This window comes from Mastigoproctus giganteus, chromosome 8 (genome assembly GCF_048544385.1).
Source record: "Mastigoproctus giganteus isolate SK-2022 chromosome 8, ASM4854438v1, whole genome shotgun sequence".
Classification (NCBI taxonomy): Eukaryota; Metazoa; Arthropoda; class Arachnida; order Uropygi; family Thelyphonidae; genus Mastigoproctus; species Mastigoproctus giganteus.
Window position 1 is genome coordinate 14,463,593 of NC_143582.1, and position 124,698 is coordinate 14,588,290.

Genomic DNA, 124,698 nt, shown 5'->3' on the forward strand with positions numbered 1-124,698 from the left:
CAATGCAAGATTGTCAATTCTCTGTTCCACCAAGGAGTGGTATCATGTTTTTTAGATTTCCTATTAGTAGAGTGAGTAGTAGCAGCTTTGAGGAGAGTATTGTAAGCAAAAGTAAGCACAGTCAGCTGGAGGCATTTTTTCAGAAACTTCTTCTATTTTCAGAAAAACAAGAAAATTCAGAAATCAAAATGTTGGAGAATTTTTACCAATTAGCATTTCACAAGGAAAAACGTGAGGAGGTGACAGTATACCAGGAAGAAATGGAAGGAACAGGTTGAATCTGAAAGAAAATTGCATGATGTTCAGAAGAAGTCCAATCAACACACTGTCCAAGAACATATTTTATTTAAAATAGAGGAAGAACAGAGCATTAAATCAATATTGGACTGACCAATAGAAGAAGAAAGTAAAAGTTAGATCAGGTTTGTTAAGAATATTAAGTTGGTGCTGCAGGATAAAATCTTCAAGATGGCCATGAGGGTGGAAGAAGAACAGAACCAAGTCAAGTACTTGGCATTAAAATCAGCAGCTACAATAAAATTTGCAGGGCACAAGATTAAGCATGGTCAAGAAAAGAAAAAAATCCCATCCAATTCATCTTGAAGAGGGCAATAAACTGAAAAGAAATAGATACTTCCAAAGGGACCAGAGATGTATGTGCAAGTTATAAATTGGGAACTTAGCCAATCAAAGTAACCTCCAAAACATCATTCAAAAGCACAATAGCAGAACTAGGATATTGATGTGGAGCATATAAGACTTTTGGTTGTAGGAAACCAGTAATTGTTCCATGCAAATAATAGGGTTCCTGAATTAACAAAATATCAATAGATTTCTCTAAAGAGACTTGCCGAAGTTCATCTGCAAAAGTTTTTGATTTTTGACCATTAAGCTGAAGAATTTTAACAGAAGAATTGTATGTATTAGAACTATAATTGTGATTTGAATTTAAAGATGTATTATTCATATTGAGTACGATTTTCCAAAGTTCGTATGTATTCACTACAGGTAACATCTCGGACTGAATGTTTATGATCCTTCTTTTTATGCTTACAGTTGCAGCAACAAGGGAATTGATCTTTATTGGGACAGTCCTCAAACACGTGTCCAGTATGGGCACAGTGACTGCAAGGTGGAACATCCTGAGAACAGGAAGCAGTAGTGTGCCCATAACCGCTATGAAAGACCTACATCTACGAGAAGACTAACCAATATATACGTGTTCTAAGCAGATAGCAAGTTTATATATTCTTTGAGAAAAGCCCAGAAACCAATCCACAGTTTGTCTAGATTTTGAGGAAGTACAAAAACAAAAGGTAACTTGATGAAGTCATAAAAAGAAAAACCTTGTCCACTAAAGTTTTTATAAAAAAGATCCTCAAATATTTCTTCCTTGGAGGAATTTCCATCTACATCATAAATTAAAATGGTTTGTTTTAAAATTTTAGGGGATTTCATCTTAATACCCATATCAGTCAGCGAAGTTATCTTACAAATATCTTCTGAGGTGGCTGTCACTACAGCAACACCTTTTGTTCTTTATCATTTTTATATATATTTTATTTTAACCTCTGGACTGTCAGATGGGCTTAGCTACATTATCAAACCATGTTTACGGTGGAACAAGTAATAGAATCTGTAGCCTCACATAAGATTGTTGGGTTTAGGCTTAGGTTTTGATTGAGTGGAATCTGTAGAAATAGCGATATCCAGGTTTTGTATTGGTTGGACAGTTTGGTACTTGTATACAGGCAACACAGCACTGTCCCTTGAATTCTTTAAGGCATTCTGCATAGGATGTGGTATGTGAAGCCGAAGACAAAAGAATATTGGTTTTTTGCAATTCCTCATTTCTAACTTTGAAGAAGATCACAAGCAATATTATTATTATTAGTGTATAATGAAAAGCAATTGGCCTCAACTAAAGAACTTTTTGTGATAAATGCATCATTAAATTTGTTGCGAAAAACAACTTGTGTGATAAGTTTTTTATTGTCTATAAATAGACTGTTAAGAATAAATTCTAAATCACTAAGTTTTTCATAAAGAAAATTAGTTGCTTTAGTAAATCTGTTACTTTCATTAGTAAAAAAATTCAACAACTTCTTTATGTATTTTATGAGCCTGAGTTCTAGTATCAGCTATTGAAACAGCAGTATTTGTTTGCTGACAGTCATGATTCTGAGAATTATCATTAGGAGAAGAATCTATTCTGATAAAACTTACCATATACATTTAATTTTGCATCTGGTTGACTTGACATTTTGTTCTTTATAAGTCCCAAGGGAGGGGAAATCCTCATTTGAAATGCTAGCATCACTGACAACAGTTTTGTCATCCATGTTAAATTGATAAATTAAAATTCAGTCATTAGCCTTACGTCCTTAGCTGTCACTACAAATGCTGTTATTCAACAGTATGCCAATAAGTGAATAGAATTTCTTTATAAAAAAAAATAATAATAAATAAGATACACTGGAATGATGCCTCAGAAAATTTTTAAATATGCTATTTTTGAAAAGTGCATATTGACAATAAATGCACTTGTGGGATTACATATGGGCAGTAAACATGCTTAACTAATATTAAACTTACTTTTTCAGACAAAAACACGGTAGCCGAATGCTTTCCCAGATCAATCATTTTAAACATATTAGATGTAATTGTATTGATGCGGGAAGTGGAGTCAGAGTGCAGATAAAGCTTCACATCTTTAGCCCTTTCATTAGCGAGTTTGCCAAACATGTGGCTCACAGTAGTAAGGTTTTTACTGTCAGCCAGCTCTAGGGTGACGTTTTTGTGAAATTTTTAAAAAATTGTAAAAAGGTAAACTTTGTATACATGAATGCTTTTAAATATAATTTGTTCGTATTTTGACCTGATTGGCCAACATTTGAGTGCAGTTATTGCCAGAAATCAAAATTTTTTATTAAAAATTCATTAAAGGATTTGTAAAAATATTATTTTTAATGTTTAATTTTATTTATTTACAATTCGTTTATCATTTAATTCAGTCTCATCAACTTCTAGATTTGAATTCCAGGAAATTTCGGCCTTTTTTAAACCTACATTGGGTAACAACATTTGACAAGTGGTTTTCAAAGCTATTTTTGTGCTACCATATATTGAAACTGTCTACTATTAGTTGGAAACAAAAATAAGATGGCGGCATACCCAGGATGATTTCAAAACACTTTGGACATGTAACAGATGCCTTGTTTGAATTGTGTGTGAAACAGCATGAAAGTCAAATTTTATTCCTTCTACCCAGAGGCCACAACATATAAATTTACATATATACTCCAGAAAGGGTTAAAAATGAATCTAAGTATTCTAGGGCAATAGTTTTCAACCACGGTGGGTATGCACTCTAGTACTCAAAAGTTGTAGAGAGACTTGAATCAAACGAGAAAACATCCCTTGGTACAGGGAATTTAATTTCCAGCTACATGCCGTATCAGTAAACTATATGAATTTGCATATATACATGGGATGCAGTATTTTTATTAATTTAATCTTATAATAAAGTACCTGCATCATGCCTTTCTCCCAATACTTATAATAATCATAAACAACATAAATTAGTTTATCATTTGACCAGCTGTATTTGCCAGATATCACAAAAACTGGTTAACAGTGAAAATGCATTGCAAAAGTGTATTAATGGATAATTAATGTTATTAGTTATATGTTTAGAATGTAGTTTTGTTGTTAGATTTGGGTGCCATACTTTCAGCCTAACTAAAATCATGATTTTAGTCAAGTTACTAGTTCATAAATCTTTTTCTAGTCTTTGTGGATTTAAGTCACATATTCATTATTCTTGCATTTTTTTTTAACATAATCCTAATATTAAATTAAAACTAAAATTTAGATACATACAATGCTTACTTCTTGTAAAGAATCTGAAACCTGACTAATATTTGAATGCAAAATGCCATATGATGCATATTTCTGCAAGCAACATGCAGCTAAGATATTTACTTTTTTTTTTTTTTTTTTCAGTAATAGCTTGTAGCTCTTGGGCATGTCTTCTAATTTATATTGAAATGTAATATTAATTCTCTATCTTGTATATTTGCATTAAAATTTTACTTATATGATGACATCAGTTGTTTCCTCTGCTTCCATTTACATATACTGTGATGATTTTTTTTTGCCCTTTGTTTACATTTATTGATTCTTAAAAGCTGTTTTAAGATTCATCGAAAAATCATCCGTCTTACCTCTTATCCTATCCTTTGTCAGGCACCCAATCATTCAATACAAATTATCAGATGACTCAGAGGAAACATTGAATTGATTTGGCGAAAGTTTTTGAATTTTTTTGTTTACTTTTTTTTTTTTTTTTTTTTTTTAGTCAACTTTATACTGTGCTGTGAAACAAATGAGCAGAGATTTTTTGTTGTTGTTGTTGTTATATTATAACGGCTGGTTTTTTAATATAATTTTAGCAGCTTCTGAAGCTGGGTATTGACTATGCAACTTAGCATCTATTTTGAAAAGTCTGTTCAAACCTGTCCATGATGTCAGAAATTTATTGAACACACTTCATGTAGGGTTGAGCTTGTTTGTCTCAGGCAAAGATGTGTAAAATTTTCCAGGTACAGTATTCCTAGGTTTTTCATCCTGCAGATAGATAAAGAGACCTTAGAATACATCTAATTTATAGACATGACACACTGTTGTGATTAACGTAATCTTGGTGCTAATTCAAAATAATTACGCTCAACTTATTTATTTTTTTTAATTTATATTTCAATGATGTATATATTGAAATCCTATCAAATGTGACTGGATGAGTGAAAAGTTTAGTTTTTAAGAAATTTCTAGCAGATACTGTTCAGTTGTTAAATTAATCATGATTGTCTATTTAAATTATGTATGGTTTTGACTTTGAAATGGTATTTGAAAAAGTTTTTTCTAATTCATAGACCAGTGATGGTGAACCAATAGAATGCACACCATGAGAGGCATGTAAATATACTTAGACACAGCTGCCCATATATACTTTTATGTTATAAAAAAAGTATAAAAAATATTGATATTATAAAAAGGCAACAAATATTGTTATTTGTTTCCTTTTTATAATATTAATATCTTTATTGCAATCAGCTAATAGTTTTACATGGATGCCTGATGCAGTACCCATAACTGCAACAATGCTAGGGGTATAATAAAGACTGTCCTTCCTGGCAGCTTATTTGGCATACGTTGCAGACTGCCAGTTGTTTGGAGATGTCTGGGTCTGATTCCTGTCAATGACTGGAGGAATTTCTAAAGTCCTCAAGTGGAGTAGTAGGATTTCCCATGTTAGTTATTCTGGGTTTTTTTCAGCCTGCACAATATGCAAATCAGCTGATGATACACACTTCTACAGGCAAAAACACACACTTGGGTGTCATTAAAATAATATATATATTTTTTTAAATATCAGTAAAGAATAATTTTGGTTAAGCTTATTTTTGGCACAAAACCAGAAATGGTTCACCATCACTGTCATAGATTTTTATTCTGTTTATTGAAAAGAATGAAAATATATATCCTTGACCATTTATATATTGGTGCTAGAAAATTGGACTAAATGTGCTCAATACATTTTCAATAGCCAATCAGTATTTCTGTACAGAATTATGTAAGAATCTGAATTATATATATGCATGTGTGTGTGTGCACACTTATTAAAGAAGTATGGTTGAAAAAGTCTTATGTAGGGAATTAATTCCCTACTTATGTAGGGAATTAATAGAACTATCGTACAGAACATCTATCTGTATTTATATGGGAGGAATGCCCTGATTGGGTGAGGGGAATATGCATGTTTTTTTTTTAGAATGCACTCTCCTTTTCATATATATATACGGTATATGGAAGGATACTAGTTTTTGGTGATTTTTGGGAATGGATGGAAGCTTACTGGACCCTCTTCTACCAGCAAGGAACATTGAGTCCTTATGCATTTACTTGGTATCTGCAAAGCAAGCAGACATAATAGTAGGGTGCCATTGGTGGAAAAATACTAGACCCTTGCATCCAAATTTGCATTCATTGGGAATCCATTAGTGAAATTTTGCGCCATTGGTTCCCACTCTTAGCTAAACCACCAAAAAACTGGTATGCAAAATGCAGCATACCATGCCACGAGGATGTGTAGTGGTCTTTCTTCAAGTTACAGGAATCAGCAGAACAATTACAACTCGATAATTGTTATTTGGCTCCTTAAATAGGAAAGCTTTCATCTTTCCTTAGTATTCCTCCACTTCCTTTCTCCACATATAAACATTCCAGTGATTTATATGATATTATGTGTTGCCTTATGGTCTGCTCTTTGTATACAGGGTGATTCACTACCAGTGCGACAAACTTGCAGGAGGTGTAGGGGGCACAAAGACGAATCGGAATCACATAGCATTGCAGGGTCTGAAATGCCTTCGTCATGCAGTAGAGGACGCTGAACGGGAGATCTCTGTTCGGTCCGGTTTGCGAACCTGTTCCCGAGGCAGTAGGATGGACGAGTATTCAAACGTTGAACTGGCCGACATGCACCTCACGTATGGAGCTGCGGACTGTAACAGGCGCGCCGCTCTGCACTTGTACCAGGAATGTTTCCCGCACAGGCGTGCTCCTCATCATACGATTTTCGCACGTGTGCACAGAAGGTTATGTGAGGCTGGTTGTTTCACGAGAGGTACCATGAATCGAGAGCGAACGACGAGAACGCCAGACAATGAGGAGAATGTCCTATGTCTTGCAGAAGGCAATCCGAGTACAAGAACTCGAGCGATAGGCCAACGATTGGGTATTTTCCAATCCACTGTATGGAGGATACTGTCAGCAAACCAAATGAGTTCATACCATCTGCAACGCATCCAATCATTGGAGCCTGCGGATTATCCGCTCCGGTTGCTACTTGGTTTCTTCAACAGAAATGGTTCGCAAATGCTGACTTCCAGTGGGATCGCTGTTCACGCGACTTCCCGTTCAACGTGCTCTACCGCATGACGAAGGCATTTCGGGCCCTGCAATGCTATGTGATTCCAATTCGTCTTTGTGCCCCCTACACCTCCTGCAAGTTTGTCGCACTGGTAGTGAATCACCCTGTATATAATTAGGTAAAGGTCTAAGTGTTTCTAAGTTTGTTTGTTTTTTTTTAAGACATCTTTTTCTTTTCTTTCTTTTTTTTTAAGTGCTTTTATAATTAACAGTTCTATATGGGCATTGCAAGAAGGTGGAGAGGTCAATTGGCCAAAATAGAAAATTATCGTTCCTGTCATCTTATATATGAGTAATTGTTAATTTTCCTATTTTAACTCTTGATCCCCCTCCCCCACCAAAAAAATCATTCCTCTCTTATCCTAAACTCTAATAATTTCACAATTTGCATTTAAAAAAAAATGTGATCATCTAATGACTGGTTTTATTTAAAACCTAATATGCAATTTAAAAGACATTACAAGAAAATAGATTTTATGCATAAAACATTTGTACTAAAAAATTTTATTTTACATTCAAAATAATTTCATTAAAATTAAGTTGAAACTTGTGCTTATGCAAACATGTCTAAATTTCCACGTAAGTAGGAAAATTTAGGCTTGAGACTTACTTTTATATAGGGTGGTGCAAAATAAGCTGAACAGTTTGTTTTCTCTGTAACTTTAGAATGAAATGTAATAAATTAACTATCTAAATGGTGAATGAAAGCTTTCTTTGAAATTTTTTACATCATATGTGAAAAATAATATTGGCCAAATGACCACTCCCTTCTTGCTTGCAAACATGTGCTCTTCTCACTGTGTTTTCCATGACATTTCTTGGAGTTTCGGGAGATATTGTGGCTATCTCAATGCTGGATGTTCTGTTTTAGGGTGGCCAAATCCAGTGAGCACGGTGGCCATCTCACATCACCATTTTTTGAAATAATGCAATTGGGAAAATGCTGCCTTATTGAAATGCTCCATTGTGGCTCAAGCTATGCTAGCCGTGGCACCATCTTGTTGGAACCACATATTGTGATCTTCTGGTATCTGTGGCATCAAAAAATTTTCAACCATTGTCCTATAGCACTTTCCATTAACCATCTGAACATCATCCTTGAAGAAATAAAGTCCACTGATGTTTTCTGCCATTACGGCATGCCAAACCGTTACCCTAGCTGGATGCAGTGGTCTCTGGTGAGTTATTTTTGGGTTCACACTGCCCCAAAATTGACAGTTTTGTTTATTTTGCCACATTTTCAGTTAAGTTTGCCACTTAACTGAAAATGTTCTTCGTCGCTCACCATTTTTTTTGTGAGGTTTATGAAGGCATGGGTGTATTCCAGATTCACTTGCATGTCTTCGAGATGAAGGGCTTGGACTAATTGAATCTTGTGTGGAAAGTGATGCAACCTTACGGAAAATTCGCTGCATTGAGCGACGAGAGATCATCAATTGAGCAGAGCGTCTTCTGATCGATGTTTGGGCTTGATCTGCAACACTCTCCCGTACACGTGCAATGTTTTCCATTGATTGACCACTACAAGGTCTTCCGGTGTGTCTGGCATCAGCAACAGTTCCCCTATCTTCAAAATTTCGAACTGCAGTGTAAATTGTGTTCCTACTCGGTGCCTCGCGAATGTTATAAAATTGTCTATATGCTCGTTGCGTTAGAACTACTGACCGATTGTTTTCCAAGAACATTGACTATTGGTCTGCCCAGAAATTGCTGACGCTTAGCTAGTATGAGGCTGCTACCTCTTCATAATTAAATTCTCTAAGGGTTACCTGTAAGGTAAACACAAAAAACTACAAACCTAAAAAGAACTAAAAAAAGTTTTTTTTTTTAAAAAATGGTCAGCTTATTTTGCGCCACCCTGTACTTCTGTAAATTTTGAAGATTTATTAACTAGGAAATTCTCATTCCCCATCCATCCCAAAAATCTGACTCATGGATTAATAACCAGTTAATCAATAAAAGTTATTACTGAAATTTAAGTTACCTAACACAAATTACCTTGTCAGTCATTCAGTGCTTTGACAATTTTTGTATAATTTTCTTTTTGGTAATTCTGAACTTGGCAAAATGTTTTTCAGCATTTTGTTGGCTATTTCTGAAAATATAGCATTTACAGTCAGTCCTCATATAGTACGATAGTTGTGTCTGGTGGAATCTGTTATAAACGGGTGGGAAACTTGATCTAATTGCATTTATGATAATACCAATAGCTGGAATTGTCGATTTTTACGTTATTATGGTGAAATGTGTTTCCCCTTCACTGATATAAAAAACAAAAATACATTTTCAGAATCTTCTCTTCATTCCTATCGTGTTGCGTTCGGAATGAGGTGATTCCGCATTGAACTGCTATTTTTTGTAAACACAAAGTGAATCATGCATAAGCAAATTCGGTTCGTGTTATATACGATATCGTTCCCCTATTTATAAATCATGTATGATCGAATTCATGTAGTGTAAACATGTGTTATACGAGGATTGATTGTATTTAATTGCATGTTTTGGGAACCATTTCATTTGTAACATTTAATATTTGGAAATAAGAAATAAAAATTGAATTTCATTTCAAGTCTTAATTATTTCTCATTAAAATATAATTATGCATTGTACACTACTAATAATTACTTTTGTTATGATTTTGCTAACATTATCAACTTTCAAGGCACATTTTAGCCACAGTAGCTTTTGTGCCAAGAACTCCTACATCAATAAATCAAGCTAACATTATCTAAAAAGGGGAAAAAAAATAAATGGCTGTGGCAGGTTGGTGTACAGAATTCACCAATCAGTTTTTTTGGAATTAAATGGCAAGAAATAATTAAAATGGAGAATTTAAATTTTATTCTTAATTCTGACACTCTATTGATAATATTATCAAAAAATATCTTTAGAAACAAGCCTTATTATTAAAAAAAAACATTTTTCTGACTACCTTAAGGAAAATTTTATGTTTAAGAAGGGAGCAGAATCTAAGGGAATGAAATATAAGGGCAATTCTGTGGAAAATTAACAGTGTGGTATTTTGTACTCCAAAACAGAACCTTAAAAAAAATTTTTTATAGTTATTTCCAATTTTAAAAAAATAATGATTATACTTGAGAATACCAAAATTCACACTTTTCTGTGTTGGTTGATTTTGTCTGTCCAGTATACCCACTTGATGGTTGGTATCATAATTTGTAATTACGATAAGTGTTGTGTATTGCTTAATTTCTGCTTACTTGAATTTCAATAAGTTGAAATCTTGAAAGAGTTTCAGACAAATCAAGCACTATTACACAGCATAACAAAACATTAGTCCCTCTTCTAGGGCTGACAACATCTAGAGCACTTATTCTATACAGATAAAGGGTTTTGCCAATGTGGACACCATGTACACTGTGTCAGTGTTGTTGGCATGCTAAACAGCATCATTGCATATCTGATCTGCATTTAACTGTAACGTTATCTACCATTTACTATGGCTTGCATGCATCTCATAGATGCCACTTTAAAATCTTTTTTTTTTTTTTTTTTAAATTTAGAAATAAAATCAAATCCTCTCGCATACCTTTCCCCACCAATATTTTTAATTGCTTATATGGTGTCTTCTGCTTTTGTTTTGACATACTATGAATTATGAGAAATCGATTTTTTTTATTGGCATTTAACAGTTGCCAGGTGAGCAACATCTGTTTCTTGTACTCCATGCCATTCCTTGCATGGCATATTCAAGGGATACCAGTGAGGGCTGGTATATGAATACTGTATGCCTAATCTTCCATAGAGCTTTGGTTTTGCCACCTCTGCAGAAACAAAATGCAAACAGGCTGACTAAAACAGATGTACCCACATGACATCTGTCAGATGCCATCTGTTTTAATTTGGGGGCTAGTGATTTTGAAAATCCTAAAAGAATAACATAATTCTTTATTACTATTATTATTAGTTTCTCTCATTTATTCTTGGTTGATGTTTTTGTAATTGAATTTAGCAAATCATAATTAATAAAAATTTTCAATTTTGCAAAAAAAAAAAAGCTAAAAAATTAAAAAAAGGATTCCTGGCAAGATGTAATGTGAGCATATTTGTTCTGCTTGTGTCACAAGCAGTGGAGGGTTAATTTGGATGTACACTCCCACCTAAAAGTTTGGAATCACATATGACAACAATTTTTATTAATTTCTTTGAAATTAGCTATGACAATATAAGGTTTGATATAAAAAAACAACTTACTAAGTATTTTAAGATTTTATTAAGCACTGAAAAATTTACAGCAAAAAATATTGAAATGATTATGTTTAACAACTAAACTGATTTTTCATCAAAATATCCTCCACGAGATTTTGTCACTGTCTTACACAGATGTGGCATTCTTGCAGTTAATTTTGATAGTGTCTCAACTAACATTATTCCCATAAATTTTGTGAAAATGGGCAGACTTGACAGTCTGGATGATCCTCTAACAGCCCTATAATTCAGGCAATCTATTGCAAATTATGGCATCCATAATTTGCAATAGATGTAGTACCATTTGCAATAGGTGTGTGGCACCATTTTTTTCTTTGGCTGATCATCTCACATGAACTTATGCTTGGATCCAGAAATTTCAAATTTGATTCATCCATCCACATGTTGATAGCTGGCTTTAGAGCCAATAAAGTTGCTATAGTAAAACAACTATTACAAGCACAGAGGACTGCCCTCCTGACCATGTCAAGAGCTTGTTGAATGAAACCTATCTAGTCATATTAAGGGAGGCAGCAGAGGAGGTCGGCAAACTCTTAGTAATAATTATGAGAGCATCTTTGCATTCAGGGGAGCTTCCTATGGACTGCAGATGTGCAAATCTTTTCCCAATTCATAAAATAAAGGGGGATCAAAAAGTAATATGAGTAATCACAGACCTGTTAGCTTAACATCTATTCCAGGGAAAATAATGGAGTCACTGGTTAAAGAAGTAATGCAGGATCATCTGGACAGAATGCAGTTATACTGCAATCGCAGCATGGATTCAGGGGCGGCCTTGTCTAACCAGTCTGATAGGTTATTATGATGCAGTGACCAAGGAACTGGATGCACAAAATAATTTTGATATCATGTACTTGGATTTCAGGAAGGCTTTTGATACTGCTGTGCAAACTAGAGCAATGTGCATTAAGTTCAAGTTACTGCTATGGATAAAGGGATGGTTAAGTGGAAGAAAGAGAGTGGTTATAAATGGGCACTGCTCTTCGTGGACTAACGTTAGCAGTGCAGTTCCCCAGAGTTCAGTGCTGGGCCATTGTTCTCAATATTTATTAATGATACTGATGAAGTTATATCAGGCTTAATGTTAAAGTTTGCAGATGATGCAAAGGTTGGCAGGGTGGGTAATGATGATATGCTACAGCAACAAGATTTAGAAAAATAAGATCAATGAGCTGAGAAATGACAATTGAAGTTTAACGTTGATAAATGCAAGTTGTTGCATATGGATAGCAGTAATCTGAGTAACTTAACAACTGTGTGTACTGAGTCAATAGATCAGGCGAGAGTAGGAATTGGATTTTGGCCAATAGTCAGAGTGGGAGAATATTTTGAGCATTTGAACTGTTTGTATTGGTTATAGTGCCTATTATTTTAGAAGATATTACCTGACCATGATGTGTTATCTGTGTCTATGGTATGAACACACTGCTGGACATTGCTACTTACAACAGGAAATTTGTTTGCATTGTGCAAGAAGTAGACATTCTTATGTTGATTGCTCATAGAGGAATACGAACCAACCAACCAATGAGTTGCACAGTGATGTTTAGCTGCACATCACTGTGCAACTCATTCTGTCTGGAGTGCTCTTTGTCCTTCATTTCAGAAAGCTCTGCAGTTTGTTATGGTCAAGACAGATTGTGATAGTCTCTTCTGAAAGTACAGATGAGATGGATTGGAACTCTGTTTTCTGTTTCTTCTTCTCTTTACTTTGTTTCCTTTCCTTTCTTGTCTTGTTTTATACTAGCACTTTCTCTTCTTTCTTCATTTTACTCTACATCATTACACTACTCTAGTGTTTAATGATTTGTATGCCAGATAGATGTGCACAATGTCACTTGTGTTAGATAGTAAATTCCTGGCTTGGCCTACTCCATATGCCAGGGATGGTAATTAACTTTTTTTTTTTTGGCTGATGCTGCATAAGCTTGCTTTCTTGCATCGTATGTCTCTATTAATGCTAATGCTAACGCTAACTTTTTGTAGCAAGCTGCCACGACTAAGTGGTCAGTAACTTGACACAATACAACCTGACACTACACTATGATACATTTATGCCACTACACTGGTTGGTCCTTATCTCTACGATAAATAAACACGGAATGGCCATAGTTTGGTAGGGGCTGCATGCCCATCAACAAATAAAAAAAAATGGCACTCATGGTAGTAGAAAATGAAAAATACCTAGAGGTAATTGTGGTGTCAGATATTAAATTCTCTGAGCAATGCAGACAGGCCAGGACAGATCATGGAATTTTTTCAATGATGTACAGAAACTTTGCTAGTAGGGATAAGAAGGTGATTATCCCTTTGTACACGGGTAATCACCTCCTTGTATACAGGTCTGGAGACCTTACTTTAGGAAGGATGTATATCTGCTGGAATGGGTGCAGAAAAAGGCAACCAGATTGGTGAAGGGAACACAAGGATGCTGTTATCTAGAAAGGCTTCAGTTCTACAAATTTCAGCATTTGAAGACTAGGCACCTGTGGGGTGATCTGATTGAGATGTTTAAGGCCGTGAATGGATTGAGTAAGCTGAATGTGAATGGCATTCTTCCTCTTGCCGAGGCTACACACATGAGGGGACATAAATTCAAGTTGAGGGAGGATGGTTGCAGGATAAATATGCAGAAGTTTGCCTTCAGTCAGTGAGTGGTTGATTTTTGGAATAGGCTTCCATCTGTTGTTGTGGAGATGGATGGTTTGAATAAATCAATGAAGAACTAGACAAATTCTTGGAGAGTATGGATAGGTGAATTATGTTGTGCATGTGTGTGTGTTTTTTTTTTTTTTTTTTGGCTGATGCTATATAAACTTGCTTTCTTGCATCATTTGCCACTACTACTAGTACTATCTTGTACATCCATTGTTATATGCAGTCTACCTATCATGGTTTGTGCTTTAAACTACCAGTCTTCTTGAATCGCCAAACGGTAGTTTGTATTCCTTTAAGTGAAATGCCTCTTTTTTTTTTTTTTTTTTTTGTCTATAAAACTTATACTAAACACTTCCTTAATGATGGGGGTTTGATTTTATAAGTTACTCTTACTCCTCAATTTATATTATTGCAAAACAGTCTAGAATCATCTACAATCTGATATAATAATATTGAAACAATACTCTCACTTTCTAGAATCTTCTAGTGTTCTACCCAGATTCAGGAATCTTTTACAATGTTCTACCACATTCTGGTGTCTTCTACGTAGAACCTTTTTGGAATATTCTCCAATATTCTGGAAATTTCTTGAATATTATTTAAATGTTTTGTTTTTTATATAGACTAGAAAATATTTTAATAAAAATTTGTAATCAAGTTGGTCCTAATTTAATAAAACTTTTAAAAATTTTAAAAATGAAATGTGATTCCAAACTTTTAGCCATTATACACAAAAAGTCTGAACTAAACTTTTTGTGTACACTGGCTGCTGTGCTTTATCCCATACAAACAAACAATAGAATTTTTAACCCCCCCAAGTGCAACTATCAAAAGAATGTGTACTGACATCACAACTTCTGACAGATCTGCATGTGGAGAAAATCTCCCCCCCCCTCAAAGAACTTTGCAAACTCCCCACTTCTGCAACCTGTTACTTATAAACCATATTGGGCTGACAGGTTTCTTACCAATAAAAATGCTATCTATTAATTCTATCCACTAGTTGAATGTAAACTTCAGAAAATTATGTCATGCATGGGTCTTTCATGAGTATATCAAGTTCACCATTTATCACTCATTTAGAGAAATCTGGATTCATATTCCTGTAAGAAACAGGAAAATTTTTTAAAGGCTTCTTTTGAAACTATAATTAGCTGATCTCATGCAGAGTAGGGTTCCCTATGAGTTATTTCCCTTACACAACAAGCAAATCATCCCATGATCACACATCTAAACAGACACAATAAGCCATGAGCATCTGCAAAAGAGCAAACTGGAAAACTAGAAAATTCCAGCTGTGATCTGTGCTCTATCTGAATGCTAATATTTCCTTGCCGAATCTGGAAATTGTTAGTTTGCTACATGTGCATCTCCCTCCCTCCCTCCCTCACTCAATAAACGATCCCTTGTAATTTTTTCTGTAATACGTAGTATACACGTACAGTATAGTATACCCATATGATAGAGCATTTGGACATAAACACTTAATTAGCAAAAAAACTTAAAAGAGGTGTTCATATCTAAACATTGAGTATTGATTAGATTAAGCAAAGTAGTAGCAGATCCTTTTTGCTGAAAATAAAACATGATACACTGAAGTTATAAACTTCTCTGTCTGCTACCCAGTGTCATATAGTCAAGCTGAGATCCTGGTTTAGTGTAATTGATTTCTTATTTTTATTGTAAAAAGAAACACCATTAACCGTCAAGCCAGTATAATATAGTAATGCAGCAGCTAAGATTGTATTTGGCAAGGCCTGATTCTGCTGCTTGAATAACACAATATCCTAATATTCAAATAAAATTATAAAATTAAAAACAAACTAAAGGGGGTACCAAAAGCAATTCCAGTTCTGCCACTTGGGATGGTGCGGGAGAGAGGTTCATAGAATCGGGATGCCTGACAAATGGTTTGGTATGGTCATTTAAGATAATGTAGAGGCCTTTTGATATCTTAAGGGGTCATAATTTATGGCTTTGCCACAGAAAATAGGGAAAATTCATGATTACGTTAAACCTAATTATACACACATGTTAATTGACATTTATCATTAAGACATTACAAGTTGGCTTTCATCCAATTGGTAATGCCCTCTGCCTTCATGATGTTGATGCATCATCTGAAATCAAACTATGCACATAACCGTTTCATACAGTGAGTTCTAGTACTGACACACTCTCCTCTAATCAAAGCATTGGTTGAAGGACATAGTTAATAAATTTGCATTTGCTCACTAACAAGTCTAAAAGAGTTTTAATTTTCAAAAATTAAAAATATATTTTAAATATAGAACATGAATTTTTCACAGTTGTGTTCAAAAAAGAATTGAAAATATGTGGCATCAAAAAAATTAACAATTTTGATTTTTTTTTTTTTTTTGCTGATTTTTAACTTTTCAGATGCACAGAGGAATTTCAAATTCATGGTTAATATAAGATGCTAGGTGCCTCCATAGTCAGGTGGACAGGAGCAGCAGTGCATAGCACACGCTTCTTGATTAGACCGAGGTTTGAGCCCGTGACCACCAAATACAGAGGATGCGGAAAAGTCAGAGAATGACCACCGCATATCCCCGGAGAAATATAGCCTTAGTTGCTAATGCTCCTAAAAACCAAACAACAACAACATATAAAATGCTATAAAATGCAACATATAAAATATAATCATGTGACATCAGTATGGCATATGATCTGCTAAACAGGCCTGACAGCGGTGAACCATGCTCGATATGAGGGGTCTATAAGATTCTGTTGCAACAAATCCTATTCTTTCGCCAGTGCAGACCTTAGCTCACCAAGTGACCGAAGAGTTGGCTGTAGGCATGCAATGTGATGCCCAAGGGCCTCCCACATCGGATGTCTGGTGATCATGTTGGCCATGGCAGTTGTTGGATATCTTCAGTGTCAAGATATTCCTCCACCACTTGAGCTCTAAGTGCAGAGGCGTTGTCGTGCATGAAAAGAAAATATGGACCAACTGCACCCCTAAAGTCACACATAGGGTTTGATGATCTGTTCACAGTACCTCTGTACAGTTACGGTAACTATCATAATCATAAAAGGGATGCGGCCATTGATCATTATTCCGTGTCACATGAGAATGCCTCCATCGCCACTTTCTCTGATATTGGAGGGATGGTACCGCATTCTTCGTCTCCAGATGAAATGTCTAGAATCTGTAGGCTAAAATGGGATTCATCAGAGAATAGAACCGTATCCCTGTATGTCTGGCCTACAAGTCACATTAGTATTAGTCGAGGCATATGATACATCAGCCCAAAAAAAAAAAAATCCATTTCACCCACCCATTCACTCCAAACGTTCATCTAGTTCTGCCTTGAATTTAAGCTGCTAACTTCCACAATGACAGAAGCTTGTTCCAGCAATCAACCACCTGCTAGCTAAGGGCAAATTTCCACACCTATTCTACAACTGTCTCCTCAATTTGAATTTATGCCCCCTCAAGTGCATAATCTGAGGAAGAGGAAGAATCCCATCAGCATTGATCTTGCTCAAATCATCATGGCACCAGTTTCCATGAGCTCTGCAGTGGTTTTGGGCTAATGGGATACAAATCACTAGCTTCCTTACATAGATTCCACTTGAATTGAGCCTTAACACAGTCCAGTTGGAAATGTTTTCACCTGTAGCTTCAGTAACCTCAAGGGACAGTTGATGATAGGACATCATAGGTTCCATCTTGCTGTTAGAGCCAGATTGAATTGAGTCTGTTCTGGTTGCTGCACTTATTGTAATGGTTTCAGTCTCCTGAAACTGCTCCCATAGTGCAGAGATGACACTCCGTGGCACATTAAGCCAACCTGCCACCTACAACTCTGGCCTAGAGTCATTCAACGGCCTGCCATCTCAAAGGGTCATTTAAACGCCTTCCTAAATACTGGAGATGTGACTATCCCACTGAGCAAAAAATGAGAATGAAGCGATGTAGACACAACTCGTGTTTTTATAGGCAAATAATTTGCATAATGTGCAGTTCTGTAAGGTGGTAGATCGATTTCTATTGGATAATCGGAATTTTTATGCCAGGATGCTTATTATATCAAACATTTGCCTTCGCCGACTCTGTTCACAACAAAATATTCATGCAAAACATTTTGTTCTGTTAATTTTGTCGAGCAGTGATTGTGTGACCCAATAAGGGCATTAACAGAGGTATTAAGTGGGATACATTCACTAAAGAAGGGAGACTTAAGTGATCTGTGTAAAAAATAGAAGAAAGATGCCAGTAACTCAATTCAATCTCAGTTTTGAGTCAGCATTAGATGAACAAGCAACAGAACCATCACAATATATAAGTGGAATTGCAGATTGGCAAACCTTACAGCAAGTAGCTTTGTTAAGACAAGGCTTGACTGCCATTCAGATAAAAGGCAAGTTTTCTACTCTTGAATGTTTTGTAAGTTTGGATTTGTTAGTAAATAGTTTATAACTTTCGTAAGATTTAGTGCAGGCAGAAAATGAAACTGTAAATGTCGGGCCAAGCCAATTGTGATACGCTTTATATCTTGAAGAGCCTTCATGCACTTGTTTAAATAAAGATGAGAATTTAGAGCAGAATGAATGAAGAATTTCATTCCTACAAAAGTGATTTCAATGATGCTCTAAAAATTCAGGTTAGGTGCAGGAGATTTTAAACAGTAAAGTCCTCCAGTTTATGAATGAAATATAAACACCCTGCAAGTTATGTGCTTCAATTTCCATCTCTTCTCTTATACACTGTCCAGTCAAAACATGCCGACCGGGCTAGCCGAGTGGGTAAAGTACCTGCCCGGCAACCCAAAGGTCGCGGGTTCGATTCCCGCCTTGGGCTTGGATCAAAGTACTGCAAAAACCTTGGGAGGTGCAATATGGCCACAGAAGCCGATGCGCCAACAACTACCAAATCAAAAAAAAAAAAAAAAATCAGTCAAAACATTATGGCCCCCTACGTAATAGTGGTTATAAAAGAAATATCATACCAGGGTCAGCTAGAATGTTAATTGACTACCCAAGTGTGTAATATGTTCGTGAATTGCATGTGTCTTCTGGTCAATTTGCCTGTTTTGCTGGATGGAAATCCCAAGGGAGGAACCTTGCTATCTACATGTGACACCAACTCAGCCCAAGCCCATAAAAGTTCCTCACCTCATTGATGGGTTTAAACCCAGAACTATTCTACGCAGTGTGGAGAGAATGGAGATTCTACCATCTGTACTACTCGTGAGGGCTCAGAAAATGCAACTTTTTTTCAAGTTGTCAATGTTCCAATGATGCAATTCAGATACAAACTTTAGGCATTGTTGGTAATGGGTGGCTGTAAGCATGGGTACCTTGGGTGGGCACTTACATATGGAGGAGGATTTTTTGGACATTGGAAACACCACTGATCTACGACATGCCTGTCTTCCTGGAAACCTCTATAACACCATAAAAAGCTACTTTTCAGCCAGAGAAATAAATGTCAATGCACTATACTGCAGAGTCAAATGCCAGGTTTACAGGGGCTGTCCCCAAGGCTCGGTACTGGGGCCGCTCCTTTGGAATGTTGTACTTGATGACTTCCTCACCACTAACCTGAATGAAGTTATCTCCCAGGCCTATGCAGATGATCTGATCCTGGCCGTGTCTGCAGACTGTAGAGCGAAACTAGAAAATTCTGCAAATCAGGCTCTCTTGATATTACAAAACTGGGCAAGGGATCATAATCTTCAAATCTCTCCAATGAAGACTAATTCCATCTTACTGAAAGGCTCCCTCAGAAGACTTCCACAAATTAAGGTAAATGAGACCACAATACGTTTCACTTCTGATTTGAAATATTTAGGAATAATCCTGGACTCAGGACTTACATTCCTCCCACAGTTGAAACACTTGCAGACAAAGTTAAGGAACTATACTGCCTTGGTCGTCAGAGTTATGCGGCTGGATTGGGGCCTCAACTGCCACACTCTCTCACTGTTCTACAGAGAAGTATTTCTACCAGTGATTACATATGCTGCAGGGTATGGTTTCCGAGAACAAAAATAACAGTAAACAGAAAGATTTATCCTCCTTACCATTACCAGGGCCTGCCATATTATCAGCACCCATGCCCTTCAAGTGCTGGCAGACATCCTCCCTTTGGACCTGGAGGTGATATGATGCGGGTTCCTTCACCAACTATCAAAAAGCACATTGGTGACCTACATGGACCATACCAGGTTGGGGTTGTCTTCCCTATCATTCCCGTGTTTCTACCTGTCCCCCCCACCTTCAGACTCTACCCCTACTCTAACTTTTCTCGCATTTTTTTTACTTTATCTATTTATTTTTATTTTTTTATTATATTATTATTTTTTTTTATTATTATTATTTTTTTTTTTTTAGGCCCTTGCCTCTGAAATCTTCAGAAATTAGGTGGCAGGGCCTGCCAGAGTACTTAAGAGTACTTAAGCGATCCCTCTACTGTCTGACCTGCCTCCTTGGGGATAAGTTTGGGCAACGGGAGATCCCACTAGGGGCCCAACAGCTAAATGGTCAGAAGAACAACATAACATGACACTACACAATGCTAACACATTACACTTTTTAAACCTCTGTCTTTCACAGAGTTCTATGATACGCAGAGTACACAATGCGGAGATAGGGGGAACCCCTGAGGCCGTTAGACATTTACAGCAGACCTGGCAAGATAGATGGGCTAACTCCCCTAAAGGAGATATCAGCATTAGCATTAGTAGAGGCATTTGATGCAAGAAAGCAAGCTTATGCAGCATCAGCCAAAAAAAAGTAACATAAATAAATAAAAATAACCACTTCCACTTCACCCCTCTGTTCGTTCGAAATACCTGTCCAGCTGAGCCTTAAACTTATTTAGGCTATCAACTTCCACGACAAGGGATGGAAGTCTGTTCCACCCACCAACCACCCGCTGGCTAAAGGCAAACTTCCGCACATCTATCCTACATCTGTCTTTCCTCAATTTGAATTTATGCCCTCTCAGGTGATTTTTCTGAGCTAGAGGAAGAATCCCATCAGCATTGAGCATGCTCAAACCATTCAAGGCTTTGTACACCTCTATCAGATCACCCCGCTGGTGCCTAGTTTCCAGACACTGTAATTTGCAAAACTTAAGCCTTTCTTCGTAAGAGAACCCCTTTGTCCCATTCACCAATCTAGTTGCCCTTCTCTGTACTCGTTCCAGCAGCTCTACTAGGAAATTACTCTACTAGGAAATCTACTAGGAAATATCACTAGGAAATTTATTCCACATATCAACAAGGTATGTCCCAAGTCTCCTTCATGGTTCTTCCCCAGCCTGCACGCAACTTTCATGCTAACAGGTAACGGATCCATCAGAGTCAAGCTCTCAAGTCTTGGAATTATTGATAATCCTCTGACACTGCAGAGAGCTGGAGAGTTGGAGTCACCTAATGTATGACTGCCCTTTGTATGAGGACCTTCGCTGCATTCTGATTACCAGAATTAACTTCGATCCAAAACACCAGGACCATTACTTGGACAATGACAGAGTGTACCTGGCCTCCCAATACTGCCAGGAGCTCTTCACAAGAAGATCCCTACCACTGCAACGACAACATACACCTGACTAACTCATCTTGTCCAAATTCAAGCAGGACGGTCAACCTGACTACCATCAATATTTCGATGGGACCTATGTCCCGTAAATGACTTAACACTGTTTTGGACCTTCCTGATTTAGACTCTTCACTAACTCTGATATAGAGCTCTGCTGACCCAGTGACTAAATGGATGGCAGTCCTGAAACCGCTCCCGAATCTGACTGCAGTGAACGTACATCTCTAATTTTGACTTACCAAATGGTAAAAACTTCAGTTAAGGTTAAACTTCAGTTGCGACTTCTTAGTCCATCTGCCCAAATTATCTAGATCCTGTTGCATAGCACACTGCCATTACTGTCATTAACAACCCTGCCGACCTTTGTATCATCTGCAAACTTCGACACTAAGCCTGATATACCTTCATCAATATCATTGATAAATATACAAAACAACAGAGGACCCAACACCGAACCCTGTGGGACTCCACTAATAACATTAGTCCATGAAGAGCAGCACCCATTAATTACCACCCTCTGTCTTCTCCCACTTAACCATCCTTTTATCCATTGTAGCAACTTACCCTTAATACCATTCTGCTCCAATTTGTAAATAGTCTTCCATGCGCAACAGTGTCAACAGCTTTCCTGATGTCCAAATATATGATATAAAAATTATTTTTTGTATCCAGTTCCTTTGTAACCACATCATAATATCCTATCAAATTTGTCAGACAAGACTTTCCCTTAAGAAACCCATGCTGGTCTGAATTATTGCTGCAGTCTTGTCTAGATGATCCTGCAATGCATCTTTAACCAGTGACTCCATTATTTTATCCGGAACAGAAGTTAAACTAACTGGTCTGTAATTATTCGTGTCACCCTTCGATCCCCCTTTGTGAGATTGGGGATACATTTGCACTTGTGAGTCTGCTAGGATATTTATTTGTATAATGCTCTGTTACATCACAAAGATTTATCTAAAGGCAAGGTTAAAGTTATTTTCATACAATATACCAGTGCAGTTTTACAACCTATGGATCAGTGTGTTTTCGCAAATTTCTAACTACTACTACCAGAAAATTTCTCAGGACAATTAGTGAAAATGAAGTTGAAGAGTTTTCAACTCTAAAACAATTCGGGAATAGTTCAACTTTCTTACAGCCTTTTTCTTAAAGCATTTTTGAAGCTTGGAATGGCGTGCGGAAAAAACTATGGTCAGAGTGTGGTGGTAAATTCAGAGGATTTGAAGAATCTGCAGGCAGAGCAAACCCAAGCTAAGACATTGCAACTAGACAGTTAAGCTCTGGAGAATCCCCAAGACAGAATGCGTTGATCCCGCAGAATGGAAGTTATTGTTGATGACTCTATTGTCAGGGAAAAGGGGAAATATATTGTGGAACAAAGGATAAGGGAAATAGGAGCAGAGAATATCTGCCAAGAGAAAACAGATATGACGTTGTAAAGCAGTTATCTTAGGGCGTGAAAGGTGATATTGTACACGCCGGCACTAATGATATTAAGAGCTGATCTGAGGACTTGTATGTTTAACAGGAGAGATTGTTTTTACAGAAATGGGACATACCTGAATAGAATAGGCGCAAGAATATTTACTGTTGTTATCGAGGCAGTGTTAGGTGGGAAAACTGCTGGTTTGGAGATAATACAAAGGGTACTAGGAAAGTTTTGCAATACAGCTTTGTTTATTTAATTTTTTCAAAGTAATTTCCTCTACATACAATACACCTCTCCATCCTCCGAAACCAATCTTTAAACCAGTTCTGCCAAGTTTCACTAGGGAGTAAAGCACACTCGTTGTTCCAAGCCCGTAGGAGGTCCTCATCACAGGAAAACCGCCTCCCTTTTAGCTTCATTTTCACATGCGGGAACAGTGCAAAGTCGCAGGGAGCAAGGTCTGGACTGTAGGGAGGGTGCTCGAGAAGTTTCAGTCCTGTCGTGGTCAAATATTCGGTGCAGGCTTTGGCGCGGTGACCTGGGGCATTATCGTGATGGAGGTACCAGGTGTCCATTCTTGACTTTGGCCGCAGGTTCTTCATAGATCCAATGACTTTAGGCAGGCATTGTTCAGTATACCACTTAGCTGTGACTGTCTTCTGCGTGTCCAAAACGACACGTTCCACAATTCCACTCGATTTGAAAAATACAGCTATCATTTTCTTCTTTACAGATCGGGATTTTCTGACAATTACGGGTGTGTCGTCATCATCAAAGACCCAAACTTTGTTTTGAGCCTTGGTCGGCATATCGTAATAGTACAGCCAAGTCTCGTCACCTGTCACGATGTTGTTCACATACCGAGATTGTCCCTTATCAAACTTTTTTAACATCTCCCGGCACCAAGTCACACGTCGTGTCATCTGCTCTTCAGTCAGTTGATGCGGCACCCAGAGAGAACAAAGTTTCTTCACGTGCAAATGATCTTGCAGAATCGAACGAATTGCTGGTGCATTTAGGCCCAAAGTATACTCTATCTGTTGGTAGGTCACTCGTCTGTTTTCGTCACGCATTTTCCTCACAGCAGTAACGTTTTCCTCCGTAACTGACGTTCGTGGCCTTCCCGGCCTCTCAGAATCCTCCAAAGTGAAATTTCCCCTTTGGAATTCTCTATACCACCTGAATATCGTTGTACGATGTGGACAATCATCATCTAGTGCAAGAGTCATTTCTTCTAAGCACTGGTCTATGGTTAAACCACGCACGAAATTATACCGCAAAACTGTCCTTATCTCATTTCGTGACCACGATGCCATCGCAAGCACTTCACACTCTCACTACTAATGAATAACTGAGCCCATCGACTTGGCGCGGCGGCTACTATGCAAGTATGAACATGTCTCAACATGCAGCAACAAGCAGCTTCCTGTGATTCATTGTTGCGTCATATTGCAAAACTTTCCTAGTACCCTTTGTATATTAACTGGAGCTGTTGGAAGATGTGAAAGTCTTGCACCACTTCTATTGGAATATGCAGCAGCCCAGATAGCAAGGTACCAGGGATTACAAGGTCTGCTTTGGGTCATCTTGAACAAGGAAGTACATTGGCTGTGTTAGCGTAACTAAAGACGGAAACACACTATTATCACGTCACGGAACTCTCGTCATGTCACTGTTTAGTGTAAACTGTGAAGTCGGTCACCCTATGTTACATCACTGTAACGTAGGATGACCAGATTAAAAATTTGATCTCGGGGTACTCATGCTTACGTTTTGGGTATTCCTCATTTTGGGGTACACGCATTATATCTTTAAAAAAAACGAATAATTTTAATAAATATTTTATTTATATATTTTGTTGATTTTTACTAGTTCGTGGAATGCAAAATTAGTCAAATTTTAATAAAATTAATCGAATTATAGCCTGTGCTTTAATTCGTTTAATTCGGAAAATTTTATTGCAAGAGGTTAGAAACGCTAAAGGAAACTTTTTCTAAATATTAACATCAAATGTTTTACATAATTCTTTACAATACATATTCAATAAACCTGATTTCTTTTATCAAAAAGAAAATATTCACCTAACAATACTTTTCATTTGAGCGAATTTTCTTTAACAGTTTTTCATTTTTCAGTGCATATGCGTAAAATTCTTTGCATGATATACTGTGATTGGTTTTCACCAATAGTTCTCCTTCAACATTCTTTAGGTCTAATTTATTTCTATCATTTTTCCATGCGTTAAACATTAAGCTAAATACTCGCTCACTCATTGCACTTGAGTGAGGCAAAGCAAAAACAAAATTAATGTTTTTTTTTTCTGTATTACGTAATTCGTATGCATTTAAAAAATTTTATCCAAATATCTGTGGTATTTTTGAGGTATTTTGTCTCAATATTTCTATGGAATGATTTCAACAGAACATATTCTTCATATAGCAAATAAATATTGATATTGGGAATTTTAAATAAAAGAAAAGGTTTGTTGCCTAAGCCTTAAAACATTACAATGAAATAAAAAAAAAAAAATCAAGTAGAATGTAAAAGGTTAAAAAGTAAGCATAATATAATCCCAGGGGCTCACATCTGATGAGTATGGGCTCGGCACAACCAGGGTCCTGAGCTGGATATCATCATTCTTCTTTTTCTTGGGGATTCTCTCTCTCTCTCTCTCTCTCTCTCGGGGTAATTGAGGAATTTTTTTTTTTTTTTTTTTTTTTTTTGGCTGGTGCAGCATAAGCCTCAGGCTTCTTGCACCATATGCCTAATAATAATAGATATTCTATAACCCTCTTTGTAAATAGGACAGAATGTCGTTTTTTGAGTCATTAAGGAAAATTGTAATACTGTAAGGTTAATTTTGAATAAGGAGTTATTCTGTCAAAATACAAAACAAATTTTTTAAATTTAATTTAATAACAACAAAAAACTACTTCTCAATGCTAAAAATTGAACTTTTAAAAAATTGTTATGAGTTGTACAAATTGAAATGATCGACTTGTTCGTCCTTTAAATTTGTTAATTGTAATACTGCTGCTCTAGTTTCCTCCTTTGGCCATTTTTGAGCGTCTATGTGACTGGATATTTGCATGTCGGTGATTTGCCGACTAGCTGGTGGAAGTGCAGGGTGCTTCAGAATAGGCATAGGAGCAAGGTCCTTGATGTTATTTGTTTTCAGATATTCTTACTTGTGCGCTCAAAACATCATTATTTATTTATAATTTAATTTTCTATTAGCATTTTCCTCTTGTCACGCCGTCACGCTGAACAAAAATATTTGAGATCCTGAAAACGCGATTCAGCCTTGAAGCCCGACGTGTTATCTTGTGAATACGACCAATGACAACAGTGCTTCTCCGAGCAATAAACTAAATGGGAAATATAACTCCCCCCACATTTTGGGGGGAGTTATATTTCCCTTGTATGCATGTTAGACATGCATACAAGTGAAATCCCGTGATGTGATAGTAGTGTGTTTCCGCCATTAGAGTAAGAACAGGTGCGTATACTTGCATGTACACCAATGCTAGAACCACAGTAAATAAATTAGCATTAGCATATGATGCAAGAAAACAAGCTTATACAGCATCAGCCAAAAAAAAAAAAACAAAAAAAAATCCGCTCCCATTTCACCCCTCCGTTCGATCCAAATACTTGTCCAGCTCAGCCTTAAAGTTATTTAGGCTATCAACTTCCACAACAACAGATGGAAGTCTATTCCACTAACCAATTACCCCCTGGCTAAAGGCAAACAAACTTCCGCACATCTATCCTACATCTGTCTTTCCTCAATTTGAATTTATGCTCTCTCAGATGATTATTCTGAGCAAGAGGAAAAATTTCCTCACCATTGAGCATGCTCAAACCATTCAAGGCTTTATACACCTCAATCAGATCACCTCGCAGGTGCCTAGTCTCCACATACTGTAATTTGCAAAACGTAAGCCTTTCTTCGTAAGAGCAACCCTTTGTTCATTCACTATCCTTGTTGCCCTTCTCTGTACTCGCTCTACATCCTTCTTAAAATGAGGCCTCCGGACCTGTATACAGTACTCAAGGTGTGGCCTGACCATTGCCTTATACAAGGGGATAGTCATCTCCTTATCCCTGCTAGAAAAATTCCTGTATATCATTGACAAGACACCATGAGCTACTCTTGCAGACCGTCTGCACTGCTCAGAAAACTTCATATCTGCCTGCACAATTACCCCCATGTCCTTTTCGTTCTCTACCACTGTCAGTGTAGTATCAAATTTTATGGCTTTGAAGTGATCATCAAATGCAGACATTGCAAATGCCGAAATTATGACTTAATCATCATTAAGTCGTCAAATGCAGACATTGCAGAGATACTGGAGATGTTGTGTCACTCAGACATACAGGATGCAGAATTTGTACATGGGGTATACACCAGTGGCGTATCCAGGTATCATCGTAAGGGGGTAGGGTGGAGGGGCATGGCAACCAGGTCCAGGTAACATCGTAAGGGGGGGGGCATGGCGACCAGGCTTTTGGTTTTTTTTTTTAGAAGCCGATGCGCCAACAACTAACAAAAAAAAAAAAAATGGGATACCTGGTTCCTGGGCAATGCGACACTGTGACCCCTCTCGCTAGTGGACGAATCCACTGCTTGGCAGGTATATAGGTACACGGTATCACTGCATTCACATAGACAGTATTTGATGTCAGTACAGATAAACGTAGAGTTAATTGACTTTGAATGAGGGATGATAGTGGGTGCCCGACGCATGGGTCACTCTATCGCGGAGGTGGTAAGTGTAAGTGTAAGTGTGTGTTGTTGTCTTACGGCACCAGGGGTTTCCCCCATCTCCGCGTTGCTTTCATTGTGGTGAACCAGTTCACTGGGAAATGCCAGAGATTTAAAAGTGTGTGGGAATTGTTCATGTGTTGTGTTCTGTACCGTTGTTCATCTGGTCATTTAGCCGTTGGACCCCTATTGAGGCCCAACGTTGTCCCACTTACGCCCCGTGGAGGCAGACCAGGAACCCAGTAGCTGTAGATTCACTCTGGCAGGTCCTGCCGCTTAATTTCCTGGGATTTCGGCGGCTAGGACCTTAAAAAAAAAAAAAATAAATAAATAAAATAAAATAAAAAAAATAAAATAAAATAAATAATAATAATAATAAAAAACAAATAAAAAAATATATATATATATATAAGTAAATAAAAAATCTGCGCTGGGGTAATGTCGCTTTGGTTTGCTAGGCCGAGTTTTGGGCGTAAGGTAATTTTATCATATTAAGTTTTTGACGTGTGGGGCTTTCGCTATGATGAAGGTAGAGAGGGGAGGGAGACCGAAGATTGGGGGGAAAAGACAGAAATATGGGGTCGCGGAGGCGCGGAGGTGGTACAGAAATTGCACTATTCCCGTACGAGTGTCAAGAGTGTATCAAGAATACGCCATTTTCGGAATAACATCTCATCGTGGACAGCGCTGTGGGCAGAGAAAGGTGGTGGATGAATGTGGCCGTCGACGTGTCTCACATTGTTTCAGCCAACCGGAGAGCGACAGTGGCACAAATCACGACCTACTTCAATGAGGGAGGTGCCAGAAACGTCTCCACCACGGAGCAATATGGCCTTAGTTGCTAATGCTCCTAAAAACCAAATAACAAACAAAACAACAAACGTCTCCACCAAGACCATCATTAGCTACAATAGGTTATGGGAGCCACCAACCCACCAGAGTCCCATTGCTAACACCATGATACAGGAATCTATGCCTCAACTGGGCAAAAGAACATAGGCACTGGACCTTGGATGATTGGAGACGGGTCTCCTATTCCAATTAGTCCTGTTTCCAGTTATTTCGAGCAGACGGTAGGGTGCGTATCTGGTGAAAACTGCACGAAGCTATTGTAAAAATGCTTTCATTTTTACCTCTTGGCTTGCCTTAAGAAGCAGTCTCCTCTCCAAGCCACCCTGTATTTTTGCCACAACTTTAGTTGGAGAATAACGACCCCTTCCTCCTACAAAAGGCTATTTTTGTCTGCCCTAGCATGTGCCCCTTGACACCGCGCTAAGGGAAGCAGCAATTGAGACGCAATCCCACCGTTATGAGCCCGGCTGGTTCACAGCGAGAGATCGTTATTCGATCTGATCGGACAAACGTCGTGGACATAACATTTATGAAAACGGTGGGAAAGTAGGTGATTCTCGGCGGAGAAATGAGATTAATGTCGGTTAAGGAACATGCTTTTGGGTGAAATCTGAACCTGATAACTACGGGGTGATTGTTGTCTGGAAATTTGGAGGAATGAACAGACTTTAGATCTAGTAACTACCGCTGGACAGTCTGGAAATGCCACCCCATGAAGATGCGAAGTTCCTCTTTCTCCTCATAAATTCCATTTTGGCTGGGTCAGGTTTTCAAGACTGTGATTTTCTTTTCCCCACAAAATTAGTCTTTGGACCAATGCGAGAAGGCAAATTCAAAAGGGGAGGCAGCATATTTATATCGAGTGGGGAGAAAGAAAGAGAGAGTTGTCGTGGATAGACGAGAGAGAGAGAGAGAGAGAGAGAGAGAGAGAAGACAGAAAAGAGGGAGACGGAAAATCAAGGGAGACAGAGAGAAAAACGAGGAACAAGAAAGGGTCGAAAGAATTGGGCTCAAAATCGTTTCCGACGGAACTATTGCTCTGAATCATCAACCCCTAAAGACTCCCAGGAGTTTTCGGGTAAGTTCATCCCACTTTTTGATAATTAACCAAATGAAACAGTCCCACCATAAGACTTACCCCGTTTTACTGGTATCACTAACAGACATCACTCCTCATAGGTATACACTATGATGAATGTCCATTCTATCACCCTTGGACCCTAGAAGGTATTATTGATGTAACCCACTATTAAATGTAGCACTATCAGTCATCATTAAACTCACATGTCAATTTGACACTAATACCCGAATATTCGGACAGCAGGATGTTTGTCGATTCCTGAGAGTACGAGCAATAGCTATCTACAAAGGCCACATGAAGAACGCAAACCTACTGGTATACATATACCATCAATATTTTATCCTTTAGTATATCGTGATTGAGGTATAGTTATACTCCTTTTATATTAAGATGCAATAAGTCATCACTTTGTTTCATTTGTATGATATGTTCAGGTTTAATAAATCATGTTTTGTTTATCCATCAATGCCTCTTAGCCATTCTCTTGCCACACACTGTCCATAGCACGAGTTTTAAGTAAAAAAACCTTAATTCTGCGGCACTCTGAGGCCTAACTTCAGGGAGGGTTTCAGAGTGAAAATCACAGCGCTATCTTGATGTTGCGAGTCTATTCTCTATGCCTCAGAATAGATCTTGAGAACACGAGATTTTGTCCTAAATTTAAACCACTAGTCGATCATGAAAACACAGGCGTCTTCTGGAACATTAATATTAGTGATTGAACTTGCCGTAGAACCTCATAGCACACATTGAACGTCGAATGATAGTAAGAGATGATTGCCTTAATCGTCTTGTGAAGATTATCTAGCAAGCACGCTATAACGGAGGAAACCTGTGGAACACTATGCACCCGCCATATCAACAAGGAACTTTTCAGGCACGTGGTCATAATGGTCTGGGATGTGTTCAAGTGGCACAGGTTGGGACCTCTGGTACATCTAGACGCTTCTCTGAACGGTCCAGGTTATGTGTCCATCCTTGCAGATCATCTGCATCCCTTCATGGTCATTTTGCACACACAGGGCAATGAACTCTTCCAGCAGGACACTGCACCTCCCCACTGAGCCGTGGTGACTAGAACATGGTTCGAACAGCATGCCACAGATTTAACCACCATGGAATAGCCACCCAGGAATGTGATGGACAGGGGTGCAGGAAGCATGGATGAAAATACCTGTGGAACGCTTTTATGAACTAGTGGATCAATGCCTCGCCATGTGACTGCCCTTATCTGAGTGAAAGGTGGGTCTACCCATTACTAAGTAGGTATCCCATGATTTCTGTCTACTCAGTGTAGTAGTGACATATGACACAAGAAATCAAGCTTATAAGCATAAGCCAAAAAAAAAAAAAAAAAAGAATTTCCCATTCACCTATCCATTTGCTCCAAACGTTTGTCCAGTTCTTCCTTGAGTTTATTTAAACTACAACTTCCACAACGACAGATGGAAGCCTGTTCGAGCAATCAACCACTCGCTGGCTAAATGCAAATTTCTGCAAATCTATTCTGTAACTGTTTCCTCAGTTTGGATTTATGCCCCCTGAAGTGCATAATCCGAGAAAGCAGAAGAATCCCATCAGCATTGAGCTTCCCAAAACCATTCAACGGCTTATACACCTCAATCAAATTACCTCGCAGGTACCTAGCCTTCAGATGCTGCAATTTACTGAAATTTTCTTGGTAAGAGCACCTCTTTGCAGTAGTATTTCAGACGCACTGCAGAATTTATTGCAACGGTTCGTAAATTAGTTTTCTCGAGAAGAATGCGTACTATTTGGAACCTTATCTAAGGATGCCTCAAAAATAAGGCTAATACAACAAACTACATATTCTGAATGAAATGAAGTGAAACACCGAGAACCTGCATTGACGTCTCTGATGAACATATTCTTTGCAGAGTTTCAGCAAACCTTAGAAATAGTGATATATGGGTACATAAGTTAAATGGCCACTTACAACACATTCTGGACAGTTTTAATTAAATTCTGTATTCGCTTTTATTGAGATTTTGTTTAATGCAAATTTGGTTGCATTTTAGTTTGATTATTGCAAACTGGGTTGCATCTTAACTGAGTAACTCTCAATAAATAACTTTATGTTGATATATGAATTACTTTATGTCGATAAGTAATGTTGATACAAAACTATTTTTAAAATTCATAATTAAAGAATTCTTTCTTTATTAAATAATTATAATAAAATTAATTTCGCCTATTTAATTCTTTGAAACAGAGGAATCATTAAAAAAATCACACCAAGCTTGCTTCGAAATATTCGAAATGGTTTATCAAAACGATTAAGATTTAATGACTTTAATACTATACATTAACAACGTAATCATAATTTTTTTTTTTTTCATTACTACGATTCTTAACTTTGATTATATAAACATCTATATTTTAAAATTTAATTCACAATTTTTTTGTGATTTAATTTGTAATTTTGGTTTCTCACATCCTATAGACAATTATTGTGCATTATTTTATTTATTATTATTACTTTTTAAACTGAAATTATAAATTAATAATTTCAGTTAAAAAAAGTAATTAATAAGTTAATTAATATTAAATTTTAATTAACTGATTTACTTGTTTTACTTTCGTAATTGAAAATTTAATTTCTACATTATATTTTCATTATCATGCAATCTTTTCTATAAAATATAAAAATCGATTCAAAATAAAACCTGTTACCTAATATATTACTTATTTTGTGTCAGACCCGATATACATTAGAACCGAGATATCTAAAACCTTCCCCTATCTGTTTCAAACCTCACCAATAAGAGATCACTTCAAATATATTCCATAAACAGTGTGTCTTTAAGATTGAATTCCTGTAAACATCAGAGTTCAAGAATCCAAAGGTCTTTAAGAACAATATTAGTATAATTTTAAAAATATACAGCAAGATTCTGACATGTCATATAGTAGCGCCAATGTAGCCATCTATTTATATCGCTCCTAGTAAGTACAGTATTAAATGTCATTTTTATTGCATTTTTAGTTATTATTTTTTCTAATCTGTTCATAAATTTTTGTGGATAGAAGCTTTGGCCTATGTCAAGTTAACATAATCATTTCCAACATCATCATTTTCAGTATTTGAAAAGTATACGTTTCAAATGAATACCAGTTTACCTTTGTAAACTGGTATTCAAGATATAAATTTAATTATTTATTGCAGTAGTCAGGGGCGGTCCCAGGATTTTCCAGAGAGAGGGGGGTGGGGTGATAAAACAATGTTCCGGGGTTCATTAAGCTTTAATCATCATGAGGCAGTACAAAACATTTTTTATTATAATGAGGGGATCTCCTTTAGCCCCTGCCTGGGACCGTTCCTGGTAGTAGTGCTATCCTATTTTTTTAACAACTAATTCGCTTTGATTATCCATTTTCTCAGAGAGTAAAGTACAATAGTATTAAATATAATAGTAATAGCATTTTAACCCTAAGAACTACAGTACCAGACCTTTTACACCTGTCAACCGAATTGTCAATTCGCTAAAAGGACTCCAGAGTACAGTAATGTGCACGCCCGCGCGCACACACACGCGCATATATTTTCAGTGTAGATCGAATAAAAAATTAAAAAAAAACTTGTAATCGTACCAAAAAAAAATTCCGCTTTATTTTACTTAAATATCGACTTTAAAGTCAACAATAAAGAAATAAAATTACAAATCACGTACTGTACTCTAAAAGTAAAAATATTTATTCAGAGATCGTTTTTAAAGCAATTTGTATTTATAATACTGCATTGAATAAAATTTTAAAAACCCAAATATTTAGAAATACAGGTACAGTTATTTTGCCCCTTGTCGTTTAATAAGTCAATTTTTGGTTTTAATGCTAAACTTTTTTTTTTCTTTTTGTACATTAATATTCAAGTATAATAAAAATTCAAGTTTAGTGCGGTCTAAAATGTGTGTGGATCAGGTTGCACAGAGTGAAATTACATTGCTAATTATTGCGCTTTTTTTGAAGAGTTAACAGTTTCCTTTGATTTGAACTTTTTTTTTTTTTTTTTAAATTTCCGGTGAAAATTAAAGTTTAAGTTTTTTAGATTAAGTTTTTTTTTTGCAGGGGGGGGGTTTCAATGTGTGCTGGTACGCATACCAATTGGATACGAGCACTAAATTCTTGAATTATTTTTCATTTTTTTCCACATATGTGAAATTTTTCATAATTTCATATATGTAAACTTATACACTTTAGTCATAATTCGAACTTTATTATATAATTCGAAATTATTTTATAATTCGCTATACTGAAATTTTTGTCAAAACGAATCTCCCTTAAACGAGATTTGTAAAGCAATATTGGCCGACCCCAGATTATGGTGCACCTCCAGACTGTCTCAATCTTAGGGTGTTTATCTTCCCCCTTCTGGCTGTGTTAAAATAGGAAAACGAGTTCCAGATTTTAAAACAGCGGCAAGGGTGGGATAAACACTCTAACTAACACTAATTATAGCGGGTTAGGCATGTCAATCACTGCCTTCCTCTGCTCCTCGATATCATTTTGGACGGTGCACCATATTCTGGAGAAAAACCGCAATATTAATAAGTGAAGTGGACCTGGAAATTTTACATTTTACCTGTCAACCTGTCGGTTGACAGGTGTAAAAGGTCTGGTGCTGTAGTTCTTAGGGTTCAAATGCTATTACTATTATATTTAATGCTTTTTTTTTTTTTTTTTTTTTTGGCTGATGCTACATAAGCTCATACGCTTGCTTTCTTGCATCACATGCCACGATTACTACTACTACGATTCCAAACTTTATAGCAAATACTCTTAGAATTAAAAAAAAAAAAAATGCAAACTTACGACCTATTTTGCAGAGCTAGGCCACGCCTCTGAACGCTGGTCCTATCTAACACATCCAAAAATTAGAAATAGTACTAAAAATTGTTCTTCTGTAAAGAGATTATAAAATTATGGCATTAAAAAACCGAAGGGTGAAAATAGTACTTCCTCGGTTTCGCGTTGTCAGAAAGGTTGGGATAAAATCATGGTCCTTCTGCTGCAGTTTGTAGTGGTAATTCATTTGCTCGTTATTCAGTTCTTAAAATGCTTCTAAGTTAAGCTTAAGCATTTTCCAACTCGCCGTAAATATACCCTTCCCTCTCTCCACCTCTCCTTCCCATTACTTTCTGTTGTTTCCTATTCTTGGTATTGTCGTCTGCACAGAATAGTAAGATACAGAGTGTCAACTTCCATAGACGATAATGTCAATTCCGGTTACAAGTTAAAACGCATAGAAAGTGGCGCCACCAATTTCGGACCTAAAAAACAGGCTGGAACATTGCGAAGAGTGCGTGGAGAATTTTCTATAGCTTTGTAAATGCTATGGACAACATATCAATTCGCCGATTATTAGTATGAAATATTCACAATTAATTATTGTTTCAATAAAAAAAAGACAGTATAAAAGACGGAAGAATTAACAAATATAAACATAAGTAAAAATATCGGCAAGTTTATAGTAAGGGTTATGATATCCGTGTGATAATAATAAAAACAATCTTCTTCCTCAGTTCAAACCGCTTGTTTTCGTCCCACTACTTTTTTTCTCCCTTCTTATAATTTAAATTAATTTCTCAAGTATACATATGGTAATTTACGTATGTTTTCAGATTTTTAATTTAATTCTTTTCCTTTATTTATTACTTTTGCTATGGCATCCTATGAAATGAACACTGCTTCATATAGCTGTTAACTAATAATTTTTTTTTTTTTTTGTATACTACACAAAAATACAAAGAATCCGGAATCAATGAAGAATTTGGAATACAATTATGTGACTAAATTTTGACTGTTTTATTGCTGAGTTAGTTTTACAATAAAAAATGGACAAACTTCACATTTTATTATTCAACTTCCTTTAATTTAAAGTTTCTCATTATGTATGAAAGATTTGAATTATATGTCGTCTTCTGTAAATTGAAACAGTAATATCATCACATGAACTGTCCTGTAATATATATAAAAAAGGCATATTGATTTGTCATAAAATTAAAGCAAGACTTATATGCCCAGTACAAGCAACATAAACAAATAAATTAATAAAGCACTGTGTCACAGTCTTCAATACAATCCATGATTTCATAAACTGTAAAGATGGTATGATATGCTGTTACTGAGAGATAAGCTTTGCAAATACAAAAATCAGTATCTTTCTTACAATTCCAGCATCAAAATTCAGATAATTTTCATACTGGAGTTGTATGAAAATTGTATGTAAGAAAGATACTGATAAAGCCTCTGAAACATGCTTAAGACTTTCTTGTGGTCAGTTCACAAGTGGGAGCTGTCATCTTCAACAATATCAAAACCTTTTTTTTAAACTATGATGCCAATTCTGAACTTTTTTTTTTTTAATAAAAAGGAACAGGTATTTTTCATATTTACAATAATCTTCAGGTCTGGCTTTCAGAGACATTCTTTGGAATGTCTCTGAAAACCAGAAGACACTTAAGTGGTTTGGAGTTCACAAGATAATAGAATTCCATCCGATTGAAATGAAATTGTATCTTATTTGTGGATTTGTCATGTTTTATGTAGTTCAGAATAGTCAGTTAACATTGCTTTGATACAACTCATCTCTAATAAAAAAATCATGACACAGTTTTTCCCTCTAGCTTTCACAGCACATGTTTAACATTTACCAGTTACATGTGTTTAACATATGTCAATTTTTTTTAAGGGATTTTGATGCTGGACTAGACCAGTAAGCCAAGGTCACATTTTTTACTTTTTGGTTTAACATAATTTTCAAGAAAGACTGAATAAGCACTTTTTGCATATTATCTTTGTGCTTGTGGTTCTCAATCCACTCAAGGTCAATAAAACATATTTTTTTTACAAAATTTTCCTTATGAAATACCAAATCAACTTCAGAAAAGAAGATATTTGATACATATATCATTGTATTCAACAATTCCTTTGATGGCCATTCCAATCCATACTCCTCACATTAAAATACAACATTTTTTCAATATCAAGATCTTTTGGGCCTAATAGTAAATTTTTACATGTTTCAGAATTGTTGCTCTTTAAAATATTTCTGGCTAGGTAACCTGAGACATATGCCAGTACATTTTCATCAGAAATATCTATATCCTCACTGTACCTGGTTGATTCTGACTCTTTCGCTTTGTCAGTGAGACTTATAGGCTCACTAGCATCCTGGTGAACCAATTCAAGCAAAGTATCAGTATGGCTTAAGAGGCCAAGAAGAACAGCAGCATCATCATTTTCACAATTAGATAATGCACTTTGTTTATTCATTGCATGCACAGTTTGTCTTTTTCCTGCATAGCTGTTATTTGCTTCCTTAAACAATTCAGCAAAACAGGGCAGAAACCTGGCTTATTAGCAATGTTCAACATTAAGTGCTTCAGGGTTTTTCTGCTTGGTAAATTGAGCTTCCTTCTCAATAACTTATAAGTACTTGGGCTTTGAAGGTAAATATTAAAAGCAAAAGCCTTGGGCGTGACTGAAAAACATGGACTGAACGCCTCACAATCAGTTGAAGGAGAAACTCAGTATTCAGCCAAGCAAATTTGATAAGGTTTTCCCTTTCAGTGCTTGTAAAACACCAATCATAAAGATGAGCTCCATACAGTCTAGCATTATTATATAATAATGATGCATAATTATCTTGATGCCAAATACTATCATACTTACCAACTGCTTTCAGCCAGTCAGTAACCCAGAAAAAAAAAAAAAAAAAAAGTCAAAACCACCGATGATAATTACAAAAAAAAAAATTAATATGAGCAGGAATGGCATATACAGTATATAGAACTGCACATTTTATAAGGGAAGAGTAAACTCCCCAACCCAATTATGTCTTTACATCTATAAATTCAAATTATTTAATTATTTGATAAACTATTACTTTGATTAATATCAATACACTATTCATATTAATGTAGCTGAGTGGTCAGAAGTGGGAGTGCAGTAGCATACACTGAGTAGACTGCAGTTCAAGCACCTGACTGCTAAATATGGTTGATCTGCTAACCAGTGCATAGTTATGGTTCATTTCCTTCAATATGAATTGTTTGAGGAGGCTTCCATCCTGCAGTGGATTGATAATGGCTGCTGCTTACCTCTTATTCATTTTAATTAATGTAATAAATTTGGAATTAGTTAATAATTTGCTATTCACAGTGGCGGATTACCCATTAAGGCAAGTGCCTAGGGGCCCCAGGCTTTGGGGGCCCCCAAGCCAAGACATTTTCCTATAGTGTTCTAAAATAGATTGTTTTCAGTAAACATCATAAAAATCTTGATTAATTTAAGCAAAAAATTCAAAAGTACAAAATTTCATTTATTTGCCACCTAACTTTTATTTATTTATTTTTTCTTTTTTATTATTTTTTGGGGGGCCCCAACTATCCTTAAACGTCATTGACTATTCAGTAGTGTTTTTTTTTTTTTTTTATAAAAAACCTAAACACGAAAGGTATCAAAACCTATAGTACTGTACTTAGTAAAGTGCATGGGTTGAAGGAGAAGTATGGGGGGAGGGGGATGCCGAAACTTTGCTCTAGAGACTAAACATGGGTTTCACCACTTCAAGCTTCCAATAAGCAAAGTGGTGGTATTTCACCGGTTGATGAAAGTCATCTACCAACTTCTGGTTCATAATGTCGGCAGACAAATACAAAAAAAAAAAAAAAAAAAAGATAATAATAATACACAAAAATAATTAAAATTATAGTAACAAAAATGCAATGAAATATGAAATCGCTACGCTAATAATAATACATAAATAATTATAATAGTAACCGAAATGCAGTGAAAAATTAACTCCCTGCGCTAATAAAAATAATACGATACGCCACAAATAATTAAAATAATAATAACCAAAATGCAAAGGAAAATGAACTCGCTGCGCTCAACGAATTAATCTTTTCAAACCAGTACCAATTTTATTAGCAATGGGCATGCGCATTAGCATTCTGTGGATTTAGATGGCCGCGTTAGTTTATAGGTCCGAAATTGGGGGCGCTGGGAGTAATTCAGCGAGTTGACACTCTGTATCTTATTACCCTGTGCAAGCATTTGCCAGGCAGTAACTCCCCAATCGGCGAAAAATTCCATATTTAATTCCAAAGTTTAATTTGATAATAATAATAATAATAATAATAATAATAATAATAATTATTATTATTATTATTATTATTATTATTATTATTATTTACTGTTTCACGCAGTTATATTAAATTTAATTCGCTTACAAAGCCAAGTTTTAATTTGAGTTTTTATCAGGGCTGATTTCTAAGATTATCAGCTTGCTGTTTCTTAACTTTCATAGTGCAAAGTTTACTTTTACACCACTCAAGAATACTTGTCTGATATCAGTACGATTTTAATGAGTTTTTGGGTGATCTAGTTTTACAACTACATTTGGTTGCTATTTCAGTGTCACTGTCATGCCGAGAACAAATTTAAAATTAACATCTTAAGTTGAATCCCAGTCCCGAGATTTAAAAGATAAGGGTAAGTAGGTGGTAAAAAATATTATTTTTAAAATTTCTCATGAAATACACAATATTTATTGACTGCCGAAATGCGCTATGAAATTATTTATTATTTAATTACTTCTAACTTTAAAATATAGTTTTTCATTTGCTCTCCATCTTTTTTAACAAATCTCATTTTCCAACTCTTACTGGAATTATATCCATGAAATTATAATTTACTATTTACTAACTTTTAACTTTAAAATATCATTTTTTATATGCTCAGTTTTTATATATATATATATAAAAAATATCTGATTTTCCAACTCTTACTGACGTAACTGTATATTTGTAACCCTTATACGGGTATAGCACGCTAAAATCGTTAAAATTAATTTCTGTATGAATTTCTACTCCTTTCATCCGTCCCAATTATATTCAGCAATATATTCAGCAGAAGAAAATGCATCCAGCAAATGTTTTACTGTTTCTGTTCAAACCGCTGGGTTCGAACAGAAACAGTTAAACATTTAATTTTAAAATTAGTGAATTAACGATCTTAGGGAGTAATGAATTGGATAAGTTACTGAAGTTGATGGAAGGTGCTTCAGGGGCGAGCAATACACATCCAACTGTTCTGGAATAAAAAAAAAAAGGTAGCATGTAAGTGCATCATCCCATTGTAGATAGAGATCGATAGACTTCGGGCTAATAACCTTGGACTGGAGAGGCGCTAGCATTCCTCCAATTCACAAAAAAGGTGCAAAAGAACGTTATGGGCAACTATAGATCGATGAGTTTGACTTCAGTGGTGGGTAAGAGCATGGAATCTGAGGTCAAGGGTGCTGTCTTTGAGCCATCTCTGTAGGAATGGTATCCTTAATGGATTGCAGCATGGGTTCTTATTATCATTATTATTATCATTAGCCATATGGTGCAAGGAAGCTTGAGGCTTTTGCTGCACCAGCCAAAAAAAAAATTCTGAGTTACCCTGTGAGAGAGAGAGAGAGAGAGGGAGAGAGACTTTAGTAAAGTTTTGATATGTTTCACATGATGTCTGGGAAAATTGGTATTATCTAACTCCTCTGTTGTATCACAAGTTGGCTGGGAGATAGAAGGTAGTTGTAAATGGATATTCCTCAGGATGGACAAGTGTAGCAAGTAGACTTCATATGCCGGAGCTCGCTTCCGTTTCTAATCTGCCTTAATGAGATCGAAGAGAAAGTACAGTGCAAGTTGTCACTGTACTTCCTTAACGACCAGAATCAAGCAGATGCAAATCAAATTATACAAATCAATTATTTTACAAATCAATTATTTGTATCACTCTCACGCCGGATTTTCGTGGCTTTTCTACAAAAGCCTGAGGCTTATGCTGCACCAGCCAAAAAAATTTCCTAGTTACCCTGAGAGAGAGAGAGAGAGAGAGAGAGAGAGAGAGAGAGAGAGAGAGAGAGTAGAAGGGAATCACCAAGAAAGAGAAGAATGATGATATCCAGCTCAGGACCCTGAGTGTGTCAAGCCCATTCTCACCAGATATGAGGTCCTGGGGGTTATACTGCAGTCAGTCTCTTAAGTCGCGCTACTGTCCAATGCCAACTTTTCTTGGTATACTTATGCCCTAGTGGCTTCAAGCATATGCAAAATAAGCCCCAATTGGGGAATCCTAGGGTCGAGTCAGGGTCATGCAAATGGGAGTGCACTGGATGCGCCGCATCAGAGCCCCGATCTAGGAGGGCCTATATCGAGGGAGCCGTCAAAGTCTCAACATAAATAAACGAGGCCCCTTTTGCATCCAGGACCCCAAGTAACTTTGCACAGTCCTGCCTAGGGTCCACAATTGAAAGGTGTAAATGACATTAATTTTATATTAACAAAATAACCTCAATGTCAAGTGTCCTCTTGATCACATATTAAAGGGATAGCTAACATTGAGACACTTTTATTAATCCTTACATTAATCTTAAAGCTTAAACTTCAGTTTCTATTTTTCATTTTCTTTTGGATAATAATTTAATAATTATTATTTTATTTGATTGATATTTATTAATTCATCAATAAATTAAATCACTATCAGTTAATATGTAATTTTAATCTAAAAATAAATGAAAAATTAATGAATGAGTCATAGGGGCCAAAAATATTAGTCATGATAGTGGAACCAGGATAGTGGAACCAGGCAGCAAAATAACTCCAAAATAATTTGCATCAGTTGCAGACAGAATGAAAAATAGATGTACGGATTAATGTACGGATTAATAAAAAGTGTCTCAATGTTAGCTCTCCCTTTAATATGTGATCAAGAGGACACTTGACATTGAGGTTATTTTATTAATATAAAATTAATGTCATTTACACCTTTCAATTGTGGATCCTAGGCAGGACTGTGCAAAGATACTTGGGGTCCTGGATGCAAAAGGGGGCCTCGTTTATTTATGTTGAGAGTTTGACGGCTCCCTTGATATAGGCGCTCCTAGATCGGGGCCCTGATGCGGCGCATCCAATGCACCCCCATTTGCACGACCCTGACCCGACCCTAGGATTCCCCAATTAGGGCTTATTTTGCATATGCTTGAAGCCACTAGGGCCTAAGTATACCAAGAAAAGTTGGTATGGGACAGTAGCGCGACTTAAGAGACTGACTGCAGTATAACTCCCAGGACTTCACATCTGGTGAGTATGGGCTTGGCATACTCAGGGTCCTGAGCTGGATATCATCATTCTTCTCTTTCTTGGTGATTCTCTCTCTCTCTCTCAGGGTAACTAGGAAATTTTTTTGACTGGTACAGCATAAGCCTCAGGCTTCCTTGTACTATGTGGCTAGTAATAATAATAAGACAGTCAGAGTAACACCTCGACCAACAGTAACACCTGACATAACAACCACCACCCTGTGTACTTGGTAGAAACACCTATCACGAGGTGGAACCCCCAATCAGGGAGAAATAATAGAAGAGCAATAATAATAATAGTCAGCACCAGAGGTAACACTACAAATATCACTCATTTTCATCCTGCTGAATGGTTCATGCTCAACAGCGTCTAAAATATGGTTCGACAACGAGGGAAAAACATCTAGTTAATGGTAGTCCTGGGGTTGGAGACGGCTTCTTGATATAAGAGGATGGCAAAGAGTGAAAAGAATTATGCAGTCAAATAGATGGGCCGAAATCAATCAAATGACACTTCAGTACAACAGTAGTATGCAAAGCACTATATCAGAATGTAAAATGCTTCAGATCTAGTCAAGGATGGTGTGTATCAGCAGATGATCTCACCAGATTCCACTCTTGTCAGCTAAAATCAAGCACCCGTGTTTACTGAGCACAAGAACACTAACAGTTTTCGACATTTTAGGAACAGAAATGGTCGACTGGTTGAAGGTCGTTACGGATGACACTAAATCTGCATCACCCTTTCGAACCCCCTCTACACCTTTTGGATCCCAGCTAATCAACTTCAGATTTCTGAGGACTAAAAGAGATACTATAAATTATTAAGTTAGTGCATTTAATTAACTAGCCATTCAATGTATATTCACATGATAATTCCGCTAAGGAAATTAATAATAATTATTCAATATTTCTTTCAGAACTTAAGGTTTACGTATTACTTTAGAGGATCTGGCACATATCTACTTGGATCAACTACATTTAAATCATGGCCTGCCTATTAGAAGGAGTTTGTTTTATAGTGGCGAGATTGCTTTTTATTATGATTAATATTGTTTCAACTTATGTTATGAGCTACTGGTATGGAAAGCCACAAAAAGTAACACCAATCAAAAATCCTCTGCTATTAAAGCCAGCAGTCGAACTAGCCGAAATGATAAGGAAAAAGCAGGTATGGTTTAATTTTCGTTATCTTGCTTGAAAGCAAGAATAAGCTTGCTTTCTTGCTTCATATACCTCTACTAATGCTAATTTTACTTTTCAGTTTTCAGTGATGGCTCGAGGTGACTTGCAAATCGCAATTTGAACCTTTCTAGTTTTAAAAACCTAGTTATAATAATTATTATTATGGGTAATGTTTTTAAATTTAAAACCACATAGAGTCCTACACGGTGGGTGTGTGTATGTCTGTAAACTTTCGTGCACATGAAAATGCCATTGAACATACAGTAAATTTTCACCCTCGTTGTTGATGACTGCAAACCTGCACCTGGCCGTACGCGCCTCTGCTTTCTGGAATCCAAGCCCACAAGGACAGTACAGTACATATAATCAGGGATAGTACAGTGCATATACGGGGTGGAAGGGGCTCGGGTTCGAACATGGCAAAGACACGAAATTTTATGGGCTTTTTTTTAATCTATGATTGAGCTAGTCAGTATCGGGTGTGGGCAGCTAGGTTTTTTCCCTTGGGGAAAACCATTGTTTACCCACACCGTTGTTTACCGTTGTTCCTCTGATCATTTAGCGGCTGGGCCCCTAATGGGACCTCACACGATTCCCCGTGGAGGTAGACCAGATTAAAACCACATAGAGTCATATACGGTGGGGGTATGTATCTAAACTTTATTTCACATGAAAATGCCACTGAACATACAGTAAAATTTCACACTCGTTTTTAATGACTACAAACGTGCGCCTGGCCGTACGAGCCTCTGCTTTCTGGAATTCAAGCACTCAGGAACAGTATAAAACATATACTGGTGTGCAAAATTTCACCTGTAGCTTCTCATACGAGTGTCCTGGATATGTGAAAAGCACATCAAAGGAACCCCTTGAGGTATAGAAATGATGAAGGAAACAACACCGACACAACAACGGAAAGAAAGGCTTCAGTTCTGCAAATTGCAGCGTCTAGAGACTAGGCACCTGCGAGGTAACCTGATTGAGGTATTTAAGGGTTTGAATGGATTGAGCAAGTTTAATGCTCGTGGGTTTCTTCCTCTTGCAAAGACCACACACACATGAGGTGGCACAAATTCAAATTGAGGATTGACAAGTTGATTCGTATTAGTATCACAGATAAAGTTAGAGATGCCAAAGCTGTGTATGATAATGTTCTGAATGAGAGAGCAAAGCATGAGGACAAGGAATTTCTCATGTATGATGAATACAAGGAAGAAAAAAGTGAATCAGATTAGACCCGTGTACACTGGTTGTGGGAAAGTGTTAAATGATTCAAATGATGCTGTCGATGGTTTGAACAGGTAATTTGCATTCGTCTTTACTGAAGAAAGACCCTTCATGCAGAGAAGAGGCTGTGCAAGTGAGGCTGAATCATATGAGATTAGTGATTTCGAAATTAGGGATGACTCTTCATTAGAAAATCTATCGAGCATAAAGGCAGGTAAGCTCCTGGAGTTGATTGCATACCCAGTAATTTTCAGGGGGCATCTAGGACTGTATTAGTAGTAGTAGTGGCATGTGATGGAAGAAAGCAAGTGTATGAGCTTATGCAGCATCAGCCAAAAAAAAATTAAAAAATTACAAAACAATCCACTTTAAATGTTTGTCCGGTTCCTCCTTAAATTTATTTAACCTATTAACTTCCACAACGACAGATGGAAGTTTGTTCCAGCAATTAATCACGCGCAGCCTAAAGGAAATCCGCACATCTATTCTACATCTGTCCTTCCTCAATTTCAGTTTATGTGCTTAACCTGAGGTGTTTAACCACTTAGGTGCTTAACCTGAACAAGTGGAAGAAACCCATCAGAATTCAGCGTGCTCAACCCATTCAAGGCCTTATACACCTCAACCAGATCACCTCCAGGTGTCTCATCTCCAGCTGCTGCAATTTGCAGAACTTAAGCCTCTCCTGGTAAGTGAATCCTTTCATTCCCATCACCAATCTTGTTGCCCTTCTCTGTACACGCTCAAGCAAATCTACGTCCTTCCTAAAATGAGGCCTCCAGTCTTGCACGCAGTACTGAAGGCGTGACCTGGCCATTGCCTTATACTGAGGACAATCACCTCCTTTTCCCCGCTAGCAAAATTCCTGTATATCATTGACAACACCCTATGACCTGCCCTAGGAGCCTGTCTGCATTGCTCAGAAAACTTCAAATCTGACTGCACAATTACTCCCAGGTCTTTTTCATTTTATACCATTTAAGTGTAATATCATAGTTTAGTACGTTTCTCCGGGGTTACTTCTACTCATATACAGTACTTTGCATTTTTCATGTTAAACTTCAGTTTCCACTTCTCATCCCATCTGCCCAAATTTTCTAGATCCTGTTGCAGTAACAGACTGCATTTACTGTCATTAACAACCCTGCCAAACTTTGTATCATCTGCAAACGTCGATGCTAAGCCTGATATACCTTCATCAATATCATTGATAACTAGACCAAACAACAGTGGACCCAATACCGAACCCTGTGGGACTCCACTAATAACATTAGTCCACGAAGAGCAGCACCCATTGATTATCACTCTCTGTCTCCCCCCTCTCAACCATCCTTTTATCCATTGAAGCAACTAACCCTTAATACCATTCTGCTCCAATTTGTACAGTCGTCCTCCATGCGCAACAGTATCAAAAGCTTTCCTGAAATGCAAGTATACGATATCAAAATTGTTTTTTGCATCCAGTTCCTTTGTAACAACATCGTAGTATCCAATCAAATTTGTAAGACAAGACTTTCCCTTAACAAACCCATACTGTGTCTGAATTATTGCTGCAGTCTTGTCTAGATGATCCTGCAATGCATCTTTAACCAGAGTCCGGAACAAAAGTAAAACTAACTGGTCTGTAATTCCTCATGTCACCCTTCGAAACCCCCTTTGTGAATTGGGGACACATTTGCATATCTCCAGTCCGTGGGGACATTCCCTGAATCCAAGGATGCTCTCATAATTATGGCTAAGGGTTTGCCTACTTCCTTTGCTGCCTCCTTCAATATAACTGGATAGATCCCATCCACTCCAGTTGCCTTTCTCATGTTTAGCTTCAACAGTTTCTTCTCCAATTTGTTCTCAGTTATTATAAAAAATCATTAAGTATCCTGCTACAATTTGATAACTTTCTGCCATTTTCAAACCTTAATAATTCCTCACGTGTGAATGTAGATGCAAAATACGCATTCAGTTTGATGCTATCTGGGCAGGATCATCAACAGTCGAACCATCGATATCAAGTGGACCAATCAGATACATCCCCTTCCTTTTAGAGTTTATATAAGTAAAGAAATCCTTGCTGATTTTTTTTAGCATCCTTTGCCAAAGATTTCTCGTAATCTGCCTTCGCCTGCCTAACCTCCTTTGTGACTTGATTACAGACTAGCTTATATATATCATAGGCTTCTGTGTCGCCTGATGATTTATATGCATCCCATGCATTTTTCTTCTCTGCCACGAGTCTCATTAGTTCATTTGACAACCATTTAGGCCTAAACCTTGAACAATATTTCTTAATAGGTATGAAACGTTTAGTAGCTTCCACTATTAATTCCTTGAACGCTTCCCACTTAGAATTTGCTGTTAGTAACATCACCAGTTTGTCCCACTGTACAAAATTTAAAAACTGTCTGAGACCACTGTGGTCACCGTTACGGAAACAAAAGCCCCTTCCTTTACCCCTGATGGTAATTATATCTTTAAGTAAATCCCACGTGAGTACACTCTGATCACTGCCACCTAATGGTTCCTTTATCTGCAAATTCTTAATACACGAATGATTACTGCTGATAACCAGATCAAGAGTATTACTCTCTCTGGTTGCCTCTCGAATATTGAACCATTGAAGTTAATTATGAGGGCATCTTTGGAATCAGGAGAGATTCCTTTGGATTGGAGAAGTGCCAACGTATCACCAATACATAAAGGCAGTTTTAAGAGCGAAGTTGGTAACTAGAGACCAGTTAGTCTTGGTCATCATTGTCTTTCGCATGATATCTTCTAGCTCGGTGTTAGTCCAATCTATGACCCCGAAGGTGTATGTTAGTATTGGAGCTGCATAAGTGTTTATGGCTTTATCTGTGTTCCCTCCGTTCAATTTTGCCTTGAGCAGGCTTCTGAGTCACTGATAATATTTTTCGGTCAGGCACTTCTTGATTTCCTTGTGCTGTAACTGCTAAGCCTGCATCATTCCTAGGTATTTGTAGGTCTCTCCTTCTCACATAGCTTCAATGTCTTTACCAGTCAGCAGCTGGTATTTTCGGCCAACTAATTTTCCCTGGTGCAGTATGTGGGTCTTGCATTTGTCTAGACCAAATTCCATCCTGATGTTCTTGCTAAATTCTTCGGCAAGACATCAGTATGGAATTCTTATTATTATTTATTATTATTATTGTTGCTCTTATATTATTTCTCCCTGATTGGGGGGGGGTTCCACTCCTTGAAGGTTACTGCTACCTTGTACACAGGGTGGTTGTAATGTCTGTCTGTTGGTCGAGAAAATCTCTGACTATTCTACAGGTGTTCAGGATTGCGGCTTTCTGGAGTTCCTTGTAGGTGTTCTCTGGGAGACCTATTGCTGCTAGGCTGTTATGTAGAGTCTTTGGTACCATACCGGTGGTTGACACGATGATTGGGATGGTTGATACTTCTTGCATATGCCATATCTCCTTGATCTCATATCTCAGGTTCGTTTACTTCCTAATATTTGCCTTATGGGTTTTCTGGACATTGCTAGTGTTCGATACCGCTATGTCAATCAGGTAGGTAGCCTTTTCCATCTTGTTTACAAGGGTTATATCCGGTCTGTTGTGCGAGATGGTCTTATCCGTTATTATGGTGCGATCCCAGTACAGCTTATGGGTTCAGGTCTCTAGTACTGCCTGGGGTTCGTACTTGTAGTATGGTACACTTTATTTGGTCAACTGGTATTTCCTCGCTAGCTTCTGATGTATTATCCTGGCTACCTGGTCGTGTTTATGAGTGTACTCAGTGTAACCTTGCAACCCGCAGTGATATGTTGGATCGTTTCTGAGGCCAGGTGGCATCGTCAACATGTGTCATCTGAAATTCCGGGCTCCTTTGCGATGTATTTTCTATAGTTTCTGCTGTTGATTACTTGGTCTTGGATGGCCAGCATGAATCCTTCAGTCTTGGGGAAGAGCGTCCCGCTTGTGAGCCATGCATTGGAAGCAATGGTGTTGATGTGATCTTGACGGAGGTCATTGTAGTGTCTGCCATGGAGTGTCTTCTTTGCCCATATTTCTAACTTCGTTTCTTGTACTGTCTGGGTGGGAGGGGGTTCCTCGCTTAGGTTGTGGGGTATACCACTTATCTATCTTCCTTATGGCCTGATGCTGTGTTGTTCTCGAAGTAATCCCCGAAGTAACCCCTTCCTCCCTCTTTCTGAGGTATTGTTATTCTCTCCACTGCTGACTTCGAGTGGTGTTGGCGACTCTTGGTCATCATTGTCCTTGTCTTTCGCATGATATCTTCTAGCTTGGTGTTAGTCCAATTATTATTATTATTATTTTTATTATTAGATTTTAAAATTATGTTTATTTTTGATTCTATCAGGAGGGGGTTCCTGGAATATGTCATTTATATAGATGTTCAACATCTATATAAATGACAAATAAACAATATGAGGCTGCAAACAGAGCTGTATTAGAGCTCAGCAGATACAATATACTCTATTGCCAAGAGTCCCCTGCTCAAAAAGATAACCTTCCTCAAGTAGTGAACTCCTGTGTAATCTTTGCTTCACAGCACACGGAGATTCTCAAGATCATAGAGCAGTTAAAGAACAAGAAATCTTACGGACTTGACTGTATTACAGTAACCGAAGTAAAGAGAAATAAAGAACAGTTCACTGTTCTCTTGGTGGAGCTTATAGCACGGATGATGGCGTCAGGAGACTATCCTACAAAGTTTGTGTTAAAAAGTTTGTTGACTTGTGTCCAGAAATAATGGTTAATATGTATAATAAGTGTTTATTGAAAGGAGTTTTTCCAGGATTTTGGAAAATTGCTCTGTTAAAATTATTACAAAAACCTGGCAAATTGTTGACTGATCCTAGGGGTTATAGACCCATTTCTTTGTTAGCAAATTTGGGCAAAATATTGGAAAGATTATTGTTGTTAAGGCTAGAGAAATTGTTCAACGAACAAAATCTTCATTTTAAATATCAATATGGTTTTAAGAGAAATAGTTCAACAGAGGATGCCCTACGCGATTTGATTAATTTTAGTGTAAATTCTGGTGAGAAATATGTGTTAGCATTATTCATAGATTTTGAAGGAGCATTTGATACTGTATGGTATCAAAGTGTGCTTTTTTCATTAAGAGAATTAAATTGTCCCAATTTGTTATACCAAATTATTAAAAGTTATTTAATGGATAGACAGATTATTATAAGATCCCAACATTTAACTTTTAATAGAATTATTGATCGCGGTTGTCCACAAGGATCTGTGTTGGGTCCTATTTTATGGAATCTGGTCTTAAACCAGTGGTTAAGTAGAACAGTCCCTAATTGTTATAAGGTGGCTTATGCTGATGATTTGGTTTTGTGTGTGACAGGAAGATCTAGAGCAGTATTAGAAAGTAGAATGGAGGTTATTGTTCAGGATTTGACTGATTGGGCTACATTAAATAAACTAAAAATTTCATCTTCTAAAACTGTCATGATGTTATTAAAAGGAAAATTAGACTACAACAGACCACCTCGATTATTAGTAAACAGTAAACAAATTCCTCTTGTTTCCCAGGTAAAATATTTAGGGGTTATCTTGGATGACAAGTTATTATTTTTCCAACATTTGAATTATTTAAGTAGGAAAATAAAAAATTACACTGCTTCTATAGTTAGGGTTACCAGAAAAGATTGGGGATTAGGTAAACGCATTTTGTATCTATATTATAAAGCTATTTTTATTCCGATTGTGTCGTATGCTGCATCAATTTGGTATGTTCGTACTGTCAATGTAAAATTTAAACAAAAACTATTATCAATACAAAGAATAATGTTGTTAACTATTTTGCGTGTTTGTAAGACTGTTTCGACTAATGCTCTACAGGTGATTGCGGGGGTATTGCCTTTGGATTTAACAGTTGTGTATAGAGCTTTTTGTTATTTTATAAGAAAAGGAATACAAATTACATTTCTGGGGATTACTAATGAAGTTTCTTCTGCAGTCAGCAAACAGAAGAAAGAAATTTTGGTGAAATTAATTAAATTATGGCAGGACCGTTGGGATTCCAGTAGTACTGGTAGAGTAACTTATTTATTTATACCTAGTGTTGAATTTAATTTTAATAACAAATTGCATCGCTGGTTTTATCCAAGTATGGAATGCTCATATTTGATTACGGGGCATGGTTCCTTAAAAAGTAAGTTGCATCAGTTTAGTTTAGTGGAAGATCCTTACTGTGTTTGTGGAAGGTTGGAAACATGGGATCATATCTTATATGAATGCAATTTGTATGATGAATTTAGATTAGACTTATTTAATTTGGTACCTAATTTTATTAGGGGTTCTGAATTAATTTGGCTGTCTAATGAAAGGAATTTTGTAGAATTTCAACGGTTTTGCAGGTTGACATTTAATAAAAGGAGGAGTATACATGTTGTTACTAATACTGACTAAAGACCTTTTTTTTTTTTTTTTTTTTTCCCCCTCCTCTGGATGGATAGGCATTCTGTCTTGGAGGCGGGGAGAGGAAGGAAAAAAAAAAAAAAAAAAAAAATTTTTTTTTTTTTTTTTTTTTTTTGGCTGGCCTTGTGGAATGACCATGAGGCGGGATTGTTGCACTCACTAGTAAGATGTATTCTCCTAGTTGGTGCATTTTTTTTTTTTTTTTTTTTTGCTGGCTTTTGGGTGTGGGCACCCCAGGAGCGGGACTGCTGGCACCCACCAGTCTTGCACCCTTACTGGTGGGTGCGGGATTTAGGTGCAATATGCACAGCCAGAGCTAATAGATCCAGGCATAGCTCCTCGTGCCAGGGATGGGCACCAGGTGGTAATTGCCCAATGGACTATCACCTGGTGACAGAGTAGCCTGTTTCACTTATAACACATTACACACACGTGTACACACACTTACACTAACAGGCCATTATGAGAATATGTTATATGATAAATTGGTGGAGATGGATGTATGTCCGGGTGCCACCCTTCGACAGTTAAATACATACATACATACATATTAGATTTTAAAATTATGTTTATTTTTGATTCTATCAGGAGGGGGTTCCTGGAATATGTCATTTATATAGATGTTCAACATCTATATAAATGACAAATAAACAATATGAGGCTGCAAACAGAGCTGTATTAGAGCTCAGCAGATACAATATACTCTATTGCCAAGAGTCCCCTGCTCAAAAAGATAACCTTCCTCAAGTAGTGAACTCCTGTGTAATCTTTGCTTCACAGCACACGGAGATTCTCAAGATCATAGAGCAGTTAAAGAACAAGAAATCTTACGGACTTGACTGTATTACAGTAACCGAAGTAAAGAGAAATAAAGAACAGTTCACTGTTCTCTTGGTGGAGCTTATAGCACGGATGATGGCGTCAGGAGACTATCCTACAAACGTACTTTCTTTTAAAATAATTCCTATATATAAAAAGGGACCACCTGATGACTTTTGTAATTATAGACCAATAACAATACAGTCAGTTATAAATAAGATAATAGAAAATTATATATTTGTCCATATAAGTAAATATCTACATCAATATGGACTGTTAAATAACTCTCTATTCTAATATCAGAAGGGTAAGAGCACACAGACATTATTAGAGAGTTTAGTAGACTCTTTTAACTTACATTCGAACAACAATAACTTCATAATGATCTTATTTATAGATTTGACCACAGCATATGACTTAATTGATATCTCAATCTTGAAACAGAAATTACTGAAATATGGTATAAGGGGAACAGTCAATCAACTCTTAACATCTTATTTAACAAAAAGAAAAATCACAGTTGGAGTAGAGAATACAAAGGAAAAATCATACACTATAAAGAGAGGAGTACACAGGGCACCCATGCAGGGTCAATCATGTTCAATATTTATATAGATTACATATTCGAAGTAATTAAGAACTCCTTTTTAAAAATTTATGCAGATGATTTAATCTTATATACAATTGGAAAAAAAACTTACAAAAATGGCATTAGATTTACAACAAGATGTAATACATTTACAAAATTGGTTGCATGACAATAAATTAGCACTCAGTTTTGAAAAAACCAAATTGTTGATAATTAGACCCCCTCAAACCCTGGACATTCATCCCTCTATTAAATTACATAAACATGAACGCCTACATGAACAGAACTTTGAGAATTGCAATTGTCTAACAGTTGAAGAAGTTTCAAATGACTGTTACCTTGAGTTATGGATAGACTATAATCTAAGTTGGGCAATGCAAATAACAAATTTGTACAAAAAAATGAGATTTTATGTGTACTTCTTTTATTATATTAAAAATAAATTAAATCAAAGGACAAAAGTCACCTTATAGTATGCATTAGTGGACTCCCAACTCAATTATTTAGTAAATGTGTGGGCAAGAGCAAATATAACTGAAATAAGGGTTATAAACAATTCACTAAACAGGATTCTGAAACTGTTAATGGGGACAAACTCTTGGAATGATCTGAATAAGAGAAGGCAATTTTTGTTAAAATACAAAATACTATATCCAATTCAAAAACTGAAGTTAAATTTATTCTTGAAAAATCTTAACAATTTATGAAGAGTTGAATCTTCAAAGGAATGTTTCACACAACTTAAGGAATCCAAAAGCAGTTGTTTTGCCTCACCCTAGGGTACTAAATAGATTTGGAGATAGGCATACAATGAACATATTAAATAACTTGTTGGCAAGCGTTGATTTCAGGCTCAGGAGAGGTTATTCAATCTCCAAATTAAAATACAGTAGAATAGATTTTCAATGCGGATAAATCACTACCTCTATTTACAGAGCGGAATGTACTATGTGTAATGACTTCATTGTTTTTACTGTTAGCTAACAATTTTGTATGCAAAAACTTATTTAACTGATGAATTGCAACTTGTTGTCAAGAAATTTACTTTTGTTAACGAATTCTTGTATTGTAACAAATTCAAATGATAAATAAATTTATGAAAAATATATACATACTCAATTATGTATATATTTTTCTTAACCATAGACCACAGTACACCAGGCCCATTCGTTACAAATAAATTTATATTGTATTGTATTATTATTATTATTATTATTATTAGCCGTATGATACAAAGAAGCCTGAGGCTTATGCTGCAACAGCCAAAAAAAAAAAAAAAAAATTCCCGAGTTACCCTGAGAGAGAAGTAGAAAGGAATCACCAAGAAAGAGAAGATTGATGATATCCAGCTCAAGACCCTTGGTGTGCCTAGCCCATACTCACCAGATGTGAGCCCGTGGAGTTATAATAACTTATGATGATGATATTAAATCGTTTTGTGATGTCAGAGATCTAACACCAGGGGCTCACATCTGGTGAGTATGGGCTTGGCACACCCAGGGTCCTGAGCTGGCTGGATATCATCATTCTTCTCTTTCTTGATGATTCCCTTCAACTTCTGACTCTTGTTTTCTTTCTCTCTCTCTCTCTCTCTCTCTCTCTCTCTCTCTCTCTCTCTCTCTCTCTCTCTCTCTCTTTCTGGGTATTTTTCTTTTTTTTTTTTTTTTTGGGTGGTGCAGCATAAGCCTCAGGCTTCCTTGCACTATATGGCTAATAATAATCTGTGTTTTAGGTAATCATGTTATTTATGCATTTGTAATTTTTATTATTATTATTTTTTAAAATTTTTTTCTCATTTGTAGTTCTGGGCTCGGCGTGTGTGTGGGGTGCTGATATTGGCATCCCTTTGAACTCCCTCACACGCTGTAATTGTAAAATGCCGGCCTTTGTAATGTATTTCCTTGATTAGAAAGTATATCTGCGCGCTGTAGTACAGTGGTTGCGCCACCATCCTCCCCACACCGGGTGGAAAAGGCGGGATTCGAATCCCGTCGATGATACGAGGAACTTTAATGGGCTTTTTTAACTCCGTGGCTGAGTTAGTCTGTCTCAGGCTTATATAGTAAGGTTTCCCCCTTCCAGAAACTGGGGTTTTTTCATCCAGCAAAACAGGCAGATCGACCAGAAAACACACGCAATTTATAGACACAAATACAGGTGTGTGTGTAATCAATTAGGGGCACACATCTGGTGAGTATGAGGTTGGCACACCTTGGCACACGATAGCCTTAGATGCTGATGCGCCATTAAACTTCCAATAACCAACCAACCTTGGCACACCCATGGTCCTGAGCTGGATATCATCATTCTTCTCTTTCTTGGTGATTCCTTTTACTTCTCTCTCTCTCTTAGGGTAACTTGGGAATTTTTTTTGGCTGGTGCAGCATAAGCCTCAGGCTTTCTTGCACCATATAGCTAATAATAATAATAATAATTTGATTTTTTTTTTCGCCGCTTAGAAAGTATATACAGTATGCCTCTACATGGGAAGTGGTGCCATCTCCTGATGAAATTCTGAACTATATGGATCTGAAAAAATGAATCCTAATACTGTATTGGACAATATCCCTGAAACTTTATAATTATGTACTTTTTAAAGTGGACTGCAAATTTTTCTGTGTCTTTTTTTATTCAGTGTGAGCAATTGATTTCCAGTCATCTAAAAACGAATATTTAATTTTGTGTTTGCTTTAAAGTTTTTACTAATCTTAAAATTTAATTTTTGTGTGGTCCTTGTCTCTTGATATTTTTCTGGCTTTCTTCTTAGCTAGTGTTAATATTTTCCATTCATTTTGTTACTTTTTTTGTTTAGCTCCCCAAATTTTGGGGAGCTAAACAAAAAAATAAGGATGTATAAGAAGATCATGGTAATTTTTTTGTTCTCAGTTTGCTAAATATATAAATCATAAACATAACATGTTCATAATTTATATATTTCACAGTCATGTTCACATTAATATAATAAACAAAGTTTATATTAATCACTGCAAAAACATGAAATACATGTTACATTTCAGTTGTTATTAAAATCCAGGAGGAAATAGGTGAAGTATTACAAGACTACTGATTGCAGAATAGTCTCAGGTATGTGTTATTTATTTTATTAAACTTGAAAAAATCATTGTTTTATATATTATTATTTAGTTACTTTTCACTTCTATTAATCGCAGAAAAGAAAACGTTCAATTAATTTAAGAAGTAAAAAATTGAACAAGTAGCCTGAAATTGAAAAAATAGCTTGCAAGGTGTAGGAAGTGGTATATCTTCAGTTGATTCACATTTCCAGCTAACCATGAAAAAGAATTTGGTAATTATGCCACTGGAGGGTGCATAACTACCAAATTCAGATATATGTTTATGTTGTTACATAGTGAAAATTATGTATGTACATATGTTTCTTGTCTGTTTTTTTTTTTTTTTTTTCAGTTCAGCTTAGGTATAATTTTTGGGGGTTGAGAAGGATGACAAGGTGACAGATTTAGTGGAAAATAGATACCCACTATTCAATGTGGTGCATGTTTAGAATGTGCAGAATTACAGATTATAAAAATTACAAGTTCTATTTCCCTTACCCATGCTCTTTAACAACCATGCCAAATTAACTGTCCAATCCTCCACCCTTCAGGGGATATGGGAGGGGGATATTGGACAGTTAGTTTCATATGGTTGTTGAAAAAGCATGAGGATACAAAAAATTAAATTTATTGCAAATAAAGGGGGATATTGGACAGTTAGTTTCATATGGTTGTTGAAAAAGCATGAGGATACAAAAATTAAATTTATTGCAGATAATAGATGACACTACTTTACTGACTTAGCAGTACAGTAATTTTATCACTGGTTTATAGTCTAAATTTAATTTACAGTATGTGTGAAGAGGTGGAGGTATTTTTATTTTTATCTGCCATCTTAAAACAACATCGTTGTCAAATAATAAATGGTACATGTTTAGTGAGTTCATGTTTACAGTCCACTCCAAACCAGGTAAGTGAAAGGTGACTAATGACTACATTTAATTTATTGTGCAGGGACTCAGCATATTCCAATGAATGTATTTTTATTTTGATCTGTCATTTTGATAGATGACTCTATTTCTATTTATTATTTGTATTATATTATATAATATTTTGGAATTAACTTCACAACCGTGATGGCATGTTTGCATTATCAGGGTACCTGCCCGCCCACTGACGAGTGAGCCAACAAGCTCCGAAATAGTGCTGTCTGGGTGGTGGTACCAGCCCACTGAGAATAAATAACAGTAGTCTCCTCTACTAGAGAAGCGTTATTTATTCAAAGTAGTGCAATACTTGATATCTTGTTGTGAAGGTTGCATATGTTTTTTTTTTTGTATTCCTGGTGTGATCAGCCAGGATGCGGGGAACGCGACACCTATCGGTATTGCACTTCATCTGATGAGTGTGGAGTTCGTGCATTGTGCACAGACAGGAATAGTTGACCCAGACTTGGAATTAACTTCACAACTGTGATGGCATGTTTGCATTAGGAAGGGGGCATCAGGAGGCAATTGCCAATTTGGTGTTTGCTCCCCGGTGGCAGAGTGACTTTTTTTTTTTTGCTATTGGTAGATGTTCTGCTTGATACTGATTATACGGTGGAGATGGACTTTAAGTCTAGGTGCCACCTTACATACATAAATATACTATGACTATGTGAAGGTAACCACAATATGAGATAAAATCAAATGATGCCTTTATACTACTCAGTAGGGCTTACAATACTGAGATCCCTGGAACCCAAATACCGGGATCCCGGTCATTTTTTTCCGATACTCAAATACCGGTATGATACAAAAATACTGGTTTTTCGATACTAATCTTAAAAAAAATTGTTTATAATTTAATCACATAAAGGTTATAAAATCACATGTACGTGATTATGACATCCATATCTCTACCAGCAAATGTTCGATAAATCATCGATAGGACACCATGCAACTTTGCAACCTGTCCACAATTCTCGGAGAACTTCATGTCTGACCGTATTGTAACTCCCAAGTCTCGTTCCTCCACTACTGACTTTAGTTCAACTCTACCAAGTGTATAAGCAGCAGTGTGTAGCACACGCTTCTTGATTAGACTGGGGTTCGAGCCCATGACCACCAAATACGGAGGATGCGGAAAGGTCAGGGAATGACCACCGCATATCTCCGGAGCAATATGGCCTTAGTTGCTAATGCTCCTAAAAACCAAATAACAACAACAACAGCAACCAAGTGTATAAGTTATTTTGGGGTTGCTGTTCTCCAGGTGTAAGACCTTGCTTTGTTTGTTTGTTATTTAGTGGATGCTTAAACATAACTAAACTTTGCAGTAACAATTATATTTTTTTATTTTTAGAATAATTGTATTTTAATGATTTTTTTCAGAATATTTATTATTGCAATAAATGTTTATTTAAAACTTGAATTCAAGTAATTACAGTACTTGTTTTTTCTCTTTACTTTATTGCACATAATTGTCATCAAAATTTATTGAGAAAAACGTTTGTTTTTGGAATACCGGTAACCCGGTTTCATAAATTAAAAATCTTAATACCGAAATACCAGTATTAAGATTTTGACCGGTATTGTAAGCCCTACTACTCAAGGTAGTTAAATTTATGGGTACACTATGGTGTATTTACACTGATATATAGTATATTATATACCAGTAATTTAATATAAATAAATAAATGATAATTGATAATAAATAATTATAAATTATATATATATAAATTATAAATTTTATATTATAAACAATATAAATTATATAATTTATATTTATTCTATTTATATTTCTATACAAATGTTTATAAACTTCATCCACTAAAGACTCTTGTGTTTACAGTCTAATTTAAACCATGTTTAATTGCACTTCCAAGGGAGTTTGGGATATTCTAACAAAAGTACTGTATTTCTATTGCAATCTTCATATAGAAACAAGATTTCCTCCCACTCTTATTTTAAGTGTTGCCCACCCTTTTATAGAACTCTTTAGTTACAATTTAATCCAAACAAAATTTACAGTACATATGAGGGGCTAGGATATCCAATAGGGGTATTTAATTTTAATCTTCATTTTTATTAAACATTGAAGTACCTTTCATTATTTACAATGCTGTAAGTATTTAAATAGGCACTATTAATTATTTTTAAAATTCCTACTTATTTATGTTTCTTCATGCCGAAAATTGCAGAGTTAATTGGTTTTTTGATTAATTACCTCCAGTCTTGTTTATACCGGTTAAGTGAGAGTCCACTATAGCATAATGTTCATTGTAGTGAACATTATGGAACTGTAGTCAGTCTGTATCTTTAAAAAAAAATTAATTGTATTACTGTTATTTATGCATATCGCATTATAATTTCCTTGTCTATAGCTGAAGAGTGTGGATTTAATAAAAGCTTATATTGCAAGAATAAAAGAAGTTCAGATCGTGATAAATGCTGTTGTAGACCAAAGATTTCAAGAAGCTCTAGAAGAGGCAAAGAAAGTTGATGAGTTAGTTTCATCTCATGAAAGACCAGAAGAACTAGCTAAAGACAAGCCTTTTTTAGGAATTCCGTTTACTACTAAAGAAGCTCTTGGAGTAAAAGGCAAGTTATCATTTAATCTTTTCTTTTGACTCATATAAAAATATTTTAGGGATATGCAAATTTTTTTTTTTCATAACTTTGCTGCCAGAAAAGGAGTGGTATTTAAAATATATGTAAGAGGGTCAGAGATTATGCTGGGGAGGAGTTAGAAGAAAAGGAAGAGAGAGACTTGAGTGACCTTTTGTGTAATGCCTTCATTACAAATTAATGTAGATCCCATGTGCGAATTTAGCAAAAATTTATTTTATTGCAGACTAATCTACTGATTTAATGCAATATTAAACACATGAAATGCTAATGACAGCTTAAGCTATATTTCTGAAATCTGCAAATCCTATCCTCGGGCAAGTAGAACACTGTAGACTAACTTTTAAATTCACAAAATCCATATAGATGCTGGTTAGACCAAAGTCGCTTTAATTTAAGGACAGATTAGATAGAGTTAGATTAAAGTTGTTTAAGCAAAAATTAAATTTTTTTCCAAAAAAATATGCATATGCATCGCACATGTTCCCTAAGACATATGTCTTCAAACTGGGTTTCATGAGAGTTGTTAAGGTTCTGTGAGATTTTCAGAGAGAGAGAGAGAGAGAGAGAGAGAGAGAGAGAGATGACAAGATGTAGAACTATTTAGAGAGCAGTGGTTTTCAAACTGGTGTTCCACATAGCCCTGAGATGGGTTCTGCAGAATCTGCCAATGGGCTCTGTGGATCCAGAGTTCCACAAATGTTCCATTAATTTTTTTATCATTGATTTTTTATTTAATTTGTACACACATATGAGGGTTATTCAATAAAGAATGATCATAATTTTTCATGAACAACTGTACTGCTTGCTGTTTCTAGCTGAGCTGCGGAACTTGAGACTAAACAAAGTTGTATCATATAGCAACTATGCAGTTGACTCATGCACATGGTGTGACCTTGGCAGTCAGTCAAGTTTATGCCTGTTTAGTTTTGCCTACATAAAAATGGATGTGGCACATGAGGCACGTATGCTGCTCACAAATTTTGTTTCCATCTCAAGAAAACATCAGCTCAAGAATAAAATGTTAAAAGAGGCTTATGGTGAACCTACACTTTCATATAGCACAGCTTGCAGGTGGTTTAGAATGTTTAAAGAATGTTCAATCACAACAGTTGGCAGTCCTGGAGCAGCAACCACTGCTGCTGATCATGAGAGAAGATCATCGTATGACAGTTGTTGTTATTTGGTTTTTAGGAGCATTAGCAACTAAGGCACCTCCGTAGCCAGGTGGGAAGGAGCAGCAATGCGTAGCATACGCTTCTTGATTAGACTGGGGTCCGAGCCCGTCACCACCAAATACGGAGGATGTGGAAAGGTCAGGGAATGACCACCGCAATATGGCCTTAGTTGCTAATGCTCCTAAAAACCAAATAAACAAACAAACAATTAGCAACTAAGGCCATATTGCTCCAGGGATATGCAGTGGTCATTCCCTGACCTTTCTGCTTTCTCCATATTTGGTGGTCACAGGCTCGAACCCCGGTCTAATCAAGAAGCATGTGCTACTCCTGCCCACCTGGCTACGGAGGGGCCCATATGACAGTAAGGCAACCAGCAGAGATGTTGAGAATAGCAGTAGGAAGCATGCACAGCATTCTCCATGACCACTTGCATATGACATATGTTTGTGTTTGCTGGGTTTCAAGACTACTCACACCCAAGCAAAAGCAAGTTCGAATAAAAGTTTGTCAGGAGCTGCAGTGGATGGTTACTGAAAATGGTGAGGTTCTGCACAAGGTGACAATGGTGGATGAGACAAGACTTTATCATTTCAATCCAGAGAGTAAGCAACGAAGCTCTGTTTGGAAGTATATGTCATTGTCAACACTGGTTTTTGCAGGATTGGTTACCTCTTTTTTTTGACATTCAAGGAATGGTTTACCAGCATGTTGTGCCATACCATACAACTGTTATGGGACCTTACTACAGAACTGTACTGTACACTTTTCAGGATTATATTCATTTCAAATAACCACAACTGTGCGCAGGTGGATGCATGCTGCATCACAACAATGCAAGAACTCGCATTGCTTATACTGTCATTAAGTACTTACCCAGCATTAATGTCAAATGTGGTCTCATCTGCCCTACAACCCTGACCTTGCTATTCTTTTTTATTTCCAAGGCTAAAGAAGGAGCTGTGAGGAAAATGTTTCCAGTTGTCAGAAGTTGTAAAGATGTCAGAGACAATTCTCAAAAAGCATGTCAAAAAATAACTTCCATGTTTGTGAAGAATGGTAGAAACATTGGAGTAAGTGTATTTCATCAAATACTTTTAAACAGACCATCAAAATATGGATGGTTAATAAAGGAATGTTGTGAACAAAAAATTATGATCATTCTTTATTGAATAGCCCTCATATTACTGCTTATACAAAAATTGTTTTTCATTTATTGTTAATTATTACTGTTTTTAAAGATATAACATTCTGTGCGAGATATAGATTTGCAAAAAGTTCCACAATCAAAAAAAAAAAAAAAAAAAAATGTTTAAAAAGCCCCACCCTATGAATGTTTAAAAAATTGCATTTAATAAAAGTAATGTTTCAAGGTGATAATAATGACAGAGTTTCATTCAACAAAATTTTCTTTACAGATCTTATATAACAAATAGTAAATTACACAATTAATCTTAATCCATCCTTTTCAATAGTATAATAGATCTACCACTTATTACTCAATTAGAAAGGTCCAAGTTCAAATCATGTCAGAAATTGGAGGAATTCTTGAAAAGGTTCTTCAATTGGGACTGTAGTTACTTGATCTCAGATGAAGGGAGTAGAAGTTTTTCTATCATTTATTTTAAGTTTTTCAGCTAGAAAAACATGTAAATTTACCCATAAACACAAGACGTAATGCATGATAAATAGATGACAAATATGGTAGGAACTAGTGAAATATAACCAGAGTGGTTGACGCACCAAAGAAACCCCCAAAACAAATAATTTGTGTCTGTTATTGCTATATCAGAGTCACCAAAAAAAAAAATGAAAAAAACTCGTTTTATAATTAATAAATAAATCTTCTGTTTATTTCTTACTTTTGTGTTAAGCTGTAAATCAGAATAAATCTTAAATAAAAAGTTTATTCCTTTACATAAACCGACATTAACACAAGCAAAGAACAAATAAAACTGTGCATCAATTAATTAAATTGTGCAATTAACTAATGAGTGTTTACAGCACTCATTGGTTAATTGCTGAAGATTGATTTTTGATTTGATTTGGTAGTTGTTGGCGCATCAGCTTCTGTGGCCATATTGCACCTCCCAAGGTTTTTTCAGTACTTTGATCCAAGCCCGAGGCGGGAATCGAACCCGCGACCTTTGGGTTGCCGGGCAGGTACTTTACCCACTCGGCTAGCCCGGTCGGCAATTGCTGAAGAATGGCTGCTTATATGCATTGTGGCACATCACTGCTAGTGCTGCTTTATGCTTATGTGTACAAAAGCAGTGAATGTGTTAATTAAAATATCTTTATTCACTTGGAATACACTCTTGCAGATATTAGTATTTGCAAAAATATATAATTATAAGTTTTGAATTTGAATTCAGTCCTCCCCCACCCCTCCTATTTTTTTTTTGGGTGAATGGGTAAAATGTCTTTGTTGTATTTTTCAGGTCTACATGTTTCGTCAGGATCCATAAATAGAAAAGACTGCCTTGCAGAGAAGGATGCTGATTCAGTTGCAGCAATGCGGAAAGCTGGAGCTATCCCTGTAGCAGTTACAAATATCCCAGAACTGTGCATGTGGTTTGAATCTTCAAATAATATTTATGGTCGTACAAAAAACCCATACAACACTACACGAGTTCCAGGTGGAAGCACTGGTATGATCTATGATAATCTCTCTATTTTTATTATTATTTTTTTATTTCTCATTTAAAAGTGATCTATTCTTATGTTTTTCCCAAAATCATTTCAGTGAGGAACATAAGAATGGTTTTTCTCCAAAAAACATTCTAAGTGCTATGCTTACTGTTGTTATTTTTATTCCTATTATTAGAAATTATTTGAATAATAATTAAAACAAACATTGCCTGCAGTATTGAATTATGTACTACAAGATTTTTATTGATTTCTAACATAAATTTTTTTCAACCTAAAAACTATATGTTAAATCAAAAAAAAAAAAAAAAAAGGGGTACTGTAAGGTTAAATGGCACTAGATAATTTATAATATGATGCTGTTTTCTGCAATACCTATAATTGCCACAATAATAATAGCTTGAATTATTTTTGTGGGTGATTGAGAAGTCATACTCCTTGGTTCATAACCCCAGGTCACACAGTAAGTTTCATTTAAATTCCCCATATTGCTAATAGTTTCTAGTTAGCACATGTGCAGTAGCATTCTGTGTGGTTGTTCATATACAGCTACATTGTTTTAAATGGAAGCATCTCTGAACACGATTCAAAGATATTTCCATCCAGGATTTTAGTATCAGCCAGCAAAGTGATGGCAGTTGTTTTCATTTGCAATGAAATGAATTGTCACATGTCTGTCACAAGCATCAGCTGCTCAACCTTTGCAACCATCTGATTGTGGATGTTGATGGCCTTCCTTCTCTTGACTCATCAAAGACACTTGTGCAACTGCACTGGAAATCTCATTTCCACTTTTTACAGTGTCATAGGTTGGCCAATTCTGCCCATACACAGCTTTTTTCTTCGTCAATTTCCTGAGCTTTCTTGCCCTGCAAATGCAGGAACTTGATCACTGCTTGATACTCCACTTTGTCAATCATAGCATCCTTCCTCAGATTCCAGGCTCCACCTCTGGTATACCTACAGGAATGAAATTTCACATGTTAGTTATTGAATATGTAGACAACTTATATTAAAAATGGCATCTTCCTACTGATGTTTTATCTGAGTCACGGTATGAACTTTTTGATTCCCCTCGTATTTACCTTGAATAACCACGCCTACTTTATGTGTTAATTGATATATGTTATAATGTTTTAGCTAAAAAAAAAAAAAAAAAAAAAAAAAAGTTGAATAGTAATAATTTAAACATTAAAGGGAGAAATGGAAGAGTGGGTGTGATGAGGATGGAAGGGGAATGAGCAGATATGGGTAACTAACATTTTCAAACAAATTGGGAGAGAGAGATTTACCCCTTGGGGGATAAATGTGAAAAATGCCTGTGATATAACCATCTTTCATTCGAATATATTATCCTACACAATTACAGGCTCTTTATATTTTAAATTTTATAATATTTATGTAAAAGTTTTCTCTCTCAGTAATCATATTTTTCAACGGTAGAGTATGAACCTCTTCACAAAGTGAAAACAATAAATACTAGAATAAAATCAAAAATGTTTCACATAATAGAGCAGTGGATCATGTTCCTTTTAAGATTGGGGCAGTAAAAAGATAAGATATATAAAGTCATATACAAGGTGTCCCAGTAAAAAGGGGATATGTTTGGGGAATTATGCTCTGCTAATGTAAGGCAAGCATTTTTAATGAATTCACAAATTTAGTATACTGTCCCCATCCCCTGTTTTAGCTGATTCTTTTCTCATTTAGCTAGTATGAATCAGAGCTGTAATACTCAATATGTTCTACGTTGATAATAATATTATTAAATTAATGGATTAATGGATACATTATTTAATAATCTTAAAGACTGTAGACTCGGCGACAATGACAATTATTCTCACTAGATGTTACCTCATTATATACGAATGTAAACATTGAATACACATTAGATATTATTTGGGACATGTTAAATAAAAACTCGACACCGATTAATTATACGAAGCTGCCTATTAAGGAAATTTTTCACTTAATTAAACTGTTAGTTGAGGCTAACTACAGCACCTTTCGAGACAAGGTGTACAAACAAATTTTTGGATTACCAATGGGTTTGAGCCTGAGTGGCTTAATGTCAGAGATCTATCTCTCAACGATTGAGCAGATACATTTGACACCTTTTCGTCCCCGTATCACATACTATGGGAGGTATTTCGACGATGTTCTAGTTATTACCGATAGTAGTACTATCCAAGACATTTTACATTCATTTAATAATATTCATTCTAGACTCAAATTTACATTGGAAAGGGAAGATACGGATACAAAGTCATTAAACTTTCTAAATTTCACGCTTACCCGGGACTCGAACAAAATACAATTTAGCATCTATCGAAAACCCACAAACACCGGTATGCTTCTACATTATAATAGTTATCACCCGTTCACCTACAAAAGATCGATTATCTTTAATCAATTTCTAAATGCCTATAAATATTCAACAACGGATTCTGCTTTGGACTCAGAAATACAAATATTAACTAGCAGATTCTTAAACAGGGGTTATCCCATTAACACAATAAATCGAATTAGGGTACAAGCTAAGGATAGGATACAAAATACTACACCAATCAACAATAGTAATATCAAAAAATACTTTATTTCTGTCCCATATATTGAACAGTGGCACAAACAGCTTAACAGATTCTTTAAAGATACCGAATTTAAAATTATAGCTAGGCCTATACGGAAGTTACACACTATACTGAACAATCGCTCGGTTCTTTCGGCGTTCGCAACACAAATTAATGATCTGGTATACAAGATTTCTTGCGGTGATTGCAACTCGTCTTACCAAGGTTTGATGCGGTTTTCTCTTAATATTCATGTAAATCAACACGAAGCCTGAGTTCGTGCTTCTCGTTCAGCAGCGTCAGAATTACCCTTTCATGCCATTAACGAAAAACATACTTTTTTATTTAACGAGGCCAAAATACTTAACGTTCAACGTAATCATACGTGACTATTAATTGCAGAAACCGTTGAAATTACACGAGAATTCTGTTAATGTTCGGCGGCCATATTTGATCTCCGATGCGTGGACCTTTATGCGCATGCGCGAAGACATATAATCACTATTTAAGTTGCAGGTTTATCCTGATTCGGTAATTTTCATTCCTGTGATCACGACAGTCGGTCGAAAAGCATTGTCAGCTTCAGGAAGGAAAATCGTTTTGAATATTTTCGTTAGATTCTTTTAATTGCATTAATTTGAATTTTAATTGTTTTAAATTGATTTTGAATTGTGTTAAATTGATTATTTAATTATTTATATTTTACTTTAATGTACCGGTAAGTTGTCGACTTTTTCGTTTTTTCCGTTTTAATTTCTGGAGGGTATCATACGGAAGTGTTCTACGTACTATATTGAGGTAAACTCCTCTTAATAATTTACTAATAATTTCTCATTTAGCATAAGGCCTGACGTAGCCCAGTGGTTAGGAGCGAGAGTGCATAGTACGCATTCCTTGAGTGGACCGGGGCTCAAGCCCGTGACTACTAAATACGATAAATATTTGTATTGACGATTTATTGTGAACTCTACTGACTTGGTTGTCGTGCCGGAGTATAAACAGAAAATTTATTTATTTATTTATAAGTAAGGAAAGAATTTAAGGGCTCACGATTTGAAATAATCAAGAAATTTTAAAATGGTATAGTATTAATATTAAGGTAAACTTTAAAAGATTCTACAATAATTTTTATAAATTCTTTGTTTTACCCATGCTTTAGGAGGAGATGCTGCACTTATAGCATCTGCTGGTTCGGTGTTTGGTATTGGTAATGATATTGCTGGAAGTATCCGTGTTCCATCTTTCAGCACAGGAATTTTTGGACATAAACCATCTCGATGTAAGTTTTTTAATTAGATATTGCAAATATCTTTTATCAGAACACTTAGGATAGTTTTGTAAACTTCAGATTTTAATACACTTAATTTTTTAGAAGTTCACAAATTTTTACAGAATTTTTTCTGCTAAAGAGCATTATAGATCAGTAATAAACTCTCAAGTTTTACATCTTCTCTGACACTAAATTTATCACTCTAAGTTAAACACTTAGAGTGATAAATTTGATGAATTTGAAGTGTTGGTCAAGACATCAAAGGTGGATATTGTTGGGATATCGGAGACGTGGTGTCACACAGATATAAGGAATGCCGAACTGGAATTTGGGAAGTACAATGTGTACAGAAAGGATAGACAGGATAGGAAGGGAGGAGGTGTTATGCTGTTAATAAAGTAAAACATAAAATCAAAAGAAGTGCATCCAGTTGATATAGATGAACAGTGCACTGTTGAGTCAGTTTGGTGTGACATAAGCACTGCAAAAGCAAAAATAAGAATAGGAGTGTGTTATAGGCCTAATGACTTGAATGAGTACAATGAACAATTGTACAGAGAAATAGAGTGGGCTAGTAAATCGGAATGTCTTATAATGGGGGATTTTAACTTCCCAGATATTGACTGGAACTTGTGGGTTGGCCACTCACACACTAGTCAGACTTTTGTGGATTTATTGGATGATTGTTTTCTGCAGCAGCATGTTCGAGAGGCAACCAGAGAAAGTAATACTCTTGATCTGGTTATCAGCAGTGATCATTCATGTATTAGGAATTTGCAGATAAAAGAACCACTAGGTGGCAGTGATCACAGTGTATTGACGTGGGATTTACTTAAAGATTTAATTACCATCAGGGGTAAAGGAAAGGGTTTTGCTTCCGTAAAGGCGAGTACAGTGGTCTCTGACAGTTTTTAAATTCTGTACAGTGGGATCAACTGACGATGTTACCAACAGTAAATTCTAAGTGGGAAGCATTCAAGGAATTAATCGTGGAAGCTACTAAAAGTTTCATACCTATTAAGAAATATTGTTCAAGGTTTAGGCCTAAATGGTTGTCAAATGAACTAATGAGACTCGTAACAGAAAAGAAAAATGCATGGGATGCATATAAATTATCAAGCGACTCAGAAGCCTATGGCAGATATAAGTTAATCTGTAATCAGGTCACAAAGGAGGTTAGGCAGGCGAAGGCAGATTACGAGAAATCCTTGGCAAAAGATGCTAAGAAAACCAGCAAGGATTTCTTTATTTATATAAACTCTAAAAGGAAGGGGATGAATCTGATTGGTCCACTTGACATCGATGGTTCGACTGTTGATGATTCTACTCAGATAGCAAACAAACTGAATGAGTATTTTGCATCTACATTCACACATGAGGAATTATTAAGGTTTGAAAATGGCAGAAGGTTATCAAATTGTAGCAGGATACTTAATGATTTTGTAATAACTGGCAAAGTGGAAGAGAAATTGTTGAAGTTAAACGTAAGAAAAGCACCTGGGGTGGATGGGAACTATCCAGTTATATTAAAGGAGGCGGCAAAGCAACTTAGCAAACCATTAGCTATAATTATGAGAGCATCATTGGACTCAGGGGAGGTAATTACAGACCAGTTAGTTTAACTTCTGTTCCTGGTGAAATAATGGAGTCACTGGTTAAAGATGCATTGCAGGATCATCTAGACAAGACTGCAGCAATAATTCAGACACAGCATGGGTTTGTTAAGGGATAGTCTTGTCTGACAAATTTGATAGGATATTATGATGTGGTTACAAAGGAACTGGATGCAAAAAATAATTTTGATATCATATATTTGGATTTCAGGAAAGCTTTTGACACTGTTGCGCATGGAAGACTATTGTACAAATTGGAGCAGAATGGTATTAAGGGTAAGTTGCTACAATGGATAAAAGGATGGTTAAGTGGGAGAAGACAGAGGGTGGTAATCAATGGGTGCTGCTCTTCTTGGACTAATGTTATTAGTGGAGTCCCACAGGGTTTGGTGTTAGGTCCACTGTTGTTTTGTATATTTATCAGTGATATTGATGAAGGTATATCAGGCTTAATGTCGAAGTTTGCAGATGATACAAAGGTTGGCAGAGTTGTTAATGACAGTAATGGCACTGTGCTACTGCAACAGGATCTAGATAATTTGGGCAGATGGGCTAAGAAGTGGCAACTGAAGTTTAACCTTGACAAATGCAAAGTACTGCATATGGGTAGAAGTAACCAAGAGAAACGTACCAACTGTGTGGTACTACACTTAAGGTGGTAGAAAATGAAAAAGACCTGGGAGTAATTGTGCAGGCAGATATGAAGTTTTCTGAGCAATGCAGACAGGCTGCCAGGGCAGGTCATGGAGTTTTGTCAATGATATATAGGAATTTTGCTAGCAGGGAAAAGGAGGTGATTATCCCTCTGTATAAGGCAAAGGTCAGGCCACGCCTTGAGTACTGCGTACAGGTCTGAAGGCCTCATTTTAGGAAGGATGTAGATTTACTTGAGCATGTACAGAGAAGGGCAACAAGATTGGTGAGGGGGAATGAAGGGATCCTCTTATCAAGAGAGGCTTAAGTTCTGCAAATTGCAGTGGCTGGAGAATAGGCACCTGCGCGGTGATCTGATTGAGGTGTATAAGGCCTTGAATGGGTGCAGCCCGCTGAATTCTGATGGGATCCTTCCACTTGTTCAGATTACGAACCTAAGGGGGCATAAATTCAAATTAAGAAAAGACAGATGTAGAATAGATGTTCGGAAATTTGCCTTTAGTCAGCGGGTGGTTAATTGTTGGAACAAACTTCCATCTGTCGTTGTGGAAGTTGATAGGTTGAATAAATTTAAGGAGGAACTGGACAGGCATTTGGAGGGAATGGTGTGTTTTTTTTTTTTTTTTTTTTGGCTGATGCTGCATAAGCTCATACATTTGCTTTCTTGCATCACATGCCACTACTACTACTTAAATATAGCCAATTCAAATTAAATCTTTTCTGATGATCCTGTACGTGTATTACAATCATCACCATTTTTCTACTTAGCCACCAAACTTATTCATTTACCTAAGGGGCCCACATCTGGTGAGTATGGGCTTGGCACACCCAGGGTTCTGAGCTGGATATCGTCATTGCTCTCTTTCTTGGAGATTACTTCTATTTTTGACTCTCTCTCTCTCTCTCTCTCTCTCTCTCTCTCTCACAGGGTAACTCAGAAATTCTTTTTTTGGCTGGTGTAGCATAAGCCTCAGGCTTCCTTGCACTATATGGTTAATAATAATAATAAAGTATTTATCTTCCTATGACAATGGTTTATCCTGCATAAACAAAATCAGTGTTGAGTTGTGATAGCCATAAATAGTCAATAATAGCTCATTTCAGTATCATAGTCATGAACAATAAAACAGGACTATGGATACTGCATACTAGCACCTATTTCTATGGACAAAAATCTGCTACCATTCAATCCTGTAAAAAACAAGTACCACATCCTGAAACAATGCTAGTTGAACAATCATCAATGTGTCATGTATAATGTTTATAAACTCTTTAAATTTACTTCATCTCTACCATGACATGACAGACAGATATGCCCCTTATATACCAAGCTTTAATCAGATTCTGCTTAAATTATGATGCTCTGGTATATATGACCCTACCAGGAAAAGTATAACAGTCTCAGAATATCATGAAACTTTTAGAACATCAGCATTCCATAATCTGTATTAGAATTGAATGAACCCCTGCTTCATATGAGGAGAAAGGTACTATCACTCAACTGTGAAACTTAAATTTTTAGCCTTTCTTCTTTCCATCCAATTTACATATACAAAGGGTACTAGGAAAGTTTTGCAATACAGCTTTGTTTATTTAATTTTTTCAAAGTAATTTCCTCTACATTCAATACACCTCTCCATCCTCCGAAACCAATCTTTAAACCAGTTCTGCCAAGTTTCACTAGGGAGTAAAGCACACTCGTTGTCCCAAGCCCGTAGAAGGTCCTCATCACTGGAAAACCGCCTCCCTTTTAGCTTCATTTTCACATGCGGGAACAGTGCAAAGTCGCAGGGAGCAAGGTCTGAACTGTAGGGAGGGTGCTCGAGAAGTTTCAGTCCTGTCGTGGTCAAATATTCGGTGCAGGCTTTGGCGCGGTGACCTGGAGCATTATCGTGATGGAGGTACCAGGTGTCCATTCTTGACTTTGGCCGCAGGTTCTTCATAGATCCAATGACTTTAGGCAGGCATTGTTCAGTATACCACTTAGCTGTGACTGTCTTCTGCGTGTCCAAAACGACACGTTCCACAATTCCACTCGATTTGAAAAATACAGCTATCATTTTCTTCTTTACAGATCGGGATTTTCTGACAATTACGGGTGTGTCGTCATCATCAAAGACCCAAACTTTGTTTTGAGCCTTGGTCGGCAGATCGTAATAGTACAGCCAAGTCTCGTCACCTGTCACGATGTTGTTCACATACCGAGATTGTCCCTTATCAAACTTTTTTAACATCTCCCGGCACCAAGTCACACGTCGTGTCACCTGCTCTTCAGTCAGTTGATGCGGCACCCAGAGAGAACAAAGTTTCTTCACGTGCAAATGATCTTGCAGAATCGAACGAATTGCTGGTGCATTTAGGCCCAAAGTATCCTCTATCTGTTGGTAGGTCACTCGCCTGTTTTCGTCAAGCATTTTCCTCACAGCAGTAACGTTTTCCTCCGTAACTGACGTTCGTGGCCTTCCCGGCCTCTCAGAATCCTCCAGAGTGAAATTTCCCCTTTGGAATTCTCTATACCACCTGAATATCGTTGTACGATGTGGACAATCATCATCTAGTGCAAGAGTCATTTCTTCTAAGCACTGGTCTATGGTTAAACCACGCACGAAATTATACCGCAAAACTGTCCTTATCTCATTTCGTGACCACGATGCCATCGCAAGCACTTTACACTCTCACTACTAATGAATAACTGAGCCCATCGACTTGGCGCGGCGGCTACTATGCACGTATGAACATGTCTCAAAATGCAGCAACAAGCAGCTTCCTGTGATTCATTGTTGCGTCATATTGCAAAACTTTCCTAGTACCCTTTGTATCTCTTTGATTCAAGGTAGAGACTGCGGACCACAAAAAATTTTAAACCATATACAGTAAAAGTCCGAAAATCCGGATGCCAGAAATCCTGACTACCCGAGAATCCAGACTTTTTGAAAACTCACAAACTTTTTAAATTTAGTGGACTTTTGTGTGTGTGCGTGCGCATGTGTGAGCACCACAGATGCCCAGCGAAGACAAGCAAGCTTGCAGTTGCCATTTTGAAACGAGCAATCAAACCATGGCAACGCTATAATTTTTGTCCTACTCTTTCGATTTATCATATATACCATACATATTTACAAGCCCGTAATAATGGCTCCTAAAATAGATAAACTTCATGGTGTGAAGAAAAAGAAGAACATGTTAAAATTGAGTGACAAACCTGAAATAATTAAGAAACTAGAAAGTGGTGTGAGCAATGCTGTTCTAATGGAAACATACATCGGAAAGTCTACAATTTACAATATGAGAAAGGCAAAGAATAAAATTCTAGAATTTACAGCCTCATGTGAGCCTTACAATAAAATTGCTGAGAGAAAAAGTTTACATTGGCCAAAATTAGAGAATCTCGATAAAGTGTTGTACGAATGGTTTTTGTTAAAACAATCGGAAGGTATGGAAATTTCTGGGCCAATGGTTATTGCCAAAGCAAGGTCTTTTTAAGAGCAAATGAACATTGAATCAGAGTGCACATTTAGTGATGGATGGCTTAGGAATTTCAAGACTCGTCATGGTATTAGACAGTTAGCTATTGGTGGAGAAAGACAGTCAGCTGATACGCAAACAGCAACAGAATATAGTATTATTGTATTATAATGCTGATGAAACAGCCATTTACTAGAAGTGTTTGCCCACAAAAATCTTGGCTGGAAACCAAGAACGAAATCCAACAGAGTTTAAGTTTAATAAGGAAAGAGTAACCATTCTTATGTGTACTAATGCTTCAGGTCAGCATAAAATTAAGCTTTTGGTGATTGGCAAATTTCAGCGCCCATGGGCCTTTAAAGGAATTGCAATTTTCATAGGTCACATACCCGTGACCTATAAAACCCATAAGAATGCTTGGATGGACAAAGATATATTTTGCAATTGGTTTGTTCATGATTTTGTCCATCAGTTCATCAGAACTTGAGAAAATTGGGGAAGCCTGCAAATACAAAGTGCCTGCTACTTCTCAACAACTGTAGGGCCCACCCGCATGAATCAAAATTAGTGTCTGATTGCGGGAATATTTTTGCATGTTACTTGCCACTAAACATAACACCATTAATTCAACCCATGGATCAAGGAGTCATTAGGAACTTTAAATGTCACTATAAAAATGATTTTATAATGAAAATGATGCATAAGAATGTCAACCCTTCAGAATTTCAATGCAGTTTTACAATCAAAGATGCAACATTTTCACTTGCGACTGCATGGAATGCAGTTAAGCCTGTAACTCTTAAGAGTGTGGCAAAAGTTATGGCTGAACGTGATGTCTGCAGATCTACAATCTGATCTAAATGAAGATTTTGAAGAATTTCACATAAAGCTGAAGTCATCTGAAGTGAAAGAACTGATGGAAACCGTTAAATATTGTATGGAAGACAACCCTCTATGCAAACTTTAATACTGATGACATAGAAAAGTGGATACGCAATTAAGATGATGTTGAAGTTGCAGCGACTTTCACTGATCAGGAAATTATTCAAAGCATTATAACTCCTGATAAGATAGAAGAGAATTATTCAGAAGAATCTGGTGAAGAAAATAACAAAGTTGAAGAAGAAAAGATATCTTGAGCTACTGCAGAAAAGTCCATTGAAACGTTTATTAAATTTATGGAACAGAAGCATATCTTCAGTCTTCGAGACGTCACGCATGCACACATGGTGCTAATAATTTTATCACAGAGAAATTACAAAGTTGTAAACAAGATGATATACAAAAGTATTTAAAGAAAGCAATAGAAGCATTAAGCAGTGCAACAGATTGAGTAGAAGCAAGTGTTCCATCCACAAGCAGTGCAACAGATGCAACAGTAATCATGGAAAAGAACGAATAAATATTTTGTTTGTTTTTTTGAACTTTGTATTTTATATGAAAATGTTTCATTAATAAACTGAAAACAAATAATTAATTTATATAAAATATGCATCTTCTGCTTTCATTTATATACTGTATTTTTCTTTTACATTGTTCATTTTTCAACACAATTTCAAGTATTACATGCTCTCTTTTTTTTTGTGGTGAAAATTTTTGTTTACATCTTTGTCAGGTGTTGACTTTATTTTTCTTTAAAACTGCTCATTTTGATAAATGAATCATGCTTTGTTTGCTAATGAATGAACTGTCAAAATTTATCTGGTCTTCTCTTCTTTATTCCATCTTAAATTTGAATTTTAAAAGTACTGCCTGAGAATCCGGAAAATCCAGATCAACCCAGTCCCCGAGCAGTCCGGATTTTCGGACTTTTACTGTATATGCATTATTTTAATAACTCTTTTTTAAATACAGTGATACATACTCATAATGGTATAAATTAATAGATTAATAAATCAATAAATTAATCCAACATTTATTTATGCAAGCCTAATGCAAATACGCTTACTGGAATTCAACTACAGAAGCTGATATGTGCAGTAGGAATGTTTATCTGAATAGCATATTTCTGGAACTAAATCTGACTACCCCCATACTAAGGGTAAATCAGATATACCTTGGTGTTTCTCAACTTTTTTTTTACCACAGATATGGACCACTTTTATATTTAAGGTGGAAATCATGGACCACTTCTGTATATGAGGTAGACGCTAGAGACTACAAAAACTATACGTGCATTATAAACTATTTTTTAAATACAATAAGTGATATGTACCCCAGGGACTCACATCTGGTGAGTATGGGCTTGGCACACCCAGGGTCCTGAGTTGGATATCACCATTCTTCTCTTTCTTGGTGATTCCCTTCTACTTCTGACTCTCTCTCTCTTAAGGTAATTCAGAAATTTTTTTTTGGCTGGTGCAGCATAAGCCTCAGGCTTCCTTGCACCATATAGCTAATAATAATAATAATAATAATAATAATAATAATAATAATGGTATGAATATAAAGGCAAGAAAATACAACGGACCACTTTTATAAATTAATGTAGACCACAAGTGGTCCTTGTATCACAGGTTGGTAAACACCACTATACCTAATATACCTTCTTGTCAACTATTTTCAGAAGTTAGGAGAGCATTCCCTAGCCAGTTACAATATTAGGTAATTGCATGCAGTTCACATCTTAGACAGTTGCCAGAGCTGTCAGATACATGTTAGATGAACCAAAAAGAGACACTCCAGATGGGTGCAGCAGCAGTTTCTCCATTTTAAAGTTGCAATATCACTATTAGTAGAGTGCAATGTTTATATACTCAGTGGCTACTTTATTATATACATCTGCCTAATCACAAGTAGATCCCCATTTAGTCTTGAGAACAGCTGGATTCATTGTGGTATGGACTCAACAAGAGTCAAAAGCATGCCACAGAGATGCTGGTCTATGTTGTCTCAGTTGTTTCCCATGGATGTTGCAAATTGGACGGCTGTCCAAAAAACTCATTTCACTTAGCATTAGCATTAGCATTAGTAGAGGCATATGATGCAAGAAAGCAAGCTTATTCAGCATCAGCCAAAAAAAAAAAAAAAACCCTCTCCCATTTCACCCCTCCGTTTGTTCGAAATACCTGTCCAGTTGAGCTTTAAATTTGTTTAGGCTATCAACTTCAACAACAAGTGATGGAAGTCGGTTCCACCAACCAACCACCCGCTGGCCAAAGGCAAATTTCTGCACATCTATCCGACATCCGTCCTTCCTCAATTTGAATTTATGCCCTCTGAGGTGATTATTCTGAGAAAGATGAAGAATCCCATTGGCATTGAGCATGCTCAAACCATTCAAAGCCTTATACACCTCTATCAGATCACCTCGCCGGTGCCTAGTCTCCAGACTCTGTAATTTGCAAAACTTAAGCCTTTCTTCGTAAGAGCAACCCTTTGTTCCATTTACTAATCTTGTTGCCCTTCTCTGTACCCGTTCCAGCAGCTCTACATCCTTCTTGAAATGAGGCCTCCAGACCTGTATACAGTACTCAAGATATGGCCTAACCATTGCCTTATACAAGGGAATAATCACCTCCTTATCCCTGCTAGAAAAATTCCTGTATATCATTGACAAGACACCATGAGCTACTCTTGCAGCTCGTCTGCACTGCTCAGAGAACTTCATATCTGCCTGCACAATTACCCCCAGGTCCTTTTCATTCTCCACCACTCTCAGTGTAGTACCACAGAGTTGATACATTGCTCTGGGGTTACTGTTACCCATATGTAGTACTTTACATTTGTCAATGTTAAACTTCATTTGCCACCTCTCAGCCCATCTGTTCAACCTTTCCAGATCCTGTTGCAGCAGCATAGCGTCAGTAGTGTCCTTAACGACCCTGCCAACCTTTGTATCATCTGCAAACTTAGACATTAAACTTGATATCCCATCATCAATATCATTCATAAACACCGAAAACAACAATGGACCCAACACTGAACCTAGAGGAACTCCACTAATAACATTAGTCCACGTTGAGCAGTGTCCATTGATTACCACTCTCTGTCTTCTGCCACTCAACCATTCCCTTATCCATAGCAGCAATTTGCCTCCAATGCCACACTGCTCCAATTTGTGCAGCAGTCTTCCATGTGCAACAGTATCAAAAGCCTTTCTAAGATCCAAATATATAATATCAAAGTTATTCCCTGCATCCAGTTCTTTTGTGACTACATCATAGTATCCAATCAAATTGGTCAGGCAAGACCTGCCCTTAACAAAACCATGCTGCGTCTGAGCTATAACTGAATTCTTGTCTAGATGATCCTGCAGTGCTTCTTTAACCAGTGCCTCCATTAATTTACCTGGAACAGAAGTTAAACTAACAGGTCTATAATTACTTCTGTCAGCCTTTGATCCTCCTTTGTGAATTGGGGTTACATTTGCACATCTCCAGTCTATGGGTACCTCCCCTGAGTCCAAAGAAGCTCTCATAATTATGGCTAGGGGTTTGCATACTTCCTTTGCTGCCTCCTTTAATATAACTGGATAGATCCCATCCACCCCAGGTGCCTTTTTTATGTTTATCCTCAACAATCTCTCCTCCACTTTCCTCTCAGTTATTACAAAATCATCCAGCTCACTGCCAATGTTTACTTTACCTGCATCATTCTCCTTCCTGAATAACTCCTCATGCGTGAATGTAGATGCAAAATACTCGTTTAGATTGTTAGCCACCTGAGCAGGATCCTCAACTGTTGAACCATCAATATCCAGTGGACCAATCTGATTCATCCCTTTCCTTCTCGAGTTCAAGTATGTAAAGAACTCCTTTCTGTTTTTCTTTGCATCCTTTGCCAAGGATTTTTCGTAGTCTGCCTTTGCCTGCCTAATCTCCTTTGTGACTTGGTTACAGACCAACTTATATCTATCATAGGCTTCCATGTCACCCATTAATTTGTATGTATCCCATGCATTTTTCTTCTCTGCCACATGTCTCATTAGTCCATCTGACAACCATTTAGGCCTAAACCTTGAACAATATTTCTTAGTTGGTATGTAAAGCCTGGTAGCCACCAAGATTAGTTCCTTGAATGCTTCCCATTTTGAGTTTGCTGTTGGTAACATCATCAGTTGGTCCCACTGTATAGAATTTAAATACTGTCTCAGACCATCATAGTCGCCTTTACGAAAACAAAAACCCTTCCCTTTACCTCTGATGGTAGTTACCTCCTTGAGTAAATCCCACTTCAACACACTGTGATCACTGCCACCTAGTGGTTCATTTATCTGCAGGTTTTTAATGCATGAAGAATCACTACTGATAATCAGATCAAGAGTATTGCTCCCTCTTGTTGCCTCACGAACATGCTGATGTAGAAAACAATCATCCAATAAATCCACAAAAGCCTTGCTAGTGTGCGAGTGACCAACCCACAAATTCCAGTCAATATCTGGGAAATTAAAATCCCCCATTATAAGACTCTCTGATTTACTGGCCCACTCTATTTCCCTGTACAATATATTATTATACTCATCAGAGTCATTAGGCCTATAGCACACTCCTACTCTCAATTTTGATTTCCCTATGCTTATGTCACACCAAACTGACTCGACACTGCCCTGTCCATCGATGTCAACTGGCTTCACTTCCTTTGACTTTATGTGTTTCTTAATTAATAGCATAACCCCTCCTCCCCTCCTGTCCTGTCTATCCTTTCTATATGCATTGTATTCCCCAAATTCCAGTTCCGCATTACTTATATCTGTGTGACACCACGTCTCTGATATCCCAACAATATCTGCCTTTGATGTTTTGAGCAATACCTCAAATTCATCAAATTTATTTACCAAAACTCCTAGCATTGGTGTACACGCAGGTATACATGCACCTGTTTCTATTCTTAGCTACCCTAACACAACCCATGTGTTTACTTGTAACGCAATGACTACCAGCAGTCTCTGAAATATCCTGCATCTTGTTTTTCAGACTTCTGCTCATTTGAATAGAAGCAGTGCAAGAATCACTTCCACCTCTGCCAGTGGCTACTGTTAATCTATTAGTCCTTGTATCCCCCCCCAACTAGCAGTTTTCCGACCCACCTAACACTGCCTCGACAGCATCAGCAAAAATTCTTGCACCGTTTCTATTTATGGACTTTAAGTATATCCCATTTAAGTATATCCCATCCCTTGTGCTCAGTTTTATTTAAGCTAGTGACTGGGAAGGCTATCACAGTAGACTGAATTCGCTCCTGTATTCCTGAAAACACTCTCTACCTCATTACTCTGCCACTACAATCACTACCAGTTTGCATTGTTGACACCTGGCAGGATGGGCCCATGGACTCATGCTGTTTTTTCCTGTGCTCTAGTCCTCTCATTTTTTTTTTTTTTTTTGGTAGTTGTTGGCGCATCGGCTTCTGTGGCCATAATGCACCTCCCAAGGTTTTTGCAGTACTTTGATCCAAGCCTGAGGCGGGATTCGAACCCGCGACCTTTGGGTTGCCAGGCAGGCACTTTACCCATCCGGCTAGCCTGGTCGGCAGTCCTCTCATTAGCATGAAACAGTGGGAACCAGAATTTGTCATCAGGCAATGTTTTTCCAGTCCTGCACTGTCTCAGCATTAGTTTTCCTGAGTCCATTGTAATTGTACCTTCTTGTATTTAGTTGATAAGAATAGAACATGATTCAGTCATTGGCTACAATACCCATCAGTGACAAGGGTTGTGCACTCTGAAATTCTTCTGTGGTTATTAACCTCCCCTGCATAGAAAAACCTCTCCTGAATCCAAAATTGCTCCAAAGAATCCAAAATTGTATCACCAACCTTTAGGCATAATTATGGCTAAAGTTTTGCTGATCCCTATGTATTCACCTGCTTTCTTGGCACTAAACATCAATTATAAAATAATAATACAAAAAAAATTCCTATGCTGATAAAAGGTCAAATCTGGTAGATACAAACTAGTAACAAACTTTTCCAGATTAAGCAGAAATTGCAACCATGATAATCTAGTTTAAAAAAAAAAAAAAAAGTCAACAGGAAGTGGTACCTTTAGCAATCAAGTATAGGCCATACACGTTTTATGCATCTTTATCCATTAATGGAAGATAATACTCTCCTTAGTGCACTTTGTAACACACAGTTTACAGTTAAGACATCCTTGTCAACTGCAGTTACCATATCTATACTCAGTAACCCAAAATTTTTTTATCGAATTTAGAGGAACCACTGTAATAGAAAATGATGCAAACTTGAATACTTTTCAATTGGTTCTGTTTAATTTATAACATAATCTTTTTGTGTATGTATTTTTTTAAGTCCCAGCTGTAGCAGGCATGTTGGTGTATAGCATTTACCAATCAGATTTCTGGGATAAATGGCAAGAAATAATTGAAAATGGGAAACTAAAAAATTATTCTTAATTCTAACACTATAATGGATAATATAATGGATATCAAGAAATATATCAATAATTATTCTTAGAAACAGTAGCCTTGACATCCAAAAAAAAAATATTTCCCCTAACTGCCTTAAAGACAGCTTTTGCTCACTTCTCTACTGCCAGCTTACAACACTATTATATTATTTAGCCCAGTGATTTTCAACCGGGGTGCTGCAACAACATTCCAGGGGTGCCACATAATTTGGGTTTAAGTTACTTAAACTTATCTTTTTTTTAAATTTATATATTTATTTCCTTATAAAAAGGTGTACAGTATCTTTTTAATTTTGTGGTGATCTATAATTGATGTTTACTTATTACCTCTATACAAAGAATAAAATTCTTATATACAGTATATATATAATTTGTATTATGAAATGTAATTTTTATAATTATATTATTGTAATAACTATCATATAACATATATATTTTTAATATTATATATACACACACACACAGGGAGAGAATCGGATCTAACAGGCAGAAAATTGAGTAAGGGTGCCGCAAATAAAATAAATTGTTTAGGGGTGCCGTTATTAAAAAAATGTTGAAAACCACTGATTTAGCCTAAATTTTTACTCCAAAATAGAGACTAAAAGAATTTTTTATAACTATTCATCTCTAATGAAAAATAATTAATGAGGCAAATGACTTTTGCTGTATTTAAGGAATGCTAACATTTGCACATTTGCCAATTTTCACACAAAAAAACTGATATAAAAAAAAAATGCAGAAAACCTGTGTTTTTCTGTGTAGGTTGATAATGCACACCCAACATGCCTTCTCAAAGTTAATATAACTTTTTAAATGAGCTGTTTTGACTCATAGGTAATCTCTGAATAGGCACATTTTGGGTTTAGTAAGCTATGGGCTGATTGAGCTTGAATAACCAAGCCAATTGTTGACCGTGAATATCTGTATGTCTCTGCATCTGTATGCAGAGACATACAGATATTCATAGTCAACAATAAGTTAGTTTCCAAATGACTTTTTACCTTTCTTCATAAGAGAGCACCACTACCCCTCTGCTTCACCTATCATTTCTAGCTATTAGTGGGCAAATACCTTTATTAAATATAAGGTTTTCCTTATTTCACTATGCAGTTGGGGAATTAATATTATAAATAAAATATGGACTTGAAATAAAATATGTGGATGCAGTTTGCACATTGTGAGATTAAGCACATATGCTACCACAAAAAAATTCATCTTTTATTGTTAACTGTTGTACTGGTATATCAGCTGTTGCAAAATAACTGTGAAGCTGTAAGTAAATGCCTCTGGCTGCAGTAACTATACTAAATATAAACACAGAACTTTAATTTATTTATATATAAAATCAATTAGATTCATTTAAAACAAGTGATAGAGCTATTATGACATCTCTTAAGGTCACATTCTGTATTATACTGGATAATTTTTGTTTTAAAGAGTGAATTAGAAAACAGAAATCCAATCCAGCCATATACATATGAAGAAACACAGATGCTCTTTGTTTACCTGAAATGTTTGAAGAAAATAAATAATTAAAAAAAAGCAACTTTGTTTTATATTTTGTATTTGTATTTGACTTTTTAAATGAGACTTTTAAAATAAAATTTATTTATATTTCAGCAATTGTATCTAATGAAGGTATGCATCCTGATGTACATAAAGAACTTCAGCCATTTCTTTCAACTGGACCAATGTGTAGGTATGCTGTTGACTTAGTGCCAATGCTGAAAGTTCTAGCAAGGAACAATTTACATAAGCTCAGGCTGGATACTCGTGTAAGTAATGTTTGAATTAGCCTTAATTGTTAAAAAGGATTAAACATTTTGCATTATGTGAAAGAAGAGAATGGAGAAATAGAAAGAAACAGTGTGTGTATATTGTATTGCAAATAAGTTAATATAATATCATCATCAGTAATTCAGTCTTGTGACTGGTCAGTTCCTCTGATTAGCTGTCTGCACCTTTCTCTCTCTCTCTCGGCGCCTCCATAGCCAGGTGGGAAGGAGCAGCAGTGCATAGCACACGCTTCTTGATTAGACCGGGGTTCGAGCCCGTCACCACCAAATATGGAGGATGCGGAAAGGCCAGGAAATGACAACCTCATATCCCAGAGCAATATAGCCTTAGCTGCTAATGCTCCTAAAAACCAAATAACAAACAACAAACAAACTTTCTCTCTCCTGTGCCATTTGGTTTAGTTCTTCAAAATTTCAAAGTCTTGCTTCATCCAGCAACGTCCCAATGTTGGTATTTTTCTCTGTCATTATTGCCTACTCTGATATTAGGATATCAGTTAGGATATTTGTGACAAGAGTCAGAGAAATCATCCTACTTTAGAATCTCCTATGTTCGACCTCCTTCAACTCAAACTCCCTTTACTCCATTCCAGTGCCGATTTGAGGCCAAGTGATGCCCTAAGCACAGCCCAATAATGGTGCCCCCTCAGCTTCTCCATTGCTTAACTTACAAGACATTAAGACTCAATAAGTGCTGAATGTAAAATAAGAGTTTGATAATTCATAACCACTTTTCAGTTTTCTTTCAGGCAAGACCCCATAACTATATTAAATAAAAACTTTTGGTTTTTAAAATTTTTTTTTATTTAACAAAAACACTAAATAGCAGTAAAAAATATAAGCAAAGATTTACCTATAGGTTTATATTTATTTACTTTTTAAAACATTTTCTTCTATATTTTTTAATTGAAAAATCTTTGTTCAAGTCCTCAAAACTAATTTAGCATAACACATCGGCTTCTATGCTTAGCAGAGACAAGGTATCAAATCTGTATTGTCACATAGCTGTTCTCTTGGGATTTTTAATGTGCTTTAGTTGAGAAAATGAATGCTCAGCTGTGCAATTTGTAATCATTAATGTTAAAAATATATGCAAGGCAATATCTACATGGACAGTGCAATGTTGAGTCAGTTTGGTGTGACAAAAGTACTGGGAAAGCAAAAATAAGAGTAGGAGTGTGTTATAGGCCTAATGACTCTAATGAGTACAATGAACAATTGTACAGAGAAAGAGTGGGCTAGTAAATCGGAATGTCTTATAATGGGGGATTTTAACTTCCCAGATATTGACTGGAACTTGTGAGTTGGTCACTCGCACACTAGCAAGACTTTTGTGGATTTATTGGATGATTGTTTTCTGCATCAGTATGTTCAAGAGGCAACCAGAGAGGGTAATACTCTTGATCTGGTTATCAGCAGTGATTATTCGCACATAAAGGAACCACTAGGTGGCAGTAATCACAGTGTACTGATGTGGGATTTACTTAAAGATATAATTACCATCAGGGGTAAAGGGAAGGGTTTTTGCTTCCATAAAGGTGACTAGAGTTTTTAAATTCTGTACAGTAGGACAAACTGATGATATTACCAACGGCAAATTGTAAGTGGGAAGCATTCAAGGAATTAATTGCGGAAGCTACTAGACTTTACATACTGATTAAGAAATATCGTTCAAGGTTTAGGCCTAAATGAACTAATCAGAACTAACTAATTCATTTGACAACTTTGTTCAAGGTTGTCAAATGAACTAATGAGACTTTTGGCAGAGAAGAAAAATGCATGAGATGAATATAAATTATCAGGCGACACAGAAGCCTATGGCAGATATAAGCTAGTCTGTAATCAAGTCACATAGGAGATTAGGCAAGCAAAGGCAGATTACGAGAAATCCTTGGCAAAGGATGCTAAGAAAAACAGCAAGAACTTCTTTACTTATATAAACTCTAAAAGGAAAGGGATGACTCAGATTGGTCCACTTGATATCGATGGTTCAACTGTTTATGACCTGCTCAGATAGCTAACAAACTGAATGAGTATTTTTGCATCTACATTCACACATGAGGAGTTATTAAGGGAGGAAAATGCCAGAAGTTTATCAAACTGTAACAGGATGTTTAATGATTTTGTAATAACTGAGAGCAAAGCGAAAGAGAAATTGTTGAAGTTAAACATAAGAAAGGCACCTGGAGTGGATTGGATTTATCCAGTTATATTAAAGGAGGCAGCAAAGGAACTAAGCAAACCCTTAGCCATAATTATGAGAGCATCCTTGGACTTAGGGGAAGTCCACATGGACTGGAGATATGCAAATGGATCCCCAATTCACAAAGGGATCAAAGAGTGACACGAGTAATTGTAATTACAGACCAGTTAGTTTAACTTCTGGTCTGGGTAAAATAATGAAGTCACTAGTTAAAGATGAATTTCAGGATCATCTAGACAAGACTGCAGCAATAATTCTGACACAGCATGGGTTTGATAAAGGAAAGCTTTGTCTGAAAAATTTAATTGGATACTATGATGTGGTTACAAAGGAACTGGATGCAAAAAATAATTTTGATATCATATACTTAGATTTCAGGAAAGCTTTTGACACTGTCGCACATGGAAGACTACTGTACAAATTGGAGCAGAATGGTATTAAGGGTAAGTTGCTAAAATGGATAAAAGGGTGGTTGAATGGGAGAAGACAGAGAGTGGTAATCAATGGACTCTGCTCTTCGTGGACTGATGTTATTAGTGGAGTCCCACAGGGTTCGGTGTTGGGCCCACTGTTGTTTTGTAAAATTATCAATGATATTGATGAAGGTATATCGAGCTTAGTGTTGAAGTTTGCAGATGATACGGTGGTTGGTAGGGTTGTTAATGATTGTAATGGCAGTGTGCTACTGCAACAGGATCTAGAAAATTTGGGCAGATGGACTGAGAAGTGGCAACCGAAGTTTAACATTGACAAATGCCAAGTACTGCACATGGGTAGAAGTAACCCCAGAGGAATGTACCAACTGTGTGGTACTACACTTAGGGTGGTAGAAAATGAAAAAGACCTGGGAGTAAATGTGCAGTCAGATATGAAGTTTTCTGAGCAATGTAGATAGACTGCAGGAGCAGGTCATGAGGTTTTGATATACATTGCTAGCAGGGAAAAGGAGGTGATAATCCCTTTGTATAAGGCAGTGGTCAGGCCACGCCTTAAGTACTGCGTACAGGTCTGGAGGCCTCATTTTAGGAAGGATGCAGTTTTGCTTGAGTGTGTACAGAGAAGGGCAACAAAATTGGTGAGGGAAATGAATGGATCCTCTTACCAAGAGTGGCTTAAGTTCTGCAGATTGCAGAAGCTGGAGACTAGGCACCTGTGAGGTGATTTGATTGAGGTGTATAAGGCCTTGGATGGGTTAAGTGCGCTGAATTCTTATGGATTCTTCCGCTTGCTCGGATTATGAACCTAAGGGAGCATAAATTCAAATTAAGAAAAGACAGATGTAGAATAGATGTGCGGAAATTTGCCTTTAGCCAGCGGGTGGTTAATTGCTGGAACAAACATCGATCTGTCATTGTGGAAGTTGATAGCTTAAATAAATTCAAGGAGGAACTGGACAAACGTTTAGAGGGAATATTTGTGTGAATTTTTTTTTTTTTTTGGCAGATGCCACATAAGCTCATAAGCTTACTTTCTTTCATCACATGCCTCTATTATTATTATTATTATTATTATTATTACTGTTACTATTACATTTGGAAATGCACAATCAATTTTGTCTTCTACAATTATTTTATAAAGTTTAGCATGACTGAATCTGATTTTTACACTTTTTTGTCGCACTGAACTTATGGTGCACATATGTGTGAAACAGCTGAAGTTCAGCAGAGACATTATTGTCCAAGTCTTCTGGGTAAGCATCAATTAGTTTTTGAGAGCAGTGAGAGTACTTTTCAGTTTCATCAGATGAAGTGATATTAATTGGCAAGTCACTTAGAAAGGAAAATCTGTCTGCTATTTCTTTGTACACCTGTCCTCTTCTTCTAATCTCAGTTTCTAGTTTGTCAATAATTGGGTAAAAGGTGTGATATGATATTTATCTCTGGCATTCAAATCTACTTCTTGTACCTCTCTGTCATTGGGTACCTTCTTTCTGATACATTTTTTGAGTTTGAACAGCCTTGTAATCAACATCTGGTAGTATTTTCTTTACAAATGCTTCAAATCTTTCAAAGTCATCTCTTAAAGAGCATAGTTGGGCGGCTAATGACCCATACAGATCTGCACATGTTTTTAAGTTCACATCTTCACTTTGCAGAACTTGACTTGCTGTATGAAAATTTTGCAAAATGTTCTTGTTTATACTCTGACTCGACTGCCAGGTCAGTAGAGTTTACAATAAATCAAACAATACAAATGTTAATCGTATTTAGCAGTCACAGGCTTGAACCCTGGTCCACTCAAAGAGTGTGTGTTACTGCACTCACGCTCCTGACCACTCGGCTACGTCAGGCCTTTCTCATCGCACATGATCAATACAAAAACAAATTCTACCTCTTGCATCTTATTTGCAATATTGTCTGCTTCTATTCTAGTGTCTCCCTTTTGTGACTGGTCTTCAGCTAAACACACTCTAAAGCTTCCAGTATCTTGAAGAAACACTTCAAAATTGCTGCTGTTGCCATTGCATATGCCTCCCATCTGATATTAGAGATGGATTTTAACACAGGTTCATTTCCAAGACAAGCTTTAAGAATTTTCAACTGGCTGGTTGAGGCTGAAAAAAAATGTATAGAGCAAATACATTGTAGAGAAAAAATTAACTGCCACTCAACAGCAGTCAGCAGCACTTCACCCTACCAAATTTAGTGAATGGGCTGCACAGGGCACATATATGGCAAACTTATTTTCTTATAAAATCTTTTGCTGCATCCCCTTATAATGACTAGACAATGTTAGCAGAACTGTCATTGGACTGATCCCTACATTTTGAAAAATTTAGTTTGCAAACTTCACGTAAGTACTGCAATACTTGGTTTGCCATTTCCTCACTGGTATGGTTTTTCGGTTCCAAAAAGGTTAAAAAGCGTTCAATAGGCTACCATCTTTTAAGTATTGAAGTATAACACTTAACTGATCTATATGTGATAGCTCTGGTGTTGAATCAACTGGCATGGTAACATAACCAGAAGAATTTACTTCATCAACAATGAAGGCATGGATCTTCTGAGCCATTAGTACAATGAGCTTCTCACAGGTGGTTTTGGACAGACAAGAAGGATTTCCTTTTCCAGAATTCCATATTTCAAAATGTGGCCTGCTAAAAGTGGATCAAACTGACTTATGAACTCAAGCAGCGAACCAAACTTTTCATGTCTTCCTCAAAAAGCTAGGCCACATTCAGCTAACGTATGAATAACAGCTATTACACGCTCCAAGACATGTTGCCAGTAATTGCATTCTTCTTTAATTTGTTTTTCCAACTCTTGTTGCAAACCCAAACCTTGTCTGCGAGTTAAGTATGTTATCATATAGTCTCGGTGAGAAGTGCTTCTTTCATGATGAGCAATTAAACTAGTATTTCACCAGTCACTGAACCCTTCTCTTTCAACAAAATACAAGGAACATTTAGGAGCAAAAAGTTTACAAACAAAGCAGTAAACTGACCCTCTTGATGGTGAATACAATAACCACTCTCCCTCTTGTATTGCTCACCATTGGCTTTTATCTCAAAAAAATGTTTTTGTGAACAGTACCTTGTTTGTTTGCCACTTTTGCAAGTTCAGCAAGATTTGTCATGTGACCCATTGTGGTGTTGACAGACTGGGTCTGCAAGCCACATCATCAGCAGAAAAATCTCACCACAACCTTGGATCTTTTGCTTTATTTACCTCATCTTTTGCAGACTAAATCATTTCACCTTGGTCCAGTAGATTTTCATTTTCAGAAATCTTTTCAACTTCAGACAGTCTTGTAGAGTAACTTGCCTCAACATTTACACTAGACATATCAAGAGAATTTATGGGCAAAGTGTGATCAGTTGAGCCAGCCTGTGACACCTCAACATCATCATGATGTTCTGATTTTGAAGTTGACCAACTGATTGGTGTGGAGCTTTGTTCATCTTCAATCTTGTCATAATCAGGTACAGTACAAGTAACTTCTGATGACAAAGATCTGTTTTGATTTGGAAGATCAGGTTGTGTAACTTTTGTGAAGAAACTAGTCAGCTTTCCAGTCTTGGCCACTAAATCCAAATCCTTTTGTTGATTCTTTTTAGCCAGTTTTCTCTTTTTTGCACCACTTAATTGAACATGTTTCATCTTGGGTCTGAAAATTACAGAAGAATAAATGTTAAAAAATACACATGAAACTTGTGAAAGCTACTACTTTAAATTTGTAATGAATACACTAATTGAGAGGGGATTTTGTTTAAAAAGTTATTGTGGACCTTCAGTGATTTTTTCTCCACATTAAAAAAAAGTTTTCTTTTTTTAATGATGTGGAGAAAAGTCAAACACGGCAGGTAAGAACAATTACAAAAAGTCAACTAAAGTAACGTATGGCAGTGAAAGTGTTAAAGTTGGGATGATAGCTAGGGGGAAAAAAACTGTGATGCCCCCTTGCTCTTGGTGCTCCAAGCACATGTTTATTTTGCTTATTGATTAATTGAGCACTGCTCCATTCATCCAAATTCATTTGTCTTTATTGCTCTTCCAGCTGTACAAATCAATGTTTTACATCTGTGCAAATATACCTGTTATATGTTATTCATAAATTTATGAATAACAACAAACTGTAACTCCAACCCTTTAAAACTTAACTCTGTACAAGAAGAGAAGTTAAGTTAAATCATAGGTGTAACTAGAATCTCGGTGGAGGGTCAAAATTTTTCCCTCTCAAATATCACTACTTTTTACAAATGAATGTTAAGTATTTTAAATATGATTTCATGCATGTATTTAAAAAGGATTTTGGTTCTCATAAACTTTTGTCTCACATTTTCTAAACTATTTGGAAAAGAAAACCCACCTCAACATCAAAGTAGTGGAATTATGGGGGAGAGAAATGAACCCCCAACCCCCTAGGTATGCCACTGTATTGAATAGCTAACCTTATCTCACAAACTCTTACTGTCTATGACACAGACATTCAATTTCTGCTGTATGCCTCTTCCACAGAATCTTCACATTTACTGTTCTTGAATTGACATCTATAATTCTTCCACTTTCCTTTGAATCATTCAGAACACATACCCCAATTAGTTAGTATCCATTCACAATTGAAATCTAAGCTCAGTGAATAACCTTTTTTTTTTTTGTCTTCTTTCTCTACTTTTCACTAGATGTATTTCCTTAAAATTATGATATAAAAAAAATTAAAGACCACTATCAAAGTTTCTCCTTCTTCCTTCTCTGCCCATCTACCATATAGGTTTTAACAATATTTTTTGTTTGGGATCACTATTAAAAAAAAAAAAAAAACAGTATTCAATATTTAGCAGAATGATGATATAAATATTCAAGTATAAATAAATGTTCAAGTATTCAAATATTCAAGTATTTATATATATAAGTATTTACTTTATATGCAAAATTATATTTAACAAGTAAATAGAAAATCAATATTCTGGCATTAATAGTTCAGGCGTAATAAATACTCCCATAACAACTGATTACCTTTATTAAATTTAGGTGGACTTGCGAAGTGTAAAAGTCTTTTATATGGAGGATAATGGAGGACATTGCTTTTGTGATCCTGTTTGTCCAGATTTGAAAAAAAGAATGCATGAGGTACAAAATGCTTTTTTAGAAGTTGTTGGAATTGTAGAATAAATTTATATTACTTAAATTTAAAGTACTATATTCTGAATTAAATTACCTAATTGTAAAACAGAAATGATGGTATCCAAGCAGAACTATGGAAATTCGGAGGTGATGCAATGTTAAAACACATCGCACAATTGTTTAATCTAATTTTATTTACAGGTGATATACCAGAAGACTGGAAAAGTGGAATAATAGTACCTATACACAAAAAAAGAGATTAAGAAAATTGTCAGAATTATAGACCCATTACCCTTTTAAACCATATATTATAAAATATTTATAAGGCTCTTACAAAATAGGATACTTAAAACATATGAAGAAACAATAGGTGAAGAACAAACAGGATTTAGAAAAGGCAGATCAACAATAGCCCACATATTCACACTAAACATCACTGCAGAAAAATATTGGAATAAGAAGAAACCTCTTTATCTGTGCTTCATTGATTTCAAGCAGGCATTTGACTCTGTAAACAGAGAAAATTTAATGAAGCAACTACAAAAAATCCCACTTGATCATGAAATAATCATGTTTGTAAACAATTTCTACAAAAATACAAGAGCAATAGTAAAATTCAACAACCTTAAAACAGAGAAATTTGAATTAGAGAAAGGAGTCATGCAGGGATGCCCTTTATCTCCATATCTATTTAATATCTACCTAGAAGACCTAATGAAATCAATTGAAGAAAAAAGAGGTACAATAATAAATGGAAAAAATATAAACCACATAAAATATGCAGATGATATTGTGATTTTAACAGAAACCAAAAAACAACTAAAAGAAATATTAACAAACATAGATAAAGCAAGCAACAATTATGGAATTAATATTAATATAAATAAAACCAAAGTAATGCAAATCGGAAAAAACATAGAAGACATAAACATCCAAAATCAACAAATAGAACAAGTACAAAATTTTTATACCTGGGCTCTCTAATAACCAGAAACCTAAGTAATATTGACCAAATTAATCACAGACTGAACATTGGATGTACAAATATGAACAAACTCAAAAACATGTGGAAGAGCAATAAAATCTCAAATAGTCTGAAAAAACTATATGAAACTGTCGTCATACCCACAGCAACTTATGGATCAGAGAACTGGAAAATAAATATGAAAGAAAGGCAAAAAATAATGTCATTTGAAATGAGATGTCTATGGAAAATCAATAAAACAAATTGGAGAGAACATAAAACTAATAAACAAGTAAGGAGAGATCTAAATTTTGAATGCAGAATAATACAGCAGATCTACAAAAAACAACTTCAGTGGTTTGGACATGTGAACCGGATGAAACAACACAGGCTGCCTAATATATATATATATTTTTTTTTTTTTGGTAGTTGTTGGCATCGGCTTCTGTGGCCATAATGCACCTCCCAAGGTTTTTGCAGTACTTTGATCCAAGCCCGAGGCGGGAATCGAACCCGCGACCTTGGGGTTGCCAGGCTGCCTAATGTAGTACTGACAGGAAGAATTGTAGATAAGAGACCACCAGGAAGACCCAAAAGAGAATGGCTCCAATGCCTAAAGTAAAACACAGACTTTCAGAGTTATCAACAAATGATGCAAGATTCAAGAGATTGACAACAATGGAGGACAAGATCTAAATAGGGACTCAACCCATGCCAAACGGAAGAGTAGAATGATGATTGTAAAACTTTATGCATGTGAATTGGTAAAAGACTAATTTGTATGTGTAGCTAAGAGAAAACTAAAAGTGTTAAAAAAGAGATTGATTTCATAGTGGGAAGCAAATGATCATGAGTTATCTCTGGTGGCAGTCTCAGAATTTTCAAAATGAGGGGGCCAACGCAGTTCTTTGCAGAATCATTGAGCTTTATTTGTCATGTAGGAGTGAAAAAAATCTACATTTTTATCATGGGTGGCTGTAGCCCCTTAACTTCTATCTGGGACCATCATTAGTTTTCTCAATATAGTGTTTTAAATAAAGTGCTAATCCCTAAGGAGAAGTATGTTGTTTTATGGGCTTTATTTCATGATATGGCTGAGTCAATCAGTCTCAGACAAAGGTTGCATAGTTTTCTGCTCCTGAAAATTTTGGTTTTTTTGCCACTAAACAAACTGAAGAATACATGCAATAACAGAATTTCAACCAAACCTAACCTCTCAACTTAACTCCTTGTAATTGAAAATGCTCCATCTAGGAAAGAATAGACAGATTTACCTGAAAGTTTGCATGTATAATTGGATGTAAATGGACATAAATGATTGGCATGCCAAGCTGATCAGTGCAGTACACTTCCAATAACATGCCTGTTACCATCCTGACACAGGAATCTGAAAGTGCTATAAAATGTGTAAACATTAAGGCAAACAAAACGGTGAGCGAATGACTGGCTAAGAGTGTGCAACAATTTTAAAATACATAAGGTGATGTCATATATAGATGACTGACTTTGAAATGAATTGAACCATTGGGTTGTTAGAAGCCAGAGGGTTACCACAGCAAATTGTCATTTATGCAGCTTGTGATGCCTGAATGGTTGGTGTTCAAAGGTACTTAAACACATCGCCAGGATTCTGATGTCATCATTGAAATTAAATTATTTATATTTCCAGTTATTTTAAAATTTCTCTGTTAATATTTAGCACAACCTGATGATTGGCTTTAACTTACCAAAGTGTAGATTACAATTTTCATTAACTGTCGCCATCAGCATGAAATGCTATAACACAAGTTTTAGCTTGGAGGTAAGAATATTTAACAAATTAAAATGCCGGCAGCATGGGCAGTTTTGAATATTTCTCAAATATTCTCATATATATATAAAATAATATGAGGGGGGTGTCAAAAAGTTTGTACCCTGACCTAGATAAAACATCAGTAGGATGATTCTGTTTTTAATATAAGTTGTCTACATATTCAATAACTAATGTGTAAAATTTCATTCCCATAGGTGATTGTATAGCAGAGGTGGAGCCAGAGGACACTATGTTTGACAAAGTGGAGTATCGAGCAGTGATCAAGTTCCTGCGTTTGCAAGGAAATTGACGAAGAAATGAAAGCTGTGTATGGGCAGAATTGTCCATCCTATGACACTGCAAAAAAGTGAAAACGGGAGTTCCAGTGCAGTCATACAAGTGTCTTTGATGAGCCAAGAAAAGGAAGGCCATCAACATCCAGACAGTGGACGGTTGCGTAGGTTGAGCAGCTGGTGTTGAGTGACAATTCATTTCATTGCGAATGCAGTGGGAATTAGTTATGGGTCTGCCCACAGCATTTTACATGACCATCTGCACAATGGGTTCCAAGATTGCTGATGCCTTTGCAGAAGAAATGTCGAATGCAATGTTCTTGCCAACTGTTGGATTTGTGCTACTGCAAAACCTATCCTATTCTCCTGACCTGACTATCAGACTTCTTCTTGTTTTGAGAAATGAAGAAACCATTGTGTAGATGCTGCTTTCCTACGTCTCAGGAAGTCATCAATGAAGTGGAATCATGGTTACAGGTAAAAAGTGCTGACTTCTATGATCAAAGCATTAAAGAACTGATCCATAGATGGGAGAAATGTGTCACTATACATGGAGAGTACACAGAAACGGATTAAAGTTCCTGTGAAGTTTCTAGGGCTATTATTTCTAGGTATTATTTCTATGAACTTTTTGATACCCCCTCATATACAGGGTGTCTCAAAAATATTGGTACAAACGTTTAGGGGAGGTAGGTAACATCTAAAGGAATGTGAATCGCATAGGAATCCATAACTGGAAACGTCACGGGAAAGTAGTAGCAGAGGCACAAGAAGCAGAAATGGCACAAGGCAGTAATTAGTGGCAAACATTTATTTGACATAATATTAACAATGGAGTATGAGATGGATGCATTTCATGATGTTACAAGTATCGAGCATTTCATGCTCGATACTCCACTTTGTTACAACAGATGCTCGAAGGTTCCACCATGAGACGCGATGCATGCGTGACACCGACGCAGCATGGATTGGCGGACACAGTCAAACACACCTGGAGTTTCTTTGACAGTAGCAGCAGCGCAGACGAGTCTCGCCACGAGATCCATTTCCTTCTCCACAGGTGATTCATACATGATAGATTTGCGGGCCCCCCACAGAAAGAAATCAAGGCTCGATAAATCAGGTGAGTGTGGGGGCCAGGCAACAGGTCCACCACCGCCAATCCATCGACGCCCAAAACGCCTGTTCTAATGGTCATGAACACACACCTTCCATAATGGGCAGTCGCCCCATCATGTTGAAACCAAATGTTATGTCTCACATTTGCTGGAACATCATCAAGTAACCCTGGTAGAACTTGTTCAAGAAAGATCCGATATTTAGCGGAGTTCATGCGGGATAGTAACAGGTATGGGCCGACTAAGCAGTCACCGACCACACCTGCTCACACATTTATTGCGAAGCGATGTTGTGCTGCATGGGGGCGCACACTGTGTGGGCCCTCTGCTAACCCATACACTAGGTGCATGTCTGCCAGCTCACAGTTTGTATGTTGATGTATGCTCTTCGTGCGGCGACTACTGCTTGAATGAGTAAACCAGAAATTTTCCCTCTCGCGAACTGATGAACAGTGCCGTCTACCGACTTACGGTGACATTTCCGGTTATGGGTTCCTTTGCGATTCACATTCCTTTAGATGTTACCTACCTCCCCTAAACATTTGTACCAATATTTTTGAGACACCCTGTATATATAATTTTCTGGATTTTAGAGAGGCACACCCAGTGGTGGACCAGTTTTGGTAAAGCACATTCAATGACTATTAATACTAACAACTGAGTGTATTTACATCTATAAAAATTTATATTAACTAAAAGATAGTACTAGTTTACATGTAACTAGTACTTGGTTAAAATGTAAACAAGTCAATTTGTAAACTGTTGTTTACATTTATGTCACTGTTTAACTGTTGAAATGTTGTTTACATTTGTGTCATTGTCATTTGTTCATCATGCGAATAAATGACAGTGACAAATGTGATGATTGATATCAATGAATGTCCTCACAACAGAACATTCACTGTAGGTTTGAGAAGACTCAGTATTCTGGGGCTAAGAGAGTCTGTGTCTGAGTTGAGTCCAAAATGCTGAGTTTGGGTCTGAGTCCTAGCTTAAAAAATTCTGAGCAACCTATTTTTCTGATTACATCACAAATATTAACATCATAAATTGATTTGGTAACAAATAGGTATTATGTACATTAGTAAACATTTTTATTTAGATTTATATTTCACATCCAGAAATATATTATAAGTAATAACTAACAATAAGTAAAATAAATTATACTTTAACTTTATTTAAAAACCAATATTTTAAAAAAAACTATATCAGATAATCTAGAACATACTTTGATGCAAAAGTTTGCCACAATGGAGAATAAAGTGCTAATACCTGTTCGCTCGGCAGTTGTCGATGTAGGTTGAATTGTTAATAAAGCATAATATAATTTGTCCAGATTTTCAGTTCTTTGTTACTTAAAAATAACATAAATTCTTGCTTCAATTTATTAAAATTAAATTTTAATTTAATTTTAATAAATAAAATGTTTCTGTCAGTGGAGGATGAGGTTTTTTGCATTTTCTAAAATTGTCTAATTCTTCTTCCATTGTCACATCGCACATGTAATGCAGTGAGGCCACATCTCGATTTTTTATCAAAAGTGAGTTATGTGTAGGGTAATAATATGGAGATTCAGTTATGATAACTGCAGTAAGGCCATATATTAAGTTTTAAAAATAGCTGTTTGGGATCATATATGTCCTTTAGTTTCTTAAGGAAATCCAGTGCCACATCTTGACTTGTGGCCCTGCTGCAGTAAAATGTTGGACATGTGGCCCTACTGCATAAAAACCTTAATTCATTGGTATTCTTCATTCAGATGGAAAAAAAATACTTTCATAAGGGAGGAATAAGAAAAAAATTAACTATTCTTTTTAAGGAACAATTATTATTAAAAGGCAGCCTTTATCATTTTACATGACATTTTTGTTTTAATAACATAATTTAATAATGGAGAAATTCAATCAATTTTGTCACACATAGCTTGCCAAGTTTCATTTTTGTTGCCATTATAACTACAGCAGAGAGAAAAGCAATAGGTTACTCACTTGGCCTTCTCTTCCAGAGTGTCTGTACAGAATGGGAAGGCAATTGAGTGACCATGAGCCACCTGTTGTTTTTTCCCCTACTTTATTCACGCACCTGACAACCTGTACAGGTAATAACATTGGGCAGCAAAAAAAAAAAAAAACCTTAGTCATGTAAAATTAAATCTATTGTTTGTGCATGTCAGTAAGTCACTGTTTATGGAAGAGATTAACCATAGAAAACAAAGCATACATTTTTTCAACTGGGCATTTTCAATCTCTCTTTGCACTCAGCTGTTTTATGAATCAAACTGGTCACCATCTCAAGCAAGTGCTATATGACCAGCCACATAGCTGTAATTTGAAGATGAATAAATTATAAGATGTGTGCAGAACTACCTTGTCCTTTCATTGTTTTTTCAGCCAGTAGGATTTAAACTCATTGATAATGCAATTGTCTTAATTTCAAGCAAAACAAACTTGCCTTGGTAATAAGTTGCCTTGGCATTGCACTACTGTCAAACAGGTGGCCCATTCAAAAGGTTAATTGACCATTTGTTTAAACAATGAGACTTCTAAGACAGAGCCTGTTTCATAACTAATTGGTTCCATGTCAAATAGCAGGTGGTATCTAGTAACAACACTCAGACAAAAGGTAGCTTTTTGCTATATATTACAACTTTGAAAACTCTCATTTCTAATACCAAATGGCAGTTCACATTGAACAACTTCTTTACAATTGTTTTCTCTCTGTGTTGCCACTAGAGACCACATAATATCTGATGAGGGGCCACTTAGTCCTGAAACAAACTGCCACAGAAGTCTCATCTTTTAAATAGATGAATGATTAATCTTTTGGCATCTGTTTGATGCATTAGCATTAGCTTTAGCATTAGTAGAGGCATTTGATGCAAGAAAGCAAGCTTATGCAGCATCAGCCAAAAAAAAAAAATAAATAAATAAATAAAAAAATAACCACTTCCACTTCACCCCTCTGTTCGTTCGAAATACCTGTCCAGCTGAGCCTTAAACTTATTTAGGCTATCAACTTCCACGACAAGGGATGGAAGTCTGTTCCACCAACCAACCACCCGCTGGCTAAAGGCAAATTTCCTCACATCTATCCTACATCCGTCTTTCCTCAATTTGAATTTATGCCCTCTCAGGTGATTATTCTGAGCAAGAGGAAGAATCCCATCAGCATTGAGCATGCTCAAACCATTCAAGGCTTTATACACCTCTATCAGATCACCTCGCTAGTGCCTAGTCTCCAGACACTGTAATTTGCAAAATTTAAGCCTTTCTTCGTAAGAGTACCCCTTTATTCCATTCACTAATCTTGTTGCCCTTCTCTGTACTCGTTCCAGCATCTCTACATCCTTCTTGAAATGAGGCCTCCAGACCTGTATACAGTACTCTAGGTGTGGCCTGACCATTGCCTTATACAAGGGAATATCACCTCCTTATCCCTGCTAGAGAAATTCCTATATATCATCGACAATACACCATGAGCTACTCTTGCAGCCCGTCTGCACTGCTCAGAAAACTTCATATCTGCCTGCACAACTGCCCCCAGGTCCCTTTCATTCTCTACCACTGTCAGTTTAGTACCACAGAGTTGATACGTTGCTCTGGGGTTGCTGTTTCCCATATGTAGTTCTTTACATTTGTCAATGTTAAACTTCATTTGCCACCTCTCAGCCCATCTGCTCAACCTTTCCAGATCCTGTTGCAGTAGCATAGTGTCAGTATTGTCCTTGACAACCCTGCCAACCTTCGTATCGTCTGCAAACTTGGACATTAAGCTGGATATACCATCATCAATATCATTTATAAATACAGAAAACAATAATGGACGCAATACTAAACCCGAGGGACTTAGTCCATGATGAGCAGTGTCCATTGATTACCACTCTGTCTTCTCCCCCTCAACCACCCCTTTATCCATAGCAGCAATTTGCCTTCAATGCCACACTGCTCCAATTTGTGCAGCAGTCTTCCATGTGCAACAGTACCAAAAGCCTTTCTAAGATCCAAGTATATAATATCAAAGTTATTCCCTGCATCCAGTTCTTTTGTGACTGCATCATAGTATCCAATCAAATTGGTCAGGCAAGACTTCCCCTTAACAAAACCATGCTGTGTCTGAGCTATAACTGAAGTCTTGTCTAGATGATCCTGCAGTGCTTCTTTAACCAGTGCCTCCATTAATTTTCCGGGAACAGAAGTTAAACTAACAGATCTATAATTACTTGTGTCGCCCTTTGATCCTCCTTTGTGAATTGGGTTTCACATTTGCACATCTCCAGTCCATGGGTACTTCCCCTGAGACCAAGGAAGCTCTCATAATTATGGCTAAGGGTTTTGCTTACTTCCTTTGCTGCCTCCTTTAATATAACTGGATAGATCCCATCCACCCCAGGTGCCTTTCTTGTATTTATCTTCAACAATTTCTCCTCCACTTTACTCTCAGTTATTACAAGATTCTCTAGCTTACTGCCAGAGTTGAATACACCTCTGGTATTCCCCTCACTGAATAACTCCTCATGTGTGAATGTCGATGCAAAATATTCATTTAGTTTGTTAGCTACCTGAGCAGGATCATCAACAGTTGACCCATCGATATCAAGTGGACCAATCTGATTCATCCCCTTCCTTCTAGAGTTTACATAAGTAAAGAACTCTTTACTGTTTTTCTTTGCATCCCCTGCCAAAGATTTATCGTAATCTGCCTTCGCCTGCCTAACCTCCTTCGTAACTTGGTTACAGATCAACTTATATCTATCATAGGCATCTGTGTCACATGTTAATTTGTATATATTCCATGCATTTTTCTTCTCTGCCATATGTCTCATTAGTCCATCTGACATCCACTTAGGCCTAAACCTTAAACAATATTTCTTAGTTGGTATGAAAAGCCTAGTAGCTTCCAAGATAAGTTCTTTGAATGCTTCCCATTTTGAATTTGCTGTTGGTAACACCATCAGTTGGTCCCACTGTATAGAATTTAAATACTGTCTCAGTCCATCGTAGTCGCCTTTACGAAAGCCCTTTACCCCTAATGGTAGTTACCTCTTTGAGTAAATCCCACTTCAGCACACTGTGATCACTTCCACCTAGTGGTTCATTTACCTGCAGATTCTTAATGCATGAAGAATCACTACTGATAATCAAATCAAGAGTATTACTCCCTCTAGTTGCCTCCCGAACATGCTGATGTAGAAAACAATCATCCAATAAATCCACAAAAGCTTTGCTAGTGTGTGAGTGACCAGCCCCCAAATTCCAGTCAATATCTGGGAAATTAAAATCCTCCCATTATAAGACTCTCTGATTTACTGGCCCACTCTATTTCCCTGTACAGTTTCTTATTATACTCATCAGAGTTATTAGGCCTATAGCACACTCCTACTCTCAATTTTGATCTCCCAATGCTTATGTCACACCAAACTGACTCGACACTGCACTGTCCAGCAATGTCAACTGGCTTCACTTCCTTGGATTTTATGTATTTCTTAACTAATAGCATAACCCCTCCTCCCTTCCTATCCTGTCTATCCTTTCTGTAGACATTGTACTCCCCAAATTCCAGTTCTGCATTCCTTATATCTGTGTGACACCACGTCTCTGAAATCCCCACAATATCTGCCTTTGATGTTTCGAACAATACCTCAAATTCATCAAATTTATTTACTAAACTCCTAGCATTGGTGTACACACAAGTATACATGCACCTGTTCTTTTTCTTAGCTATCCTAACACGACCCATGTGTTTACTTGTAACCCAATGATTCCCAGCAGTCTCTGAAATATCCTGCATCTTATTTTACAGGCTGTGGCTCATTCCAATAGAAGCAGTGCAAGAATCACTTTCACCTCTGCCAGTGGCTACTGTTAATCTATTAGTCCTTGTATCCCCCCCAATCTAGCAGTTTATCTATGCATTTATCTATGAGGATGGAAATCTTGCTGGATGCTGTTATTTGTTGTTATTTGGTTTTTAGGAGCATTAGCAACTAAGGCCATATTGCTCCGGGATATGCGGTGGTCATTCCCTGACCTTTCCGCATCCTCCGTATTTGGTGGTGACGGGCTCGAACCCCGGTCTAATCAAGAAGCGTGTGCTGCGCACTGCTGCTCCTTCCCACCTGGCTACAGAGGCGCCTAATTGCTGGATGCAAAAAAAAAAAAGCAGTTTAAAGGACAAAATAGTCCTTGAAGCATCTTAAATTGGCATATTCATAGTTACTACATTATTTAATTTTTTAAAAGTTAAAAATGACTTTTTTTTTTATAACTTTTCTCTCTTCTAATCATACTCCTAAAACAATAACTTTCAAAATAACTCTTCTGTAACAAAAAAAAAAAAAAAATTCAAAAGGAAAATTATACCTTGATAGTAATAAGTGTTCCACTACAATTAGAAATCTGAACCGTCTTTGGCACCTCCGTAGCCAGGAGCAGCAGTGCGTAGCACACGCTTCTTGATTAGACTGGGGTTCGAGCCCATGCCCACCAAATACGGAGGATGCGGGAATGACCACCGCATATCCCTGGAGCAATATGGCCTTAGTTGCTAATGCTCCTAAAAACCAAATAACAGCAACTGAACCGTCTTCGTTTTTTTTTTTTTTTTTTTTTCATGGTTTTATAAGTTCCATACCTCTGCAAGAGAACCTTGTCACTGCAGAAAGCAGTGAAACTGCTACAGATGATCTGCCATGGGATGTATAGCTGAGAATGTTTACAAAAAGTTACAAAAATAAAAGCACGGGGGTAAAATATATGATAACTGAAATTAAATCGAATTTATTGTTACTGACCCAGCCTTTAATTTCTTTGACAGTTACTGAAAAGCATATCATGATCAATGAAAAATTTTTTTTAGATTAGTAGTAGTAGTAGTAGTGGCATGTGATGCAAGAAAGCAAGTGTATGAGCTTATGCAGCATCAGCCAAAAAAAAAAAATCACACCATTTCCTCCAAATGCCTGTCCAGTTCCTCCTTAAATTTATTCAACCTATCAACTTCCACAACGACAGATGGAAGTTTGTTCCAGCAATTAACCACCCGCTGGCTAAAGGCAAATTTCTGCACATCTATTCTACATCTGTCTTTTCTTAATTTGAATTTATGCCCCCTTAGGTTCGTAATTCTGCAATTCGTAATTCGCAATTTTGCCCAGACACGATAGGAGGGAGTATATGATGAGAGCCTTGTCGATCAATTCGGCCCTGGAAAGATTGTGCAAGGCTGAAGGGGTAGAATTTTTTTCAGCCTGGACTGTACTTGTTAACAGAAGAGATTGCTTCTACAGGGATGGGATACACTTAAATAGAAAGGGTGCAAGAATATTTGCTGATGCTATCGAGGCAGTGTTAGGTGGGTCGGAAAACTGCTAGCTTGGGGGGAGACAAAGACTAATGGATTAACAGTAGCCACTGGCAGAGGTGAAAGAGATTCTTGCACTGCTTCTATTGGAATGAGCAGAAGCCTGAAAAACAAGATGCAGGATATTTCAGAGACTGCTGGAAGTCATTGCGGTACAAGTAAACACATGGGTTGTGTTAGGGTAGCTAAGGATAGAAACAGGTGCATGTATACTTGTGTGTACACTAATGCTAGGAGTTTAGTAAATAAATTTGATGAATTTGAGGTATTACTCAAAACATCAAAGGCAGATATAGTGGGGATTTCAGAGACGTGGTGTCACACAGATATAAGGAATGCAGAACTTGAATTTGGGGAGTACAACGTCTACAGAAAGGATAGACAGGATAGGAAGGGAGGAGGGGTTATGCTATTAGTTAAAAAACACATAAAATCCAAGAAAGTGAAGCCAGTTGACATCGCTGGACAGTGCAGTGTTGAGTCAGTTTGGTGTGACATAAGCATAGGTAAATCAAAATTGAGAGTAGGAGTGTGCTATAGGCCTAATGACTCTGATGAGTATAATAAGATACTGTACAGGGAAATAGAATGGGCCAGTAAATCAGAGAGTCTTATAATGGGGGATTTTAATTTCCCAGATATTGACTGGAATTTGTGGGTTGGTCACTCACACACTAGCAAGGCTTTTGTGGATTTATTGGATGATTGTTTTCTACACCAGCATGTTCGGGAGGCAACTAGAGGGAGTAATACTCTTGATCTGATTATCAGTAGTGATTCTTCATGCATTAGGAATCTGCAGATAAATGAACCACTGGGTGGCAGTGACCACAGTGTGCTGAAGTGGGATTTACTCAAGGAGGTAACTACCATCAGAGGTAAAGGGAAGGGTTTTTGCTTTCGTAAAGGCGACTATGATGGTCTGAGACAGTATTTAAATTCTATACAGTGGGACCAACTGATGATGTTACCAACAGCAAATTCAAAATGGGAAGCATTCAAGGAACTAATCTTGGAAGCTACCAGGCTTCACATACCAACCAAGAAATATTGTTCAAGGTTCAGGCCTAAATGGTTGTCAGATGAACTAATGAGACATATGGCAGAGAAGAAAAATGCATGGGATACATACAAATTAATGGGTGACGTGGAAGCCTATGATAGATATAAGTTGGTCTGTAACCAAGTCACAAAGGAGATTAGGCAGGCAAAGGCAGATTATGAGAAATCCTTGGCAAAGGATGCAAAGAAAAACAGAAAAGAGTTCTATACCTATTTAAACTCAAGAAGGAAAGGGATGAATCAGATTGGTCCACTGGATGTTGATGGTTCAACAGTTGAGGATCCAGCTCAGGTGGCTAACAATCTAAACGAGTATTTTGCATCTACATTCACACATGAGGAGTTATTCAGGAAGGGGAATGTCGTAGGTGAAGTAAACATTGGCAGTGAGCTAGATGATTTTCTAATAACTGAGAGGAAAGTGGAGGAGAAATTGTTGAGGATAAACATAAAAAAGGCACCCGGGGTGGATGGGATCTATCCAGTTATATTAAAGGAGGCAGCAAAGGAAGTAAGCAAACCCCTAGCCATAATTATGAGAGCTTCATTGGACTCAGGGGAGGTACCCATGGACTGGAGATGTGCAAATGTAACCCCAATTCACAAAGGAGGATCAAAGGCTGACACAAGTAATTATAGACCTGTTAGTTTAACTTCGGTTCCAGGAAAATTAATGGAGGCACTGGTTAAAGAAGCACTGCAGGATCATCTGGAGAAGAATTCAGTTATAGCTCAGACACAGCATGGGTTTGTTAAGGGCAGGTCTTGTCTGACCAATTTGATTGGATACTATGATGTAGTCACAAAAGAACTGGATGCAGGGAATAACTTTGATATTATATATTTGGATCTTAGAAAGGCTTTTGATACTGTTGCGCATGGAAGACTGCTGCACAAATTGGAGAAGTGTGGCATTCGAGGCAAATTGCTGCTATGGATAAAGGGATGGTTGAGTGGCAGAAGACAGAGAGTGGTAATCAATGGACACTGCTCAACGTGGACTAATGTTATTAGTGGAGTTCCTCAGGGTTCAGTGTTGGGTCCATTGTTGTTTTCTGTATTTATAAATGATATTGATGATGGTGTATCAGGCTTAATGTCCAAGTTTGCAGACGATACAAAGGTTGGCAGGGTTGTTAAGGACACTACTGATACTATGCTGCTGCAACAGGATCTGGAAAGGTTGAGCAGATGGGCTGAGAGGTGGCAAATGAAGTTTAACATTGACAAATGTAAAGTACTACATATGGGAAACAGTAACCCCAGATCAACGTATCAACTCTGTGGTACTACGCTGACAGTGGTAGAGAATGAAAAGGACCTGGGGGTAATTGTGCAGGCAGATATGAAGTTCTCTGAGCAGTGCAGACGAGCTGCAAGAGTAGCTCATGGTGTCTTGTCAATGATATACAGGAATTTTTCTAGCAGGGACAGGGATGTGATTATTCCCTTGTATAAGGCATTGGTCAGGCCACACCTTGAGTACTGTATACAGGTCTGGAGGCCTCATTTCAAGAAGGATGTAGAGCTGCTGGAACGAGTACAGAGAAGGGCAACAAGATTAGTGAATGGAACAAAGGGTTGCTCTTACGAAGAAAGGCTTAAGTTTTGCAAATTACAGAGCCTGGAGACTAGGCATCGCCGAGGTGATCTGATAGAGGTGTACAAGGCTTTGAATGGCTTGAGCATGCTCAATGCCGATGGGATTCTTCCTCTTGCTCAGAATAATCACCTGAGAGGGCATAAATTCAAATTGAGGAAGGACGGATGTCGGATAGATGTGCGGAAATTCGCCTTTAGCCAGCGGGCAGTTGGTTTGTGGAATAGACTTCCATCGCTTGTTGTTGAAGTTGATAGCCTAAACAAATTTAAGGCTCAGCTGGACAGGTATTTCGAACGAATTGAGGGGTGAAATGGGAGTAGTGGTTGTTTTTTTTTTTTTTTTTTTTTGGCTGATGCTGAATAAGCTTGCTTTCTTGCATCATATGCCTCTACTAATGCTAATGCTAATGCTAATCTGAACAATTAAAATCTATCACACTTAGAGATTAAAATGTGCTTTTCTGCAAACTTTGCACTTTCTGGTTTATGATTTCTAATGTGTTGTTAAACAATAACTTTAATTAATTTTGACTTAGTTGTCAAAGCAACTAAGGTTATGAGGTATTGCTGTATCATGTTTCTAAATTGCATGCATTCTGCTGTCAATTTGCCTGTTTGCAGGACAAAAATCAAAACTTCCGGGAGGTAAAATCTCCCATAAGACAACTCTTGCCTGAGACTAGCTAACTTGTCCATGTTGTAAAAAAAGCTCATAAAAATTCCTTGCATCCTTGATGTAAGATTCAAGTCCAGGTCTTTTCCACCCAGTGTAGGTAGGGATAACAGTGATTATATCCACTATGCTATCCATGAAGGGATATGATTTCAAAAATTTGCAGTTATGTGTATATATAAAATATAATTTTGATTTAAGAAACAAGTTACAAAATGTTAATCTTTTCTTTTCCCTTTTTTTTAATGAGGGAAAAAATTTCCAGTTTTATAGTGCAAAGTTCAATTACAAAACATATTGCATTTTAATATTTAATTTTATTTAGTTTTATTTTCGATTACAAAGAATATTGAATTTCATTATATATTTAATATGAAATATAACTGATTATAAAAATCAGTTTAAGAAAATTTGCAGAAAATTTTCATGGGATTTATTTCATTTTGCAGGTTCTTAAACATTTACAAGATACATATGGATGTAAGCCTCAAAAGCTCCATTTAGAGAATCTAAAGCAAGCCATTTTGATTTATGGCTGTAAGATAAAAGCAACTGGTGTACCAGCCTTTACAGTGGAGTTAACGGGAAGAAAAGGAGAGATCTCATTGCCTTCTGAACTTTTAAAATGGTGCATTGGATTATCTAAGCATACACTTCATGCATTGGTTTTATGTATTTATGAGAAATTCATTCCAAAAAAGGGTTCCAAGAAATTCAATGAAGCACTTAAAATGCATGATCAGTTAAAAGCAGAGTTTGAACATCATATTGGTAATGATGGTGTATTTCTCTATCCAGCTCAACCAATTCCTGCTCCATTCTTTAACCAAAGTGTATATAAATTTTTAAATTATGGTTACACAGCCATTTTCAATATATTGGGCTATCCGTCAACTCAATGTCCACTTGGATTATCAAAAGAAGGCCTTCCTATTGGAATTCAAGTTATATCAACTTTGAATAATGATCATCTCACTTTGGCTGTAGCCAGAGATTTAGAAAGAGCATTTGGTGGGTGGGTGAATCCTAACTGTTTATCATAAGTTAAGCAAAATTCAGTATATTGAAAAGATGAAAGTGACATATACTCTTTGTTTACAATTTAAATTAAAAGCCCATAAATGCCTCATTACTAGGTATCAAATGTGCTTCTTTTTTGTGGATCATTTTACTTTAACTAATAATTTAAATAATACTAATTTAATTAACTAATAAAATGGACAACTATATTTTATTAAAACATATTTGTCCTTTATAGAGTGTATCTGAATTAAGCACTCTAACTTAAATTTCCCCAAACTCTGATTTATGCCCCTCCCTGTAAGGGATGCAACCATTTACTTATGTAGAGCAGAAACTGTAGTCACTTTCTTTTTAGATACTGTACATATTTTTTTTATAGAGATGAAAATATGTCATAAAATTTAATTCATGATAACATTGAAAAATTATATGACTTTTTCTTACTTCTGTAAAAAATGATGCAGTCAATACCATATTGATCCAAGGTTTACAGGGTTGATTGTAAAAAACCTGTATCAGGCCAGGTGTAAAATAACTGCATCAGAACAGTGATTAGAAAAAAATAATAATTATTATTATTATAAAAAGATAAATAAAAATAACAGAATATTTGATTTTACAGGACCAGGAAAATTGAGTCACAATTAGCAATGTAAACATTAGATTTTCAAAAAATATAAAATAAAATTCAATACAATTCTTTTAGTGTATATGTTACAGTACAAACCCAAAATCTGTTATTACTAGTTCTTACTAGTAAAATCAAGAAGCTCCTAACGCATTCAACAAAACTAGTTTTTACTAGTAAGAACTGGAAACTACTGTGCCTGCTTGTAAAAACCCAAATTCAAGATGTAACTCCTAGTATTTACTGACATTTTTAAATTAAAAGCCCACAAATCCCTCATTACTAGGTATCAAATGTGAAGGTTAAACTTAAGAACAAAACTCTTACCCGTGAATCTTTGCGACAGCTAATGATGGCTAGATCTAGTTCTGTCCACTGCTTCATGCTGATTGGCTGCTCATCACCATGATTTTGCATTAGAGTGAGTGCCATCCTATAAGTGAGTAGAGCTGGCAGGAATTTAATAGACTTTCTTTTACGTTCGGCTAGTAAAAAAAGAGGTTAGTTTGTGCCACCAAATTTGGGATGCATTCTTACTAAAAACGTGTCCATAATGTTTAGTATGCACTGTTTTTCACTTGAATCTATCCCATAGATTCAAGTGAAACCAAACCTAACCAGACTTTTTTTCACCAGTGGGAATGAAAGTCTGTTAAGAAAATTCCTATTACAAACAAAGATGAGGTTCCCAGCCTGTCTAATGTATTCCTGCTGGCTCCACTCACAGAACAGCAATCACTCTAATGCAATATTATGGTGATTAGCAGCTAATCAGTGCAAAGAGTGGGTGGAGTGATCTGGTCATCTTTTGCTATTGCAAAGATCCATGTGTAAGAGTCATGTTCTAAACTTTAACCTTTCTCTCTGTTACATTTTACAGTCCTCTCTATTACTGTAACATATATATGGAAATGTGTAATGTATGTGTTGATATAAAAACATGAAAAATTACATAAGGTTATAACCAGTGAACGTTTTAATTGGTATTAGTATTGGCAACATAATGCAAGGAAATAAATTTTATTATTTTTATTATGGGATGTTACAGTAATATTTAAATGGGGTTTGAGTTAAAAATACAGAAACCAGCAGTCCCCATCTGTTGTGCTACAAAGAGCTGGGAAATATACCATCAAAAATATTTAATATATTTTTAGGTAATCATTCAGTATCCAAATTCTGTCATGAGTTTTATCCCATACACTGTATTACCAAAAGTATCCAGACACTTCTCGGATTTGGGAAAAATGAACCATATCCACCATCGATGCCAAAATAGGTATGAAGGCAGCTGAGCTCATGACAGAAGTCAGCAGGTCAATGAAATACAATAGATGGGTAGAAGTTTGGGCTTTGCAAACTTCTTACATGATATGAGTAGTACTCCAGATCTGCAAAGGGAAGGCTATTCGGCCTTGCAATGCCACAAAAAAAACACTAACTAAAATTAGTAAGTAGTTATTATTGTTATTATAAAAAAAGTAAAAACACTTAAAAGTTTCTAATGAGAACTTTGTTGTTACTTAATTCTTTGGACAATTACAATTACAGTTTTCACCAGGGGCTCACATCTGGTGAGTATGGGCTTGGCACACCCAGGATCCTGAGCTGGATATCATCATCATTCTTCTCTTTCTTGGTGATTCCCATCTACTCTCTCTCTCAGGGTAATTCAAAAATTTTTTTGACTAGTGCAGCATAAGCCTCAGGCTTCCTTGCACCATGTGGCTAATCATAATGTTACTGATAGAATTTTGTTGCTGTAAAATAAATTTGTCTTCAAATAAAAATACATTTTTTTTATAATATAAACTATTTTTATGTAAACACTTCTCTTATTCATGTTGCCCATTGCACATATGCCATTGGGTCGCCATCCCTCCCCCGATCAACAATGACATAATTACCAACTGGAAACATCATGCTCGGAAACATTTAGGCAGAAAGTTGAAGTTGATGAAAGATACCTGAGGGTGCCCAGAAAAATGATACATAGTCTTTGAATACTATCAACCAGGTGTTCAGGAAGGCCACAGGAATTGACATCAGTGCAAAGACAATAGGTAGGGAGCTGCACAGCACCAGATTTTACAGAAGAGCTGCAACAAGAAAATCAAGCATCAGAGCAGCAACAAGAAAATCAAACATCAGAGCAAACAATGCATAGCATTAACTTGCCTGGTGAACAATCCATCGTAATTGGTCCCTAGGAGAATTGTGTTATGGAGTGATGAATCATGGCATAGTTTTCTGATCCAATAGCTGTGTTTGGGTCTGATAGATGACTGGAGAACAATATTTATCAGAGCATTTCATTATTTCATTCAAACTGAAGTTTGGCAGATGTACTATCATACACTGAGGTCAAAGAGTGCTATTTCCATCTGTGTCAGTCTCATCAGGAAATTCAGCAATGTTGTTTTGAAGACTAAATTTGAAACTGATATAAATATAAAAGTCAAGCTGAAGTCTCTTGCTGCATTAATCTTTGCCCCAGTCCATGATGTGAAGAGTGTCTTTGATGAGTTTGCCACCACATTTCCAGACGAAGATAGCTATAATGAGGTGCTCGTGTACTTCTTTTCCACATACATTCCATTCAGGGTGCAGCAGGTGGAGATCCCCAGTTTCTAATAGAATACGTCAGCATCATGATGCAGCTCTTGAACGGTCACCTAAAACTACAAACTGCTGTGAGGGATTTCACAATGCACTTAATTCCCTATTCAAATGCAGTCATTCCAGCATGTGGTTTTTGTTTGACAGACTGAAGAGAGATCTGGCTTGCCACAGATTGACACTGGCTAATGCACAGGCACAGTCATCTAGAGGTGAAAAAGAGAAGATATGCACAACATGACTTGGTTGCCCCTTTGTGCAGCAATATGAGCAGGTAGAAGACAAACTGAAATATTTGTAGAGATTGGCTAACTGACAGTAAGTAATGAAAATTCTATTTGAATCCTTGAAAAATAAATAAATCACTGAAATATGTCTGAATTAGTTGTTTGTTGATAAAAAAACAAAAAGTGTTGACTGTTCACTTTGTAATACAGAGAAAAAAATATTTTATTTAAAAAAATAAAATAAAAGGCTTTAGTTGCAATAAAACCAGAGCATTTTATTTCCTGTAATTTTATATTAAAATCAAAAGTTTTAGTTGCAATAAAACCAGAGCATTTTATTTCCTGTAATTTTATATTAAAATCAAAAGTTTTATATCAAAATTTATATTAAAATACATTGTATAGAAATAAAATATATAAATTCAACATTTTGTTGCATTTTGAAATATGAAATAATTTGTTTTTTGTAAACTAAAAATAATGTGAGCATTCTTCTGTGTGAGCATTTTTCTATGTGAGCATTTATCTGTGAGAGCAATTTTCCGTGTGGGTATTTTTCCTATGAGCATTTATGACAGTGGGGGCTTTTTTCATGGGCGCATTTATCTGGTCACCATGGTTAGTCTTAGTTAGGGTGTTTATTCCCCCTCCCTTGCTGCTGTTTTAAAATTGAGAACTCATATTTCGATTTTAAAACACCGGCAGGTGAAAACTCTAAGACTAACCACAGCAGGTTAGGCATGCAAATCACTGCTACTCACGACGTTCAATCTGAAGGGATATCTGCTTGTAAACAATAATCAATATTTGTTTGTGGGATTTGAACAACCGTTTGTAATTTTTTTTTTTTTTTTTTCGTTCACAATATTTTCTCATACGTTGTGTGGCAATTTTAGATGTAAACTTGGAAGTCTTGGAATTTTTTTCTAATTTCTGTTCCATACGTTGTGCCGCAGTTTTAGAAGTAGGTTTAGAAATCTCTGGATTATCTTCTTCTCTTCTAATTTCTGTTCCTTACGTTGCCGATATTCTCTCTTACATTGGGCTCCGGTTTTAGTTGGAGGCCATTTACATTTACTGTTGTTGTTTTCATACATACTTTCAACAGGAAAATTTTTTCCATAACAGAGCTCAGAGCTCACACAATAACTGGCTTTTATACCATTACAGCATATATATCAAATATTGTATCTCGCATATTATGGTTAAACAATTAGGTGAATTGTTTAACCATAATAATACCTATTAAATCGTTTAACCATAATAATAACCATTGAATTTTTAACCATAATAATAACCATTGAATTGTTTAACTATAATAATAAACCAAATTCATTCTACCATCCCCGTAACATGCATGTTATGTTATTCCACCTTTTTTTCCCAAGCAGCCCTCAAAATTCCCATTCTTCAGCAAACCAAAATTTTCATCTGTTCCTCGAAAAGCTAGGCCAAGTTATAGTTGTGGATTTTAATTTTGAATCCCATCACTCTCTTCTTCACTACTTTCACCTCGCTTTCTTCAAGCTCATCAAACCCTATCTCCTAATGTCACATGCCAAACTCGAAATTCCCCACAGTTCTTATGCCTGTGAAATGCCTTTCAGGTCTTTCACCACATCAGGTAGATACTGCCTCCTCCTCCTCCTGATATCTCTGTGTGTCAGAGGTGTGAGGTAGATACCTCCTCATCCTGATACATGTGTGTGTGTGTGTGTGTGTCAGAGGTATCTGGTAGAGACCACTGATGCTAATATAGATACTGGTAGATACCCCAACGGATGCAAATTGGGTTAAATGCATTTTTATTAATTTTAACTTTGAAAAATTCCTTTCCGTGATGGCCACAGAAACAGGTAACATCAGAAAAGTACAGTAGACTTTCAGAATAACGGCACCTTCCAGGATTCAAAGTGCCATTATTTCGATTTTTCCATTATCTAGAAAGTTTTGTTTTTAATACATTTAATGCAGAAATAATGAGGCTAAATAAGAAATAGAGAGATTAATACGTGTAATTTTATTAACTACACATAAACATGTTGACAATCCAGTGTTATATTCTGCCATTAATGCACTCCTGCTTATGCCCCGTTCTGTTTTCTTGACATCTGTGCTGCATGTAAACATCCAATCTCAGTGTGCCGTTATTTCAACAGTCTACTGTAAGTAGAGCTATGGACAAATTAGGTAGTGAAGACATAAAGTTTTTTTTCACAAAGAAATTCAAGGATTTTCATGGGTGGGTGATATTTCTTCATAAGGATAAGAACATTGTAAGTATCTTATTTCATGAACTAAATCTCTTCCTGATATATCTTTTTAATTATCATGTGTTAGAAGCATTTCCAAGTCTATACAATTTTTTAAAAGTGCAGTGTCATTCATCTTGCATTGTACGTTTATTGCATTTATTGAAATCTTTTCAATGTCCAATTTGGTTGCAATTTTTTCTGTTTCCTTTATGACATTTTCAAACTTCTTGTCACTTCTGTAATCTTGAAGATACTTCAATGAGTTAGTAATGTGAAAATTTGCATTTGTCAAATCTAAACTGATTTCTTGTAAAACAAATGGGCCTGGTGTACTGGGGTTCATGGTCAAATGAATAATGTTAACGTATATATCCAGTAAAAATATATTTTAATTATAAATAACTACTTTGGAGCTTTCGAGACAATCGTGCCTCTTTATCAACAAATTTGAACTTAACAGATACAAATATGCATGCAGTGAGGTGAGTGAAGGCACGTTATTCATTAAACTGGTGTCTATTGTTGCTGCACCGACATGCACTGTTTTACTCCAGCATTTGTTGAGGCATAAAATGGTTGTCTCCAAGATGGGGTGCAATCTCATGCCTTTGCAGCGGTTCATGGCTTTCGAATTGCTCAATATATTGAGTGACTCTAACCATAGGTGGTGGCAAAGTGCTGTGAGTGGTCTATTATTTCATAGTCTCATTTGGGATTGAGGTCGTGGTGGGTAGCCCAGAAGTCTCTGCGATTGCGGACTGGTTGGTCTCAGCAAGGCGGATTGTTATTGTTATTGTTATTTGTTATTAGGAGCATTAGCAACTAAGGCCATATTGCTCGGGGATATGCGGTGGTCACATTCCCTGACCTTTCCGCATCCTCGGTATTTGGTGGTGACGGGCTCGAACCCCGGTCTAATCAAGAAGCGTGTGCTACGCACTGCTGCTCCTTCCCACCTGGCTACGGAGGCGCGCTCCGTAAGGCGGTCTTGAAGACGTCTTGATGTCTCTCCTATGTAGCAGCTGTCACAGTCTCTGCAGGTTATGTGGTATATTACACTGCTGCATAAGAGAGGTGTGACAGGGGTCTTTACACTGGAGACTAGAGAACGTAGGCTTCTGCCAGGCAACTACACATTTTATGCGATATTCTCAGGATTTTTTGAGATCCACCCTGACACGCCTGGATAGTAGGGAACGTAGGCGGTAGGTATATTGTTCTGGTTGGGGTTTCGGGTGGACTGTGAGCTCCTGTGCTTGCAATAGGCACCTGTCTAGCACGTGCGTTGGGTAGCCACAATTGATTAAGTCTGTCCTCACACAAATCTCGCTGCATCTAGTTGCATCAGTGCTGGAATGGCTCCAAGTTCTGGAGCATAGAATGCAGGCAGTGCTGTTGAGATGACTGGGGGCATGGCCGGATCTGTAGTTTGTAAACTGTCCGCACCACAGGTTTACGGTATACTAAGGTCTCCAGATGTGGACCCACGTGTTTTACTAGGACGTCCAGGAATGGAGTGACCCATTAACCTCTAACTCTAGAATAAACTGGATGAAATCAGACAGGGAATTGAGATATTCTGGTAATGCTGTTTCAGAGCCACGTGGGATGACGGTGAAAATATTGTCAACGTATCTGCACCATGTTGTAAAAGCACAGGTGGGTTCAGGAATATCTGTTCTTCCAAATCTTCCATGGCGATGTTGGCTACTACGGAATTAACAGGGGCGCTCATAGCAGTGGCATGTACTTGCTGGTATACGGAATCCTCGAAGTTGAAGATGCTGCTTGACAAGCATATGTTGAGGGTGGTGCAGATGTCATCAGTGGGTAGTGATGTTCTGTTTGAAAGGTTTAAGTCATTCTCCAGGAGCCCCATTGAAATGAAGGACTTCTGTAACTGGACACAATCACTGTAAATGTGGCCATAAAGAGAACGTATTAGGACAACAAATGGGCTCCTTGAGAATGACTTAAACTTTTAATAGAATGACAAACTCAGATTTTTTTTTTTTTTTTTTTTTTGGCTGGTGCAGCATAAGCCTCAGGCTTCCTTGCACCATATGGCTAATAATAATAATGTTGAGATTGGTTGTTGCACGTTCAAAAAACTTTCTAAAGCTCCAATTATTTCTTCCAGTTGGTATCTCAACGGTTTTAGCACTTCCAGACGACTGGCCCATCTGGTATCACTAAATGCTTTTAATGTTAACCCTTTAACATATTGCTTTAAAACACTCCAGCTTTGTGGAGATGACAAGAAAAAAGTGTAAAGATGCTGTACAATATCAAAAAACGACAAGACTTCAGCACAACTTGCTGCTTCATTTATTACTAAATTCAAGGAATGCAAAGTGCATGGTACAAAGAATGCTCTTGGGTGAGGATTATGCGACTCTATACACCATTATGCCTTTCACACATGTGTGAGCAGTTGTTTTATACTTGGCCTCTTAAGTTACTCAATGAAAGATTACTTTTGTAAAACTTCAAATATTTTGTCCATCATTCCTTTACCAGTGCTATTGTTAATTAATATTTATGAATCCTAAAGAATGCTGTCAGATCTCTACATACTTCCTTCATGATTTGGAACAGGTACTACCTCACTGCTTTCATTCGTTTTCTCACTTTCTAGATTTACAGTTTCTGCAGATGCATTTAGGGATAATACAAAGGCAATCTCACAAAGTTTTTTTTAAAAATCAAGTGATGATGAATGCGAGCCGTCAAGAAATTCTGAAGTTAACGAGTGTCATAAAGTTTCTACAGAAACTTTATGACACTCGTTAACTTCATAAAGTTTCTACAGAAACTTTATGACGCTCGTTAACTTCAGAAACTGCAATCGGGAAAAGATGCTTTGTATTTATCCATAAAATTTAACCTCAGGGGCTCACATCTGGTGAGTATGGGCTTGGCAAACCCAGGGTCCTGAGCTGGACATCATCATTCTTCTCTTTCTTGATGATCCCTTTCTACTTCTCTCTCTCCCTCTCTCTCTCACTCTCAGGATAACTTGGGATTTTTTTTTTTTTTTTTGGCTGGTGCAGCATAAGCCTCAGGCTTCCTTGCACCACATGGCTAATAATAATAATAATAATAATAATAATAATAAATACAAAGCATATTTTTCCGATTTTCTGCTACAGAGTGTCTTTTTTCCAAACATTTTATGGTAATTAATCATCACTAAAAAAAAAAATAAAATCAATGGTAAGGGTCCTTTTTGAAGGGCGGTTTCAATTCTCATCCAATATATTTTTTTTTATTTCGTTAATTTTTAAATGAACTATGAATTAAATGAAAAAACAAAAATCGATTAAAAATAAAGGAAGCAAGAAATAATATTAAATAACATTTATTTAAAATTTATAAATATTTAAATAATTTTAGATTTTAGTATTAATGTTTTTAACAAATTTAATAAAATCTACTCAAACAGATGAGGAAAGGAGGGTGTGGCGTTGGCACTCCCAGGCATTGACTACTTGACCCTACCCTAAAGCTGGGCCTGAGTGCAATAAACTTTAAATGTTGTGATGAGGTCCTGATCCACTCGTTGGATTTGCCCCGATGGCATAAATACATAAAGACAAGTATGTATATAATACTTGGATACATAATGGAGGCTTACAGAGAAACTACACTGGTGTTCAAAGAAAGTGCAACACCCCTCAAAATTGTAATTGTCGTCCGAATAACGTAAGTATATGGCAATATTCCTTACATATTGCATCAGATAAGATTGACACGCGTAGGTGATGTAATATTGCATCAGATAAGATTGACACGCGTAAATGATGACGTAATATTGCATCAGCTGTTACTTTCAGCTATATAAGCACGCTCTGCAAGAGTTGCAGTCATCTAGACAAGACTGCAGCAATAATTCAGACACAGCATGGGTTTGTTAAGCGAAAGTCTTGTCTGACAAATTTGATAGGATTTTATGATGTGGTTACAAAGGAACTGGATGCAAAAAATAATTTTGATATCATATATTTGGATTTCAGGAAAGCTTTTGACACTGTTGCGCTAGAAGAAAGGTGGTAGAAAATGAAAAAGACCTGGGAGTAATTGTGCAGGCAGATATGAAGTTTTCTGAGCAATGCAGTCAGGCTGCCAGGGCAGGTCATGGGGTTTTGTAAATGATATGTAGGAATTTTGCTAGCAGGGAAAAGGAGGTGATTATTCCTCTGTATAAGGCAATGGTCAGGCCACGCCTTGAGTACTGTGTATAGGTCTGGAGGCCTCATTTTAGGAAGGATGTAGATTTACTTGAGCGTGTACAGAGAAGGGCAACAAGATTGGTGAGGAGAATGAAGGGATCCTCTTATCAAGAGAGGCTTAAGTTTTGCAAATTGCAGTGGCTGGAGACTAAGCACCTGCGCGGTGATCTGATTGAGGTGTATAAGGCCTTGAATGGGTTCAGCACGCTGAATTCTGATGGGATCCTTCCACTTGTTCAGATTACGAACCTAAGGGGACATAAATTCAAATTAAGAAAGGACAGATGTAGAATAGATGTGCGGAAATTTGCCTTTAGCCAGCGAGTGGTTAATTTCTGGAACAAACTTCCATCTGTCGTTGTGGAAGTTGATAGGTTGAATAAATTTAAGGAAGAACTGGACAGGCATTTGGAGGGAATGGTGTGATTTTTTTTTTTTTTTTTTTGGCTGATGCTGCATAAGCTCATACACTTGCTTTCTTGCATCACATGCCACTACTACTACTACTACTACCTTGCTTGTGTCAGGATGGCGAGTTGCGTGCAATTGGCGCCATGAAGGAGTGCTATTGTTCCTTACCGTGAAGAAGGATGTTCTTCCTATTATATTGCTTATAGAGTGTCTTGTAATCAGTTGACAGTGAGTAGATTTCCTTCCAAATTCAAAAATACTGGTTCTGCTGGTAGGAAAAAAGGAACTGGACACAAATGAGTCTCTACGCCAAAACAGGACCACATTTTGAAGTGCTTATACCTTCAAAAGCTCCAATTATTTCTAAAGGACTTATATCTAAAGAATTTGAAGGACTATGGTTACGATCTCGAAGAGGTAAAGAATGGAGTTGTATTTAGATTTAATAGTGGAAACAAATTAAATTTGTGTAACTGGGTTATTGGTGTAGCCCCAGAGTTGTTAAAATGTTTGTTTCTGAGAGAGAGAGAGAGAGAGAGAGAGAGAGAGAGTCAAAAGGAGAAGGAAATCACCAAGAAAGAGAAGAATTATGATATCCAGCTTTGAACCCTGGATGTGCTAAGCCCATACTCACCAGATGTGAGCCCCTGGTTTCGCCCAGTTGAGGTGTCGAAGGCTGTGTTGTTGTGTTATCAATGAGACTCTGGTGGGTCGGCAGCTCCCATAAGCTACTACAACTAATGATCGCTTGGTCTTGGTGGAGACATTTCTGGCACTTCCCTCGTTGAAGTCGGCCATGATTTGTGCTACTGTCGCTCTCTGGATGTCTGAAACAATGCGAGACAGACGTCGACGTCACGTTCATCCACCACCACCTTTCTCCGCCTACACCTCTGCCAACGATGAGATGTTATTCCGGAAATGGCGTGCCCCCCCCCCCCCCCCCCCCCCGATACACTCTTGATACCGTCGAACGAGGATAGTGCAACTTCTGTACCATCTCTGCGATAGAGTGACCCATGCGTCGGGAACCCACTATCTTCCCTCTTTCAAAGTCGGACGACGTTTATCCTTACTGACATCGAATTACCATCTACGTGACCGCAGTGTACCTATATACTACGCGGAGATGGGTCGAACCCCTAGTGCCGTTTTCCACTAAACACACTCTACACTCTGTACCTATATACCTCCCAAGCTGTGGGTTTGTCGACTAGCGAAAGGAGTGACAGCGTCGCGTTGCCCAGGAACCAGGTATTCCATGAATTCTGTCGTTTCAGTGTACTTCCGAGGTGATATTCAGGTGTAAAGAGTTGACTTTCATCAATCTAACCCCAGGCCCTCACATCTGATGAGTATGGGCTTGGCACACCCAGGGTCCTGAGCCGGATATCATCATTCCGGCCTGATTCCCTCTGTATCAATTAATTTTCTTCTTCTCTAGAAAGTAACCGATTAGATTAAAATGTAATGAAATGTTTTTTTGATAGAAAAATGTATGTATCCTTTAAAACATTCATAAATCTCTTATCGCGATCTTCATTATAACACATATAAATCTTTTTATTTTTAATTTTTATTTTTATACAATCAGTTCATCTGACAGTTTGAACAACTATACCCATATACCGTCTTTCAAATAAGCCGCATTCAAACATAAAATCTTTGTCGTCTATTTTTTGTAAGGTTTTAAAAGAAAAAAAAAATTTTTTTTATCCTCATGGGGGGACGGTTCTACGTAAAATTTCAAAATTGGAGATTTTTGGGGGTTATCACTAATAATAATTACAACAACAACAAAAATTATAAAAAATATTAGAGGGGCTCCCGAATGGAGTTTTCCCTGGCGTCCAGATACCTTTTCACGGCCCTGATATCCTGTCTGAAGGGTCGGTCTTGTATGCTACACTATCACGTTCAGGGCTCTTATGCAACGACTAAAGGTCCAAAGCCATAGCACAGGGACTTGCATCTGGTTAGTATGGGCTTAGCACACCCAGGGTTCCTGAGCTGGATATCATATCATCATCCTTCTCTTTCTTGGTGATTTCCTTCTACTTTTGACTCTCTCTCTCTCTCTCTCTCTCTCTGTCTATCTTAGGGTAACTCGGGAATTTTTTTGGCTGATACAGCCTAAGGCTTCCTTGCACCATATGGATAATAATAATAACAATAACGAGAAACAACATCACACATTTCCCCAACTTCATTGTAAGAATAATGCACTCCAGCAGCAGGCACCTCTCCAGACCCCATCATCTGATCAGAATAGGGTGTAGCAAGATTGAACAAATTTCCGTTGCTCTATAGATCAATCATGGCATTTGTTGCGAGGCCATCGATTGCGGTTGGTGATTATTATCAGGACCCTGGGTTTGCCAAGCTCACCAAATGGGAGCCCCTGGGGTTGATGTTTGGTTAATGCAATGCTGATTTTCATGTTGTTGTTGTTATTGTTGTTTTAATAAGGTTTTAGGAGCATCAGAGACTAAGGCGATATTGCTGAGCATATATATGTACTGTCAGTAAATTGCATGTATGCTGAGGTTAATTTTCTATTTGAAGGACAAAAAAACCATTCTACCCTCGCCTGAGACCAACTAACATAGCCACGTTGTGAAAAAGGCTCGTAAAAATTCCTCGCGTCACCGACTGGACTCGAAATCAGGTCTTTTCCACCCAGTGTGGAGAGGACGGCCATTCTGCCAATTGTCTACTTACGCGAGAGCTTGCTCTCCATGAAAACTGAGCTCTGTATAGATCAACCCTTGTTGACACCTTAAACTCCTGTTAGATGTTTTGCAGGGTTGTCTGATGGCATTGTACTGCCTTTTCGAGTACACTCTGGTCACGTGGAATAAACTGCTATGATCTTCCTCTGTATTGCTGGATGAACGTGTTATCGTCACGTTTCCATTTCATATCATCACTGATGGTTGACCTTGAATGACGAAGTCGTCATAAATCGACAAGTAAACAATGTAACAAAAACAATGTTTTTGCCTTTAGCCAGCGGGTGGTTGGTTGGTGGAACAGACTTCCATCCCCTGTAGTGGAGGTTGATAGCCTAAATAAGTTTAAGGCTCAGCTGGACAGGTATTTTGAACGAACAGAGGGGTGAAGTGGAAGTGGTTTTTTTTTTTTTTTTTTTTTTGGCTGATGCTGCATAAGCTTGCTTTCTTGCATCAAATGCCTCTACTAATACTAATGCTAATGCTAATGTAACATCAGCTCGGCTCTCCACTGAATGACGAAGACAAATAACATATGGTAGCATGGCATCCTTAAATAGTACTATGGCCTGTAAAGCCCATGAGCTATAAAAATGAACTCGGTCAGTCAAATCTTCGTTATATTATTATTATTATTATTATTCTCCAGGGGCTCACATCTGGTGAGTATGGGCTTGGCACACCCAGGGCTCCGAGCTGGATATCATCATTCTTCTCTTTCTTGGTGATTCCTTTCTACTTCTCTCTCTGTCTCTCAGGGTAACTCGGGAATTTTTTTTTTTTTTTTTTTTTTGGCTGGTGCAGCACAAGCCTGAGGCTTCCTTGCACCATATGGCCAATAATAATAATAATAATAATTAGCCATATGGTGCAAGGATATCTGAGGCTTATGCTGCACCAGCCAAAAAAAAAAAAAATAATAAAAAAATTCCCGAATTACCCTGAGAGAGAGAGAGAATGATGATATCCAGCTCAGAACCTTGGGTTTGCCAAGTCCATACTTATCAGATGTGAGCCCATGGGGGTGTATACGGAAATCAAGCTTATGTAAAAAAAAAAAAAAATCACGTAGTGTAACTCTTTTTTTTTACTTATTTCTATCAAGTATTAGTCCAATTCCTCTTTACATCTAGACAAACTTCTAGCCTCCGTAAGGGTAAGTGAAGTTCATTTAGGGGTTCTATACCTTTCCTTTCAAGTTTGAGGACAAAATAACTTCAACCTAAAGAATATGGGAAGTAAATATATATAATTTTGTTTTTCTGGGGATAAAATTAAATAATATTAATTAAATTGTTTTTATTTTATTTGGGGATTTTTTATCATTTTTTTTTTTTTTTTCTTAATGCGACTATGGGCCTCAAAAGCCCAAAGCCGTATCAAAATTGCATTGGCAAGACTATCTAGACTCCTGAGAGTGCGGGGACAGTCCCCAGAAGACGTCTGGTAGCCCTGTTTATTGTTTGACTGAAGGAAAATTTTCTATTTTCTTTCTACAATTATTCACTCAATTAAATGTATGTCTCCTTTGTCAGAATGTTATGCTTTACTAAATAATTCCCTCAACATCAATTGCAATAAAAAAAAAAAAAAAAAGGTGTATACAAATGATCGTAACACCAGAGACAAGCAGAGAGAGAAAATAATTCCTTCCCCCAATTTTTTTAAAAAATAATACATATTTTTATATTTTTACTTTTATTCCACCTCACTTCCCGAATCACATTTTTGCGTTGATAGATGTGCACAATAATAATGATGCCCAATGTAATTTAGTCAGGAATCGTGACTTCGAAAGAAGAAAATGGATAAGTTGGTTGATCGAATGATTTCTTATGCAGTGAACATTTAATTTCGAGAGAGAGAGAAAAGGGGAAAAAAAAAAAAAACGTCCGGAGATCCATTCTGTGGCAGAGAGAGTGTTACAATTTCGCTATTATGGTATCCACTACAGCAGCGCACAGTTGGAAACTGACCATGCATTCTTTGTGGCGACATACAGATTCTAAATGGCAACATGCCAACCTGCGACCATTTACCCTACCCCAAGACCTCACTAATTCTTTCCTGGAAGGTCTGAAACTAGTTGTAGGGCAGGCAGAAATGAGTTATATTAATCAGTACAGGATCAATACTTCGTGCGTTGCATGAAATATAAAATTTTACCTTTTTATTGTAGCTGTTGCACAGCCTTAGTATCTAGATCTTCCAGAGACCTTGATTTTGCTGTAGTAGTCCCAACCATACGATAAACGAACCCCGGTAGTTCCGAGTACTGTATATGTATTCATTTCTCGTGCTTTGAGACTGTTGCGCGACGCCCCTTCAGTGAAAGTTCTACTACTACTGCTTGGGTGTGCCACAGGTATCCTTCAGGTCTGTATAACTTTGGGCAGTACTTGGTATAAAAATATGGTTACATTTGTTAAAAGTACGGTTGATCTGTGGGTTTTGAGGAGTACATAAGCTATAAACGGCAATTCTTCATAAACTTGTGGGCTCGCACAGCGAAAACTTTCCCCCAGACTTCGGGGTCGCAGTAACGCAACCGGGGAATTGTCAAGGGTACGTTTGCCTTCAAGAAACCCCCCTTCAAGAAATTTATGTATTTTGCCATTATCAGTTCAAATTGTTAGAAATTTCCAGCTATTAGTTTTATTGCTTGCCCACTTTGAGATGTTATCAAAAAATAAAAGGAAATAGGACGCCCTTTATAATAATATTAATAAGAATATTTTTTATCATTATGGTTATTTTTTATATTTTAATGAATTGAATGACCCTACACTATTATATCAAGGTGGTTGACTGAGTAATTTATTATGTTATTATTATTTATTTTTATTATTAATCAACCATGTGATATAATAGTTTAATATTATTAAATTCATTAACATAATGAGGAAAAATCAGATAGACCCCCCTCTTCTAAGTATTTTATTATATTATATATATATATATTTATTATTATTATATATTTTTTAATTATTTATTTATTATTATTATATTTATTTATTTATTATTTATTTTTTTTAAATTATTTATTTATTATTTATTTTTTAAAATTATATATTTATTATTTATTTTTTTGTTTGACCATTTTTTACCTCTACCAGCTACAAAATGGTCAAAAACCCAGTTTCTTATCATTGGAGTTTTGACACTTGATATTTGCTGGCTAGAATATATTGTAAATTAAAAATATAAATTAGAAATGAGAATATAAATAAAAATGAGAATGATTGTTCTTGATTTTCTTTGTACTTTATGACAAACCTTACTAAAAAGGTTACCAGCCCATTACATTATTATCTAAATTTGTTTTCAGCTTTATGTAAGAAATGATAACCATTCTGATAAATGACATTTTTTGGTGTCAAGTGTTAGAACATAGCAGTAGTTTTTTTGTTCCAAAATGTGGCTATACTACAGTTTACTATACGCCTCGTGTTTCACTATGTGATGAACAGAAGGTTGCGTGAAGGACAGGAACTGATAAAAAATAGTTGCACTTAGAAGGAAACAGAAACAATTATAACAGGGGTCATGTTTTTAATTAACTTTCATTTGTGTTTAGTGAAAAAAGGTTAGGTTTTTACTTGACTTCGGGAGGGATTCAAGCAAAAACCGTACGTTGGCCATGGCCAGGGGTACCGTAAACACATAAAATATATTTTACCCAAAATATATATACAGGGTGTTTCAAAAGTGATGGTCAATAATTTGAAGGTGAACTGTACAGACTACAATATGCAAAAAAAAAGCCTAGTAAACATGGGTCCTTAAGTGAATTGTTTTCGAGATATTGCACATTTCTAGTTGGGATCCACCACTGACTTGTTTATTTAGGTTAGGTTATGCTTATTCTTTCCCTTTCTCCTTTCTCTGAGACACAGCAGGCATACTAGTGCTTGTCAAAGGATAGTCAACATGGAAAGAGGTTACAGCAACAAAGAGTATGCGGACATGCACTTCATGTATGGTAAAGCCAAAGGCAGTGCACTCAAGGCTGCACGTTTGTATCAAGAAGCATTTCCCCGCTGAAGGGAGCCCAACAGGCACACGTTCATCAGGGTACATCAGCGCCTTAGAGAACATGGAGTATGAGCAGGTAGGCCCAGAAGCATAACACCTGATGTTGATGAAAGGGTGTTAGAAAGAATAGAACAAAATCCAGGAATTTTGACAAGGAGGGTTTCTCTGCAAGAGCATGTACTGAGTCCTAGCAGTGTGTGGTGAATTTTACATCGCCAGTTACTGTACCCCTACCATATCCAGCGTGTACAAGCAATACAGCAATACAGACTGCCCTCCTAGAGTGCTCCCATAGTCAGTGGTGGATCTTAACAGAATATGTGCAATATCTTGAAAACAGCTCATTTGCAGCCCGATGTTCTTTGGGACATTTTTGCTTATTTTTGTTTGTATTTTTCACCTTTAAAGTATTGACTGTCATTTTTGAAACACCCTGTATATTATAAAATATGTTTTGTGTGTTCACTGGTCATGAACTATGCTAAAATAACTCTATACAGTTATTTATTCTTTTTTTGGGGAGGCAGAAAAAGAATAATATGTCATAGAAGAATAATAAATAGACAAATAAGGCTATCCACAAAAGCACCTCATAGACATACAACATTCCTGGTCAGGGATGGTCCTCAGGATGGGGAAGCCAGGACCCTGCAATGGTATTTGGCATCCTGGCTGCAGGGCTGGGGGGGGCGCCTCCGTAGCCAGGAGCAGCAGTGCATAGCACACACTTCTTGATTAGACCGGGGTTCGAGCCTGTGACCACCAAATACGGAGGATGCGAAAAGGTCAGGGAATGACCACCGCATATCCCCGGAGCAATATGGCCTTAGTTGCTAATGCTCTTAAAAAACAAATAGCAACAACAGCAGGACTGGTTCTGGGACTCTTCCTTTTTGTTGTGGCCATGTTATATCATTTAAGAAATGCTTTGGGTCTATGTCAGCATCTAGCCTCCCTCCGTACAATTTTTTATGGCCCTGGGGATTGCAGCAGATGCAACGTACACCAACATCTGAGCTTCTCATTGAAAAACTACCTTAACTGTTTTCACTGCTGCATTCTGAATACCGACTGTTCTTGGAGCTTGGGCACAATGTTTTGGGGTAACCTCCTCCTTTTATTATAACATTATGCTATAACAAATGTTTTAGGTAGGCATCTTCAGTGTCTAGGGCACTCACCAAACCCCTTTAACAGTGGTCTGCATTTACATTTCTGGCAATAGATGCAGATAAAGAGACAGAATATCAATTGAAAATATGATCACCTAAATGTTGAATTTAATTTTTTTGTTTTATTTAATTTATGTTATTTAATTATTCATATGTTGCAATTTTCCCCTTAAAATATTAAAAAATAACTAAACGTTATATACTCTCTTCTTGCTGCATGGCTGTTAAGGTCCAATTATTTTATATAGTTCCTGATTTCATTTCCCAGCAATTAAAAATACACATATTCAGAAAAAAATAAATAAAATGAATATTCATTGAATGATCTCTGTTTTTCACAAATAGCGATCTTTTCTAAATTGTGGTGACCTTTACTTTGAAGTAGTCTATATAATTGCTAAATCATATACATTGAACCAGATTAGATTTTTAGAACATATGAATTATATAATTAGGATGCTGTTTTTCTGTCCTGCGACCATAACTGAATGGTGGAAGTTAATACTTTGATCCTCTTTTGTTTTTTCTGCATGTGATTTTGGTTGGCTTAATTTACTGAAAAAAATGTGTGCAAAAAACCATTCATCTTAAAAAATGCATTGTGAAATAAAACACTATAGTGCGTGTAAGATATAGTCTGTGTAGGATGTAAATATTAAGATATTTATTGAAATTTTACAATAAAATTGATACCATTTCAATACGTACATTTACCCTTGAGTTAGGGGTGCAGAGCCAATTAGACCAACAGACTGTATTTCAGTAATTCATGCTCTTCATCTACTCCATCCACACAGCTGTTTTTCAAAATGTTTTCTTAGATTTCTCCACTGAAAATTCCAGAAATCTATGTTAATTATGACATGATTATGAAAAATCATGAATTAAGTTAAACCTAATTATATGCAAGTGTTGATTGTCATTTGTCAATCAACTAGCTTTACTGCTGCATACTTTCCTCCAATTGGAAGAAAGCATGTGGCACAAAATGTTGGCTTCTGCTTCGACAAGATGGTTGATCCCAAATGGCTTGCTCAGGATCAATTGGCTAGTGGGTTTGCCTGCAAGGGCCAACTGTATTAATGTCATGCCCCTACTCTCATGGTCTGAGATACAGGATTCAGGCTAGTGGTAGTAGTGGTACTGTGTTTGGATAGCCCTTTAGCTTATCCAAAAGCTGATGAGTCAATCCTGGAAATTTTCATTGAGGAAGATATGGATACAAGCTGATTATTATTATTATTAGCTATATGGTGCAAGGAAGCCTGAGGCTTATGCTGCACCAGCCAAAAAAAAAAAAAAAATTCCCAAATTACCCTAAGAGAGAGAGAGAGAGAGACAAAAGTAGAAGGGAATCACCAAGAAAGAGAAGAATGATGATATCCAGCTCAGGACCCTGGGTGTGCCAAGCCCATACTCACCAGATGTGAGCCCCCGGGGTAGATGATCATACTTCCCCCAAAAAGATAAAGCCAAGACAGAGAAAGCAAAGCTCTTAGTCCTTTGGAAGTCAATTGATGGATCCACCAATTTTAGAACTTTGGTCTGAGGGGG

General features: G+C 36.7%; 1 protein-coding gene across 1 annotated transcript; it reads left to right on the forward strand.

The window, feature by feature from the left end:
* The first annotated feature begins 18,121 nt into the window (after positions 1-18,121).
* LOC150081276 (fatty-acid amide hydrolase 2-A-like) lies at positions 18,122-104,853 on the forward strand. The gene is made up of 9 exons (XM_090379481.1): positions 18,122-18,298; positions 32,504-32,562; positions 42,821-42,917; positions 58,373-58,589; positions 62,236-62,445; positions 66,173-66,292; positions 81,005-81,159; positions 88,855-88,953; positions 104,260-104,853. Exons 1-9 carry the CDS (start codon positions 18,122-18,124, stop codon positions 104,851-104,853), a joined length of 1,728 nt encoding a protein of 575 aa, XP_090235607.1.
* The last annotated feature ends 19,845 nt before the right edge of the window (positions 104,854-124,698 follow it).

Excerpts from the sequence above, each read along its gene's own strand:
- LOC150081276 (XM_090379481.1), top strand. The coding sequence starts at position 18,122 with ATGCCAGTAACTCAATTCAATCTCAGTTTTGAGTCAGCATTAGATGAA. Across the intron at positions 62,446-66,172 it reads AGTTCCAGGTGGAAGCACTG|GAGGAGATGCTGCACTTATA; the intron begins GTATGATCTATG and ends CCCATGCTTTAG. Across the intron at positions 88,954-104,259 it reads TGAAAAAAAGAATGCATGAG|GTTCTTAAACATTTACAAGA; the intron begins GTACAAAATGCT and ends TTCATTTTGCAG.